The sequence below is a fragment of the Talpa europaea genome (genome assembly GCF_964194135.1).
Source record: "Talpa europaea genome assembly, chromosome: 7".
NCBI classification, from domain to species: domain Eukaryota; kingdom Metazoa; phylum Chordata; class Mammalia; order Eulipotyphla; family Talpidae; genus Talpa; species Talpa europaea.
In genome coordinates this window covers 53,963,466-54,107,644 of record NC_140074.1, presented here as the reverse complement: position 1 = coordinate 54,107,644, position 144,179 = coordinate 53,963,466, and the positions used below count along the sequence as shown (strand labels likewise).

Below are 144,179 nucleotides of genomic sequence, written 5' to 3'. Positions count from 1 at the left end.
GCAATAAAAAGGAGTAAAGTGCTGATACATGCTGCCCATAGATGAACCCTCTCACCATGTGCTCAGTGAGAAAAGTCAGACACACATTAAAAAAAAACACATATTGCCTGATTCCATTTATATGAGAGATCTAGTATGGGCAACCTACGGAGACAGAAAGACAGGTGGCTGCTAGGGCCTGAGGGGATGGGCAGATGGGGAGTTAGAAGAGTAGGGGTTTTCTTGGGGGGGATGATGACAATATCCCAGGATTGACTATGGTGATAATGGCACAGTCCACAGCAGGGACAGGAACCAAAGTGAAGGTTAAACAGTGACATTGAATGGGCAAGTGGTGTGGGGTGTGAGCTGTATTTCTATAAAACTGTAGGGGGGAAAGTTCCTTCCCCAGCAGTGTGAGAAGCAGTGGACTTCCCACTGAGAGTGATGAGGCTAACGCCCATGGTACAGCAGGGATGCTGGAGGCCAGAGAAGCTGTGCTCAAGACTGGCCCCTAACCCTGCAGGCCTGTGATGTTGTAACAGCTCCTTGCCAAGCACTGTGGCACCTCATGATCCCCTGTCCCTCTTACACAGCCTGACCTTTCTGGAATCCAATGTCAGATCCCTCCAATATCTCCTTCTACCCAATTTCTATCAACATAATAAATATTTCTTGAATAGCCGCAAGAAGCTGGGCATTGCACTTGATTGGGGGTTAGCCAACTGCAACCCCTAGGCCAAATCAGGCCCATTGACCCTTTTATAAATAAAGTTTTATTGGAACACAACCACAGTCATTTACTGCCATGTTGTCAGTAGAGGCTTTCATGCTAAGAGGCAGAATCAAGTAGACAGAGATGGCGTGGCCCAAAAAGCCTCAAATATTTACTACCAGAGCCTTTATAGAAAAACCTATGTTCTAGATGCCAGGGACACCACGCAGAGCAGAATAATCTTGGATGCCTGCTGCTTAGAGACCAAGCACATCCCCTCCCGACTTGCCTACAGCCTCTGCCCTTCCTCCCATCCCCCTCCTTCCATGAGTTCTCTGAAGGATTCTGGAATTCATCATCCAGTAAAAATAATTTTTTAATGGCAGAGGGTTGACATAGGGTTGTCATTTTTAAAACCCCACTACTATCTAATATCACCCTCTTTTTATAAAGAGAAAACATTTCAATGTTTAAAACTGCCAAGGATAGCTCTAAAAATAAAGAAGAGTTCCTCAAGCTACACTAGTTGTATGAAGTTTATTCTATTGGCTTTCTTTTTCCCATTTTTCTGTGAAAGATGAACATTCTTCAAGAATCATCACAGGTTTGTGGTCAAGCACAGAAGAACCTTTGATCTGATCAAGATTTACTGTGGATCATTGTGTGCTATCCAAGTTTGCTATGACCCTCCCCACGCAATTTTGCATCCAGTAAGCTCTTCCTCGTCCTCTCCTGCTCACTCTCGAAAGCCCAGCTCATAAGCAGCAGATGCACAGAGTCCCCTCCAGCTGCTCAGCTGAGCGCCAGGCTGTCTGCTGGAAAGACATGGCTGGGAGCCACACAACAGGGTTGACAGCATGGCAGGAGGGCACCTGCAGATGAGCCCATCTGACCACACCTGCTGACCGCTCCATGGTGAGGTTCTCATGCTAGAGTGGCAAGCACCGGCTTCCAGATGTGTCCCCCCCATAACCTGGGATGCCTAAGGCCTCAGAGCCGCTCCAGCTCCCCCTCAGCAGGTGGCGATGGCTGACACTGAGAGAGGTCGCTTACCTGGCAGGCAGCCCCAGGATACCGGGTACTCACTGCTCACATGAAGCTTCTGGAATCCCCGGTACAATCCCGAGGTCTGTGTAAAAATAAATTATGGCTGTATCATGAGATAATCCCAGTAAGACCTGGTGCCAGTTTTCCTGCCTGACTTTCATTCAGGGACACATATTCTCCAAAAGCCCTTTCTCACACAGCACCTGTCCCTCCCCTGGGGTGTGTGTGTGTGTGTGTGTGTGTGTGTGTGTCTCACCACCCATGAAAGTCTTCACCACGTGTGAGACATGAACGTTAAGCCTTCTATCTTTCCTTACAAACAGGCGGGGTGAGGCCTATTTCTCACTGCGCTCCACAGTGGAGGTTAGAAGTTTCGTCATCTTTCTGAGCTGTAGCCAAGCTATTTTGCTTCTCAGTCATTCCCACCTAATCCACTGAGAAACAGAGGAGTGGGGACAAAGGCAAGAAACTAAATATCCAAAAGGAAATTAAAGATCCTGAGGCAAAACTGAGAAGAAGCTTTGAGATCATCTCACCCTAATACCTTATATTACCAAGAAGAAAACTGAGTGCCAGAAAGAAAAAGAATGAGCCAAAACCCACTGGAGGAGCCAAGCTTGACCTCCTTGGTCAGTACTAACCTCTTTCCACTATATGCTGAAATGTCCAACTTGTCATTTCCTAGAATCCAGAATGAAGAAAATTGTCCTTCCAGAAAATGGAAGAAGAGCTCCCAGCTCAGACATATGACACGGGCAAGAAAGAAGAGGCTGTGATGTAAAGGGAAAACCTCCAATGCCCAGGTAGTGTCCTATCACATGCACACCCCTCTTAGTAACTTTTCCATTAAAAATGGAAGAAATAAGACCCCACATTTTAAGTAACAACACCACAAAGCCTCTCTTCTTAGCACCTTCACATTCGGCCTTGACAGGGAAGCCAAGGCCCAAAGCAGGGACAGGAGCCAAAGTGAAGGTCAAACTGCCAGATGGAGGGTGGGCTTAGGGGCTTGGCCTCAGAGGGTCCAGTTCTCCCCCTGGCAGGGGATCAGACCATCAGTGAACGCTGTCCTGAGGCTACCTGCCAGTCTTGAACCTGGGACTTCATCTCAGCTTCCCCCCCACCCCCCCACCCCCGCATCCCCGCCCCAGAGAGTCAGCTGTTCTTCCAGGCCAGCTGGTGACAGGCTGGTATTGCATTCCTCTCCTTGGCCTCAGAGCCAGGGACACGCTTTCCCACAGCCTGATGCCACGGTGTCCGGTGTGATTTCTGTGTAGTGGCCCAGAGAACAGCTGGCTCGGGGCTTGGCAGGCCAAAGCTCTGAGTCAGGCCTGGCTAGCTCCGGGAAGATCACCTGCCCGCCAGAGAGCTTGGGGTTACTGCACTCCCCGTGTGTCACAGCAGGACACACTTGAGGACATGGGTTAGGTTGTCCAGGGTTGTTGGGGAGAGAATCCCGAGAATTATCCAGGCAGCTCCCTGGAGCTCCCTGGGGGTGTCTTCAGGACACATAACAAGGCAAGCACTGGTCCTAGTTCCCACTGCCGTGAAAGGGGAACAGACGGTCATGGCCTCAACCCTCACTTCCAAACCTGTCTCCAGCACCATAGAGCCTGTAAGGCCTGTCTAGGAAACCAGCAGACTGGCTCAGCAAAGGGAGGGAGAGGCCCTCCCTGCAGAGTCAAGAGCATCAGGTAGTAGCACCCCATCTGTGGTCCAAATCCCCCAGCTTCCGTATGTTGAAGGACACTAACGATCTTCTAGCCCAAGTCTTTCATGACATAGGAGAAAAAAAGAGGTCCAGTGAGGGACCGAAGCTTGCCCTGGGTCATGCAGCAACTAGCATCAGGATTGAAATCTGGTTCTGCTGTCCAGTGCAGTTCTCATCCCACAATGCTTTCAGGCATGGTGGTACCAGACCTCCTGTGGGACCCTAATGTGTCATGACGGAAACATCTCTGAGGGCCACCAGGTGCCCTCCCTGGGTCAGTACTGAGAGCGGTGCCTCTTTCCAGGGCCCTGCACAGAGCAGGCACATGCATCGCCTATTTTAATAGTCTCAACAATCCCATACGGTAAGTGCAATTGTTATCATCGTTTATCTGAAAGTTACCCCAGCGGTCCCCATTGGCCCCTCCCTAGTCGTCCCTGTCCTGGTCTTCCCCTCATGGTCAAGGCCAATCAGTGAAGTGGTAAAGCCAGTCACCTCTGGAGACCCCCGGACAGGGCCAAGGAAGCCATAGGCAGAACTCCAGGTCACAGAGCCCTCAAGCACCACAGTGCAGGCCCTCTGCGGACATTATCTGAGGCCCTCTGAATGAGGGTCTCACCACTGAATGAGGACAGCCTGGAGATGGCCGGCAATATCCCCAGGGGATTCACCATCAGATGAGCACAGGGCCAGGTAGACTCCCCTGAACTGGAGCCTCCCATCAAGCGTATGCTAAGAAGAAGCTAGTCCCATAGTAAGTGGGCCCCTCTATTTTTGTCCCATCACACATGCCAGGGTTCTGTTTCCTCTACCTCCTCCTCCTGCTGCTCTCCGCCCAACAGCCAGCTGCCCGTCCATTTGAGGAAGCTACAATTAGAACCCGCTGCAGGCTCTCTCCCTGCCAACCCAGTGATGCCCATTACATATGTGCCCACACTGCCACTCAGACCTGGCTAGCAGATAAGCTGAAACACACTTGGAGGAGGTGACCAGAGAGGGAGGGGCTGGATTTTGGGTCCCTGGAAAGGGAATTGAAGAGCTTGGATACACTGGAGTCACTCAGACTCAGAAAGAAGAAACAGGGAATCTTGGTCAGTGGTACCACATCCTTCTAGGATGTCAGGAGCAGGGAGAACAGATTCACTCTGCAGGGCTGTAGGGGACAGAGTAGGAGGGTGCTCAAGTTTAGTCCTAAGAAAGCCCAGGACACTTCAGATCAAATTGCAAGCACATTAGCCTTCAAGTTGGGAAGCCCAGATTGGAATCCCAGCTCTTACCTGTGCTACAGAAGCAAGACATTCAATATGCACCAACTCCAAAATGGATCTAGTGATGTGCAGCTCATGGTCACACTTGGAACTCCTTGAAGTACCATCCAAGGTAAACTTGAGATTCCCCAGGGTAAAAAAGGTTCAGTCCCACATGTACCGGTCTCAGCCTCACCCACACTCAGAGGTTGTGGCAGCACAAAGAGCCAGGGAAACACAAGCAACAGAGCCTGTCAGGGCAGGGGCACAGATAAAATGGCCCTGGTCAGGAGTCAGATGAACCTGAGTCAAGTCCCAGCTCTGCCTCTTCTGTGGTGTTCACCAGCAAGACAACCAGTTTCTCTGAGTTCCTATTTTCTCACCTATAAAATAGATCTGTCAATCCCTGCCGTGTCTCCCTCATATAGTCATGGTAAGATCAAACGAGAGATTTGAGCAAGTACCTAGGAGCCTGTAAAGTACTTATATGAAAAGCAATGATGTGTTCAGAAATTCTGGCTCTACTAACTTTTATCCCAGGAATAACACAGGTGACACTACCATTCTATATAGCAATGTCCATTCAACAAACATCCACTGGGCACCTGCTATGAGCCAGAAACTGCACCAGATGCTAGAGATGCAACATAATGATGTGTCCTCCAAGACAAACACACAGGGAAGACATGTAAATTAATCACTAAAAAAAATTGCTACATAGAGGTATGCACAAGTTACAGTGAAAACACAGAGCGTATCTCTGCCTGGGGGGTAGAAGGTAAGGCAGGGGTGAGGACCCCAAAGGAGGAAGCATTTGAATAGAGGAAGAACATTTATGCACCTAATAACAGACCACCAAAACATATAAGGTAAAAACTGGCAGAATTGCAGGGAGAAAAAGATAGTTCTACAATCACAGTTGGAGATTTTAATATCCAACTTTCAAAAATGGATAGACCAACCAGACAGGAGGTAAGAAAGGAACTAGAGGACTTTAACAGAAGAATAAATCATCTAGATCTAACAGACAACACAGAACACTCCACCCAACAACAGCTACACATGTTTTCAAGTGCACATGACATTTCCAGGGACAGACCCTAAGTGAGGTCACAAATTAAACCGCAATAACCATAAGGTGGAAAATCAGCCAATCAGTGTCTATCAGTGGGCAGACAAAATGTGGTATATACCTACAATGGAACATTATTCAGTCCTCAAAAGAAAGGAAATTCTGACACGTGTTACAATGTGGATGCCCTTGGGGATATTAGATAAAGTGAAATATCAGTCACAAGTGGCAAAGACTGGGTGACTGCACTCACATGGGGTACCTAGAGTGGACCAAGTCATAGAGACAGAAAATGGAATGTTGGTTGCCAGGGGTGGGGGAGGAGGAAAAGGGGAAGAAGAGCTTGGTTGACATGATAGAGTTTCAGTTTTGCAAACTTAAAGTTCTAGAGATGGAGGGCAGTGATGATCCCACAACAGTGTGAATGTATTAACACCACTGACCTGGACTCCTAAAAATGGTTAAAATATTACATTTTATGATATATATATTTACCCCAAATTTTGAAATAAATAAAAGGGTGAGTGTTCAAACAGTCCAGGTGAAGGAGAACAGTCTAGACAGAAGAAGCAGGCTGTACAAAGCACAGAGGTATGAAAGCAACTGGTTTCCTCTGGAAACAGCAAAGGTATCCCCACCATGCGAGACACACAGAGGCAAAGGTGGCATGGTGCGCTCAAGAAATTTCCAGAATGCCACTCTGTGCTACATGGGCACAGCCTGGTTCAGAACAATCAAACTGGGGGGCAATCTGGGAGGGCAGAGGAACCAAGGACATGTATAAAGAGCAAAACCGCCTCCAGACAGGCATCAGGGAAACTGCTCTCCAGGCAGCCCTGCAAGTCAGCTCTCTGACGGCCCTGCATGGTCACTGTCCCAGGGCTGTGGTGAGAGTGACTCAAGACTCTTGCTCACAGGGCCACCCGCTGAAGGCAGGAGGGATTACCCTGAAAATGAAACCAGGAGCAGATGTGTGGTCAAGGCCATGCAAGAAAGCACCTATCTGGGGTGTCCTTTTCCTGTGCCTCGTGGTCTGTTTGGCTGACCCCAGAGCTATGAGGGGAGCTGGTCTCCCTGAGGGCCCACCTTGTGGTTTTTACCACAAGGAGGGAGGTTCGGCTGCGATAAGCAGATGAGCACCTGGGCGTGAAGGGTGGAGGCGGACTCTGAAGTGTCTGAGTCAAGTCCATGTGGGAAATCCCCTCTGCAAAGTGTAATGGGGTGCCTTGGGCAGGCCCGCAGTGCTGTGAGTCTCATGTTGCTGATTTATAAAATGAAGGCGTTAGACCTGAAGCTCCATTGTTACACCCCTAACCTTAGGGGGGCCACCACATTGCAGGACATGTCTTAGTAATTAGACAATGTGGGACTTGCATGCACACAGGCCAGGGGACGGGCAGTGCCCTTATTGTTGCCCCTCGAGTTCTTTCGGCCCATGTTTAGTCCGACGCTAACGACCTTTATCTCCCTATTCTCTTTCCCTCTCTCTCATTCCCTTGGTTTCTTCCTCTTAAGAGTAGGGGGTGAGCATTTTAGGGGAGTTAGCATCCTATAGATTGGAAGAAAAAGAACGAAGGCAAGTCCTTCCCTGCCTAGTCACAGAGTAAAAAAATCTGCTAAATAAATCTGAGTGAAATTGGCTGCCTCTTAGCTAAAACCGATGTGCTATTCCACTCAAAGCACCACTTGGTCTTTCCAAAGAAAGAATGCCAAGTAAAATATATATATATATACCCTCAGGGAAGAATCTGCTGAAAACTGGATTGTCAAAAGTCAATTGACCAAATGATCAATTCCCTGTATTAGGAGAATGTTCCTAACGTGATGTTGTAGTTTCATCACCGTGAAGACAAAACTGTCCATGCCCAGCCAGGTGTGCGCGCTCTTAGAAAATGAGGACGCATCCAAATGACTGCAAGGATCACCTTGGAAGGGTCGAGAAGCATGTGGATGGGGGGAGAGTGGGAGACGTGCATCACTGTCACTTGCATTCCATGGCTGACTCCAAGTCTCATGTCTACCTACAAGGAGACTGGGACTACAGTCCCTGAGCAATCTCTCCCCAGTGACAATTTGGGGAGCCCAGCAAAGAAAAGAGAGCACTCACTCTCTGTGGGCAGCCAGCCATCTCTGCCACACATGTGCTTCAAACACCAAGCTCTTCCAGGAGGCTGAGCCCTCCACAGATACGTGCGGCCTTCTCCTGTACGCGCTGGCTCCTCTGTTCTGTCAGACGTACATCTGCACCTGCCCCACCCCTGAGGTTTAACATGTGAATAAGTGGAGTTTCCCTCAAACGCAGCTCCCACGTGGGCTTGTGTTGGCTCCGGCTTTGGCATCTTCATCTGCCTGGCCTTGGCTGCTGCCTCCCCCCACCTCTGCTTTGCCCAGGAATCTCACGGCCCTTTTACCCTTTCCCTTAAAACACAACTTTTTGTTGTCACTATTTTTTAAAGACCTATATACCCTGTCTCCCTTGGAAGGTGAGGCCTGGGGAGCACTAGGAAACACAGGCTGAAGACAGAAAACTTAGTTCTGAGAGGTAAAAAGGTAGCAAGAGGCCACATTTTGAGTTTTTGAGGTAACAGTGAAAGAGGGAGCCCTTGGGCTTTGAAATAGGGAAGCTGTTGTGGGTCCTCTTTGCCTCACCACAGAAACCTCCCTAAGCAGACTATTTAAATTTAGACAACAAAAAAAAAAGAATTGGGGACTTCTGCTATCAGTCAGGATGGAGTTACAGGGACCGATTTACCTCCTGCCTGAGACAACAAATAGGAAAGGAAAGGAAAGGAGGGGAGGGGAGGGGGAGGGAAGGGGGGAGGGGATTGGGGAGGGGAGGAGAGGGGAGGGGAGGGGGAGGAGAGGGAAGGGAAGGGAAGGGAAGGGAAGGGAAGGGAAGGGAAGGGAAGGGAAGGGAAGGGAAGGGAAGGGAAGGGAAGGGAAGGGAAGGGAAGGGAAGGGAAGGGAAGGGAAGGGAAGGGAGGGGAGGGGAGGGGAGGGGAGGAAAGGGAGGGGAGGGGAGGGGAGGGGAGGGGAGGGGAGGAAAGGGAGGGGAGGGGAAGGGAAGGGAAAGGAAGGGAGGGAAGGAAGGAAAAAAGAAAGAGAAGAAAGGGTTCATGGAATGGTGTTTCTCAAGCTGCTGGAGGTGACAGAACAGAGGACAACCACAGCTGAGAGACCAGAAGCACATGAGGTATACATAAGGGCTGCCCCCACTGTCTTATGAGAGTGGTCTGGCTATGGCACATGAAAGGAAACTGAGGCAGAGGCTGGCAGCTTTCCCGAGTGAAGGAGATGGAACTGAGAATCCAGGGAGACCAAAGCATCCAGAGCTCATAACACAGGACACCAGACAGGAGAGCTCCCAGAGAGAGAACCCCAGAAGGCAGCATGTACCCTCCACGACACATCATAGAAGGAAGCGACCTGAAGTGGAAGAAGAAACCCCCCAGATGGATTAGAGGGAACAGAGTCTGTGCTCAGGCAAGGCTGGAAGCATTGTCTATGCCACTGGTCAGACGAAAAACATGTCACTCGTGGAGCATGGGGTGAAGCCCTCAGGAAGCCTTCAGTGGTGAGGAACAACGAGCCCTAAATGCACTGTTCTAAATGCACTGTTCTAGACCCACCTAGCAAACCACCTTAGGGTGTATGTATATGAGTTTTATCATCTAAATGTTAACAGTGGTGGCAGCATTTGTCTTGCTATTCTGCAGTCACAGTGGGCGCCAGCACTAACTCTTTCAAAAGGACTCTTGTCCATCTGCTCTCTGTCATGTCCGGATCGTGCTTCGGTGCCTGAGATTGCCCAGATCCACAAAACAGGGAAAAGTACAACAGACTAGTTTGGGAGTGGGCTTAGAGGTAGGCAGTGTCATTAAAGAAATGATCAGCTGACCTCTGCAAACAAAGATGGGGGAGCTCTGAAAGGGAAAGTCCTTTGGTTTCCATTTCACTGCTCTCCGGGAGCCCAGGCCTCTGTTCCCACACGCTTAGCTGATACAGCAGGCCTGTGTGGTCTGCACACTTAAACAACGAACTAGAAATACTGCACCTCTCTATCCACATTGCCGCCTAGCAGGGAGGTGTGTGCAAGCCAGTTCTCCAGGCGTGACCTGGGGGGGACACGAAAAAATGTCCTTCTGGACGTAAAGTTGGGTAAGGACAAGGTGAGGGCTGGTGGGGCAGTGTGCGCTTCAACGGGGAAGAGGAACTCCATTGACCTGCAGGAGACTGTGATCACGTGGACTCCTTTACCTCCAAGACAGCTGTGAAAAGCAAGCTGCAGAACACGAAGCTGTTTCTGCATTCACTTTACTTGAAGGACCTACAACAGGCATCTTAGGTTATGACCAAAGATTCAACTTTTCCCACTTACTGTGTTTTAAGGTCTAGGTTTAAATGGATTGGAGCTTTTAGCACATCCAGTGTGATGGCTTTGTTCTCGACTCTTCTCCTTCTCCACACTCGTCAGCTTTATCCTTTCAGTCCCTCTCTCCTTCCATATTCTTTGGTTTTTATGTGACTTCTCAGTTAATACATCACTAACAGCTCTTGTTTTTTTTTTTAACTGCTTAAAGCTATCTGGATGTAAGGGTGAAAATTCATCTGCTAGAAACTCTTGGGTATATTAAATAAGCAAATATCCTTTGGAGTTTGTATATTTGAGTGAGTCATCAGTGTTATTAATAAATTGGTTGTTATAGTCAATACATCTAATTTCGTGTAAATAGACCTTTTGATTTTAAGAACTTTGTTTAGTCACATAGTGGATTTTCCCCCGCACCTGAAATGTTTTCATTTATCCTGGTTGCATTTCAAAATCATGAAACAATTTGTTTGCATCATAAAAAGAATATCTTTTTTTTTAGCTTTTTTTTAGTTTTTTCAAAATTTATTTTTTTTATTTTTATATTCCCCATACAATTGCAACCCCCTCATTTTGACCCCAATCCCTCCCTTTCCTGCCACCCCCCCAAAGTGTGTCTCTGGTTCATAGTTGTTTGTTGATTTTGATTTTTTTCTTTCTTATGGTTATTCTTTTTCCTGGTCCCTTATTTAGGTTTTCTAGATTCCTGTTATGAGTGAGACCATCCGGTATTTTTCTTTTTCTTTCTGGCTTATTTCGCTGAGCATGATCCCTTCCAGCGCCATCCATGTTGCTGCAAACTGCATGTGTTTATCTTTTTTGAATGCTGAGTAATATTCCATGGTGTATATGTACCACATCTTCTTTTTTTTTTTTTTTTTTTTTTTTTATAAATTTTATTGTTATATTCCCCATACAATTGCAGCCCCCCATTCTGACCCCAATCCCTCCCCTCCCGCCCCCGCCCCCCTAAAAGTGTCTCTGGTTCATAGTTTTTTGTTGATTTTGATTTTCACTTTCTTATAGTTATTCATTTTCCTGGTCCCTTATTTAAGTTTTCTAGATTCCTGCTATGAGTGAGACCATCCGGTATTTTTCTTTTTCTTTTTGGCTTATTTCGCTGAGCATGATCCCTTCCAGCGCCATCCATGTTGCAGCAAATTGCATGTGTTTATCTTTTTTGAATGCTGAGTAATATTCCATGGTATATATGTACCACATCTTCTTGATCCAGTCATCTATTTTTGGGCATTTGGGTTGTTTCCAAAGCTTAGCTATTGTAAACAGTGCTGCTATAAACATAGGGGTGCAGGTGTTCTTTGGAATTGATGTTTCTGTGTCCTTTGGGTACATACCTAGGAGTGGAATTGCTGGGTCATATGGAAGCTCTATGTTTAGTAGGTCCAGAAATCTCCACACAGCTTTCCACAGTGGTTGGACCAGTTTGCACTCCCACCAACAGTGCAGAAGAGTTCCTTTTTCTCCACACCCTCGCCAACATTTGTTGTTGCTAGTTTTTTTAATATGTGCCATTCTCACTGGTGTAAGATGGTATCTCATGGTAGTTTTGATTTGCATTTCCCTGATGACAAGTGATGTTGAACATTTTTTCATATGCCTGTTGGCCATTTGCATTTCCTCTTCAGAGAAGTTTCTTTTAAGCTCTTCTGCCCATTTTTTGACTGGATTATTTTCTTTGTTGTTGTTGAGTCTCATCAGCTCTTTGCAGATTTTTGTGATCAGTCCTTTATCATTAGTGTTGGGTGCAAAAATGTTCTCCCAGTTGGTGGGGTTTCTCTTTGTTTTTGTTATTGTCTCTTTTGCTGTGCAAAAGCTCTTTAATTTGATATAGTCCCAGCTGTTTATCTTTGCCTTCACTATCACAGCTTTGGGTGATGTGTCTGTAAAGATGTCTTTGATGTGCAAATCACGTAGTGTTTCGCCTATATTTCCTTCTATATATTTTATGGTTTCAGGTCTTATGTCTAGTTCTTTAATCCATTTTGAGTTGATTTTTGTGTATGGTGTGAGGTGGTGGTCAAGCTTCATTCTTTTGCATGTAGCGACCCAGTTTTCCCAGCACCATTTATTGAACAAACTTTCTTTGCTCCAATGCATAGTCTTTGCTCCTTTGTCAAAGATTAGTTGACCATAAACCTGTGGGTTTATTTCTGGATTTTCTATTCGATTCCATTGGTCTGTATGTCTGTTCTTGTTCCAATACCATGCGGTTTTGATGATTATGGCTTTGTAGTATAGTTTGAAGTCTGGGAGTCTGATGCCTCCATTCCCTTCTTTTTTTTTCAGGAGAGCTTTGGCTATTCGGGGTTTTTTGTGATTCCATATGAATTTCATCAATAATTGTTCTATTTCTTTGAAGAATGACATTGAAATTTTGATTGGAATAGCATTGAATCTGTATATTGCTTTTGGAAGGATGGCCATTTTAATAATGTTTATTCTTCCAATCCATGAGCAGGGGATGTCTCTCCATTTCTTTGTGTCTTCTTCTATTTCTTTTAACAGTGTTTTATAGTTTTCTTTGTATAGGTCCTTTACCTCTTTTGTTAGATTTATTCCCAAATATTTGATTTTTTTTGTTTCAATAACAAAAGGGATGGTCTTTTTGATTTCTTCTTCTTCAGATTTATTGTTTGTGTATAGGAAGGCTACTGACTTTTGCGTGTTGATTTTGTATCCTGCCACTTTACTGAACTGATTGATGAGTTGAATTAGCTTTTCTGTGGAGTTTTTGGGGTTCTCTATGTATAATATCATATCGTCTGCAAATAGTGATAGTTTGACTTCTTCTTTTCCTATTTGGATTCCTTGGAAGTCTTTCTCTTGTCTTATTGCCCTGGCTAGGACTTCCAGTATTATATTGAAAAGCAATGGTGAGAGTGGACATCCTTGTCTTGTTCCAGATCTTAATGGAATTGCTTTCAGCTTTTCACCATTGAGAATGATACTGGCTGTTGGCTTGTCATAGATGGCCTTTATGATGTTGAGGTATGTTCCTTGTATCCCAAGAATTTCAAGGGCTTTTATCTTCTTTTTTTTTTTTTAAGAAATCATTTTTTTAAATTTTTTTTTAATAGAGGCATGTTTTATTTATTTATTTGTTTGTTTGTTTGTTTTGTTTATACATGCACTGGGTACAGTCAGAAACGCGGGAGGGTGAGAGAATTCACCAGAGCCAGAGCGGGGAGCAGAGCAGGCAGAAGGACCGAAGTACACTGCTGAGGGGAGCAGCGGGCGGCAGGAGAGGTCTGCGTGCCATGTGGGACCCTCCTCCGGTGGCCGGGGAGCAGCCGGGGATTGAACCGGCACCGCAGAGGCCGCGGGCAGCTTCGCAACCCAGCGCTCAACCGCTGCGCCACCGGGGAGGCCCCTGTACCACATCTTCTTGATCCAGTCATCTATTTTTGGGCATTTGGGTTGTTTCCAAAGCTTAGCTATTGTAAACAGTGCTGCTATAAACATAGGGGTGCAGGTGCCCTTTTGAATTGATGTTTCTGTGTCCTTTGGGTAAATACCTAGGAGTGGAATTGCTGGATCATATGGAAGCTCTATGTTTAGTAGGTCAAGGAATCTCCACACAGCTCTCCATAGTGGTTGGACCAGTTTGCACTCCCATCAGCAGTGCAGGAGAGTTCCTTTCTCTCCACATCCTCGCCAACATTTGTTGTTGCTAGTTTTTTTTAATATGTGCCATTCTCACTGGTGTGAGATTGTATCTCATTGTAGTTTTGATTTGCATTTCCCTGATTACAAGTGATGTTGAACATTTTTTCATATGCCTGTTGGCCATTTGTATTTCCTCTTTGGAGAAGTTTCTTTTTAGCTCTTCTGCCCATTTTTTGACTGGATTATTTTCTTTGTTTTTGTTGAGTCTCATCAGCTCTTTGTAGATTTTTGTGATCAGTCCTTTATCATTAGTGTTGGGTACAAAAATGTTTTCCCAATCGGTGGGGTTTCTCTTTGTTTTGGTTACTGTCTCTTTTGCTGTGCAGAAGCTCTTTAATTTGATGTAGTCCCAGCTGTTGATCTTTGCCTTCATATCACTGCTTTGGGTGATGCGTCTGTAAAGATGTCTTTGAGGTGCATGTCATGTAGTGTTTCGCCTCTATTTCCTTCTATATATTTTATGGTTTCAGGTCTTATGTCTAGTTCTTTAATCCATTTTGAGTTGGTTTTTGTGCATGGTGTGAGGTAGTGGTCAAGCTTCATTCTTTTTCATGTAGTGACCCAGTTTTCCCAGCACCATTTATTGAACAAACTTTCTTTGCTCCAGTGCATATTCATAAAAAGAATATCTTAAAGGTAATTTTAGTAAAGATAAGTGCATAAGCTTACAGGCATTTCCATGAAATTTTATATCCAATACTCCAGAAACATGACTGTTAAACTAAGTAAGAAATTTGCTTTATTGCTGCAACCAGGCTGCCTTTCAAAATCGTGTGATATTCTAGGGTACCTGGGCCATGAAACACAAAGGTATTGCTATTTGGTACCTTCAGCTTCTGTGACTGTGATTGTAAAAGAGCAACATTGACCAAACCCGGAACACGATCTTATACTGGGGAGTCTTTGAGATTATTTTGTATATTTGCAGGATCTTCATCCAATTTTGAATTGTACCATATATGGCTTTTTGAAGTCTTCCCTTGATGCTAATAAAATGAAGTCTGAAACTCAGAAACAGCCGTGTTTGCCAGAAACATTATTCATATGAATTAGAGAAACTAAAGCCAGGGCCAGTAGCCTCAGTAGGGGTGGGGAGACATGAGTCAAGCACATGTAGATTAGCGAGGTCCTCTTTGCTCTCGTTTCTACTGGATTCCATTTCTGCAGATATTGATGGCTTTATCCAGAGATGACACGTTAAGACTTCGGAGTCCTGCTGGTCCAGAACCTCCATCAGACTTAAAATAGCTGTCTTCCCTTTGTGGAAGAAGAGCTGGATCAGGATATGGTTTCCTGAGGGAGGGGCCATCACCTTGTGATCCTGTTCTCTTAGAGGTAAAAGCAACCCAGTGTCAGAAGGTGCTCTGTGAAGACCAGCAATTCCATCACAGCTTGGGTCTCCTTTCTTCAGTGATGATCCAGAGTCCCCTGGACTGCTGGAGCCTCCTCCGTCTCCCCATGAACACAAATGAGAGCGTCTGAATGGACCCTCCAGTGAAGCTGAAGGTGAAAAGAAACATCTCATTTCAGATGATGGTCGAGCCAGCAGTGAAGGGCATATGGAGATGCTCTCTGCCAGATGCTGCGTTTGGAACATCAAATGCATAAGGATCTTTTTCTAAAAGTTCCAATTGAAACTCTATTTCAGGTAATTTGCATCTGTTGTAAGCATTTTTTTCCCTCAAGTCTTTGAGATTTCTTTCAGCAGGCTGAACTGTCAACCATTTATCATGTGTGTTTTTTCCCCACATAGAAAATAATCTGCCCTCGGTAAGAATGAACGGTTCTCTCCAGTTCTTCTTGAAGAGCTTTGGCTTGCTTTTTATAGGGTCTCCACCTCTTCAGGTGCATGGCGGATCTTTTCATCTGCTTTGGGAAGTTTCTCCTCCTTCTCTAACTGGTAATTTCTCTCTACTATTAATTTCCTTTGAAGTGTCATTTCCATTTCCAGATACAGTTCAGTCATTACTTAAGCTTTTGATTCTCACTTTCAAACTGTGTATTTTCTGACTGCAAAGATGCTTGTTCAGTCTGGAGATTTTTACCATACTCGGTGAGCTCTTTGTTTTATCTATTTCAGATAAATGACTGTAATTTGGTTTCTTTTTCCTTCTAGGGTTTTTAAAGAAGCATTTAACTTAGCGATAAGAATCGGTTTCTTCACCCCTCCTTTTGGCTGATTATCATTGTCGGATTCACTCTTCATTTCCAGTTCCAAGTTACCATCATCTGTGTCTTCTCCGAGCATGGCAGCCCAGTCTTTCACCTCTTGCAAGGGTCCCATCAGAGACTTGCTCTGACTTTATCATAGAAAACTCGTTCAGCGTCTACTCTGGGGGCTTCAAATGTTATTTTCTGTTTACATTCACTCGCTTCTTCTTTTCATTTCCCAGCTTCTTGTAAAAGCTGATTTTGGCTTTCCTGAAGTTGGGAACTTTCACTCATATCATCTTTTATAGCTAGCTTAAGTTGTTCATCATTCATTGAACTATTTTTGAGGTTATTTTGGCTTCAGCAACTTATGATTTGAGGGATTTTGATTCATCTTCTAGCGACTATATCCTTTCAGAAATACGCACCATCAATTCACCTTGTTTGGAATGTTTAGATTTCCCTTTTAACTCTTTTTCTAGAGTGAGCACTTCATCCCTAGGTTCAGATTTAACTGAATCTGAACTTATCTGTTCAACTTTTGACAGATAGCCTCCAAGCTTGGTGCTTCTCTTGACTCCTCCTCCTCAAAGCTAATATCCTTTAAGACTTTAAGCCTTTGTACTCTTTTTGAGCAAGGATCAAGTTTTCAAATACTTTACAGTGTTCTTCAATTAGTGTAGAAAGTTCTATAGCAAACTTTTTTAAATCTTTCCCCATAAAACCAGGTTCTGTCCAATTGAAAACTTTTCCACAAAAGCAAGAGAACAGCAAAAAAAAAAAAAAAAAAAAAAAATCCAACCACACCTACACATATCACAAATTCCCATGGAAAGCCTGGTCTCCCATCTCCAGGCAATGCTGCAACAACCCTGCAAAGCTCAACCAGGGACAGCTCCAAATAAGACTGGAGAGCAGTGCCAGGCTCTACCCCGGCAGCAAGGCTACCTGGCTGCTGTGGCCACAGCTGGGGCCTAACCAGACAACTACAATGGGCAGAGAATGTTCAGCATTCTATGTGGAGCCCAAATGCATGATAGCCAAGGGGGCAAACCACGGGGGAGCAGGCTGCAGGCGTTTGGTGGGGAGACCAGAGCAAAGCACTAGAGAGCAGCTTCAAGTGTCCGTGCTGCTGACCCCAGGAACCTTATGTTAGGTTTTGGGTCCTGAGGCTCCACATGTCCAATATCCACATGTACGTGATGTTTTTGCTTAGTGATACACTTTCTCCTTTATTAATTATGCCATATTGTTTCTCCTTTGAAAAACTACTCCCCAGATTCCATGCACTCCTGATAAATAGACTGATGGAGGAATCCCATCTACATTAACCTGGAAGTCTGTGCTCTCTTTAGGCAGAACAAATTTTTCTCTCTTGCCTTGGAATTTGAGGATCACAGCTAAAATAATCTGAAGACAATGCTCCAAGACTATTAATCTTCATCTGCTGTCTAGATCCTGGAGGCTACACTTTCAAGGACATAATTGTTCAATCCTTCATTTCTGTGAGCTGTCCGGGATCCTACCATTGATTTTTTCTTTTGCATAAGCTTTCCTGAGTAGCTTTCAGAGATTTGCAACCAACTAACTGATTTATTAATCTTGTCACTCTGAGGAAAACCCCATGGTCATAACATCCCTTCCTTCAACATTGTCTCTCTTTCACAAAGAAAGGGTTTTTTTGCCTTCCACCTACACATGTCCACTCATCCCCTATGACCCAATAATTATCTGTGCCCTCATTGATCTTCTCTGTCCTTCTTTAACATCTAGCATACCACTGAATTTACCTTTCCTCTATAAAACGATGCCTTGCTCCTCTAATGTGTGGTATTGTGTTTATCTTGTCCCATCAAGACAACTCCTACTCCTCTTGAAAACAAAACCTATATTTTACAATTTGTGCACAGTATTTAACATGGTGTTAAGCCCAAAGAAGATGTTGGGTATCTATTAGCTTGCTCATTAAGGTTAATCAGACTAGCTTAGCATTTATTCTCTCTCCATCACTCAAATGTACGTGAACTTCTTGTGAGTTCTGCACAGTTTGCTTTCTCTTTGATTTTCTTAATGATGCCAAAATTTTCCAAGTATTTCAGTGCATTATTGAACACAGTTGCTTATATATAATGAATGGATGAAAAAAAAAGGTTTTTCCAGGTTTTAAGAAATATGGAAAGAAAGAAATAATTTTCAATGTCATGTGAACAATAGTGATATTAATTGGTTTTAGGCATCCACCAGTTCTTCCCCAAATTAAACCTAATCAGAAAACAGCAGCATCTCACAGACCCAGTGAGCTTCCTTCCTGCCATCTGGTCTCATGACAGCAGGCAGACTGCAGACTCTGGGGTCTGGAACCCCACAGGGCAGGGATGACAGCAGTGCCACAAACACCAGCCAGCACCACCCCCAGCACATTTACACCTGTAACTGGACCCCTGAAGCTCCTCTTGTGTCCCCCTACTCAGCAGCTACCAGATCCTAAAATACCTCTAGACAGCTAGGTGTTTCAAGACTCGATACAACCAGTTGGCAGACTAAGACTTGTCCAGTTTAGAAGAAAAACAATCCAAAAATTCTCAGTCACTAGGAGGTCCTAAAGAACTACAAGCTCGCCAAAGACAGAATCAACACATCTACCAAGCCTAGACAACAAAAACACTAGCATGCCATAACACTGTCAGATAACATTTTCTTTTGGTCCACTCACCCCTTCCCTCCTGCATAAACACCAACCTTGGGAGAATCAAAAGTAGAAGTAAAGATGTGAGAGGAGTAAATAAGCCAACTATGGATTTTCAAACCAGTGGAGGGAAAGAAGTTTTAATTTTAAAACAAGATCATAGTTCTGAACATTATGTCAGATAGAACATTGTAATTATTAAAAAGTGTTTCAAGTTTTGTGTCAACTGAATTCACCAGATATCTGCTTACCCAGGGGGTGATCAAGATGATTGCGGGGCAAGTCTAAAATTTATACAAAGACAAAGTACAAACAACCTACCACCACAAAGGGCAATGGTAAGGACAATGAGAGAAAGTCTTTCTGATGATATCATTTGAGTGCTGTCCGATCGACATAAGTTATATATAGCCTACTATATTGGTTAGAATTGTCTAGGTTGTGCTGCTGTAACAACAAATACAAAATGTTTGTGTCTTCCATTAGCAAAGGCCTCACACTACAGATCCATCAAAAATCAGCTGTAAATCTATCTTTCTTAAAACCTAAGCTGATGGAATAGCTTGTATCTAAACATAGTCAGTCTTGAGGCTTCCTAGTGGTGCAGGGGTTAAAGTCTCAGCCCTATCAAGCTATTGCCAGTCATGTTGCATGAGTTCTATCCCCGCCAGGGAGCTACCCACATTGCATAGCAGACCTCTCCTGACTCACCCGCTGCTCCCCTCAGCAGTGTATTTCAATAGATCTGCCTTTTCTGCTCCCCACCCTGTCTCTGGAGAATCCTCTCAACTCCTACACCTCTGGCCTATATCTCGGTTCTTGTATGCATAAATAAGTAAAAATAAATCTTTTTTTAAAATATGTTTATGGTAGAGAGAAAAAAATTAAGACTATGGCATATCTTACAGATTCTGCCTAGAAATGATATATGTCATTATCATTAATTAACTAAACAAGTGATATGGCAAACTCTAAAGTCACTGGTAAGGGAAAGTATAACCTTCCTCCAGAGAAAAGCAATTAATATTGGGGAACAATATTCTAAACTCAGGATTTGCAAACTTTCTATAAAGGGTCAGATAGTAACTATTTTTAAGCTTGGTAGGCTACATAGTCCCTATCACAAGTACTCAACTCTACTATTGAGCAGGAAAGCAGCTATAAACATGTAAATGAATGAGTATGACTGTGTTCAAATAAAACTTTATTTACAAAGAAACAGTAACTGCATTGATTGACAGACTATAGTCTGCCGACCCCTGATCTATACTACCACATTTACCAGTACTAACTTGAGGAGAAAGGAAAACCCAGTTCATTTTACAACAAAATAAGAACTTGAATTAATAGTTTTTTTAATTTCCCACAAAGAAATTCAAGGCTCCAGATGGTTTTCCAGGTGGATCCTCTATAAAGTTTCATAGAACAGAAAATTCCAACTATATATAAACTCTCACAGACAGTAAATAAAGATGAAACGCCTAAACTTATTTTATGAAGTTAATATAGTCTCTATAACAAAAACAAGACAAGGATATTATGAGGGCAAGATGTACAGTTCCACACTTCAAATATATACACAAAGATAAGAATTTTAAAAATAAATACATAGATATCAGGCAGACAGCTACTTAGCAAACTTAAGCAAGCAATATCTAAAAAGAAATATATTATGACCAAAGAGAAGATAGTTCCTAAATAATCTTTTCCTTTAAAAGATAAGATACTTTAACATCAGGAATCTATCTATGTAATTAACTAAATAAAAATTAAAGGAAGAAAATTACATACTCATGTCAATAGATGAGAAAAAGAAACTTTATTAATTCATGAATGGGTGTTGGGAAAAACAATTTTTAGGAAACTAGTAATAGGAGGTAATTTCCTTATCCTAATTAAAAGTCAACTACCAAAACCTACAGTAAACGTACCTAAAAATGCAAACTTCACCATCTCCACCACCAGAAAAAGAGCAAGGAAATAATTCCCTCTTTAACTCCTATTCAATGTTATACCAGAAATAGAAGTAAAATGCTTAGGAGTAGAAAGTAAGAAGCCAAAGATATTATTCCAGATGATTTTATTATCTTCAAAGAAAATCCAAGAGAATGCACGAAGCACTAGCACTAATAATAATATCACATCATATCATTGTAGCAAAGTCATACCATAATGTAATTCCATAAAATACTATCTAGCAGATAAAAAGAATGCATTAGATCTACATTATCAAAAGGAATAAATCTCAGTGTTAGGTGAAGAAGCAGAAGCAAATTGAAAAAGGATACAAAAATATGGTACTGCCTATTAAATGTGTTAAGTAGCCAAGACAGTGCTATTTATTGGCACTTATTCATATAAAACAAAGTAATACTGAAGACTGTGAGGGAGCTAACTAAATCAATTACCTCTGAAGAGAGGAAGGCATGGGAGGGCAACTGGATTTTGACTTTCTTTCTAAAAGGATCTAAGGCAAATATTAACATTTCTCCTTTCTAGTGGAACAAACAGTTGTGCTTCTGACATTATTCTCTATAAATTTCTGTAAGCTTAAGAAAGATCCTAATTAAAATCATTATCAGGGCCTCCCTGGTGGCACAAGGGTTAAGATGCAACCTATGAAGCCGTCCGCAATCACTGCAGCACGAGTTCAATCCCTGGCCAGGGAGCAACCCACATGGTGCAGCAGACCTCTCCTGACTCACCCGCTGCTCCCCTCAGCAGTGTATTTCAGTCAATCTGCCTGTTCTGTTCTCCACTCTGTCTCTGGTGAATCCTCTCACCCTCCATACCTCTGGCCTGCACCCCAGTTCTTGTATACATAAATAAATACATCTTTTAAAAAAAATCATTATCAATAGAATAGAAAAGGGACCATAATCAAAATTGTCCTCTTGTCTTCAAGCAGGTACTGGCTGTACCTGTAAATGCAGGGAGGTTTAGGAGATAAGGACACTGCCTCCCATCCTGGTATTCCCAGAAGAGAGGCTTAGCTTTTATTCTCTTGGAATTTGGGGTGACATAGTCCTCTCTATCCTGACTTCTTGACATCACTGTGACTTCCTGTTTTGCTACCCAACTCAAAGCTAACTGGCCATGTGGGCTCTTTGGGAAGACAAGTTTGTAGTGAGCAAAGTTCATTGTTAGAAACCAGGACAGTCCATTCCATATTGATTTCTCTTTGCCCTATCCCACAAACTTGATCTCCCTTTTCCCATCTAGTTATCTGACGCTCCGCTTGAAATTCTCTTCCATGCAACTGACATCATAAGAAATTTAATGTTTGTGTGTGTCTTTGGGATGAATTACAAGCAGATGCCATCATAAGTGTGATCTTCCTATTAATACCTTCACTTGAAGACCAAGAAGAGGCATATCCTTTGGGGAAAATCATGTTCTATAACAGGGTTATAGAACAGCTCCCCAGGGTTCTATAACAGCTCTGATCTTCAAACTTTTAATATTGGGTAGTAACCACCAATGCTCAAAATACAGAGTTGAAGGCTGGTGCAGGGATAGTACAAGATGATTGTTGGATAATCACATGGAAGGATTTTTTTTTTTTTTGCACCACATGTAAGGATATGTTCATGTATCATGGGAATATGCCAAAAGACTGGTGACAGAATGAAGGGGTTCCCACAGCCCAAGTTCACTACAATCTGATCATCAAAACATGGTGTATAATAGGAACCCATTGAATAAAATAAGACTGTCTTGATATAGATTAATAAATACAAAAATAAATGGAGAGGAGAGGAAAGCCCTTCTTTATAGCAGAATGACAATACTCAATGTAGAAGAATGAAAACAATTCCATGAGTTTGGGAAATGAAGCACAGAAGATAAAGAGTATGTGCACCAGTGTGCACATTGACAACCAAAATGTACGTCTTGGAGTCAGAAGAAGGTGACGACGTCCCTGCCTGGGCCTCATCTTCCCACTCCAGCAAAGTCCGTTTTCCTTGGACCCATCTGAGTCATCACAGAATTTTCACTTTCTCCCACCTTCCAATAACCAGCACCACTGAACTCCAGTTTAAAAAAAAATGATGGGTGGGGCTCCCCTTTGGGGACAGAAGGCAATGTGGAATTATGGGACTCAGATCTATCTAGACTGAAAAATGAAAACTGACTTTGTGACTTTCTTGCTGGGTGACCTTGAAAATCCCACATTCTTTATGCTCCAATTATCTCATGTGTACAACCGGGTTTAAAATTATTTCTCTACTTCACTGCGTGGTGATTAGGATCTAATTATTCACCATGTGAGAACGTGCTTGTAAACCACAATGCCAGCAGACACTTCCAGTATTACAGAATTAATGAACTTTTTAAGAAAAGGCTGGGGAGGGGGTGACATAGTCCATCTGCCAGAGACAGGCCAAGGTCTAAATCATTATTTTTTAAACTTGAAGAATGCACTAAAGCCTTTAAAAAAAAAAAAAAAAAACAGCCTGAGATGGCAGGCCTTGACTTCAATGACTCATTACAATGATTCTTATACATGAATAAACATAAAACTAGGTTTTGATTTCTTATGCTCCCTAGATAATTTATAGCAAGAGCATCTTCTAAAAAGTGTGAATAATGGCATTTAGGAGCAGTGAGCGAGGATGTTCTGGATTGAAGGCCTGAGGAAATGTGTAGAAGAAGAAGAGCAGTCCTTTGAAAGAAATGGCTTCACTCCATCCTCTTTTTCCTTTTTCCCAAGAGAATATAAGTAGCCGAGTTAAGATCAATATGAAAACTACCCGCTGAATTGTATCTCCCCAAATTCATATGTCAAAGTCCTAACACTCAGTACCTCAGAATGTGGCTGTATTTGGAAACAGAGCTCTTAAAGAGGCAATAAAGATAAAACTTAGTCAGTAGAGTGGATCTTTAGCCCACCTGATGGGCCTATATAAGAACTGAGGACATAGAAGCACAGTGGGAAGCCGTGTGAGGACCGGCAGTCAGAAGGCCGCCATTTGCAAATCAAGAGAGAAGTCAAAAGAAACCAACCCTCCTACACCTGGGTCTCAGAACTCCTGCCTTGGAACTGTGAGAAAATACATTTCTGTTGTTTGGGGCCTCCCGAATATAGTAGTTTATTAAGACAGTCCACGCTAACTAATACAATAACATCAAATTCATAAATTTACTTTAAAAAACTACTTCGTACTTGCTTCTTCAAAAAAATAATACTGTCAGGACAGACTTCAATGTGCATAAAGTGCTTTGAAAATAACGGAACTGCTTTTACAGAGTTGGAGAAGCCTGAGTAAAGAACCTGCTGCCTTCTCACAGACAGGCTTAGTCACCAGATTCAATATCACCATCATAAATGTAGGGAAAGGGCCTTGACTCCTCTCCAGCCCCTATTCCCCATCTCCCCTCTGCTCTTTCTCCCCTTCACTCCCCTTCTCCCCCAAGCCTTTTCTCCTCAATCCTCACCCTTGCTCTCTCAGAAAACCCTTTTCTCCTCAATCCTCACCCTTGCTCTCTCAGAAAACCCTTTTCTTCGACAGAGCAGGCATCTTCAGGAGGCAGGACAGCATCGTAATAATGACAAACGATCATTTCTGTCACTTTTTAGTTTATGGCATGTTTTCTCATATCTGCTTTTTGTTTCTCACAACAATCCCTGGGTGTAGTAACAGGAAGATAAAAGGCAATGGTAACCGCTCCTGCCTTCTAAGGAGAGTGGTAAATTCCCAATCACTGAGAAAATAAATTTCCCAGCTGCCCCCTTCCACTTTCAGAGACTATTAGTGAAGACAAAAGATGAAAGATTCCACCATTTCTCACTCCAGTTCCCTCCCTTCAACAGTTTGACAACCTCTTAGTGTAAGTAAAAAAATGAGTCACTGGCTTTGCCGCTAAGAGGGGTCCAGAGCTAAGTCAGGGGTTGTGGTGGACACTGGTGGTTGCCTAGTCAAAATTTATCCTTTTCTTCTAACTTGCATAGGATCCTGATTTGGTGGTGGTAGCAATGTGCCCATGTGAAAAATTAGCTTTCCCTTGGGCCTCCCCAGTGGCGCAGCGGTTGAGCACTGGGTTGCGAAGCTGCCCACAGCCGCTGCAGCGTCAGTTCGATCCCCAGCTGCTCCCCGTCCACTGGAGGAGGGTCCCACATGGCGTGCAGACCTCTCCTGCCGCCCACTGCTCCCCTCAGCAGTGTGCTTCGGTCCTTCTGCCTGCTCTGCTCCCCGCTCTGGCTCTGGTGAATTCTCTCACCCTCCCGCGCTTCTGACTGTACCCAGTGCTGGTATAAATAAAAATAAATAAATCAAAAAAAAAAAGAAAAAAGAAAAATTAGATTTCCCAGCCTCCCTTCCTGATCAGAGAGCCATGAGACTAACTTCTGACCAATGGAAAGAGGGAATAAAATGTTGTGTAAGACATCTGGAGATGCTCCCTAAAAGGGGGACTGACTTAGTTGGCAGGACCCTTCTTGGCCTTTCTTCTTCCTCTGCCTGAAACTTGGATGCGATGACAGTGCTACAGCAGCCATTTTTTAGTCCTGAGGTGATCTTAATTGAGGATAGTCAGCTTCTGCTGAGGATAGCAAAACAGAAAGCCAAGAAGAGGTTAGGTCATGATGAGACTGTAGCACTGCTAGCCCCAGAATGCCTACTTCCTTTTCATTACGTTAGAAGAAAATAAGGCATTACTTGAGAGGTCTCTGTTGGACTAAAACATAGTTCCTAAATGATAGAGAACTAACGAGCTAAGTTATTGTTTTGAATGAGGGACAGGGAATTTCTGGGCCGAACCCTGCAGAACAGTACTCTAAAAAGAAGGGGAACCTAGAAACATGTGATGCAAACCTGTTTTCTCAAATCTTTCATCAGGTCTTTCCACATGGGTAGTGGCCCTGCATGCATATGAAAGGAAGTCAAGGAGAAGGGGTGGTGGCTCCCCACCACTGTGCTGTGAGACAGCTGTGGCACGGGTGGGATAGCAAGCTGATCCAACAATGAGATTAATTCAAAATAAACAGGACAGGGCCTCCCCGGTGGCGCAGCGGTTGAGCACTGGGTTGCGAGGCTGCCCGTGGCCTCTGCGGCGCCGGTTCGATCCCCGGCTGCACCCCGGCCACCGGAGGAGGGTCCCGCATGGCGCGCAGACCTCTCCTGCCGCCCGCTGCTCCCCTCAGCAGTGTGCTTCGGTCCTTCTGCCTGCTCTGCTCCCCGCTCTGGCTCTGGTGAATTCTCTCACCCTCCCCTGCGCTTCTGACTGTACCCAGTGCTTGTATAATCAAAACAAACAAACAAATAACTAAATAAATAAACATGCCTCTCTTAAAAAAAAAATAAAAATAAAATAAAATAAAATAAACAGGACATCAGAGTTAGAAGAGGAGGACATATTAACATTGCTCTTTTATGCCAAGGAGACTGCTAGAAGCTTAGCTCAGGGACTGTGGGGTAAGTTAGACCAATGCCATTTGCTTTGCCTAAGACAGCTTCTGCAGTTGGATGAGGATGAGAGGAAGAAGCAACCCCGTTTATAGACCTGGGGCCTGAGAGGTGAAGTGACGGCTGCTGTTCAAGGTTGGTCTGTTTTTTATTACACCAGGGCTGCCTGGGACTGAAAAGCCTGAGTGAGGGAAGCAAAGAACAGTCACCTAAGCGGCCAGGTGGCCCGTGCAAATCCTGGCAGCCAGTGGTAATAGATGTCACAGCCCAAGTCCCTTATGGTAAGTGTGTTTATGAGTGTGCCTTACCTCCCTCCCACCTCAGCGTACATACAAAACCCAGGCACATGTCAGTGTATTAAGGGATTCTTGTTGTGGTAGAAAAACCTCATTTGAATATTTTTAATCTAGCCTCGAGTCGTACCTCTGCCTTGTTGCCAGGGCCAGCTTGGGCAAATCCTTCCACTGTGCTGGGCCGCAAATGTTTTCACCTTTAGCAGGAGGACTGACTTGGTCAAATTAAGTCTGAAGGCCCAATCCAGTCCTTCAAGGAGTCTATGTAAAATATATCGTCAAAGATTAAATCTATTAATTGCTAAATGAGAACACATACAGATTTCTATAAATACCTGCTCTGTAGGCTCAGCAGACCTCTCCTGTCTCATCCACTGCTCCCCTCAGCAGTGTATTTCGGTCCGTCTGCCTGTTCTGTTCCCTGCTCTGTCTCTGGCGAATTCTCTCACCCTCCCACAAAAATAAATCTTTAAAAAAAAAAAAATACCTGCGCTGTAACAATGAGAAGCCACTACTGCACATGGATAAGTCACGAGGGCAGAGGGCTCATTGCTGTACAGTTCTGGGCTTAAATCAACTCCATAGTGTCCTAACACCTATGCCAGCAAATTTCTAGCACCTCAAACCTAGGTAGGTGTTTCTATTAGAACATCTGCTTTCGACCTTGAAAATCATTTCCTTTAAATAAAAAGTAAAGACACAATGGGAATTTAAAATACTCTCTGGAACTGTCCTAATAGCACAAAGGAATGTGACGTGAATCTAGTAACTTCAGCAGGGCAGTGGGAGGATTTTATTAGACAAATCAGGTAGTTTATTAAACACCCCAGGGCCTTCTCATCATAAATGCATACAAGCAGCCCAGGAGTAATGGGGCTGGTGCCCCTTGTTAGCTCTCAGCTCTTTATCTGGCATTTAATGAGCAAGAATAATCAGGGAGGGATGGTGTCATTTATGCGTTCCCGTGAACCCAGGAGGAGGGTGATTTCAGAGGTACCTCTGGGATCTTTGAGGCCTTATCTATAAAATGTGCCTGGATTAGCTGGGCCCCTCCTCATCTTTGGGACCTTGTCTTCAGCTGCACTAGACTTCCAGGAATAGGGACAGGGAAGTCTGACCCTCTCAAAGGTAACTGTGTCAGGAGTTATTTGTGGAATTTACCTCCCAATGATCACTTGGCCCTGCTCTCTGGCAGCCCACATTAGTGCAGCGAAACAGGGAAGGCTTCCTGTTCCCTGCCCTGGAGAAAACAACTTAAATACATCAGACCTGTAAACAACTCCTGCTTGTCACCTAGAGAGTGGCCCAAAGTGGTAGGGATTCCCCTAGATGATGGGGGGGGGGGGGGGGAGGGAATCACAGGAATCATCCAAGCAGAATCAGAGGCCAAATACAAGAGTATGTTGTTAAATCCGAGGAGGAGAAGGGCAGGGTAGCCTAACACGCTTCAATTTCCTTTTCAGTTTCAAATGTTGCGGATTCTTTTACAAATAGGACCAAATGCTACTAACGTTAATAATAACATGTATTACGTAAGGTCTATCATGCGCCAGGCACCACGCTGGATACTTGAATTCTTTCCTTTAGCTCTGAGATAACTCTGTCAGCCCTGAGCCTCTTTCACAGGACACTGTATCTGAATGTATCTGAATGTCTGCAGACAAGCAATGCGAGGCTCAGGGGCAGCTGAGTAACCAGAGCACACAGCTCCTAAGTGCCTGGCTGGTCTCAGCCCCTGGGGAGAAACACCCCCCACCAACCTGTGCTTTCTAGCTCTCAAGGGTGTCCCTCCCACACAGGGGCAGGAATGATAGCACCCCAATCTTACAGGAAGCTGACTGGAGCCCCACCTGGAATTAGCTCGCCTCCCCTAGCAACGGTTTATCAAGGTTTGCACACGAACCCAGGAGACCCGAGGGGTGAAAACGCTGGAAGAAGGAGGTTTAGGAGGTTTAGGACTCCAAGGTCAAGGGCTGCTACACTGAGAACACTGCTGTGCTGAGAAAGTTGGTCAGTGGGGAGAAGCCTGAAGTGTTGATATCCTCAGAGGGACATTCCATGCGAGGGAAATTCTACCCAAAAGTGTTTCTGTTCCTTTCAGACACAGCTTTAGTTCCTCTGAGAAACTTTGGCTGGCAGGATGCTGGAGGCCAGAGCAAGCCCCTACACCCCTCCTCTGGGCCCCAAGCCCCACCTGGCAGAGAGCCATCATCTCTCAAGCTTGGGCTGCTCCCCTAGATGCCCCCAATCCATTCATGGCCTGAGTCCACCTCACCTGCAGAGCCTGGGGTTCCCTGGCTAATGTCAGATCAGTAGAAGGTAAAAGAAACATTTAAACACTTGGCTTTCTCTCTCTGTCTCTCTGTCTCTCTGTCTCTCTCTCTCAAGGCAGCCCCCAGCGGTGTTTGTTCTCAGAGAGGCCCTGGGAAGAAAGATGGTCACTTCCCCTTTTCCCAGAGATAATCAAAGAGAAGTAAGAAAGTACCTGTGTTTGAAGGCAAAATGGAGACAATTAATCTCTAAGCACAGGGCCTAACCATTAAATTCTTTGGAGAAACAACTTTAGGAGTTTAACGACAATCAAGAGAATGAAATTGAATTAAGAGAAATAGTAATTAAATCAGGAAAGAAGTTTTTGCAAAGGGGATGGTAAAGGAAATTAAAACCAGTAATGCTGAAAAATGTGGTGGGCAGAGCCGGGGGAGGAGAGGTCTTGGTGGAGAAGAGGGAAGAGCAGGCTAAGGAAACGCAAGGCAAAGCAGGCTGGGACAGTGCTTAGCACTAGTGAAAGGAATCTGGAATTTTCTTGAGGGACCAGTTGGCTGGCACTTCCCATGTGGTTCTAAATATCCCAGCTCCTAATGGGGCTTGCTGCCTTTACTCCTCCCTCCTTAATTAATACTGCCCAGCAATCAAGCCCACCACTCAGCGATCTAGTTCCAGAGTCTAAAGTTCAATGGCTTATACTCAGTCTCAAAGTAGGGCTCACAGTGTAGAAGCACAGGGAGAGAAGTAGAGTCTGGTTCTGGCCTCTGCTCTGCTTACTTTGCTGCACAATCTTGGTCAAACCCCTTCACTCTGGGCCCCAGTCTCTGAGGTGCAGTGGAGAGGGCATGATGAACTTGCAGCACTCCCTGCAAGGAAATTCTAGGATCCCCTGGTTTTTTAGGACACGTGGCCACACAGTATGGATTTCCTGAAGGCAATGCCAGTTTTGTAATTCTTGGCACCACTGTGCACACACCATGAGCTTGCTTGTTCTCAAACTGTGATCCCAGCTACTGATTTCACCAATAGTTGACAGACCCTTGAGAGAGCTTCTAGTCTGGCGTATCCATAATCTTGTAAATATCTATACCTTGTTGCCCCAAGTGGGGCTAGGGTTTTAACATCCAAATGCCCAGCTCTTTTCAGCTACGAGCTACCTCACCAGGCCATTTCTAAAACACCCATAGAAAGTCACGGCACACAATGACCAGAAAATATTTGTTGTATGAAGTAACACTATGCTTACTCTACAGCGAACCATAAGAGCTCTAATAGAAAAATCAAAGCTCAGGACTGAAATACAGAAATTCCTTCTGCAGAACTGAAAACCTCAAGCTTAACCTTCATAATACCTAAAAATGCACCAAAGGATAGTGTAACTTTCTTAGAATTGTGTTATTTTTAAAATCTCTATTGTGGAATCCCTTGTTATGACACCTTCCCCTCACCCTCACCCCATGGAGGTAACCAAAGTGACTCTGGTGGGTACATCAGAGATCTGGAGTTAAATCCCAGCTCCTCCACCTACAAGCCCAATGGTTTAAACTTCAGTTTCCTCTTGTGTAAATGGTGCAAAAGCTAAATTTTTCATTAGCCCGTTGATTAAATAAGAAACCTACATCTCTGATATTATTGAGAATATGCATCTGCTAACTATTAGCTAATTAACAAAGCACTCTTGGATGTTTAAGCTCGTGTAATCCTATTTGGTGGAAATTATACCCATACTCATTATACATTTAAAAAAAGACAGAGGCCCAGAGAAAGGTAGCGAGGCTCCCAGGTTCTTACAAACTGCAGGGCCAGCAGTTGAATTCAGATCAGGAACTCTCCGAAGCCTGGGAGAGGTACAGGAAGTGCAGCAGGTCTGCAAGTCCTAGCAGTGCACCCAAATTGTCAAATTTGGTCCAGCGGCATTGACAAAGGGTGGGGTTGGGGGGCCATGCAGTTCTGCACCTCCCAAGGGCTTTGGGGCCATGCACACAGGAGCTCCAAGTGCTAGGCGGTATTTCTGTTGGATGAAGCCACTTCAGTAGACACTTTCATCTATTTTAACTTGATGCCAATATTTGCATAATTTCAGAATGTCTCTTTCATTTCTTCCTATGAGGACATTGGCACCTTAAAAAAAAATAACAAACTGGAGTCTAGACTAGGACAGGTGTGAAGACAGAAGCTATGGTGTATTTAGCCTCTCCCAGAACGGATCTCTCCTGTTTTACTGGAATGTGTTCAGGGCAATATTGGGCTCAGATATCCTAGGTTTTCCATCCCTCCTAGTCTGAGGGACTCTAGGGCCCTTTCTCTAATATGGGCTTTCCCCAAAGATTTAAAACTTAGTCCAAACTGCAGGTGTAACTCATCTTCCCAGTTTTAATCACTTAGAGCTGCTCAGCATTGCTGCTTATATCCACTCAGAAGTGCCTACAACTACTGCCTTCAGCCAAGGGAACTTGTGGATTCTTTGTGCCAAGGACTTATTAAAACTCAAATAAAGATCTACTATAATTTGGGTCTCCCTGGTGGCGCAAGGGATTAAGACGCAGCACTATGAAGTTATCAGCAGGCCACTGCAGCACAAGTTTGATCCCCAGCCAGGGAGCTAACCCACATGGCACAGCAGACCTCTCCTGTCTTGCCCACTGCTCCCCTCAGCAGTGTATTTCAGTACATCTGCCTTTTCTGCTTCCCACTCTGTCTCTAGTAAATCCTTTCACTCTCCACATCTCTGGCCTTTACCCCAGCTCTTATATGCATAAACCTTAAAAAAAAAAAAAATCTGTTGTAGTTTGTTATGCTTTCAGAATTATACTGTCTAGTTCCTGGTGCCGTAGAGCAGGAATCCCTTTTTAAAAAGAAAGATAAATGTGACATATACACACAACAGACTATTATTCAGCCTTAAAAAGGAGAAGTCTGACATATATGCCAACATGGTTAAATCTTCAGGACATTATACCAAGTGAAGACCATCATATGGGGTCAAAACCCCAGGTAATTTCATTCCTAGGAGGTAAACTCAAATTCATAGAAAACAGAGGGTAGGTGCCATGGCTGAGGGAAGAGCAGAGTTCTTGTTTAGTGGGTTTAGTTTCAGTTTTGCAAGATGAAAAAACTTTTGGAGCTGGGTAGTGGCAATGGCTGCCCAACATGAATTTACTTAATAACCAATGACCTGAATTTTTGAAAGTGATTAAGATGGTACTTTTTGTGTATTTTACAATTTTTTTAATTGAAATAAAGGGAAAAGAACAGCTTGAACACTAAGAGTCTCAGCTATGATATCAGCATTGTGTCATCAAAGCCAAAAGAGCTATATAATAGATGCTACACGTTATATCCAACCTTCAACTTCCCCTTCCGCCAGAGGAAGCATCTCCTTGTGCACCACTGCGAGAGCTTTCTCTTATAAACTATTAACTCAGAAAATTCAGTGACTTTAACAATCAGCCCACAGGGACTACTGCTAGGCTGATACGGGTAATGGGCAGTATTGTACAGAGAAGGCACCCCTCATAACCAAAGAGCTCCCCCAAGTGGCTTTAGCACCTCCCCCAGAAAAAAAAAAAAAGACCCCCTCAGGGCAAAGAAAAAAATTCCTTTTTTTAGTTTAAAGCATAATTTTTACCCATTATTGGCATCATCAACCTGAATATGGGGGGAAGGATGCAAGGGGGTGTAAAGGGTAACCTCATTATAATCATTACAATCATCTTTAATTTTTTCCAAATGAAACTGAGGCTCTCTCCCTCGCTTTCAAAGCAAAATAGCCTATTTTGTACAATAAGAAATTGCAAGGATCCAAGGAAACCAGTCTTTCAGCATTTTCCCCCAATAATTTGCCATTAGTTAGGCACTGTAAGAGCACACACACCCATATATTCCCTAAGAAACCTTTTTTAAAGATATATACACTTTCATCATTTAATTTAGCACTTTGGACCTAAAATTACTTTCAGCCAGGATTTAAGAAAAATACTTGTGAAAGTGCTTAACTATTCTAGCAATTTTTAAAAAATAAATTTACTTTTAAGGGAATGTTTAAAAAAGTTTTAAAAACTGTTTTTTAACTAATCCATTTTATCATTTTGTGACTGCTGGACAACTAGAGTACTTTACAGGGATTGCTTACTCTCTAGAACCCTTGTCCTAGAATCCTGGAGTATGTACCTTTCACTTATCATTGGTATTTCCTAGGGTTTATCAGAAACTGAATGCTTATACCCAGAAAGGCAACATAAGCTAACCGAAACTTTAAAAATGTTACTTTGGTTTGGAATTGTATCAACTCAGTTTGGAAAAGCTGGCATCTTACTCTGATCTAGAAAGTTCTTTAACTTTCAAAATGAAAACAAAACTTCATTTGATAAATTCAATTTACCAAATGAATTATTTCAAAACTTAATTTCAAAATTTCAAAACATTATTTCAAAATTATATTCAGGTTTAGGGACAAATGATAAATAGATGGAACCCTAGTCTACAATCAAAGAATTGACAATTGGGAAAAGAGACAAAAATATTGTCTCTTTGGTTTTAGAGACAAAGAACAGAATGGAGAAGGGTTTGATCCAAGATTTCTGGTTTGATTTCTATGACTACTCCCCTGGGTACAAGCTGCCTTCGAACACAGATCTGCCTGATGGAGTCATAAGCACACTCCTTGAAAACCGCAGAACACCCAAAATGACAATCACCAGGACAGAAATACCTAGAAGAAAGCAAGCCAAAGTCAATTACAGCAGCTCGAATTTGAATGATTACATGAACATATAAGGAACTGTCAATCCAACAATGAAAACAATCTCCACAAGACACATTTTCTACATATTTATTTATAAACCTAAAGGCAAAGGGGCTAAGGACCTAGCAGTCAGACATCAGCAATCATACTCGGTATAAATGAATTAAAATTTATTAGCCATAGAAAAAAATTGATTCTTCAAAATCAATTCTTGTTAAGTTCCCTGTAAAACAATAAGCTTACAGAAAATTTCTCATGAACAGAAAATCACTATGCTTTTGGTCCAAGATATGTTGGTTTTTTTTCCTTTCTTCTTCAGATGACAGACAGATGGATGGAGCTGAATCTATGAACGAGTGTACTTGCCCCAAATGTGCAACATAAATACAGAAGCGATGAACAGAAGACTCATAACCAATACTGGAACGGGGCCACTAGAAATAAGAAGAGAAGGCATGCTTACTTTTAGCAATAATAATTTAGCAATTACAAATTTATATTGGTAATATAAAAGACTGCCTGGGGAAAAGCTGGGTGGGGTAAGGGAAAACACCTATGATTCATCTAAGAGTATCATTTAGATCATTTAAAAATATTCCTAAAATTATGATTGCAGGTATTTTGAGGGTGTGATGGCACTGGGGTATATACAGACATATATAAAATCAGATATAAAGACAACCTTCAATATAAATACAATATACTCAGCACTTAAAGGATGAGGATCACATTCTAAGTTATAAAGTGTTTTCAAATATTTAATCAACAAATTCATGATGTAAATGAGGCAAATATTAATATGTTTAATTACATATTAATTTGAGGATTAAGGGGTTATTACTTGCCTAAGGACACACAGCCAGTATGGAATGGAGAGATTTCTAATTCCACATATTTTAGTGCTTTAACATTCTCCATCTCCAAAGAGCAAACTTCCTAGGCAACATATTAGTTAAGTCTGATGTATATCTGTAAGTTTATTGGAGGAAAGAAATAGATTCTACTCATTTTCCCATTAATAATTAGAACACGGATCTCATCAAGGGAGAAACCTGACCATTCTCCCTACTTTGAAGCAGTATCAGTCACTCCAGCCACCAAGCACGAAGCTGGGGGTGCAGCTCTCAGGATCAGAGGGAGGGAGGAATTGGAAAGCAAACTCATGTCATAGTCTGTCACTTACAGGCTATGGCTTCAGCCCCACTACTCACCTAGGACAGGGAATACACAAGGAACACAAGCTTAAAATGAGCTCTCAAGAAATGCTATTAATATTAACCTGAAAAAAATTCTGAACTTCTAGGAAGTTCAGAAAAGCTACATGACGTGGATATGTGGATAAGAATTCCCAACCCTGTCCTTTCACCGAAAACATCTCTTTTGTGTGATGAGACCGTGGTCTGTGACTTCAAGGAAGAGGTTCTATTCAGTCCTGGGAGGACTCAAGCAGTAGCAGCAAGCAAGCCTGGCTTCATAACAGGAGAAAAGTGCATGTACAAGTCAGATTAACCCCCTAAATAGATTCCACCACCTTCTTAAGAAGGATTTTAAATGAATTCCCCAGATACTCTGAAGAACAAGGGGCTTCAAAATGTCTCTCTAAAAATACTAAGAAAAATTTCCTTTAACAAAGTCCAAAAGGTTGTCAGAATACTGCCAACTCATATCTCCTCAACCCCAAGAATTACTTCCTAAATGCATTCTCGCTTACCATAAGACTCTACTATAAAAAGAAAAAAAAACAACAACAAACCAAACCTTTAGAATTCTAGGGAAATCTTTATAAAATACATTTGTAATCCAAGTGAAGCTCCTTGTCAAGTTAATAAACTAGTAACTCCTTGTCAAGTTAATAAACTAATTCAAGTAAATCTAACTTTCTCTTTTCTACCAGGTAGGCATCATGGAAAGAGCATGGGATTTAATTGTCAGAATCTATGATTCCAGTTCTTGCTGTGTGACTCTGACGTGTAACTTTCCCTCTCTGAACCTGAGTGCTATGCAAATAAGAGCTACTATCATTATTCCAACTTCCCATCAACTGGGTTTACTCAGAAAACAGGAGTAAGCAGGTTGTCTACCAAAGAGTCTACTTGATCACAAACCAGTGGGGTTAGGTTTGCCTCATAGTACCAGAAACTCCAGAAAGTGAGGAGAGCAAGCCAATGGAGAGGGGTCCCTATATGCTCCTTCCCAACATCACCTAATGAGCAATCCTAAGCCTGAGAACTTGGGAAGTGATTTATGCTCACCCTTCAGGATCTACTCATCACCCACCTAAGCAAGGAGGCCAAAACAACTTTTGGTAACACAGTCAAATGGAGACACTTTCATTAGGCTGTAATAATAATCAACTTATGCCTCCAGGTGAGCTCTGAAAAATTACCCAGTTCCTATTCAAATGGTTACTCTTATTTCTCAGTGTGGGACAAGAACACCAAATGAAGAGCAATTTCATTTAATTAAGCAGTTTCCCCTCCAGTTCTCACTGCTCCCATCATTCATTCTGACACAGCCACAAGATCTTCTCTTGCTTTCACTAAATCCATGAAGAGATGTCATTCCAGGCCATAAACGAATTGGTTGATATACAGGCAAACCAAACGCAGCCCACCTGGCACAAATGAAGCTGCTGTGTGTTGTAAATCTCACTAAAGCAAGGACCGCTGGCGACAGAGAAAGCCTGCCAAATGGCTGTGACACTGAACAGACACACAAGGTCTGCACCTCCCAGCACTTACACTTTGAGCCCAGGCGAATCTTCTGTGTAGAATCGCCACATCCCCCCAGTGCCTGCTGAGGTCGTGCGGCCTGCGCTCCTTGTTCCGCAGCTGGCATTTTTCCTGTGAGAGGAAAATGTTACAAACAGAATTGTCTTGGAAATCCTTATAACGGCATTAAAACACAGACTACCATTACATTGTTAGTGAAGCAGTAAAAAAAAAAAAAAACTTTCTTTGCTAGCTGCCTCCAAATTCTGGCTTTTATTCTGCTGATCACAACTACTCCTGTGAATTGAGTTCCTGCCACGTGCTGCTGCACACGGTGACCCTGGGAAGTAGTTACGATTTCCAGTTTATAAGTGAGGAAAAGGAGGCCAAGGAAAGGGAAGCAAAATGCCTAAGAGCACACCGCCAGCAGGGAATACGTGGGGATGAGGATCCAGTTCTGACTTCAGAGTCCATCTATCTACTCACACAGACAGTGCCTCTTTGGACAATGTGTGTCAATTTCTCTTCACAGGTACTTTTGTGAGGTCAAGTAGTAAACCCCTGCTTAAAAATGCCAAGGATCAGGGCCTCCCCGGTGGCGTAGGGGGTTGAGTGCAGCACCGTGAGGCTGTCCGCAGCCTTTGCAGTGGCGCAAGTTCAATCCCCAGTCAGCCAGGAGCAGCCCACATGGCACTGCAGACCTCTCCTGTCTCGCCCCCGCTCCCCTCAACAGTGTGTTTCGGTACATCTGCCTCTTCTGCTCCCTGCTCTCTCTGGTGAATCGTCGCACCCCACCCCCCACCCCGCTCCACCAACCGCAACTCTGGCCAGTACCCCACTTCTTAAAAAAAAAAGCCAAGGTTCCATGTAATCTGATCTTAAAATGACAGCTTTAAAATGCTTTAAATTTACTCTATTTGCCAAAAAAGACCAAAAAAAACCTTTAATTGTATCCAGGTCCAAAATAGATTACACAGTTTACAAAAAGTTATTTTGCATCTGTTTTCACTGTTGTGATATACTGACCATAGACACTGGACAGAGGGGTAGGATGTAAACAAACACTCGCCCAGCACTTGTCCCTCATGAGGGTCCTGAGATGAGCTATGAGATGCAGGTACCCTGGCATACAGAAGCAGCCTAACTGCACGGAGACAATTTATGCCAGGGCCAGAAAATCCTGTCTCTTTCTGGGAGAATCCCTCAGTCACTGACCCCTACCCAGCAGCAGTTCTGCACTGCCCGCTTCTCATCACACCCCAGTGCTAGAGTGATATATTGTGGGACTAAAAAGTGTGAGCGGGGAAGCCAGAAGGAATCTTCTTCAGTTCACTTCTCCCCAATTTGGAAATCCTAGGTAAGGAGAGGGGAGAAGCCCTGTCCCATTGTTACCCCACACCATTAACCAAATCCCAGTACACACTCCCTTAATCTCTCATCCAGTACCTGTGAGCTGCTGATTCTGGATTTTTGGAAAAAGGACACAGAGGGAGAAACCAGAAGTGAAAACCCAATTCCTACCATCTCTTCTTGCTGCCCTCCCAACTCTGATCTTCATCCTCTCAGTTCTCCCTGTCACAGCCTTCACCCCACACTCTGACTGCAGGAAGAGCTCAGGGAACTTGCCTCACTGCGTAAAGGGGCAGAAGAGTGGCGGGCGTCCTAAGTCTGGTTTTGGTTCCAGCAGAAAAACTGTGCTCATACTAGAACTTTCAGTGTTAAATAAAACAATCAGTGTGAAATAGTGACTTGGGTCCATGGTACTACAAAGATGTTATTTTTGACACTATTATTACAGGCTACATAGCCTGGGAATTCCACCTGTATGACTGTTTCTGTGGGAAAACTGCTTATAAATAGTATGTACAGGGATTTACAGAGTAATTCATACACTGAGCAGACTTTCACACACAAAAGCACTCATGTAAGCTGTGAGACAGACACCTGAAAGCCTCCTCCTTGCTAATAAAAGGAACTTGCGCTACAAGGTAAACCCAAAGTGGAAACAGTAAGCCGTTGGCTGACCCAGGACTGGGGCCCGTGCACTTTCCACTAATCTCACAACCTCCTAAGTCCAGTTCCTGTGTTCAAAATCTCCTGGAACTACAAGAGCCCTAAAGGAATTAATTGTACTTGGCACAGGGGACAAAGAAGAGGACTTGAAAATCAAGGCCCCTAAAATAACCAAAATATACTCAAAATATCTCCCATCTTCCCACTGGGAAGCTAGTTAGAGGTTAATAGAGAACATTTCAATCTCCTAAATTTTAATTTGGGTCTATTTTACCCTTTTTTTTTTTTTAAAGATTTATTTATTTATGCATACAAGACTGGGGTAGAGGTCAGAGGTGTGGGGAGTGAGAGGATTCACCGGAGACAGAGTGGGGAACAGAACAGGCAGACTGACCGAGGACACTGAGGACCGAGCAGCGGGAGAGGCAGGAGAGGTCTGCTGCGTTAAGTGGGTTGCTCCCTGGCCAGCAGGGGATCAAACTCATGCTGCAGAGGTTGCAGATAGCTTCACAGGTTGCGTCTTAACCCCTTGCACCACCAGGGAGGCCCTATTTTACCCTTTCTTTCTGACCACTGTATAAACTGCCTCTCTCTTCCTATAGCTTTACAGGCTGGCTTTCATAGCTTATCTTTTCAGTACTTGTTCTTATATAGTGGCCTTCTGGCTGTGCCTCAAAGACAAGCTCATTCCCACTTTAAGAGTCTTCACACAATCATTATTTTTGTCTAGGAAGCCTACTCCTCCCTAGACCACTGAACATTTGCTTCCTTGTATTATCATGCTACCTACTGTGAACACTCTAGTCCCACCAATCTCCACCCCCAACCTGTTTTATTTTGCTTCAGAGCCCTGACTGCTTGAAATTGGAGTATTTATTAGCCTAGCTTATGTTTCCCGCACAGGAATGTAAGATTCATGAGGCCAGATCCAGCTGATCTTGTTCCCAATTATATCCTCAGAGCTGGAACACCATCTGGCCTGTCCCTCAAAAACTATTTTAATATTGCCAGCTAGTCCACCATCTTTACTATCCCTGATCCCCAAGCATTAATCCCGCTTGGCCACAATACAACACTTTACAATGCATTACTGCTCCTTTTCATTCTCATAGCAAATTCTTTTTATACTGCATTAAAAAGAGCAAGGACTCCAACCACAGTCTGACCTTAAATTCCATATTTCTTCTCCAAGGAACACCTCAATTATTTCATTGAGTAGGAAGAAAGAAGGTAAATCTGCAGGCTACCAAATCCAAAGCATTATTAACTATTTGCTTCAACGTTTTTATTACAGACTTATAAAACAATGATACAGGTTCTTAGACCTATTACATTACACTCATCACGTAACACAGACTGTCAAAATTCTAGAAGGGAAATAGGTAGGGTCTCTCAATACATATAACTATGGGCTACCCAGTTATAATGATCCCAGTAATGGTGAATCCTTAAAGTGACATCAACACCCACCAGTTGTAAAGCTGCACCTGTCTGCAAATGTTTAGTTTCTCCATTTCACTTCTGCAGATTTCAATTTTATTAATAAGTTATTTCATTATCATATTTACATTCGATAAATACATACTTTTCTCCCCCCCGCCCCACTTTAAAAGTTCTAGATGGCCAGACTCCCCTGCCACAGCACTCATTAACCAGGCTACTCCCCATGGCACTCTACCTACAGGAAACACTTTTAATTCCAGCACAGTCTCTCTGAAACACTTGATGGGAAGGAAATAGCACAAGTCCAAATAACCTAAATTACAGCTTGACATACTTTCCAACAGGTACATTTCCAACCTGAACATCTTTTTAGCATTTCTGACAGTTTTATTAGAATTTCAGTGGTCTGAGCTGAAATGTCTCATGTAAGTTCAAACACACTGACTTTAGACTTGCCTGTTATAGCCAACGAGGAAAGTGTCATCCCTCTTTGCATTCTTAAGGTCAGTTTTTTATGTATCCCTGAAAGGTATTCTAGAGAAAACCTCTCTAGCGCCTTCAAAAATCCCAAAACAATAATTACTTGAATCCTTCATTCATCATCATCTACTGTCAGACCTATGGTAGGATAGAGATGACTTGGACAGTTTCTGCTAAGATCTAGTAAAGAGATAAATACGGAAACATAAATGCTATCATGATACAAAAAAAATTCCTGAGGGGCAAAGTTACTGCTGCTTTTAGAGTCAGAGCCCCTGAATTTTGTCTAGGAGAATAAATATGTATATTTGGGGGAAAGGGATGTCCCTAGTGTGTTCAGAAAACAGCAATGCAGACCACAAGGAGAGAGGAAGACGAGAGGTGGGCAGACTGAAAAAAACACACTAAGAATCTTGTTTGTTTTCTTAAATTCAGCAACAAGAAATTAGCAAAGAAAATGAGCAGAAATGTGGCAGAATTAGAGCAAAAGATGGAATGGAATGGAATGGAATGGAATGGAAATGATCTGGTGAGAAGCAGGATTAGGTAGAAAATGCAAAAATTAAGAGAAGTTGAGGACTAAAGTGGGGCAGTAAGAAATAGTGAAGAACTGATGAGAAAATTTTCACATATAATTTAAAGTTTGAGAAATGACTGGATAGACACAGGAGATAACAAAATTCAAGATGACACTGAAGGTCTGGTTTTGGGTGAAGGAGTGTACAGCATGCCATATGGAAGTAAGAACACATAACTGGGGGCGGGGCGGGAGAGGGAATGAAAAGAGATGGGATGAAAAGTTTTGTGTCGGCCAAGTTGTTAGGTGGAAAGGATAAGTGTGTACAGAACCCCCACCTCTCCCAGTGAGAAACATGAGTACAAAAAGCTCCAGAAACACCAATTAATTAAGTTTTTCCCAGTTCTAACTTTCCTTCTTTTGACGGTGGTGACCGAAACTGAGCAATGTGAAGCTATGCCTACCTCTCAGACACAAGAGACCAAAAAGCCTTCAACTACTTCGAAGGCCGCGTCACTTAAGCCTCACTTTGCTTGCCCTCGTGTATCCTAATAGCCCGGTGTCTCCTACTCTGAAGCAGAGAATTTGTGGCCCCCAAAGCCCACAGCCGAGAGGGTCGCAGGAATCCTTACCTCTGCCGGACCGTGGATCCCGCGGCGCGGGCGGCCACTGCTTTGCTAGGAGAGCGCCCTGAAGAGCCAACGTTAGTGCCACTGGGGGTTGGACCAGGCTGCAGAGGGAGACAAGCAGAGAGACGGGTGAGCCTCACAGGTCAGCTCCCGACCCCAGGCCCCGTGGGCCGAGACCTGCACCTGCATGGAAGGGTGGGGAGAGCAAAGAAACCACGAAAGGAGGGCAAGGCGTAAGGTGAAATTGGGGCATTTTGCAGAGGCGAAGAACGAGGAGGGCAAGCTGGGGTTGCCATACCATGCTGGAAGCAGTGGGGTGGCAGAAAGCTGAGAAGACTGGCCGGAAACTGCTGCAGCCCTCAATGTATCGGCGCCTGGAGAAACTATTCAGGTCCCGCCCCAGACCCGCTGGCAGGGTCCTCGTTGGCTCCGGGGACGCCTGGGTTGTCCTAATAGATGCCTGTACAGATTTTGCTACAAATGACTTAATATATTACTCTATGGAAACTAAGGATATTCCTTTTCCTTTCTTGAGATCATGACGTCCTTCACAGGGCCCAATTCCTACCAAAAGGACGGTATGGCCATGGTCAGACGAGAAATTTTCTCAGGCAGTTAGTAGACACCTATAGAGTTGTGCTGATCTGGCCTAACCCGCGCACACGTCGTGGGGGCGTGGTCGGCCTCTAATGGCCACCGGAAGTGAGGGAGCATGCGCGGAAGCCCCGAAGTGCTCAGGGCGCAGGCGCGGCTTTTAAGACATGGCGGAGAAGCAGAGGCAGGATGAGGACGCAAGTCTCAACCCGTCGGTGCTGTTTCTACACCCGGACCTGGGCGTGGGCGGTGCCGAGCGCCTGGTGCTGGACGCGGCGCTGGCACTGCAGGCTCGAGGATGTCGCGTGAAGATCTGGACGGCGCACTACGACCCGGGCCACTGCTTCGCGGAGAGCCGGGAGCTGCCGGTGCGCTGCGCCGGGGACTGGCTGCCACGCAGCCTGGGCTGGGGCGGCCGCGGCGCGGCGGTCTGCGCCTACGTGCGCATGATCTTCCTGGCCCTCTATGTCCTGTTCCTCGGCGACGAGGAGTTCGACGTGGTCGTGTGTGACCAGGTGAGGCGGCCGCGAGCACGGCCACGCGCTGGGCCCTCGCTTCGCCTCCTTTTCCCACTGCTGGAAACACTGCGTGACCTCAGATGACCTCTCCGGGTCTGCAGTACAAAAAATTAGGACTGATCTGAAGAGATCAGAACTGGGAGACATTGAAGTTGCAGTTATAGGGCCCCACCTTATTAAGTTTTCAACCTGGAGACCTGGGGTGAGGCCCAGAAACCTGCATTTTCTCTGGAGAATCAGGTGATTCTTGCAGCAGTTGGGCCTTGGGACCCTAAGTATACAGGCATTGGAAACCTTTTGTTTCTTAATCATTCGTATGGCAACAGAAATAATGCAACCTCCCCCCGCCCCCCACCCCGCACACAGTTTTTCATTTTAAATAGTAACAATTATGCAGGACTAAAAACTCAAATAGTATACAAGCATATGAAGTAAAAGTTTAAACCCAGTTCTGCTCTCTAAACATAGCCACTGTTAATAGTTCCTCATTATCCTTCCAGAAACTCTGCAACCTGGCATGTATATGTCTACTCATAGATGTTATCTTCTTCTGTATATTAATCGGGATTATGACACCTCTCTTGTTGAATAACTTGCTCTTTTCCACCAGAAATTTGGGACATCCTTCTATGTCAATATTAGAAATTGATTTCATTCTTCATAATGACTGAAAAATCCACCTTTTTGCGGTACCATATTTTATACATTCTTCTGTTAAAGGACACTAATACTGATCAGTTTTTTGTGAATAGATCAGTGTTGTAATAACATCCTTATATCTTTCTGTTTATTACTTCTGTAAGCAAGTCCTTTGAGTAAATTCCTGGAAATTAAGTTGGTGGGTCAAGACGTTTTTCATTTTAAATGTCAGTAGAGTAGCTATTGCCAGATTTGCCTTACAAAGATGTTGTGTCCCTTTACTCTCCCACAGCCGATTACTCCAGGCTCCTGTGCAGATTGGATGTTATCAAGCATTTTAATCTTTGCCAAACTAACAGGTGGAAATGGTATCACCTTTGCTTTTGTTTCTGTTTTGTTAGTTACTCCTGAATTATTTTGTATCATATTTACCTAGAAGCTATTTGTCTTTTTAAAATGGTGTACATTTACCAAACATCCTTTATGTGTAGTTGATGAACATGAGGTCAGAGTGTAGTGGATAGAGAGAAAACCACGCTTGTAAGTAGACCGGGATTCAAGCTCAATTATCTGATTTTTTTTTTTTTAAGATTTATTTATTTATTTATTTATTTATTTATTTATTTATACGAGCACTGGGTACAGTCAGAAGTGCGGGAGGGTGAGAGAATTCACCAGAGCCAGAGCGGGGAGCAGAGCAGGCAGAAGGACCAAAGTACACTGCTGAGGGGAGCAGCGGGCTGCAGTAGAGGTCTGCGCACCATGTGGGACCCTCCTCTAGTGGCCTGGGAGCAGCTAGGGATCAAACCGTTGCTGCAGAGGCTGCGGGCAGCTTTGCAACCCAGCGCTCAACCACTGCCCCACCGGGGAGGCCCAATATCTGATAATTTTTAACCACATAGTTTTGGGCAAATCCTTCATTAGCCCTAAAGCTGTTAACTTCGGGTGTTAATTAAGTGAGCTGCATGTTGAGTGCCTTGTAAAGATGTCCCAGTTGGAAAGTCTCTGATAATGCCAGAGTGTCGTTCCTCCTTAATGGTTGTGGTTAACATTTATTGAACATGTACTATACTAAATTCTTTGGCATTTTACATATGCTAGTGCATTTAGGAATCACAAAAGGCATATTTCTGGGATGAGGGATTTGTGCCATAATCATCGCCATGTTACAGAAAAGGAAACTGAGGCCCAGAGAGAATTAGATTATTTGATCATGGTCACACAGCTAGTAAAACAGAGATCACCCCCCTAGCAATCTTGACTTCAGAGCCTGTGCTCTAAATTACTGTAGTTCATTCATTCCCTTTTTTAGGAGGAAGAAGATACTAGAGCTGCTCTGTCCAGTATGTTAGCTACTAGCCACACATCGCTATTGAGCTCTTGAAAGTAGCTTATCTGCACTGAAATATGCTCTATGTGTGAAAATACACACTTGATTTTGTGAGTTTAGTATGAAAGAAAAAAGTGCAGAGTATTTTGTTACCATTTTTGTATTGATTACATTTTGAAGTAACATTTTGGATAAATATGTTAAATTGATTTCACCCTTAAAATTTGAATGTGGTTACAACATTTGTATTTCCATGGGATAGAACTGTTTTAGAGGAAACCACTGGACTTGCAGCTTTAAATATTAGCATGCGTTAAGCAAATGTCTATACACCAAGGATTGTAGTGGGTGAGAACTGGGGGAACACAAAGGAGAATCAGACATTGCCTACAGACTAGCAGACTGGCTAGGGGTGTGTGCTTTTTGGTTTGGTTGAAGTTGACCAGTCACTGTATCTGCTGTTGATTTTTGCTTCGGCTAGGTGTCTGCCTGTATCCCAGTGTTCAAGCTGGCCAGACGGCGCAAGAAGATCCTGTTTTATTGCCACTTCCCAGATCTGCTTCTCACTAAGAGAGAGTCTTTTCTTAAGCGCCTATACAGGGCCCCAATTGACTGGGTTGAGGAGTACACCACAGGCATGGCAGACTGCATCTTGGTCAACAGCCAGTTCACAGCTGCCATTTTTAAGAAAACATTCAAGTCTCTATCTCACATAGACCCTGATGTCCTCTACCCATCTCTGAATGTTACCAGCTTTGACTCCACTGTTCCCGAGAAGCTTGATGACCTCATCCCCAAAGGAAAAAAATTCCTATTCCTCTCCATTAACAGATATGAACGGAAGAAAAATCTGGCTTTGGCACTAGAAGCCCTAGTAAACCTGCGTGGAAGGTTGACGTCCCAAGACTGGGACAAAGTTCACCTGATTATGGCAGGTGGTTATGACGAGAGGGTCCTGGAGAATGTGGAACACTATCAGGAATTGAAGAGGATGGTCCAGCAGTCTGACCTTGGCCAGTATGTGACCTTCCTGCGGTCTTTCTCTGACAAACAGAAAATCTCACTCCTCCACGGCTGCACGTGTGTGCTTTACACACCAAGCAATGAACACTTTGGCATTGTCCCTCTGGAGGCCATGTACATGAAGTGCCCGGTCATTGCTGTTAATTCGGGTGGACCCTTGGAGTCCATCGTCCACAGTGTCACAGGGTTTCTGTGTGAGCCTGACCCAGTGCATTTCTCAGAAGCAATAGAAAGGTTCATTCATGAACCTTCGCTAAAAACCACAATGGGACTGGCTGGAAGGGCCAGGGTGCAGGAAAAGTTTTCCTCTGAAGCATTTACAGAACAGCTCTATCAATATGTCACCAAGTTGCTAGTATAACCAGATGGTTTTTTAAGGTGTTTATGCTACATTCATTTCATTTTTACAAATTGTAGGCCCGGTTTTAAACCATTAATGAACACTAGAATATAATGCCGAAAAGATTTAAAAATAAACATATACTTGAATCTGAGCCACCTTCCTATCCCCAATACCTCCTCATCTGCTTTGTCAGAACAACAATCTTTTATGCTGTAATTATTCCAAACCTTACCAATGTTGATTAAGATATAAGCAGGGTGCAAGTCCATGTTTGGAATATTTTAATTATATTTTCTCTAGGTTTTGTTGCTTTGCCTATAAATTTGAAGTCATATTGTGTCCTAATTGATTTTGATAATTTTGTGCATCATCATGAACATTGATTAATTTGGCTTCATAGCCTAATGGAACAGCATCACTGTGGTTCCAGAATCATTCCACCTCAGTATCTACTGCTGGGAAAAGTTCTGTTAGTTTCACCTTTACCTGGGTCCACAGCAAGAACTCTGCATTTTTTTTTTTAACAAAGGTGATTTATATATTTTTGTACACTGAAATATGTTTATCATAGGGAGGGTCAACAGAATACCAGATTTTGATCTCCACAGTCTATTTTGCCACGTAGTGACAGCCAAGCCCAAAGTCAGAAACTAGACTGAACTGGATGTTGCCACGAAGAGGAAATACTGTCAAATGGTGTGCAGCTTGCTTCAGGTTATTAATGTCATCTGAGTCATCGCTTTGGTGATATTTGTGTTATATTAAATCAGGTCCCCCTAAGGGTAAAACATTCCTCTATCCTTCAAGCCCTGCCTCAGATGCCATGACAGAAGCTTTCCTTAACCCTCCACCCACCTTCCAGATGGAAGTGATCTTCCCCCTCTCCGCACTCTAACCCTCCCACAGCACTGACCCGTATCAGTGCAGTATTTATTGGTCTAAGTACAAATAAACAAGAGGTACTTTCAACATGCCTTCAGAGCGAAATTCATTTTAAAAAAATAGCCAGTCTCCACGTTAATCAGCTCTAAGAGCACAGGCCTGACTGCCTGTGTGACCTTGGACCAATTCTCTCCTGTGCCTCAGTTTCTTCATCCATAAAGTGAATAACTACTATTCTACCTCCCTCACAGAGTGATTATGATGAGTACCATAATATAAAGTCCCTCAAACAGTACTTGGCACATACCTGGGCTGTATAAAAGTTAGCTACTTTGCAATTTGGGAATATTGAAAATGACTGGAAGGTCATGCTGCGCTGTATCACTCTTTTGGGGTGCTTTAGAGGACACTGATTATCAGTCTATATCACAAGTATTTTCATGAAATGACTACCAAAAAAGGGTTCTTTAAAGTGAGATTGTCAAATATGTTGAGTCTTATGGAATGAAAGGTCGAGTTCCATTTGTTTTGTCATTGTGAAAGCTTACTAGCCAGGGAGGGCGATCATCCCCATTTTGACTTGGTGCATCTGTTTCTCAGGGAACTGCAGTCTTTCAGAAAGGTCTAGTGACTGGTCATGGGGTACAGGACTGCAGACTCAGTCATGCTTATAAATTCTGAGCATTAAAACTTGTGCCTACTTGGTAATTTTTATGCAGATCCTTCCAAAATGAGAATATTGTGCCTTAATTTATCTTTCCTTCATTGTCTTCAGCCCCAACAGATGACAGTGACACCATAGTTCTGGGAGGAGTGCAGAACCCTGGCTGCTGTGAGCACTCAGCTTCTGAAGTGTTAACTCTGGCTCCTCAGTTCAGGATGGAGCTTTGCCCATAGGTGTTCACAAGCTCCTAAGACTATGCTGACATTAGGGACAACAGTAGCATGCTCAGCCTCTGCTGGCTTGTATCCCCCGAGAAGTGGCTAGAATTCTAGCCCACAGTCAAGGGAACCTCAGGAGTCTTTGGGCCGAGATCACCTTAAAGGTTAGGTCTAGTTTTGTTAGGCTTTGGGAATTACTGTAGATGGCTTGTGATACCCTGGAACAGGAAACAACAGTGGAGGAATCCCCTGGATAAAACTTTGTCCATAGGAGGTGTTCACAGTTTCCAAAACTAAGTGAAGTTGAAGAAAATAGAAGCATGAAACTCTGAAGTGAGAATTGTCCAGGACCTCATCAGTTGTGATTCTAGCACTTACTGTGTGCTGACGTGATGCATAGCGATAACTCATTTAGAACTGACCCTGCTGAGGGGTACATAGTTAATTCCTCACCTTACAGGTGAGTGTGGCTAAGCAACTTGCCCATGTAGCACAGCCCAGAGAGATGTGAAAGGTCTCAAGTCTCTGACTTCCAAGTCCAACCACTCTTCGGTCCACCATAGCTCTCACCAAACACCACCACTGCACAGCCTGCACAGTGACACTCCCTCCACAGCACCAAAGCTGCCCTGCACACGTCCTCAGACTGAGAAAGGCTTTATTGGTTTCCCTTGTCATTCTCAGAGCAATCTCTTGAGGTGGATATGATTATCCCCTGTCTTATACACAGGAGGAAGCTCTGCAAGGTAAAAGGCACCCAAGGGCACACGACTGCACGACTGAAAAGAGCTCAACCCCAGGTAACCTGATCCAGCCAGAGCTCTACACTAAACAGCGTCTTTCAGCCTGCTCCCCTTTGATAATTGTAAATATAGCATGTCCTCCAACACTCTAGGAAATTCGAAATAAATACAGCAGTCTGAGTCAGCAAGTGTGAGCGAGGTGCTATTTTGTCTTCAAATTAGTCCTCTGACCCTAAAAAGAGAAGCTGATATGCTGCCCACCGCCCCCCCCACCCCCCCAACCCCCGCCCCATCCCCAGCCCTGGGAGTCACTGAGCTAAGGCTATGCTTCCCACCTCACTGCAGTGGATGTCAGGGCAGTCAGAGTCATGGAGCTCTCGGAGCCACTTAGGTTGCATAAAGCAGAGGTTCAAGCTCATTTAACTTAAAGGATTTTAAGAGTTGAGTGTTTGCAAAAAAAAAAAACCCAAACAAACCAAAAACCTGCATATCTATGTTTATTGCAGCACTATTTACAATAGCCAAGATATGGAGAAAACCTAAATGCCCCAAAAGAGATAAGTGGATCAAGAAGATGTGGTATACATACACAATGGAATTCTACTCAGTGACCAAAAAAAGATGAACGCATACCATTTGCAGCAACATGGAAGTAGCCAGAAGAGATCATTCTAAGCAAAGTGAGCCAGCAGGAGAAAGAGAAATACTGATATGTGGAATCTAGAGAAACCAAGGGACAGGAAGAAAGATAAAACTTGCAAGCTGGCCATAGATCTGAGGGAAGGGGGAGGGAGAAAGGTCAGAACAGGAGGGAGAAGCACAAGGAAGTGTGATGATGGATCATGGGTACTGTGAGAGGGGGGGAACCATGGGAACTACACCTGAGGGGAGGAAGTCAATACTGTCCAAAAACTAACAAGGAAGGAAGGTGGGCGGGAGGGAGAAAGGAAGGATACAGTTGGGCATTTGGAAAATCCAAGCTACAAAATACAGTCACCCACAGCAGGGATGGGTGCGCTCACGGTAAAAGCTTCTCTCATGCACACTCTTCCAAGCTCAATGTTACTCTGCTCTGCCATCTGCACACCTGGGCGCAGCTACTGAGCCTTCACTGCCTCCCAATCCCTGTGGCAATCTCCACCAGTTGTTCTGTTCTACTGGAAATACACCTGGTAAAGCAGGAGAGTAGAGGTCACGCAAGGGTTGGATGTCGTGTAGATGGTTTACCTTTAATTCCATTATCTCCAAGTTAGTTGACCACAACAATATTGAGAAAAAGTAAATGACCGATACTATAGTAACAGTTAACATTTGTTGAGCAATTACTGTGAGCCATTGTTCTAGGACTTTGCTCATCAGCTCACTGGATCTTCCCAGCAGCTCAATAGAGTTGATAAAATTTTCAACCCATTTTAATAGATGAGAAAACTAGCTAAAAAGAGTATAAGAAAATAAGCAAGAATGTGGTGAATTCAGACTCAACAGTCAGCTCCTTATTGCTCCACCTGCACCAAGCGTTGGCAGGTGAGGACATGATAAAGCCAACGTGGGAAACCTTTCCCAAATGGGAAAAGCATATCAAAACATCCCATTACACCAAAAAGGAATGGGAGCTTTCCACCAAACAGTCTCTGTAACAGAATTTGCTGTTGAATTAGGGCAGAGGCACTTTGCAGGGTAATCTGATTATCGTCAGCGCAAGTGCTCAAACTCTGCTGTTGGCCAACATCCAGGACCCGTCACTGAATACTCATCATCTCATCAATTCAGCCTCCTCGACTGACGGGCAAAACAACATCCAAATATTCATTGCACATCTGTGCTGGGCAGATTATACATTAGCAATTCAAATCTGGCCAGTGTACCGGCCGTTCCTACAAATGTGTCTGTTTGGGTGAGATGCCTTGTTGTCTGGGACGGATAATAAGGCAACTCGGTCTAATCTTGAAGAACAATCAACCCATCTTGCGAAGGTGACTGGCTGTGTGTGTTCTTGCCCTGGCAGCGTTGTAACAATGGCCCCATAATGCACTCGACTCAGCTGGCAGTGAAGCCCCGTCCTGATTAGTAGCAGTGGCTGGTGTCAATCACCACGGGCTGCACCATTGTCCTCTGGTCCCCAACACAGTTTATTTACAGGAAAACAAAGGCTTTAGGGGGCTATGGCTGCTTCCCAGAGATTGCAAAATAGATTGAGCTGTCAAATACACAAAGTAGATGAAGATTAATGAGCTATGTGGACAATAAATATGAAGAGATGACCATGAATATGCTAATGGGCATTATCCATATACACCATAATTGCTACCAAAATTAAAAGGTGGCATGAAGAAGATGGGTCACAAGGTGACAGGGAGATAATCTTGGATGTTCGAGACGTTCACCCGAGATAAGATACTCTACAGGTTCCCTTTCCCCATTAAACGGTCCCAAAACATCCTTTGCAAGCTGTCTGAATAGGCTGCTTTTAAACAGGGATGTAAGGGGTGGGTTGAGGGGGGAAGCTGGAAAAAGTTACTTTAGGGGAAGGTGTAATTAGAATAAGAAAGGTGCTTATCAAAGGCAAGAAGTGATCAGCTAGCTGTCAAGCTCCCTCCGCCTCCCCAGGGGGAGAAAGGATGCAGGATGTCACTTCAAACTTCAGACACCCCCACCCTAGAGCCCCAGGGACTATTGTAACTATGAGAATGCTATTCAGTCTACCTTTCAGGGAGGAGTGGGTGATTTTTCATGGTGCTCCAATACTCTGAAGGCTTTTTAAAAATAAACATGATAGAGAAATTTGAAGAACATGATGTTGAAAGGAGAATGGCATTTTGTCTCCATGAATGACTTGCTCCGGGAAAGCTTACATCCTGTAGAAAGGTGCGGCGAGGCGGTGGCATGACCGACTCCCCCCAGCCAGCCGCTGGTCCCAACAGCCTTCCAGGCAGTGGCGTGGCGTCCTTGGTCCCCAATCACCCCCTTGCTTCCTTTCCGTCCTCCTGTCTGTGGATGGCAGTTAAGTCAGCATAATAACATCCCGACGTAGTGCTATGAGAGACCGTGCACATGAGCAAGAGAAAGGGTTCATGTTTCTTAGTTTCTCTCAACCTGCAGAGACTCCTGGAGCCTCACCCTCTGGTGGCCAGAACTCCCCTTTGCTCCTTGAGAATAGAGCCCAACATGCATTCCTCAGCTGACACCGGGTGAAGGGCTAGCAGGGTGTGCCCTGGGTTTCAGGAAAAGGGAGGAGTGGTAGAAAAGAGGAAGGGAGGTCAGGGGAAAGAAGGACTCCCAGAGTCGATCTGAGCTGACTCCACATGGGCTGGAAATTTGCCTGATGGTAGAAAAAAGGAATTTTGTATACAGGTGTAAAACAACCTCACTGAAAGGGGTGGCAGAAAACGGGCTGTCCCTCGTAACTCTGGAAATCAGTCGTGTCTGTAAAACTAAAGGCAAAAGGAATGACAAGCGCTGTGCTTGAGTTAACAAGGGGTTTCCCACGGAGGGTGAGGATTGACAATTCCCAGACTCCTATTGGTGCTGCTGGAACTGAGCAACTAAGGAAATGGATGGCAGGTGCTGGGCACTGGGCTTCTCAGGTTGAAGGGGAGTTTATAGGTAGGAAAGGGGAGACAGCTAGGGTGATCACTGTGATGGTGGACTAGAGTTGGAGAGGATACATTCATCTTGTTTGACTGAATATGGATATACACACAGTTACACACATAAGCGTGTACAGATACGTGCATATACACTGGTTAGTACACACACGCATTTCCTTGCCTTCTCAGCTAAGAGGACCTACAAAACAAAAGCTTAGTAGCAGCAAGCACACCTCGCACCCATATACAGGTCTCCAGAAAAAGCAACCAAGTCACCTTAGAGAAACATCTTACCTAGGATGGAGCAGGAAATACACAAGATGAATCTAGAGCATCCTGTAATACCAAAAAGTAATAAAGTGTGAAAAAAAATTTTAGGGCCTCCCTGGTGGCGCAAGGAGCTAAGTCTCAGCACTATGAAGCTATCCACAGCCACTGCAGCATGAGTTTGATCCCCGGCCAGGGAGCTACCCACATGGTACAGCAGACCTCTCCTATCTCTGCCACTGCTCCCCTCAGCAGTGTATTTCAGTAGATCTGCCTGTTCTTCTCCCCAGTCTAACTCTGGTGAATCCTCTCACCCTCCTCCACACACACACACCTACAGCCTTTACCCCAGTTCTTGTATGCATAAATAAATAAATCTTTAAAAAAAAATTTAACCCACATTGATGGGGATATGTCAGTGGGACACAGGAGCAACAGAATAAAGCAGCATGGATCATATAAAACAAATATCCAAAAGCCTATGCTAATATAAACAAAGGAGTAAATAATAAGTGGGGAGAATAGAATAAGCAAATCTCCCATGTAGAAGAACTATGAATAATTTATGTAGAAATCCGACTCTCAAAGAGATGGAGTATAATTCCCTACTTGCTGATTTTGGAGCTGCATATAGTTACTTCCTTCCTGAGAGTACAATATAGAAGTGGGGGAGGGGAGAGTAGCCTGACAGTGGAAAAATCCAACAAACACCATCTCAGCCAGCTGATCAACGTGCTGGGATGGGTCCTGTTGATAGGATGTGCCCTTCATCTTTATGGCAATGCGAATGGCAATTTGCCTCCATGGTCTTCCTCACCACAACCCATAACTCCAGTCTTATCCAAAGAAAAACAGCAGACAACTCTCAGCTGAAAGACATCCACAAAACACCCGATCAGTGCTCACAAACAATGTTCAAAAAACAAGGAAAGGGCTTCCCCGGTGGCGCAGCGGTTGAGCGCTGGGTTGCGAAGCTGCCCGCGGCCTCTGCGGTGCCGGTTCGATCCCCGGCTGCTCCCCGGCCACCGGAGGAGGGTCCCACTTGGCGCGCAGACCTCTCCTGCCGCCCGCTGCTCCCCTCAGCAGTGTACTTCGGTCCTTCTGCCTGCTCTGCTCCCCGCTCTGGCTCTGGTGAATTCTCTCACCCTCCCGCGCTTCTGACTGTACCCAGTGCTTGTATAAACAAAACAAAAACAAACAAACAAATAAATAAATAAAACATGCCTCTATAAAAAAAACAAAACAAAACAAGGAAAGTCTGAGAAATTGTCACAGCCAAGAGGAGCCTAAGGAGGTATCTTTGATGGCATCCTGGGACAGAAAAAGGACACTGGCAGAAACAAATAAAAAAGATGAAATCAGATGTCTGGACCTTACATACAATACTGTGGCAATGATGGTTTAGAAATAGAGACAGCTAATGAACAATCAGCATGGAAGAAAAGAAAGGCTGGGCATGAGTGTCATGACTGTACACTCTGCTGAGCCCAATTTAGATGAGGTCAAAAATTCTTGTAGCCCATTTCCTCCTAGCTGCCTAGATACTAAAGGCCCCAGGAGATGAGAGCCGACCTTCTCTCTGAGAGGGCTGGAAGGTGGACTTGGAAGGACCAGCTGCCCTTCCAAGACATGTACTTGATGTCACTGCTAAGAAGGCACAGGGCGAGCCCTGCAAGGCCTGGTGACTTCCCTGCAAACGGGACTCTGCAAAGCCAGCACATGCTACCCGGTGAGCAGAAACGCCACTGGCTACACTGATGAAAAGTCAGTTTTACTTTAGGTCATTCCAAACGACATCAAGTCAGAGCCGATTAAAACAACACAACCCTACGGACCAGTTTCGAGACATTTGAATATAGACTTGCTATCAGATGCTATTATACAATTATTATATATTTTCTTAGTAACAATAGCAGGTGGTGAAGATATGTCCTTATTCTTGGGAGACTTATGTACAGGGATGAAGAGTCATGATATCCAGAAATTGCTTTCTTTCTTTTTTTAAAGATTTATTCTATTTATGCATGCAAGAATTGGGGTACAGGCCAGAGGTGTGGGGGGTGAGAGGATTCACCAGAGACAGTGCAGAACAGAACAGGCAGATTGACTGAAATACACTGCTAAGGGGAGCAGTGGGCGAGTCAGGAGAGGTCTGCTGTGCTATGTGGGTTGCTCCCTGGCCAGGGATTGAACTCGTGCTGCAGTGGTTGCGGATAGCTTCATAGGTTGCATCTTAACCCCTTGCGCTGCCAGGGAGGCCCCCAGAAATTGCTTTCAAACAGCTTGCCAAAAAAATAAAAAATTTAAATAGAGACAAAGCAAATATGGAAAAATGTTAAAGTTGATAATAAGCTTATTGAAATGAGTGGCCTTGATTTATTAATTTTTATGTTTTCCTTCATCCACTCTCCATTCAATCCATTCTCTAGACTGCCTGGCACATAGTGGATACTCAGTATACTTGGTAAATTCACATTAAAAATAAAATTCTCATTAGCTGCTAACATTTGCATAACTAAGAAAAGACAGTTTCAGTCATCTGCAAAGAAATGCCCACAATTAATTACTTTAAGTAAACATGATCTGTTTAAAATCACAATTTAATGTTGATTTTTTTCTCTCCAAGTCTAGTATTAGGGCAAGCACTTACTTACCCCTAGTCCCAAGTTGCTCCAGTCTGACCCTCGACTTCCCAAGGGGTTTTCCAACACCCTGCTCCCAACACACCCCTTCCCAGAGCTGCGTTCCTGCTGCTGCGGCTGGGGGTGCCTTCCACATCAGGACCTGGGAGCAAACCATACGGGAGAAAGTGATTTGATGGAAAACTACATATGCTGTGCATTTTAAAATATGATTTAAAAGAACTGGGATGGAAAACATTTACTTGCAAAGAGCTTGTAAAAATTCATGAACACATTACCCAAGAAGGAATTGAACTCGAGTTCATTGTTTGAGAATGAATTAGACATTTTAAAAACTGAACATTTTTAGATTCTTTCACTGATTTAAAGCATCTTTTATTGCTTTTTACTTATTGCAAACGAACGCTGGTCCATTATAGAGACATCAGAAAATAAGGACAAGTAAAATAAAGTCATCCTCACCCAATCTCCTTGCTGTATATAATAAAAATGATGATGACGATGGCAGATACTACCATTTAGTGGGTGCTTATATATACCAGGCACATTTTAGTCCTCACAACAAAAATCTGAGATTTAGAGATGAAGAAATGGCTTAGAAATGGCAAGAAATGGCTTAGATTGGCCACAATCACACAGCCAGTAAATGTAAAACTAGAATAAGGCTTCCAGGCCTGTTAGCTCCAAAGCCTGAAACTTGTAACTAAGACTTTATACTATCTGTCAAAAAGCTCTGCCCTTCTGCCTTTTTTTTTTTAAACAAAAGAAATTTCTAGTACACAATCCCCCAATGTTGGATCGTTATATGGCTTCCATTTTGTGGTGTTTTTCTATAGCTGCTGTAACAAAATACCACAAACTTAGTGGCTTCAAGCAACATATATTTATTGTCCACTGTCATGTTCTCCTGCAGTAGGGGATTGTAGTGGAAGAACAGGCACGGAGCAGGATCTCTATGACCTGAGGAGACGGGGTAAAGGAGGAGAGAGTCCTGGAACCCTCGGTGGCTTTTCAGGCTTTTATTGGGATTTACCGGGTACATAGCAGATAGGGGGGCTGGGGGGCCGGGAGGCTGGCAGGCCTCCTAGCCCCCAGCAAGTCTTCACTCTTTCTGGGCTCTCTGGCATTCTCTGGTGGTCTTGTTCACTGCTCTCGTGGTTCTGCTCCTGCTGGTGTCCCTATGGCACCACCCTTATAAGGCCCGTCTCTCAGCACAGGTGAATCCCATCTACATATGTCCACACCCTATTCCAGGCATTCATTCCACATCCATCAGGCATGCATTCAGGACTGCAGGGATCCATCATCAATCCTAATGGCGGGAGGGCAGAAAAGGCTGACACTTTTCTTTTTTTTTTTAAAGATTTATTTCTTTCTTTATACAAGCACTGGGTACAGTCAGAAGCGCGGGAGGGTGAGAGAATTCACCAGAGCCAGAGCGGGGAGCAGAGCAGGCAGAAGGACCGAAGTACACTGCTGAGGGGAGCAGCGGGCGCGGCAGGAGAGGTCTGTCACGCCATGTGGGGCCCTCGCCGGCAGCCGGGGATCGAACCGGCGCTGCAGAGGCTGCGGGCAGCTTCGCAGCCCAGCGCTCAACCGCTGTGCCACCAGGGGAGGCCCAAGCCTGGCACTTTTTCACTTACCCTACAGGGATCTTTTCCTGGTATCTATGGGGGGAGAGGGGCTGTCCTCATCTGATCTGGGGGTATCGGGCTGGTAGCTGACAAACTTCCATACCCTGGGACCCCAAGGGCCTGCGCTTGGCAGCTTCTCTGTGCTGATCTCTGAGCTGTGTAAACTGAATGCCTCTCCTCAAGCTTCTTGGCCCAGCAGACAGGTGACCTGGCATTCTAGGACCCGGATCTGAGAATCAGACGCCAGATCCAGGAGCACCCTCTCTGCCCTCCCTCTCGCCCTCTTGCCCTCCTGGAGCTACCTCATCACTTCCAGGCCACTGCTGACTTAGCGCCATGCCAAAGGTGGCTTCTCTGTGAGGCTAAGTTGTCCCACCCTGGTATTTTTTAATTCTAAGCTGAGGGAGTGGTTTCCCCCACATACACTTCTTTCTGAAGTCCAGCCCCAAGGTGCTACAGTCAGCTGTTGCCACACCAAAGCTGCAAGACAGACCACTTCAAAACTTGTGACTTCCAACAACAAGCACAACAATTTTCACCTATAGGTCTGTGATTGGCTGGGGCAGCCCTGCTTCCAGTCTAGGGCAGCTAGAGTAGGCTCCAGGTCTGGGCAGATTCAGATGTGCTCCAGGTGACTTCATACTGTTCTTGGAATGGCAGCTGCTGGAGACAGGTAAACTGGTGGAAAATCAAAGCAGCCCCAGAGAACACGTTGCCTCGGAGGCCACAGCCCCTCCATCCACAACCCAGGAGTCTAAACCAGTCCCAGTCCAGCCCAACAAGAGGAGGCAACATTGACAGTCTATGATTCCAGGCACTGTAAAGTCACAAGGTGGAGGGAGAGCGCCAGGTCCAGGGTTTGTTTTTTTTTTAAAGATTTTATTTATTTATGCATACAAGAACTGGGGTACAGGCCAGAGGTGTGGGGAGTGAGAGGATTCACCAGAGACAGAGTGGGGAACAGAACAGGCAGACTGAAACACACTGCTGAGGGGAGCAGCGGGTGACTCAGGAGAGGTCTGCTGGGCCATGTGGGTAGCTCCCTGGCCAGGGATCAAACTCATGCTGCAGTGGATGTGGATAGCTTCATAGGTTGCATCTTAATCGCTTGCACCACCAAGGAGGCCCCCCAGGCCCAGGGTTTAATAGAAAGTCGGAGCGAAGAGAAGCCATTGCTTCTCGGGAGCCTCTGAAAAGCTTCAGAGGCAAATGACCTTCAAGTTGCTTTCTTCTAAAAACAGCAGCTGTTTACCAAAAGGCTCAAAGAGAAAGGACAGTCTGGGCAGAAGACACAGGTTTGGAGACCAAGCAATGAGAGAGACTGGATTGAGTTAGTGACAAAGCCTGTGTGATGGAGGAGCCCAGCGAGGGGCCTGGTGGAGTCACAGAGGTTTTTATAAGCTCTGGGTAGGTTTCTGAGGTTGTTGGACTTTGTTCTAGAACCCCTGGGTTGTTGTGAAGGGTTCAGACAAGGAAGAGGCCTGACCACTTTCACAGAGGGCTAACAAGTGGGGAGGTCAGGAGCACCCCAAAGCAATTCTCTTCCCCTGAGGACCCCCCACCCTACTTCCAGCCATGCAAGTCTCCAGGGCATCTTCCTCTACCCAACTCATATATAAATTCCCTGTCTCTAGCACGTATTTATTTTAGTTGGTGACTAGGAAAATTTGAACAGCATACAAATTTACGGTCAGAAAATATTAGCTCCTAAACACTGCAACCCTGGCCCCAAATCGCTTCTTTAAATTCAGATTGTTTTCCCATTCCATCATTTGCAATCAGAGTTTTCATCACAGACAGATTTTTACAGGTCAGCGCTAGACCCAGGATTTATTTTGCCCATAAACAAAACCCCAATATCAATCGCAAACTATTTCTGATTCTCTGTTAACGTTCTTTAACATCTTGTGTCCCGAGGGACTCTTTGCCCTGTCATATGAAGATGATGTTTCAAGATTTATGTTTCCCCAAAGAAGCGAAAAGATCATAAAAGCTAATGTATTCCGTGGTTTGGAATGATAATTTCGCAAGGAGGTGAGGGAATATTTCACTGTGGATCATTACAACATCCATGTAAGTTGTTAATATAATACTTACTACTTCTCTTTAAATATTCATCCAGCTCTTGTTTATGGAGAATGGCTCCTATGACCCCCGCGTGTGCCAGAGGTGGATCATATATTGGAGCTGGGGGGTAGCGAGGACTACGTTGGAGACAGCTCCCTAACTTGAGGTAGGAGGGTTATGGATAGAGAAGAGAAGATTCTGTCAGAGAAAAAATGATGAGTCACAGGCAAGTGCTGGAGACCAAGAGGGAGAAAGCGTTGGCAAGGAAAGAAGGGTAACTGCAGGGCCCAAGGCTGATGCTATTTGTGACCCTGTCCCTGGAAACTTGGCTGGGATGGCCATTGCAGACCCCAAATGCAGAGAAGATGTGGAAGGGGGAAGGAAAGAGAAATACATGATGCAGGGAAGCTACCAGAATAGAGCCGGATACAATTTAACCAATACTTTTGGAGAATCTCCGCCTTGCTCCTATGCTTGACTTACTCCCAGTCTAGTAAGAGAACAGAGACAGCACACAGCCAAGTGTTTTTCAAGAAGGACCATAATAAGGAAACCCAGAGACAGATATGAAGGAACTGTGGATCCTGTGCCAGGAGAATAATCTCAGAAAACTATAAGGTAATATTGCACTGTAATTAGGGGCAAAACACTGTGCCTTCCTAACTAGGCGACCTTGGACTTGGGTCTCTTCCCAGTGCTTCACGGTTCCTAGAGATGAAACAAGGAAAAGGAGTGGTCATGAGCTACAAATAGAAGAATTTCACAATTTCACACTCTACATTTAACACCTCTACATTTAACAGTTGAGAAAGCAGGAAAATCATATATATATATATATATATATGTATATATATATATGTATATATATATATATGTATATATATGAAAGAATGTTCTGAATCCCTATCTTTGCTTGCATTAACTCCATCACTGGAACTATAGATCTGAAATATGCTTTGGTTATCTGTCCATCCATCCATGCATCCATCCACCCACCCACCCACCCATCCACCCATTCTGTGTTCACCAGCCCTGGCCATGGAAGGTACTGAACAATTTTTTTTTTTAAGATTTATTTATGTATGCATACAAGATCTGGGGTACAGGCCAGAGACACAGGGGGTGAGAGGATTCACCAGAGACAGAGTAGGGAACAGAACAGGCAGACTGACTGAAATACACTGCTGAGGGAGCAGCAGGCGTGGCAGGAGAGGTCTGCTGTGTCATGTGGGTAGCTCCCTGGCCAGCCAGGGATTGAACTCGTGCTGCAGAGGCTTTGGATTGCTTCATAGTGCGGTGCTTAATCCCTTGCGCCACCAGGGAGGTCCTGAACAATTATTTTTAAAGCAATTGGAAGAATGAATGAATGCCAAAAATGAGTTGCAGTTTGTGAAATTTACCTTAAAACTCTTTGTGGCAATACAATATTAAAAAACACTCTTGTTTTAGTTTATTACAGTAGATAACACAGGGAATTGTTTAGAAAATAAATTGCCACCAACTTCACTCCTATTCAAATCAAATCAATAGGTCTCATGGGTGAGTCACAGGCTCCTGGCACTTCTAGAGGGAGGGTATATTTGTACAACTTCTGTAGACAATTAGGATGATCTCTTAAAGTTACAAAAGCACATACCAGATCATCTCACTTTCAAGACTGTATTTATTAAGTGAAAAGCATTCTATCACATATGTGTTTTCTAAATTCATAGACTATTTTCTGTAAAAAAAAAACCACGGGTAAGTGGTTACCTTGAGGAACAGGAGTAAGAAATAAACTGATTTCTCTGGGCCTCCCCTGGTGGCGCAGCGATTGAGCCCTGGGCTGTGAGGCTGCCTACAGCCTCTGCAGTGCTGGTTCGTTCCCCGGCCACCGGCGAGGGTCCCCCCCAAAAAAAAAAGAAAAAAAGAAATAAACTGGTTTCTCATATCAACTTTTATATCTATTTTACCCATTTTAACAAAATTTAATTTCAGAAGTCAAATGAAATCATAGAAAAAGGTTTATAACAACAAAAGAGATATTTGCTATTTGTTTACTTCCCACTTCTCGCCCCACAACCCAGTGGTAACCATTTTTAATGATTTTGCTTCTTGTTCATCAGTCTTTAGCTCAAATGATGCATTAATTTAGCTCATACTTGGTTCAACAATTTTCTCTTATTAATTGATGTCTTGTTCAAATAGTTGAGGATATAGCATCCCTATAACCTCCTCCCTCCGGCACATCTCCCCTCCTTTTCAGATAGCCATCTCGTGAGTTAGGACACCGTAGATCTTGCTGTGATCACAATCTCAGTGGCTTCTATCAAGAAAGGTGGATTTCTCATTCACGCTACATGTCATTGCCAGAGGTGGGGAGTGAGGCGGGCAGAACGTGTGCACTGTGACTATTCCAGAGCCAAGGCTGATGGGCCAGCATCATCTCACACAACACTTACCACCCCGAAGAAAGAGTGATCAGAGCGACAAGGAAAAGCTCCCCCCAGAAGACAGTCAGGTCCCTCAACTGCCAGAACTAATGCCACAGCCCATCACAGGGGGTCAAGAAGAACCCAACACGGTGATTGGAAATATCCCCTCATGACTACCACAGTTACCTCTGCAGCGCCACATAAAAACAGCTAGATCTCTGCTCCTTGATACATCAACCCAGACAGTATTTATGGGCGCCCCTTTGTGCGAGGAGAGTGTTGCTGTCACCCACTTCCCATCTCTCTACCTTTCCTCCTGCTTTGGTTCTCGACTTCTTCCAGCCACCCCACCCCCTTCTGTTTTCTCCTCCTTTGGTCAAGTTTGCTAACACTCCAAACTCCTCGGCAACTCAAATTAAACCTCTTAAGACCTGGAGGCCTGTGCTTTTATGAATATTATTGGCTGCAGAGCCGGGCAAAGTCTGCAACTGCATTTCTCTCCTTGTGTGTCTAATGTTACAACCGCTGGTGCCACTCTGAGGAACCCATCAACGTAAGCTTGCTCACACTTGCAGTGAAACTTAAAAATTAATGGAAGCACTGGGAAATAATATGGAAGAAGGGCTACATAAAGCACCAATGTCCCACAGGCACAGAAGGACCATGTGCCAATATGGAGCAGACACGGCCTCCGTTAGCCAGAGATGGGGACGTCAGAGGCTGCACAAGGCGCAGTGACTGCAGCAGCGTGAAGGTGGAGCTTAGCATCCCCGCCCGGGAGCAGCGCCCAAGGCAAGCACGGCGGGATCCTCACTGCCCGCCTGTGTTAGCCATGTCTGGTGGGGTTAGGTGTTCCATCATCGTCCGTCCCTCTGGTGCTCAGTGAGAGAAGAGCTGCGTGCACTTTGTGGGCTGCCCTCTGACTGCTTGGACACCTTGGGGTCATGACAAGATGTCAGGAACAGTCAATACGCCAAGGGTTCCTCCTTGTTTGTTTAGTGGAATAGGAAATTTTAGGGCGAGTGTGAGTTCTTTGTATGTTCACTGGGACAGGGCGGGGAGGAGATAATGGCTGCACATCACCCAATCTAACCTGTTCATTTCACCATGAGAAAATCAAGGCCCAAACAAAGAGAGAGGAAAGTCCCCAGGTTACCAGAGTATCACCAAGGGCTACTTTCCACCCCCACCCCACCCCTCAACTCTCCCTCCGCCATCTCCTCCCATGTCAAAACAGCTGGGAGGTGCTGGAACAGCAGAGCTGGAAGGGCCCAGGTAGAGCCTGTCTCCTGTTCACTGTATAGATGGCAAAACCCCTTTAGGTCACACCGTGAGTCCATGCTGGAACCTCAGCCAACCTCTTACCCCGTGATCTGTGACCACCCTCTCCCAGTGCCTCACGTTGAGGTCTTAGATGCAGGGACATTGCTCTGTGCCACCGACCAGACCGCCACCTTCCATGACAAGATGGCAGCTCCCTCCTGAAGATGCTGGTGGTTCCTTGGTCTCCACTTCCCTCCATGACAGGGAGGATTCAGGCAACAAACAGTGGTAGGGGAAGTGGCTTTGATGGAAATCTCTTGTCATCATGCATCATATCCTTTAAAGCTCCCTCATTTCCTTTAACCTCATGATCAGCTGGAGAGATAGTGGAGACACACTGTACCACCCCTTTCACAGATAAGGCAGGAAGAGAGGTGGGGAGGCTCTGAGAATCAGAGCTGGGTTCTGACCCCCATTCACTTGACTTCCCAGATCAGGTGTCCTGGTATCTAAGAAGCCACTCAAACTAGGATGCTCCCTGGAATTGGAATGTGCCACTTAGAAGACTTTAAAGGTGGAGAGGTGGGGGGAAGTCACCATCATCTCTCCTTAGCAAAGTCATCATTCAGGACTTCCAGGTCTTGCAGGCGGATGCCCCTGCCTGGCTCTGTCCACAGCGCCCATGTGTGGATGACCATCGCCCTCTGGTGGCCGATGCCCTAAGTGCTTCATAGTGGTAACTCCCAGCACAAAGACCCTTGAGTCTCCCTGTCTCCCACTCTGTCCAAGCGAGATGTGTCCCTGACAGTTTTTATTTTAGGGACCCTAGCCTTTGCCGCCACGGCTCCCCTGACTATTGAGATATACATCAGCCTGGGAAGGAGCTGCTGAGAGCCTGGCCGAGGGTCTGCACAGCCACTCCTCTGAGAAATCACCAGCCACCAGATCTGCTCCAGAGCACATGTTGGCGCCCCCTCAGAATCCATCTTTTCCCACCTCTGTGTCCCTGAAATTTGATTTCCAGCTAGGCCCAGCACTCACACCACCTCCTGCAGGAAGCCTTCCTTGCTGCCCTGGTTCTCCTGAAACAGGAAGCCATGTGCCTAGCTTATGGCCGGAAAACCTCTGATCCCACCTGTAATGTGAGTCACAGAGCGCCGAGACAGTGGCTGTTATCTGCTCAACTTTGACGTTTTTGCAGTCAGAGGCTGATCTTCATCTCCTGTGAAAAGGCCAGGCCCAGCTCCAAACCAGTGAGTTTGTTGAATGAGAGAAAATTTCAGTCAACCTGCACTGAGCCTACAGACAAATGGGGCTACTCTGGAGAAAGATGGATTTGCAGGTGTCATACCTCCCAGGGCTTTGCTCCAGGTTTGTGGATGAAGACACAGAAAGATTTCTGGGTAGTGGGGGGTGGGGGTGGGGGCTGAACATCCAACCTGAAATCCTGGCTTTTTCATGAGCTTTTTCAGCCTCCACTTCTCTAAAGTCCTCAGGAGCAGCAAGCTCAGAGATAGGCGCCAGTGATTGGGGTTGATTCTGGGGGGTGTTATCTTGGTCCCTCTGCTTTCTCTATCTTAGCACCCCATCTATTCACTATCGATGTAATAGGAGAAAATACTACCGATTAACAGATTCTTCAAACATGAAATGAGACAAAGGCCCCCCGCACCATCACGGCAGCCAGTCTTTCTAATACTTCCTGGGGTCCGAGCACTCAGTAGGCATTTCCTGCCTGTTGTTCAGTAACTGCAATGACAATTTGGAACAGCAAACCTGGGCCTGGGCACTAGACACAGCTGCCTGAGTTCGAATTTGCTTTGGCACCTTATACATGTTGTCCGATTTCCCAGTGCCTCAGACATCCCCCTAGAAAAGGCGGTTCCCCCATCATGGGGGCACCGTGAACATTAAATGTTAACCTACGAAGCAATTAGAGCTGTGACTGGCTCTCAGGAAACGCTCAGCACAGCCGGCTCTTGTTGCACCATGGTGGAGAAGCTGCTGTGAGGTGGGCTCAGCCTCCAAGATGTGTCTCCAAGATGTAGCTGAGCTGCCTTTGATATAAAAGTTGATCTTTCTATGCACTTTGTATAAGGTTCTTCACCCTGTGGTCCACATTCTATTGGTGAGAGAGGGAAAACGATATGGCAAAATATTTTTTGCTCTCTAGATTGTTTCATTTATTACTAGGTTCTGTGTTTTCTGCAAAGATGGGTACTACATGCGTGGATTTGTACATCAGGAAGCAGTGGCCTACAGCTGAAATGCTGACTGTGACCTCGCATCCAACGGCAGGACCACACAGAGGCCAGTGACTTATAGGGGAGCCGTCCATCTATCTACCGAGAACCCTGAAGACCTTCATGCCACACCAGGACCATTTAATATTTCCATTAATGACTTGAAGGATGGCATGGAGATCCAGCTAATCAGATTTCTGGATGATACGAAGCTGGAAGGGATCTCAGCTATTTGGGAGGACAAGATTAAAATACAATCCATGCTTGACGAATTGCAGGGATGGCCCTAAATCAATAATGAGAGCAGCAATAAAGATAAATGCAAGCTGCTTTGAACGGAGCTGAGAAAATTACCCAGATACCAAATGGGGAAGAAAGAAATGAGCTTTGAGGGGGCCGGGAGAAACTACCTGGATGTAAATTCATCAAGTCACAGTATCTGTAAAGTGCAGGCTCAGGCCCGTCACCGGTAACAGTGGATTTCCAATCTCAAAGTATAAGAACGACCCAAAGAACCTAGAAATGCATATTTCCAGGCGCCAGAACTCAGTGTGTGGTTCAGTAGATCTGCAATGGGGCGAAGGTGATTCTGATCCCGGGGATTCAGGGGCAGCCATTTGAGAAAGCCCAGAGGTGAGGAACCAGCCTCTGACCATATCTTATTTCTCAAATCTTTACTCTGAAACACTTATTCTATGGTATACTTTGCCAGAAATGAATTCTGTGGTCAAATAAATGTGAATTCTTCCTTTTACAAAGTAAAAAAAAAAAAAAAAAAATCACAAGGTAAGTGCGCATATTAAGGAATGCAAAGTTTTCTGTAATGATATAAATACCTTAATTTGGTTTAGACCAGGCTTGGTTTTCCCAAATCTTTTCATCAGGGTGCCACTTCTTCATGTAAAATCCAGCAACATCATGTGGACACACTTCTGAAAATGTGATTCCCACACAAGTCCCTCTCTCATCGAATAGTCCAGCATTCCGCAGTCCTGTCAGTGCTCTGTGTTGAAACTTACCTGGGGGGTTAGAACTTGAACTCATTTAAAAATCTACTGACACTGTGACCTCCATGGGGCTGAACCTATCTCATGAAACAGGAGCCTCCCTGGTGGTGCAGGAGTTAAAGACACAGCGCTGTCAGGCTTTCAGGCTATCACCAGCAACTGCAGCACTAGTTTGATCCCTCCAGGGAGGTGGTGACCCACATGGCGCAGCAGACCTCTCTTGTATCACCGGCTGCTCCCCTCAGCAGTGTATTTCAGTAGATCTGTAAGGGGGAAAAGGATGTCCTAAAGCTAATTCCATACAGGCTTTGTGGACTCCACCCCCACCCCAGGCCAAAGCCAAAGACACTGGGAACTCCAAATCCCATCACCACCAAAGGGAAGGTGGCTGGGACCTGAGGGTGGGGTTAAGCAGCCAGGTTGGTATAAAGCCAGACACGTGGGCTTTGGGGGCCCCCCATTTTGACTCTCCGCCAGCTCGCAGCGTCCGGCCAGCTCTGAGAGTGCTTTTTGGGTTTCCAGGTTGGCGGATCGGGTAGGACGCATGAAAGACTTTATTTCCCTATTTTCTCCCCGAGTTGTACATTTTCCTTATTTCCTGTTCCCTTGTAAATAAACCTTTTATTAACCTTTTGTGTGTGCCTGTAGTGGAGTATTCATAAGTCCCTTGTAAGTGCGCGGGTGAGGACCCACAGCCAGGCAACCCGTTCAATATCGGGGCTGCCCTATAACAGATCCACCTGTTCTGCTCCCCACTCTGTCTCTGGTGAATCCTCTCCCTGCCCCTCCTCCTCCCCGCACCTCTGGCCTATATCCCAGTACTTGTATGCATAAATAAATAAATCTTAAAAAAAAAAAAACCTCATGAAAGAGAAGAGGTAGGTATCTTTAAAATGTCAAATCATTTTTTTTTTTTCCATCATACTCACTGGTTGCTTCTGGGATGCCCTGTGCTTCAACTGCAGCATCTTTTGGTCAAATAAACCAGTCAGTGCTCAATTCTCCGATTGACTGCATGGCTCAAGGAACAAACCCTCAAATCTGATTACAGGGAAATTCATTACTTTAAGTCCTCCTTCAGGGTTCAGAGCTCATAAAAGAAAGCTCCAGAGGCCCCAGCTTAAAGGAGAGGCCCCTGGGCTGCACATCTACACATTGGCAATAATTAACCTGAACTAATTATGGTCAAGCCCCCGGTCAGTCTTCAAGGATCCAGGCTCCTCCTGACAACCAGAGCAAGAACTTTTCATTCAAGCACAATGGAGCATCCCGTAGATTTTAATATAAAAGAGCACATCTCAAACAGGATGTTCCCCCTGGGGCAAAGAACGGTCTCTGGAGGTTCAGTGACAAGGTTTCAAGCCCCCACTGGACAAGAACCATCCCCAGCCCTGCTTACAAGATCCTTGAGGATGATAAAGCTAGTACTACTACAAATATCAACACGTAGAGACAAACAGAAAGCTAGGGAAGAGAATCTAATTAATATATTAAAAGAGGACGTGGAAAAATAATACAAAACGAGTAAGTACGCCGAAAGAAAAAACAGCAAATTATAAGGAGAGCTAGTTCACTTCAGAAACAACCGCCAAGACTATCAACATGGATTTGTAAATGTTCAATCTCACTCCGATAATAAGAAAAAAACAATGATAGAACATTTTGTTTACTAAATTAGTAAAGTTTTTTTTAATGGTAAAATTATTCCTGAGGTGGAGCAGGCACCTCCACACCCTATGGGTGGGAGTATAAAGTCATAAATTGTGTAACTTTTAGAAAGCCATTCTTTAGCAGGTGCTAGAAGCTTGGAAATATGCGTAGCCTTGAAGCTTTTGCCTTAAGATCTTTATCCTTAGGGGGGTAGTTCTCAAGCAAGAGCAATTCTGCTCCCCAGGGGAAATTTGCCAGTCTAAAGATACTGTCGGTCAGGATGCTGGGGGTAGGGGTGGGGGGCTACTGGCATCTAGTGGGGAGGGTAGGCCAAGATGCTGCTACCCCTCAATCCCCCAAGGATAAGAATTATTGATCCAAAATGTTAGTAGTATCACTGTTGACAAACCCTGCTTTAGGGCCAAAAACTCAGGTAAGTACACAGGGATATACCCAAGGATATTCAATGCAATGTTGCATGAAAAGTTAAAAAAAAAAAAAAAAAGGATAGTCACAGTGTAACAGGGTGGTCCCCAGGAAAGGGGGAGGTTCCCTGCCCCACCCAAGGGAGGGTGGAGCTGAGCAGGAAGAGGAGAAGCAGAAGAAGAGACTGAGGAAGGAAGCAGGATGGAGCCAGAAGGAGACCTAGAGGAGGCGCATGAAGCCTAGAGACACGTAAAGAAACTGTGCTTGTCTTTTGGTCGTGGACTGGGTGACACAGATGTGGGTGAGACCCGTGGGGAGGTGACAATGGCAGCTTTTATCTTGATGTTGATTTTGCTCTTTTCCTTCCGGGCTTGTCCGGTTGTTTGTGACCCTTTTCTGTGGGTCCCCACTGGAAGATGCTTTAGACTTGTAGCAGGCTTTGGGGCCTTGTTCTGGGCCGATCCCATTTGGATGGAGTTTTACCCACGAGGGGATGGGTAACTTTGGGTGCTTCATTTAGAAACTAGACTCTTTGCCTTACCTGTATTGTTTCCTAGTTTTATTAAAGTTCCTTCCCATTAAAGTCTCATATGTTTTGTGTTGATGCGGCGGATGGCAGAGCCCATTTAGAATAGGCAGGTTTGCGGGGTTTGGGCTGCCCCTCTCCCTGTCCTATAACAACAGGAGACTAGTTAAATAAATGGCTCTCTATCCACACTCTAGCATACCAGAGTCCCTAAAAACTGAATCAATTGTGTGCATTGACATGGAAATGCATTTATCATAGAGTGCTAAGGAAGAGTGTCTGGTTTCAGAATCAGATGCCTAGGAAAATATTTTGCGGGCCAAAATAGGATAAAAATGTCTGCATGCTTTTAATGACTGCATCACACTGTTTTCTCTAGGTGGAAATACGATGGGGATTTTGATGAGTTTCGCTAGTCAGTGCTGGCTCTGTTTACTTGAATAGCACAGCTAGTGGGGACCTCATAATAGTGTGTTCAGGACCAAGGACTTTCTAGAGTCAGACACTGAGCTCTGCTCTGTTACTTTCCCAGTAATATGAAAACCAGAAGATCCAGTACCAGCGAGCCTGCCTTCCCCTGGGCTAACATGCAGCTGGGGCCGCCCCTTTAGACAGTTTCACTGACCTGCAGTCACCTCATGGCAAGAGGTCCATGTTCACATTTCTCTTCCTGGAAATCACCCCAAAGCAACACTTTTTATTGAAACTGAAAATACCAGAACCAAAATTATTTGGAAGGGCTTCCCACAGCCATGGAAATAAATAGGTGACAAAACAGGAGAAAGATCTGGAGAAGTGAGAGGCTGAAGATGTCCCGGAGAGGGAGCAACATACTTCTGAGAATGAGGGACCTCCTGACCTGTACAACTGGTATTGCTTGATTATTGGGGTGGGAAAGCGGGGGGGGGGGGGGGGAGGTTGACCAGCCGGCATGAGGAAATTTTCTGGACATGGTTTGGTTTTAAGAAGCAGGGCAGGTGGGGCTAAGTGAGAGATCACCCAAACTAGCCATATTTGCAGGAAGCTATCTTCCTTGGGCAGCCAAGAAGAGCGAATTTGCATGGCAGAAACAAACACCGCTCCCCTCCAAAAATAAAAATGAAAAATAAAAATCAGCTTCTTTTGTCATCGATTTGGGAGCAATGAAGGCCAAAACGAAACCAAGTACAATGCCTTGTATGATTTGAGAAGTGAATCACTAAGCTGGGGATAATGGTAAAGCAAACAGACATGCCTCCTACCTTTGCAGAGCTCCCCATTTGAGGGAGGGAACCAGAAGTTAAATAATTCCATAAACTGTGAACGCAGAGTGGTGTTCGTGCCCTGGAGGTAGATCACTCAAACAGGGACTAGCCCCTGCTGCTCCAGGTAACCTCTAGGAAGCTCTTTGTTCACCTGCCAAGTGGGGAAGTATAATAATAGCACCTTCCTCACAGGGGTGCTGCAGGATTTACCAAAGGCAATGCTGATGCAAGAGACTTAGCCCAGTGCCCAGCATGTAGAAGGTCTCCCTGGATCTTTGCTACAATTATTCCTAATACAAATGATGCTAACATTAGTAATAGCAAGACAATGGTCAAGAGAATACAAAAGTAAGAATTGGTAACAGGCTGTGTGGGGAAGGTCTCGTTTAGATGACGAGGGGAAGCTAAAGGAAACATAAAGAACATGAGTCTGCAGGAATTGGCAGGAATCTTGGGGATGATTTGGATTCCACCAGTGCCCAGCACCTATACTCCAGCTGGGCTTAGCTGGCCCTCAGGGACAAGGAGACCCTGCAGACATCTAACCCTGCTGCAAAGCAGCGATCCCACCCCCATCCCGTTTGCTTCTCCTGTCAGCAGGTGTGAGTAGTCTGGCAGGAGCTAATGAAATGTTTACTGAAAAGATTAGCTTGTCAGTGGCGCTGGACAGATGGCTATTGATCCTCCGCATCCGTCATGCCGGCCCCAGCTGAGACTGGGTATGGAAGCAGGTTCTCTCTGACCCAGTACCCAGGGTGGGTGCGCAGGCCCAGATCCACAGGCAGGTGTTTGTGACGCGAGCCCTCCTAGATCTGCGGCTTAGTGGGCTCTGGCCGGTGTCTTGGACTTGCTCTGCTCCTCTATCTTATTCAGCTCTGAGATCGTGGAAAGTGCTTAGGAGATATCAGACTGGAGCGCAAATCTCACCTTAATTATTGGGTTGTCGGAAAAGTAATGACCAGTTTTTTTTTGTTTCAAGCAAAAATGTGTCATGACTTTTCCGACAGCCCAATATTTTATGGCCTCAGATTCTATGAAATTCAATTATTCTCACTGTGCAGTGGGGACAATGATACCCACTTAAATTAGGAAGTAGATATCAAAATGTTGTTGAAGGGAGGTTTGCTTTTTTATTTTTTAATTTTTTTAAAATTTATTTATCTATTTATACAAGAACCGGGGTACAGGCCAGATGCTGGGGAGGGTGAGAGGATTAACCAGAGACGGAGTGGGGAACAGAACAGGCAGACTGATGAAATACACTGCTGAGGGGAGCAGCGGGTTAGACAGGAGAGCTCTCCCTTGCCATGTGGGACCCTCACCTGCTGGGTGGCCGGGATCAAACCGGCTCTGCAGAGGCTGCAGACAGCTTCACAGCACGGTGCTCAACTGCCTGCCACCAGGGAGGCCCTCTTTTTTGTTTTGTTTTTTTTTAAGATTTATTTATTTATGCATACAAGAACTGGGATACAGGCCAGGGGTGTGGGGTGGTGAGAGGATTCACCAGAGACAGAGCGGGGAACAGAACAGCAGACTGACGAAATACACTGCTGAAGGGAGCAGCGGGCGGCAGGAGAGGTCTGTTGTGCCACGTGGGACCCTCGCGGGCCAGCCAGGATCAAACCGGCGCTGCAGAGGCTGCTGACAGCTTCACAGCATGGTGCTCAACTGCCTGCGCCACCAGGGAGGCCCTGCTTAATTTTTTAAAATGAGAAAATATACAGAAGATGAAAACTCTTGTCTTTGTTCACAATTTTTTCCAATGTGAACATTGGATTGGTGGTCTGGAGGAATGTGGCTTGTAGGATGGTCTAGAGTGTGGCTGTAAAGAGATAAGGTTAGAATTTGCCACAGCTATAGTGATGGCAATGGGGAAAGAGTGGCTCCTTGTATAGAACTTGGTGACTGAGTGATAGGTTGACTGGTGGACATGAGAGATGGAGAAGAGATGATTCCCATGTTTCAGTGAGGGGACACAGTAGAAAATAATGAGCTCATCCTGAACACGCTGAGTGTGAGACTCCCAGTGAGATATCTCTCCTGGGTGACTGGACATGAGCCGGATGCTCTGGAGTCAGATCTGGACTCAATATAGAAGGATCAGGAGCCCAGGGACACGGATGATCATCATCGTCGCCATCATCACTGTCAAATTGAGTGGGCAATGGAGGCCACCAGGTGGGAGGAACTGCCCACAGAGAATGCTGCCCTCAGGGACAGGCAGGAAGCACAGCCTATAAATCCCAGAGTGGTCAATGTCTGCTGGATTTAGCAATTGAGGGTGTAATTTTGAACTTGGGAAAGTTCATTTCTGTGGGAGATTTGAGAGTGGGTGAGAGGTGAGAATATGCAATGAGTGTAGACAGCCATGTGGAGAGGCTCAACATCACGGGGCGGGGGTGCGGGGGAGTGCTGCTGGACGACACAGGGGAAAGCGGGGCTATTTTAGGATGAGCTGAGGCTTCCCTAAATGCGATTCTTCCCAATTTGTAGGAAGAACTGAGCAGAGAGTGAGGGTAAAGACAGAGGAGAGGGAGAAGAAGCAAGATGCCAGGGAAGACTCAAGAACTCAAAGTTCAGGTGGGTGATGCAGGACACCTCTTAGCTAAAGGGCAGGCCATGTAGACGGGGCAGGCTGAGCCCTACTGTAGGGGCGGGATGACACAGGGCAGGTTTTCTGTGACCCGAGCAGACAGAGTAAAGGAGGAGAGTCCTGGAGCCCTCAGTGGCTTTTGCAGGCTTTTATTGGGATTTACCGGGTACACCACAGGCAGGGAGGCCAGAGAGCCGGGGGGATGGGAGACTGGCAGGCTTCTCAGCCCCCAGCATATCTTTACTCTTTCTGGGATCTTCGGTGTTCTCTCCTGGCTTCTGCTTCTCTGCTGGTTCTCTTCTCATCTCTCTTCCGCTCTCTCCCGCTCTTTTCACTCTCCTGGTGTCTGGGTGACGCCGCCCTTATAAGCCCAGTCTCTCATCCCAGGTGAATCCCATCTACCTATGCTCACACCCTATTCCAGGTGCCCGCCATTCAGGACCACAGGGATCCATCATCAATCCTAATGGCGGGAGGGCAGAAAAGCCTGATACTTTTTTACTTTACCCTACACCTAGCAAGGTGGAAGGGAAGCAGAGGGGTCCCTGATGCTCTGTTTTCTAGGAGAGGGAAGTGAGGTTGTCTGATGGTTACCACATGACCAACAGGGACCCAAGGAAGCTAAACTGTTAAGGGGTACACTCTCTGAAAAGGGGTCCAGCCATCCATGCACACTAAGGCAAAGGAAGCACAATTAGTGTGGAAGATTTTTGATAGAATTTGTATGCACAGAGAAGAAAGGATTTCAAAGAATATTTCCCAATAAAACTCCAAAAATTACCCATGCCCTCATGTGCAAAGGCCCAGCTAAATAGATTTAATCTGAAAAGGGCCACTGAGACCCGAAAGCTTGCCACAAATCTAAGGTACTTTCTGATGGGGAACCACAAGAAGGGGTTAGGCAGATCCCAGAGAGCTGGGACAGAAGGAAAGATGCAAAATTCAAAATATATCATATAACCCAGCATGAAGACAAGTAACAGTTACCACTGTCTCTGCCGAGGATCAGAAGCAGCCTCCCCACTTCTCTCACCCACGTCTCTTCCAAGTGTCTCTACATGTCTCTCCTCACATGTCTGCTCCAAGTATATCTCCCACTCTTTATATCTCCACCTTGGTCCTTCCCAGTTGTCCCCTATTTAGGAAGTCTGGTGCATGTCATGCTAGGACTTGTAATCTAGGGCGACTGCATGTAAGCAGGGACAGGGAAAATGGCACCCATTCAATGCATCTCCCCCTTTCACAGACATGTATCTGTATCATGACTAGGACATGTAGGAGTGAGTTAGAGACTTTTTTAAAGCAAGTCTGAGAGCTGTGAAATGACAGAAATGACCCGGGGCACATAAAAGCACTGTCAGGCTGATGAGGCTCAGCTGGGACTGGAGACCAGCCCTGGGTGTGAGTGATGTCAAGGATTCCAATGGACAGTACCCAGGAACTAATGGTTGGGGTGAGGGAGAAGTGACCAGGAGGACCCTCAGATTGCGGGTTCGGGGGAGCTGGTGCTGATTACCCCGCTGCACACCTACATAGGGGCCTGGGAGTGACAACAGCAAAACAGGCCGCCTGGAGACACCGTTCTCCACTTGTGAGCAAGTGCCTGCCCCTCATCCTTGTCTGAAGCCTCTTGCTTCTCATCTGAAACCTGATTATATGGTTTCTGGGACCAGAGAGGACACTGCCTTGGCATTTCAAAGACCCCACATGCTGCAGCAGAGTGAAGATAGGATGGGGCCTGGGAGGCAGCCATTTGCCCTCTGACCCTGAACAGTTCTCTTCCTTTTTCTCAGCCTCGGTTTCCCCCTCCAGAAAATAAGTTCATTTCCAGGTTTCTCTAAGGAGCCCAGTAATTGTGAACATTCTTCAAAGTGAAGTTTCACTTATGAGCATGTTTTTCAGGACCCAAGTCGCTGGCGAGGGGGCGGGCGCAGTGCAGAGCTCACACACACAAACACGCGGTGAACAGCCAGTGTCTAAACAAGATCTGAATGAGCAACGGCTCCTGTAATTAATGGCTTCTTTTGAGGTTATTAAGTTAGACTGGGTAGGTGTGTGGCCTTTCTTTCTACTGCCCTTCCAATTAACAGGCACTTTGCTTGGTAAATGTTAATTTAGAGTAATTGGGCGTGCAGATGAGGAAAGTGCAGGCAGGGAAACAATGCTCCCTCCACTGTAGGTTAATTGCTAGTAAGTGTGGTTCCTGCAGCCCTAGTCCCAGATGATTAATGGCCTTGGAGTCCAGACTGAAACCCCTGAGGATCAGCAGAGGCTGATGCAGGTTTAACCCCTTGGTGACGGAGATGAGGGTGAAAACTCCTGTGGGTCTTACTGGGATTTTGAGCAAGACTTGTGCTTTGCCTTCACCTGTGAACCAGGCCAAGCGGATCTCTTCCCATCAGTGTGGGGTTTAAAATGGCTCCAGGCTTTCACAACAGACTTGTGTGGCAAGGAAAGAAGGACATTGCTTGCCTAAGCGGGGAAACAAACAGTATAATGTACCCCAGGGTGCTGTTCAAACCTCCCCTATGGTGTAAGTGTGGGCTCTCCAGGCCCAGCCACAAGCGGAGCCTGGAGCCAGCCCTCCCCTTCCTGGGAGGCCTCGGGGACTCAGGCCTCCTGGCTATCTAGACAGATTAATCCAGACCTCAGTCTATGCAAAGGGATGAACCCCCATGTGTCACCAAACATTTGAGGACCCAAGAACTAAACAAAGGTGAATAAACAAAAGATGCTGCCTAGGGGGGGGGGGGAAGATGTAGTAGGGAGTGTTCAAGAAAACTCTGAACACCTTTGGAGAGATTTGAGAGAATGTTAAATTTCTAAAACTAGAGTTAGTTGCCACTAAAATGGCATCATTTAGAGATGCCAGAGAACAAAAAATAATTTCTGGAAACTTTAAGTGATCATTAAAAAAATGTCAGCCAACAGAAGGAATAAAAAAAGCACCAAAGATTAAGAACCAGATGGGTTATCTGGAAGCTCATGAAGTCTCTCAGAACTCAGGGAAAGCAAAAGGCAGTGTACATGAAGAGAAGTCCAGAGTGAGGGAAGACCCAGGAAGTCAGCACCCATTCATTCTACACAAGCTCCATTAATCCATCCATCCGTCATTCAATAGGGAAAGGGAATCAAAGACACAAGAGAAAATTGTTCTGAGCTATGGGAAAACAAATTTTTTGACTGAGAAAGCCCACCAGGTACCAAACAGGATGAATAAAAACAAGATCCATACCTAGAAAAGTCCATCTCTCTAAACTTTTATGACCGCAGGTTAAATGACAAAAGCATCCAAGCTTCCGGAAAGGAAGAAACAGGTCAGCTACAAAAGAATGAGACTCTCATATCAGACTTCCCAAGAATATTTTTTAACCAGGGCCTCCCTGGTGGCGCAGCAGGTTGAGCACAGCGCTGTGAAGCTGTCTGCAGCCTCTACAGTGCGGGTTCGATTCCCAGCTGGCCAGGGAGATAACACACGTGGCGCAGCAGACCTCTCCTGTCTCGCCCGCTGCTCCCCTCAGCAGTGTGTTTTGATCAATCTGCCTATTCTGTTTCCCGCTGTGTCTCTGGTGAATTCTCTCACCCTCCCGCACCTCTGACCTGTACCCCTGTTCTTATATAAATAAAAATAAATTTTTAGAAAAGACTATTTTTTAACCAGGCCTTTAAGTTTCTAATGCGACATGAATTTAAGCCTAAATCAAACTCCAGGCCAAACCAGCAACCAGGGGAAGTCTCTATTATGTAGGGAAAGCTTATCACTGAAGTACACTAGTTTATAAATTATGCAAATTAGTAGTTGAGCAAAGCAAAGGGAATATAAGAATGAGATTTCAAGAGGAAGGAGAATAAAACAATAAACTGTGATAGCCGGGTGAAAGTAAGGAAAATAAAAATACAATTAAAAGACAAAGCTTTGACCCTTGACAAAATTGTGCCATAGAGGGTAAATCTGATGAGGATTTTTGGAGTTAGTGTGGGGTCCTTGGGTTCACCCTGGGAAAGATTTCACCATAGCTTCCCTTTTAGTGGCACAAGGTGAGTTTCCCGGCGAGTTTCTCCACGAGACAGAGAAGGCAGTTATATTTAAAGGGCAGATATATTAGGAAAAGGGACAGAAAATTAAAGTATACTTGCATAGACCACAAGTGGGCAGGAAGAGCTGCCCCTCTGTGGGGGCAGCGTTAGGTTTAGCATCTTCTTTGGGTAGGGAGGGGCCCATCTTCCTGAGCCGTCAGTAGGTTGCTGATTTTGGATAACTATGTAGAATCTGAAAGGGACCGGAAATTCTACAAAGGGCTCCATCTCCATATCTTTACCTTTGGGTGGGCACCTGCTGGGACATAATGCTTTGTAATGCAGGTGTTGGGCGCCTAAGGATTTAAGTTTCCATAACTGTGTCGGTGGTTATGCTAATCTCTTCTACCCCCACCTCCTTGTGTGAGCCAGGTTTCGGTCTGTGGCGCTTCCTTTTTCCATTTTTTTCTATTCCTGTCCTCCATCAAAATCTATGGGGATTTTCTTTCTCTATAGATCTGGCTCCACGTTGCCAGGCAGTGATTAACAGGTAAATATTATTTTTATTGACATCAGAAATTTGAGCCTCCAAGATTTGACTATAGTTCTGGAACAGAATGTAAATGTTATAAATCATGAGAGTGGGGAGAATGAAGACCATATGTGGTAACGTGGAGGAACCACCGCCTTCTGTGAAGCTACAAGGCTGCTGCAGAATAATAGGAAACTATGACCCTTTTATACAGATTCTGTATTTTATATGCATACAATCACCTGAAAAACTTGCATTCACTTTTACTTTCCACACTTCCATATTGTTTGAATTTTTGCAAGCTTGTATAACTTTTGTAATTAAAAATTTTTAAATAGCGTATTAGTTTAAAGGTTTATCTAATTATCAGCTTGCCTAAGGGGACTTATATTTTTACTCAGACCCCACACATAAAAGACCGATTGAATAAAAAGATCTACATTTTGGGGATCCACAATCTAAAGCTAGCCAGAGACCTCAGTCGTTTTAAATCTAATAAAAACAAAGCAAAAACCCACAGACCAAAAACTAGTGAAAGCTCAACACTGCCATCTACTGAGAATTTGGGGAACAGGCTGTTGGGAAGACTTTTTGTTCTGTTTTTAAAATAACATCCCTGATGGAGACCTGCACAAATCTGCAATAGTGTAACAGGGTGGTCCCCAGGAAAGGGGGAGGTTCCCTGCCCCACCCAAGGGAGGGTGGAGCTGAGCAGGAAGAAGAGAAGCTGAAGAAGAGACTGAGGAAGGAAGGAGCAGGATGGAGCCAGAAGGAGACCTGGAGGAGGCGCATGGAGCCTAGAGACACGTAAAGAAACTGCGCTTGTCTTTTGGTCGTGGACTGGGTGACACAGATGTGGGTGAGACCCGTGGGGAGGTGACAATGGCAGCTTTTATCTGGATGTTGATTTTGCTCTTTTCCTTCCGGGCTTGTCCGGTTGTTTGTGACCCTTTTCTGTGGGTCCCCACTGGAAGATGCTTTAGACTTGTGGCAGGCTTTGGGGCCTTGTCCTGGGCCGATCCCATATGGATGGACTTTTACCCACGAGGGGACGGGTAACTCTGGATGCTTCATTTAGAAACTAGACTCTTTGCCTTACCTGTATTGTTTCCTAATTTTATTAAAGTTCCTTCCCATTAAAGTCTCATGTGTTTTGTGTTGAAGCGGCGGATGGCAGAACCCATTTAGAATAGGCAGGTTTGCGGGGTTTGGGCTGCCCCTCTCCCTGTCCTATAAGTAAGAAATCAGCACCACCGAGCGGTGTACCGGAAAACACCAGCAAGTTTGAGAAAAGGAGACTGTCCATCCCAGAAAGAGCTGACCTACGGTTCAGCTGGTTTCAAATCTCTGGTATAGCTGTCCTGGGGCGAGGGCACGGTATATGGGCCCTAATGAGGAGGAAAGATAGATTAGATAGAAACTTTGAAAACGATTTATGATCCACGGTAACTTATATAGTCCCATGAAGTAGTGAAGGCAGCCCTGTCACTGAAAATGAGTAAACAAAAAGGCAGTGGAGTTCTCATCCAAATAATCACAGACCTATTGTGTTAGTTCTTAAGCTGGGAGATTGGGAAGGGACAGGTATAAAGAACGTCTGGCTCCTTCAAGGTGAAGAGGGAGATTCTTAAAACTCCCTCAGGAGGGTAAGACTTAAAGAAAGTTGTGTCCAGTGATTTGGAAATACAGACCTCAGAGGATCAGTGATCTACCTGACAGGTTTGATGAGTGAATGGTGGAGGAAATGACATTTCAGCTGCGTTTCGGGGTTTAGTTAGTTAAGGGGGTGGAGAAAGTACAGCCCTGGTTGTCAGAAAAGCCTGAGCAGACGCTAAGAATCAGCGTGTGTTGGGAAACCTGGGGGTTATTCAATAAGCTGGGTGGGAAGAAAGGGTTTATTTTGGGGTTCGTTTTTTGGTTAACAGATGTCTTGAGGTGTGATTGATATACTGTATAATTCACCTATTGTGTGTGCACAGTAAATAATTTTTATTAAAGCTTACTAAAATTTTGTAGTTGTACATCCATCATCAATGTTCAGTATTACAACATTCCATCATCCCCAAAAGTCCCCTCCTGTAGCCTTTTCATCATGCTTATTTCACTTAGCACAAGCTTTGGAAGTTCATCCACATCGCATCATGTGTCAATAGCCCCATCCTTTTTTTTTTTTTTTTAAACGATTAGTAAGCCGCTGTAGAAATATAACCCTTCTCTTTTTTACTACCAATTTACCGGTTGGTGGACATTTTGACTGCTCCCATTTTGAGCATGATGAACGAGACCACTATGAACGTTCATCAAGACTCTGCGTGGACATATATTTTCATTTTTCTTGGTCTGGGGTTTTAATTTTCAGCAAGGCAAAATTCAGATACTCAGTTAAATTTGAATTACATGTCAACCACATTTTTTAAGTATTTCTCAGACCTCAGAGGATCAGTGATCTAAGTGATGCAATTTAAGACATACTTGTGCTAAAAAAAAAAAAAAAATCCTATTGTCACCCAAAGATAGAACCCTCCCTTTTCCACACCCACTTGCGACTGCCTCCCTCGCCAATGCAGCCCCCAGGTCCTAAGTCCCACGGGTAAGAGTCCTTCAGTCACCACAAAGGCTTCCTATTGATACCAGAATTGTCAGGCCTAGTCTCCCAGCCAGGAACGGATCCCAGGCTGCAGGGGCAGCGCTGAGCCCCAGCCACTGGACCCCCACGGGTTGGTGTCTCACGAAGCCGCAGCAGGAACTTCCGCAGACGCTCAGGCAAGCAAGCGAAAAGAGGCAGGTTTGTTTTGAGAAAGAAAAAGTTTATTGAGGAGGAAAAGAGCAGAAATAAAGTGGGACTCCCAGGCCAGGAAACCAGGCCTGGGAGGGGCAAGGAAGCAAAAGTGGAGTTGTGTCTCAGGGAATATAGACCTTCTTTGCCTCATTATTCTAAAGCTCCACCAGTCTCTCTGTGATTGGTTAGTTCTCGTCTGTCTCACTTAATTTGCTACTGAGTGGGAATCTTCACATTCCTTATCTAACAGCTTTCTCTTTTCCCATTTGTTGCATCTTTATCTTTATGGCCCAGTCCTCTGGATGGGCATCCCCACATTGAAGTTAAACAGCTGCCCTTCTAATGTGACCATAAATTAAACCACTCTCCATTTCTCCAATCTCTGCCTCCCTTTACCACCTGAAGGAAACCAGGACCAGTGTTAACAATGTTGTCCTTGTCCTGGGATGTTTGTTTTTCCTAGTGGAATGGGTTACATTCCCTTGGTTGTCCTTATCTCTGAAGCCTCCCTAAATTCTTCAGAGGTCCCCTCCTGCACTGTCCCTTAAACTGCCTAATTCCTAGCTTGCCCTGTGTCTCACTATCAGTCATCCCTCTCTTGGGTGGTGCTGCGTGCCACACTGTTCCATGCAATTTATAGTGCAATTTTTCCTACCCTCTCTGCAAAAACCAGGTGCTCTAGTCCTTCTTCCAGGACTGGATGTCCTTCTACCTGGACCTACAGTCCTTCTACCTGGATATTACTGTTGTGTGGGGAAGAGTTGAGCTCAGTGTCCTTATGTTAGGGGGAAAGGATGTCCTGAGCTAATTCCATACAGGCTTTGTGGACTCCACCCACAGTCCAGACTAAAGCCATCAGGACATTGGGAAAGACAAATCCCATCATCACCAAAGGGAGGGTTGCTGGGATCTGAGGGTCGAGTTAAGTTGCCAGGGTTGGTATAAAACCAGACTGGGTCTTGGGGGGCTCTCTTGGCTCCACAGCTCTTGGCTCACCGCCAGCTTTCAGACCTGCAGTTAAGTATTAATAAGTCCCTTTTAAGCGCACAGGTGAGGACCCACAGTCAGGCAACCCGTTTTATATTGGGGTTGCCCTGCAACACTTACTCTCCTGCCATCTTATCCTGTTGATTGACTTTTTCTTAGTGCTCTCTTTTTTTTTTTTTAATTTTTTTTTAAAGATTTATTTATTTATTTATACAAGCACTGGGTACAGTCAGAAGCACAGGAGGGTGAGAGAATTCACCAGAGCCAGAGCGGGGAGCAGAGCAGGCAGAAGGACCGAAGTACACTGCTGAGGGGAGCAGCGGGCGGCAGGAGAGGCCTGCGCGCCTTGTGGGACCCTCCTCCTGTGGCTGGGGAGCAGCCGGGGATTGAACCGGCGCCGCAGAGGCTTTGGCTTCGGGCAGCTTCACAACCCAGCCTCAACCACTGCGCCACCGGGGAGGCCCTCTTAGTGCTCTCTTGTGGCTGCTTTAGGTACAATACTATGCATCTCAAGTTACCAGATTAATTTACTGTGATTCCATTAAAATTTAGGTTTGTTTCAATATAGCTCCATTTCATACGCTCTTCTTGGTGCTATTGTAATTTATACTGCATGGATGTTATGAACCCCATAATAAAGTGTTATTATTACTGCATTAGTGTTATCATTAACCACATGCTACTTAAAAAGAAAGTATTTGCTGTGGTAGGCAAATGTCTCCCCAAGATTCCCACCTTCTGGTTATTCAATCAAAGGTACTACTTTGAAAAACCCTGTAAATGAAATTAGGTTACTAAATAGGGAGATTGTCCTAGATTATCCAGATGTGTCCAGTGCAATCACGAGTTCTAAAGAAGGCAGAGAAGCTGGTCAGATAGAGAAGTGGTAGCAGAAGATGAGAGATGAGCAAAAAGGGAGACCAGAGAGATGTGAGGAAAAGAATCAAACTTGCTGCTGACTTTCACAAGGGAGGAAGGGGGCCAAGCGTCAAGGAATGAATGTGAGTGGCTTTTCCAGAAGCTGCAAACCATTCCCATCAGCAAGGAAATGGAACATATGTGGGACCTGCAAGTTGGGGGGCCTTAAAACCACAGAGAATTGAATTTTGCCAACAACCTGTATGAATTTGGAAGTCAATTCAGTCTGAGCTTCCAGAAAGGAACACAATTTAGTCAATATCTTGATTTTGACCTTACAGAATATGGAGCAGAGATTTAACTGAGCCACATTATACCTGCACTTCTGAACTAGGCAAGGATGAGATTGTAGGAGGGCATGGTTTTAAGTCAGTGTGTTTGTAGTAATATGTTAGTGGTGGCAATACATTTATACAGTTTATCGGTTTACCTATATATTTCCACTACTGTTTCATCCTAAGGATTCAAGTTACAAAACTGGCGCCATTTGTTTTCAATTGGAAGGATTTCATTAATTTTTTTAAGGTTTATTTTTATTTATTTATGCATAGAACTGAGGTATAGGCCAGAGGTGCAGGGGGTGAGAGGATTCATCAGAGACAGAGTAGGGAGCAGAACAGGCAGACTGACTCAAATATACTGCTGAGGGGGAGCAGCAGGCGAGTCAGGAGAGGTCTGCTGCGCCACGTGGGTCACCCTCCTGGCTGGAGATCAAACTCATGCCGCAGCGGCTGCTGATAGCTTCGTAGTGCCACACTTACTTACATCCTTGCGCCACCCGGGAGGCCCCCTCATTTGGTATGTCCTACAAGGCCAGTCTACAAGCAACAAAGTGCCTTATTATTATTTTTTTAATCTAGGAATGTCTTTATTTTGCCACCTTTTACTTTTTGGCTTTACTTTTTTTTTTACTTTTTTTTATTTTTAAAGATTTATCCATCCATGCACACAACACAAGAACTGGGGTACAGGCCAGAGGTGCGAGGGGAGAGAGGATTCTCTAGAGACTGAGTGGGGAATAGAACAGGCAAACTGACAGAAATACACTGCTGAGGGCAGCAGCAGGCAAGACAAGAGAGGTCTGCTACGCCATGTGGGTAGCTCCCTGTCCAGCTGGGGATCGAACTTGTGCTGCAGAGGCCGCGGAGAGCTCCATAGGCTGCGTCTTAACCCCCTGTAACCATCAGGGAGGCCCCAACTTTTGAAAGCTAGTTGTGTCCAACTCCTGTAATGCTGTCAAACTGATAGTCTCTGGAGCTTCATGAAGATATATAGGATTGGCCCCGAAGCACCCACTCCCTTCGCTGGCCTGGATTCAGATTCCATGGGGATTATTACTCCAATCAGACTTTATGGTGAGATAGATGTAGGAATAGCAGACTTTCTGGGGTCTATTCAGGAGAGCAGGAACTTACTCCAAAATTTGCAGGCCCTAGATTTGAGTCACAACCCCATGAGGTCCAGCCCTTCTGAGATGGCTAGAGGACCTCAGGGCAGCAGGGAAAATGAATGTAAGAGCAGAGCATAACAGAAATATCTGCTACAGCTGTGCTCTGGTGCCCTCCCTGTACATCCCCAATTCAGGAGCCAGAGAGAAGTATACCTCAGGTCATTCTGTTGTCTACTCACACTGCTTCCAATTGCTCTATCTTGTCTTCAGGTCTAGCTTGGTCTGCTGCATATGAGAACACTCAGAATATAAAGCTTCCTGTGTTTTTTAAAAATCTACGTACCTATCTACTGCTATGAGGAGAGATACTCAAAGCCTTACTCTCCTTGAGACTAAGGTAAACACTAAAGGTGGCTCTGAGTTAAGTTAGTTGGCCTGCCAAGCTATACAGTGGCCTAAACTGGAACTCTCCAGGGGCATGCTGAGCGCCACCTTCAGGGTAATGGAAGTTCACGAGGTAGAAGGGTCAGTGAAAGAGAAGAAGCCAATACCTGCTTCCCATACAGTACCTGCTGACTCTGACCTGGGCCCTCTACCTGCTGTACTCCCAGTTCACCTTCAGTTATTCCCCAAAGGACAGGACTGCTACTCTTCTCATTCTGTCTACTCTCTTCAGGACATCTACAGTCGGTTTCCATCCTTGCCAGTTGCAAAAAATCAGGTGAGATTATGCACATTTGAACACATGGACAAAACTCAAATACTAGTTATCAGCAAAAATGATCAGCTCTCATATTTGGAATTTAATCTCAAAAGTGCATTTATTTTTTTTTTTAGAACTTCCCAAGTTTTTTTCCTTCCTTTTAAAAAATTTATTTATACATATTTTACACCATTTTTCATTTTTTTACAATGTTTGCTTTCTTTTCTCAGTTGTAGTCCCCAAGTGTTCATGTATATAACCTTTCCCAGGTAGGTTTTTTTTTTTCCACTTAAAATGTCTAATGTTAATATGCATTCGATCCATCCGCATCTTCCTTTAAACAAAGACCTACGTCTCCCTGAACACCATCTATTAGAGTAGTAAGAGCCTGAGTACCAAGATATACGCACATTTCATTACCGGGTCGGGCCAATACTTCTTATTTCTTTTTCTTATGCCTCCTGAACTGTTTCTTTCTCCTCTTTGAAATACTCAAAGTTACCAAATTCAGCTCCCCTTTTATATAATTCCATTCTTTCATAACAGGAGAGAAAATAGTGTTAGGTTTCTTTCCTTTTCCATTTCTCACACACAGAGTCATTTAATTCCACAATGACTTAATATTACCGAACTCTTATCTTTCCTAATTCTCAAGAATGCCTGGTGAACCATGCATGGCCAAGCCCTCGCTTTTGCAACATCAAGTTTTCCTATTCACTTTTCAGAAAATTCTCCCTGTTTTATAAATCTTCATTTACATAATCAAAAACCTGCAAATTTGCAAAATATGCCCCTCGGGCCATATATGTAAGAACACTTTTATTTCTTAAGTTTTTTTTTTTCACATCATTCTTCCTTTTTTATACAATGTTTGCTTTCTCCTCTCAGGCGTAGTCCCCCATAGAATCCCCACCACCCAGTCACCCGTGCGCCATCACCATCGTCCCCTTGTGCTCTTCCCTCCCTGTTTTGATCTCCTTTTCCAAACGTAGGAAACAATAAAAACAGAAGAGAACAGCATAAAGCTGGTCCTGTTCCTTCTTCGAATCTATCTACGGTGCTTAAAAAAGTCCACTTTTGTCAAGCTTCTAACAAAAATCCTACATCCTGATAACATGTATCTTCTATTAAGAGGAAAGTTATTTAAAAAACAACAACAACAAAAAACACCCTAAATCCGTTCTTTGTTTTGAATTGACTGGTCTTGAAGGTAAAAGTAATCAATCTGCAAAACCTCTCCCAGAGTCAGTGAAGGGTTCGGGGACACATGTCCTCTCTACCTCGATTTCCTCATCCACTTTCCCACTCCCAAGAGGCTATACAAATCTACCTTTTTGTTTCTTTAAAAAAGCCTATTTCTACAATCTATTCCCATTCTCACAATTTTTTTAATTAAGAAGATAAAAGCACTCTAAATTTCCTTTGAAGTCATTGAAAGACTTTTAAGAATCAAAATAACAACATTGCCTTAACACAAACACCAATTTGCTGAGCCAGAGGCAAAGCTCACATGCAGACAGGTTCCCTCTTGTTCACTGACAAGAGCAGCAATCCCCAACCACGTTAACCACACCACAACCGGCACTGGGTAGTAATCCAAAGATTCTAGCACTATCTATAGCAACCACGTTTCATAATAGCATTGCACACTTTAAAAAACATTACACACTAACACTTGAGGAAAAAGTCATTTATTTGCTTGCTTCCATGTTTCTACTGTAGTGTTAGGACTTGACATAAGCATTGCTGATCTACTTCCTATTTACAGTTCATTCAGAATATTACTACAAGTAACAATGTACAATTTTTAAGAGCTTATGGGGAACTGCAGATTTTGTTTTTCTCTCCTCTTTACAGGTTTCTCAGAATCATTCAACTTAAATGAAATTTATATGGACATTTTCTGTACATATCTGAAAGGGCAGAGATCGATAAAGTCAAAAGAATTTTGCACAAGTATAATAAAATACAGAAAACAGAAATATAGGTGATGTTTGGGGGGGTACAAATATAAACAATACAGTACCATTTGAGTAATTTAGCAACATAATACTCACACTTTATAGAAATAAAACTGCAAACCAGGAGACTGCTCTGACAAGTATTAAACATCATATATACAATGAGGTAAATGTACCTTGGTCTCTTGAGAGGTAATTTAAGTTTAAAGCAATTGACATTTTGAAGCATCTCCTTGACATATAAAGAAACATCAAACACCCCATTCCATTGGCACAATGTGAAAAGGGATATCAAAACATGGTTCATGACATTCTTAACAAAGCTTGTCAAAAAATAAAAACAAATTCACTGAAGTTCTTTTTAAGCTTTAAGAAACAGGTTGAATGTTATTAACTACATTTTTTAAAGGTTACACTCACAAGATTGCATAATGGGATTAAAAAGTTTCAATGTATTGACAATCCTCAGAATATCCTAGAAGTCCAGCATTCCTAGAAAGTGGGTCCATGCGTGTTCCTGCATTCCAAAACAGACACAAGAAGCTGCAGTACCTGTCCAAAGCTATTGTTTAGGATCTCAAAGATATCTGAATTGGCATCTTATGCCACGCTTTAACAGAACCATTATTTGGACTCTCCACCACTTGGAGTCAGAACACTGCCACAGTCAAGAAACAAAAGGCCCAGTTGACTTATAATCACTCTTTCAGTGTAAGGGTGAAAATAAACTCCTGATGTGATGTGTCTAATAAAACGCTGGTTTTGTTGTGCACTTAAACTAGCACTTTACCATCTTGGTTTTTAAAATATTCTACACATGACAGTTCTCCAATATAGAGAAAAAAGGGTAATTCATGCATGAACCACAAAAATGGCTAAGAGACCACTTAAGTTTTGTAATAAGAACTGAAACTTTGAATTCTCAGTGGCCATGGCACCATACACTGACTCAAGGCACTTCTTGAGCACTATCATTACAGCAGAATTACAGGCTCAGCTTGTGGGCGGCCCCCAGTACTACTAGGGATCCAACTAGCCACTGCTTCTGGCACAACTCCCACTGCCATAGTTGTCACCGTGCAGCCATCCCACTCCTTGGCTATGGCTGAAGTCAAAGCAGGGCATCCACTCAATCTCCAAATCGGAGACCCTTCCCTGCCATCTCCAATGACTCAAGGAAATAAAAGTAGGACTGTAATTTCCATCAACCCTTTCACTCTAGATAACAAAAGCAGCTATTCAGTCAAAAGGTTGCTGGGTGGAGTGGGGAAGGGTGATGGCAAGGCAATGATCTCTGAGTCAGAAGCCAGCAGGAAGGCCGGTTGGGAGAAACAGAACTGAAGATGTGAAGAAGGGACCAGAGACATCTACACTTCACTAGACCATAGCCCCCCTATCTCCATTCCACCAAGTTAGGGACAAAATGGATATGGACAATTTTTCCTGCAATGTGTTTTAGCTACATTGAATCTCGGCAGGTGAGCAACTGAAAAAAGGCAGTATAAACAAAGGACTATATTTCTAAATGACAAAATCTAGTCAAAAGTATCTGCAGTTATAGCTGCAGTAGTCATGATTTCATCTTTTAAGTTACTTTCATTTTTAGGATTAGCCAATTGGGGTTTATAAAACCATCACTAGCCAACAAAAGGAATTAGCTGCAGTAATATGTAAACCCAATTTAGAACTAAATCCCAACTTTTAAAATATTCCCTGATTCATCCAATGTACACTTAAATCACTTATGCAAGAACAGTATAACTCTAACTCAATCTTTGATTGAGTAAAGAGTATCTTTAGCAAAAGTTGTTTACCTTACATGAGAGTGAAAAATCATGTATCACAACTTTAAATCAAACAAAAACTTTTGGTATGTTCTTAAAATTATACAAAAATAGTTTTAATGATAAATGTGTTGGTCCTCTGAATTTCATAAAGCAGATAAGGTAAGCTTAGACATGGCGAAAAAATAATAATAAAGTACCTGATTACAGAGCTAGAAATTATTAAACAGGAAATGTTATACAATTATTAAAACAACTCTCAAACTCATTCGTTTTGATGAAATCATGGTTAACAACAGAAAAATAACTCAAATTTGTAGCCAAAATATGAATCTCTAAGCACATCTTCCCTGTGATGTTTTTAAATACATGAACTCGACACTAAGTTCCTATGTAGTATGTAGTCATTCATTCCAAAATCACTTTGGCTTTAAGACCAAACAGTCTTTCAAATTAAATCTATTTTTAAGAGAGAAGACACTATCAGAATGCAGCTCTGTCAGTATACGTGGTCATTCTTTCTTACTGACCAAAATACTGTATACGTTATTTTGACCCTTTTTTTCATCAGGAAACTGATAGCACTATATAAAGTCAATGTCTTGCCTCACAGCTATGGGAACTTTTTGCTTTTTACCCCTCAGAATAAGATCACAGTGATAAAGAGGACTTTGAAAATTGCAAAAGCCCTGCAAAGACTTCTAGCACTGGAAGTAAAAACCAGTTGTTAAAAGCTAGTTTCAACTTAGCATGTGAAGACCATGAATAGTTTGCTTTAAATATTTAATCTGACCAGAAACATCTGTAATTGGAGAATCTATACTCAGAATATTCTTTAGCTACCACTCTCCCAAAAATCAAAGGTGCACTGAATTTATTACATAACCATGTAAATAAAACAATTGCAACATTTGCACACAGAAGGAGACTGAATTAAAAGCTGCCGTCCTCAAAGTGTAGTGAGACCTCAAAACCAGACTAATTCTAACCTTAGTTGCAAAGACAGAAAATTCACTGAACACTGACTCTACATAACAAATGTGACTCTCCTGCACATCTGCTATCTATTCAAATTATTAACTACCTTTACCTTCCTAGAAAAGGCCTATTAGTTAACATTAATCATATTCAAATTTTAAACTTAACTCATTTCTTAAAAAAATAACACTGTCTTTGATCAGATAATGAAAAATTGGCTTACAGAATGCCACACAACTTTTCACAAGCAGCTAGACAAATTTTCTTTTAGAAAAATTAGTCTATAAGCTACACATTTTAAATTATTAAAGTACTGTAAGCATCTAGAGTGCCACTTGATTTTAAGTTATACTCATACCACACAATTAAAATGCCAAAGCTTGATGTGAGAATATTCAAACATGACCATGATAACAACTTACCCAATTAATGCCACTTCATTTCTTTAGTGGTTTAAGCACATTTTGGTAGTAGAGAAAGGCATTTTCAAAATGGAATATCAAATGACATACCACAAAAACCCTTCCAAAAAAAAACCCATAAAAAGTCTGGACTATCCAGATAAATAAACTTTTTGAATTAAAACACTACAGGTTTTAACACAGAGAGACTTTAAGCAAATTCTACTCATTTCTATTAGAAAGACACAGAAGTGGCACTTACTGGTATAGTACAATCCCATTTTGAAGGCATGTATGTTCTGAATATGTGAAAGAACAATAATAGTATACAAAATGCAATTGCATAAATTATGTTCCTCACTACTACATGAGGTCATTTTTAGACTCAAGAGTATTTTTAAGTGTTAATGTTAAGATCCTGAAAATCATAGAACAGTACATTCAAAGTCTGAATCAAGGAACTCTTTAGTGGTTCAGAATCCTCTGAGAATGTACTAACCAGGTAAAATTACTTTCTTATTGTTTCTTTTAACTCAGCAATCTGGCTCCTTTACCTTTAAAGATGATCTTTAACACAGCAGAGTTACCTAAAGTTAAGACCAGCAATCATCTTTTAAAATAAAACAAGTTCTGTGTTAATAAAAATAAAAGTAGACTACACAACATTTTGTAACTGTCCTGGGAAAGAAGCGTTCATAGTGCAGAGAAAGGACCCACAAGGCTGTTTCCTGGGTCCAAAGAAATCCTGGGAAGTTCTTAATTGACCTTATTACACTGTTGCAGAAGGAAGTAATATCCTTCTATTCCCTCTCAGTGAGGTAGAACAAATGACCTCCCAAATTAAAACCCAGGAGCAGATCTGAAGAAAAAGAGTTCAGGCAAAGCCACAGAATTACATTTTGATGCCTTCCTGCTGACTGAGTTGTGACAATGTTTTCTTAATCCGCAAAGCTGTAAGTCTAGCGGCTCCATTGGCATACCAACATTCTCTCATAATTTTAGCCATTACTCTTAAGGCCTGTAAGAAAGAAAAAGAAAAAATAATTAACGCAAGCATCATTTCCATGGATCTGACCCTTTACCTGCAAATTTTCTTAGTAAATTATGTCTGTATAAGTTTTTTTGCTTCCACATTATTTATAACAGCAATGAATACAAATGACTTAATTTCCCATCAGGAGTACAGGTGCCAGCAGCAATGGACAAGGGGTGACTAACACAGCTGACCTGAAAGCAGAATCCTGGACCAGAACTGTTCAAGACAAAGACTCACTGAAACTTTGCCTAAAACAGAGGAATTAACTGCATAAAGTACCTTTGGGGTGCTGTTCAGGCTAAACATAGGAGGATCTGTTGAAAGAGTTAGAATCTAAAATACCTTCTCCCAACTCACAGAGCTGGGTGACTGTCCTACTCTATTAGAGCAGAAATTAAAGGTTTCTCTCTTAGAGGGCAAAACAGATTTCTGACTTGGGGAATATGAAGGTAAACTTCAATGCTAAGACAATTTTTCCCCAAAACCTGGGTAGCAACTTATACGTACTCCTCCAAGCAAGACACTGGAAGTCTTCTCTGGGGAACATGAGTAACCCAGGAGGAAAAACCTGAAGAGACTGACATCAGTGGTTCCCAGGAAGCAACCCATTAGATTACTCCAAAGATCACAGTCGCTAATTTCCATTCATGTGCACAAAGCTTTCAGCACCCTCTTTAAACATGGTGGGAGTATAAATTTGATCAGACATTTGAGGAAAGTAATATGAAATTCAGTAGCTGATACAAACAGAAAAAAGCAACTTGGAGAAAACAGAAGAGGTATATAGACTAGAAAATATCAATCATCTGTCATCAATAGTTTTTTTGTTTTTTGTTGCCTTCAGAAAAACTTCAGCAAAGAATTGGAAGATGAACCTGATTTTAAAAATTATAATAAACATCAATAAACCTCCCAGAAAATGGAGGGACAAAGAAAAGGATGGACAAGGTAAAATTAGAAGGTCTGTTCAAGAGACCTAAAAATCCTAACTAGAGTTGAAGAACCAGAAGAGAGGAAAATGGAAGAGAACAAATAAAAAAAAATACTCCAGGAACATTTCCTAGAAATAAATACTTGTCACCAGATAAAAAGGACAAAGTACCCATCATTTATATATACATATCTATCTATCTATCCATCTATATTGATATCTCTCTATCTCTCTATTTCTATATATATAGATATATATTTATACGCACGCATTCGTGCCTCTGTTTTGGGCTGCTGACTGAAGGGGACATTTACTTCAAAGTGGGAACCTGCGTTCAGTGGCAGATCTAAGCATGGTTCTGACACAGATAGTCACTGCAAAGGCCCCATGGCCTTTTCCATGTGCTTAAAATTGAACATGAAAACCAAATTATTCTGTATTTATTTACTAGTTTAATTGCCACGAAAAAGGGAATTCTTGTGTTTTCCTTAAAGAACTTCACTTACTAAGCAGAAGTAGCTTATACAATTGTGTAGTCTCCAAAAGAAATACTCACTTCACAGCTCTGCCATCTGTTTGGAATATTAGGCCTTAACTTCTGTTCACAAACAACTTTTCTCATTTCTTCAACTGATGGGTCAGAAGGTACAAGATCATAATAAGGCAGCTGGTAATCTTCATGAATTCCTATATTGATAAAAAAAAAAAAACCTACTTTGAAGAATTTACACAGGTCATGTCAGATTGCTCCTTGACCAGTGAGAAAAAGAACACCTGACAGTCATAGTACAGTTTCCCATTACTAAGTCAGGTGAGTCAGCAGGACTCACTGTTTGCTCCATCTCATTCACATCTCTATCTACCCACCCCAAGTCAGCATTGGGCCCACACCTTAAAAGTAAACATTGCCGGGCCTCCCCGGTGGCGCAGCGGTTGAGCGCTGGGTTGCGAAGCTGCCCACAGCCTCTGCAGCGCCGGTTCAATCCCGGGCCACCGGGTGAGGGTCCCACATGGTGCGCAGACCTCTCCTGCCACGCCTGCTGCTCCCCTCAGCAGTGTACTTCGTCATTCTGCCTGCTCTGCTCTCCGCTCTGACTCTGGTGAATTCTCTCATCCTCCCGCGCTTCTGACTGTACCCAGTACTTGTATAAATAAATAAAAATAAATCTTTAAAAAAACAAAACAAAACCAAACTAAACTAAACATTGCCATGGGATCAATGAAAGCTATTTTAATTCTGGTCATTAGCTATGACTGGTGATGACCAGATCAACATTGCCCCCTAGAATTCCAATATGTAAGACAGGGGTGCTTGTCCCGTGGATGCACAGCCTCTCACCAGGTATGGTATATTCACTCTATCACTGAGACTTGAATCCTACAAGGCGAGCCTGAGGTGCAAGTCCCTTGCAATGTGTGCATCTGCCAATACCCTGTCCTACTTGCCACAAAGCAAAGAAACACTATGCCTCCCCAAACGCCTCAAAAAACCCCAGGCTCTCATCTCAGCCAAGCCTAATCCCTCAAGAGGCCATTTCTTGAAAAAATATTGAAAGTGTTCAATCTAAAACTAAACTTAAAAGTTAAAAAAAACTTAAGAGTAATGTAATGGCAATGTATTTGCATTTTGTGTGTGTAATTTCCAGCTATCAAGGTGAAGAAAATTGCAGGAAAAAAATTAGCTTGACTCAGGCACACACTGTAGATGGTTTCCAAGGTAGCTTCTCAAATAGTCATCATTCCAAGCAACTATATGTCAACATAACAAGGGGTTGGTTTCTTATGCATCCCAAGATTCATGTGGAAACAGTAAAAAAAACACACTAGGATAAAGCTGTGCTTTACGAGAAAACTACATGGGAGAAAGCATATACTTTTTCTCTCACTATAGGTATTTCTCTTCTCCTTTATTTTCTTGGCACTCTCAGTGATTACGTAGAGAACATAATTTCAGCCTGGTGATGTGTAACTTCATTCAATAACAAAGACAATTCTTGAACAACTTTTGATCATGACAAACTATTGGGGAAGGGGAGAGAAATTTACCACCAATGGAACATCGTCGAGCTATTTCCCAGAACACTAAGCCCATTGCATAGATGTCGGCACGTTTGAAGGACTCAAAGTGTTTCATATTTATGGAATCATCTAGAACTTCAGGGGCCATGTACCTAAAAAAGAAGTCAGCATTTTATTTTATGGACTGGTGGCCAGATTACTTTTGAACTGCTTCATAAATTTCCTTTTATTCCTGAGAATTAAAAAAAAAAAATCAACACAATAGCTTTAAGAATTTCCCCTTCTTTCTGCAAGGTTCCGTTGTCTTTAAAAAATGACTTGGAAATAAACATAGCTGAATAAACTCTTTGACACTGGCCTTACTGGTGTCTTTGTGGATTTGTCTCCAATAGCAAGAAAAACAAAAGAGTATCAACAACAAATGGGACTACATCAAAACATCTCCCCACAAAGAAACCATCATTAACACAAAAAGACAGCTTACAAGGGTTAATATCCAAACTATAAAAATAATTCATATAACTCAACAAAAACATACTACCTGATTAAAAAATGGACAGAGGATCTAGATAGCCATTCACTGAAGACATACAGATGGCCAACAGACACAAGAAAAGATGTTCTACATCACTTCTTATTAGGGAAATGCAAATCAAAATCACAATGAGATTTCACTTCCTACCAGTTAGAATGGCTATTTTCAAGAAGACAAGAAGTAATAAGTGTTGGTGAGGAAGCAGAGAAAAAGGGACCCTCATGCACTGTTGGTAGGAACAGCTATAGAAAACCATATGGAGGCGCTCCCCAAATGAAAACCAGAATTACATAAGCTCCAGTAACTCCACTTCTGGATAATTACCCAAAGAATATGAAAACACTAATTAATTCAAAAAGATGTGCATGCACCCCTATGTTTACTGTAGCACTAATCACAACAGTGAAGATATGGAAACAACCCATGTCTGACAATGATTAAATGGATGAAGAAGTTGAGGTATATTTATACAGTGTTATACTACTCAGGCAGAATAAAAAATGGTGAAATCCAGCCATTTGCAACAATATGGATGGATCTTGAAGGGGACTATGCTCAGTAAATTAAGTCTGAAGGAGAAAGACACCTTGTGGGTTTGCTCATTTGTAGAATTTTTTTTAAAAAAGCAATAAAAAATATCCCCCAAAACTGAAAAACAAAATCTTAGACTCTAACGACAAAATGGTGGTTTCTAGAGGGGATGGAGGTGGGAGGTAGTTTAGTGCTGGGTGGTGATGACATTTGCTAGTGGGCTTAGTATGAAATACATCATTGCTTAGGTGAGAAACTGTATACCTGAAAAATATTCAGTGTTGTAAACTAATGTTACCACAATAAGAAGGGGGGAAAATGACTCATGCTTCTTATAGAAATTTTTCCAAAGTACATAAAGCACAAAATGAAAAACCACTCTATTACTACCACAGTGTTATCATTTTGATGAATATCCTTTCAGACAGCTTTCTATACAAGTATGGATATGTATATAAAATACTGGTTTGTAAATTTATGATGCCAATTAAACTCCATGAAGAGCTAAAACAGCAATTTTAAGCTATCTGCCTCACTCACGACTTCAGTGTTTTAGGAAAGGCATGTGTAACAATTTGACTATTACAAATGTCCTAAGGTGCACTACTTACTTTGTCATTTACTTCAAGAGAATATACATTTTAATCTACAAAGGAAGGACAGGGGCATTTTCCAGAGAACAAAGTAATAGATAAAAATGAATGCCAGTCCTCCTGTTAATTCCATATTATCAGGATCTGAAGATCCAAAAATCCTACTAAAGTTATAGATCAGGGGCCTCCCTCGTGGTGCAAGGGGTTAAGCAAAGCACTATGAAGCTATCTGCAGCCTCCATAGCACGAGTTCGATTCCCCGCCAGCCAGGGGCTCAGCAGACCTCTCGGTCTCAACCGCTGCTCCCCTCAGCAGTGTATTTCAGTCAGTCTGCCTATTCTGCTCCTCTTTTTGTCTCTGGTGAATCCTCTTACTGCCCCCCCCACCTTTGGCCTGTACCCCAGTTCTTGTCTGCATAAATAAATCTTAAAAGAAAAATAGTTACAGATCAGGACCCATGAAGATGTGCACCAACCACTCTCCTGAACCCTGAGTTAAGAGTTCTGAGAGTTACCCCAGAAATCATAAATAGAACTTATATAGAATAAAGCTTGGCTTCCTCCAAGGCCAACATAGTAGTATAAGGAGCAGGGCCTTTAGGTAAGAAAGACCCAGGTTGAAAGCTCATCTCTTCAGTTTACCATCCACCTATGTTGATCACATGCTTAACCTCATCTGTGAATTAAGGGTAGTGACACCTATCTAATTAAATTCTCTTTAGAACTCATGAATTCAACAAAAATTTACTGGGACCTATTATGTTTCAGGCACGGTGAGAGATGCTGGAATAGAAGACTGCTTTCAAGCAGCTTGGAATCTGCTTGAGTGAATATTTACAGCAGAATATAGCAAGTGCTTCAGTGGCCCAACTGAAGTGCTTACAGCAGAAAATAGCAAGTGCTTCAGTGGCCCAGTCTGCCATGCTACAAAAGCCCTTGATGAGGATACCTAGTAACTCAGAAAAGACTCACTACGAGCAAAGAAGGTTGAGTACAAGTTAGAGATAATATCTGTTCTAGAATACAGAACAGCCAAAAATGTCCTAAGAGAGAAAGGCATACCTTCAAGAACCGAATACTTCAGAAACACTTGGGCTAGCTGTGAGACAGCACTTGAGAGCATTATATGAGATTATATATATAAAATATATAAATGACTGGTACATAGTAGATACCCTGTAAATATTAACCACACACTAACATAACTAACAATAATATTTCCTGAAAGGACTACCTTTTATCAGCAGGCATCTTTTGAAGTCACTTAATCTTGACTTTAGAGCAGGCAAGACCATGAGATGTTTGACCTATAATAAAGCTATTATAATGAAGTACACATTTGAGTTTCAGAAAATAAAATGTGTATTTATTTAGAAGTGTACCTTTTTGTTCCCACTCTGTGGTTTGGAGCAATATCAATTGTATCTGTGGCCGAATCATGTCTTACTGCCAGTCCCAAGTCTGCAATACAGCAAGTTCCATTCTTCTTTACCAAGATATTCTTTGATTTCAAATCTCTATGAGCAATGGCTGGCTTTCCTAAAGAAAAAAAAAATTAAACATGACTACTTTTCAAAAAAATATACCAGCTACAATTCTCATCTTAACACTGAAAACCAAAGCATCTCCTCCTAACCCTGTATCAAAGCATTTCAGCCCAAATCACCTGCAATACTAGGGCCATTCCTAAACAAGCTAAGTGAATCCATTTAACAAATGTTGCTGAAATTACATTTTTTTTTTTTAAGATTTATTTATTTATGCATACAAGAGTTGGAGAACAGGCCAGAGGTGTAGTGGGTGAGAGGATTCATCAGAGACAGAGTGGGGAACACAACAGGCAGACTGACTGAAAAATACACTGTTAAGGGGAACAGTGGGAGAGACAGGAGAGGTCTGCTGTGCCATGAGGGTTGCTCCCTGGTTGGCCGGGGATCAAACTTGTGTTGCAGAGGCTGTGGACAGCTTCATAGGTTGCGTCCCAACCCCTTGCACCACCAGGGAGGCCCTGAAATTACATTTCTTCAAAGAAAATAAAGAAAACAAGATGTCAAGAAGATGATACTCAAAAATTTAGTCTAATAATGCAAAGGGGTCCCTAGAGGCTAAAGATGTGTTTGGTAATACAGTACAAATTATTTGTAGGAACGATATTCAGACTCCTCTAGATCAACTTCCTTTGGCTATCAATGGGAATGAACTCATTATTAAATGTACAACCTTTACTACTGACCACTAGAAAAATTGCCATTAAGAAATAATAATTAGGGCCTCCCCGGTGGCGCAACGGTTGAGCGCTGGGTTGCGAAGCTGCCGGAAGCCTCCGCTGAGCCAGTTCGATCCTCGGCTGCTCCCCGGCCAATGGAGGAGGGTCCCGCATGGTGCGCAGACCTCTCCTGCCGCCCACTGCTCCCCTCAGCAGTGTACTTCGTCAGTCTGCCTGCTGTGTTCCCCGCTCTGGCTCTAGTGAATTCTCTCACCCTCCCGCGCTTCTGACTATACCCAGTGCTTGTATAAATAAATAAATAAATCTTTAAAAAAAAAAAAAAAAGAAATAATAATTATTGGGGCCTCCCTGTTGGCGCAGGTGGATGAGCGCCGCACTGTGAAGCTGTCTGCAGCCTCTGCAGCGTGGGTTTGATTCTGGCTGGCCGGCGGCTGGCAAGAATCCCACATCGCACAGCAGACCTCTCCAGTCTCGCCTGCTGCTCCCCTCAGCAGTGTATTTTGTCAGTCTGCCTGTTCTGTTCCCTGCTCTGTCTCTGGTGAACCCTCTCACCCTTCCACCCTCCTGTGCATCTGGCCTATACCCCGGTTCTTGTAAAAATAAATAAATCTTTAAAAAAAAAATTACAAAGTGGAAAATTTATATATTGCTGGTGGCAATGTAAAACGGTACACATGCTTTGAAAAAAAAAAAAAAAAAGTCTGGGGCCTCCCCGGTGGCGCAGCGGTTGAGCGCTGGGTTGCGAAGCTGCCCGCCGCCTCTGCGGCACCGGTTCGATCCCCGGCTGCTCCCCGGCCACCAGAGGAGGGTCCCATATGGCGCGCAGACCTCTCCTGCCGCCCGCTGCTCCCCTCAGCAGTGTACTTTGGTCCTTCTGCCTGCTCTGCTCCCCGCTCTGGTGAATTCTCTCACCCTCCCGCGCTTCTGACTGTACCCAGTGCATGTATAAACAAAAAACAAACAAACAAATAAATAAATTAAAAAAAAAAAAAAGTCTGGTATTTCCTCAAACTAGAATCAAAAATCTACAGAAATTGAAAGTAAATGAGAGCTAGCCGAGGACTAAGGATTTTGTGGGGAAGTAGGGAGTGACTGCTAATAGGTACAAAGTTTCTTTCTGGAGTGATGAAAATATTGTAAAATTGGTCAGCTGCACAAGTCTATGATTATACTAAAGACCACTGAATTGTACACTTTATTGTTTTTAAGATTTATTTTATTTATTTATGCACACAAGAGCTGGGGTGTAGGCCAGAGGTGTGGAGGGGGGAGGGTCGGTGGTGAGAGGATTCATCAGAGACAGAATGGGGAGCAGAACAGGCAGACTGACTGAAATACACTGCTGAGGGAGGCAGCGGGTGAGACAGGAGAGGTCTGCTGCACCATGTGGGTAGCTTCCTGGTGGGGGAGTGAACTGTGCTGCAGTGGCTGCCAGAGCTTCACAGTGCTGTGACTTAATCCCCTGCACCACTAGGGAGGCCCTGAATTGTACACTTTAAATGGACAAATTGGGTGATATGTGAATTATAACCCAATAAGGCTGTTATAACCAACAATACTAATTACAAAGATGAGTCTTTGTGAAGTGGGGAGTGAGGGAGCCATTAGGTAGCAAGTGGATAATCAAAACAACAGAAAGAAATATAGCCGATCTTCAAATAATGTTTTTTCTTCAACATCATTTTATTATAAGATCGATCATAATCCTGGCTGATATTCAACAAAATGACACTTTATCTGCTTTCATTACCGTCATTTTGCTAAAAGTTGTGGCTTCCAAGAAACTACTGATGATATTAAATCAGGACTTACTGTATTGTATTTGACATTCTGCATGGCACAACAATCACAGAATAAAAATTTCATAACTAAAATTTTGTATTTTATTTTCATCCTTACCTCAGGGTCAAATATGATTATTGGATACCAGATAACATTTATATAAGCATGTTCACATTTACAAAGCATTTCACATTTCATTTGCCACTATACATGAAAATAAATGAGACTTGAATTCTAAAGTCAAGATCCTCAAAAAATCACAAATAAGACTGAATGCTCACAAAAATATCAGTATTGTTATATGACTAGAGAATCTCTAAAACAAATTCCCAGATTCCTAACTCCAGCTGAGATTTTCAATAGAAAGATGAAATATTCACATCTAAAAACTCACTTTAAACACCTCCAACTGGCTGCCTTCACGCAAAAACTTTCTTAACAGACATTAGATTCACAGGAATTTAAATAACAAGATTGCAAGTTACCTTGGGTACCAACAATCTCCATGTGAAGATGGGCAAGTCCACTTGCTGTGGACAGAGCAAGTTTTATCATTCCTTCCACAGTAACTGTGTATCTGTTCAAATAATCAAAAAGGGATCCATGTTCATGGTAATCTGACACCAACCAGAGCTGAGTCCATGTACCATTGTCTGCAAAGTAAAATAACAATGTTTACAGTTTATTCAAAAGGTCACTTTTTACTCTTAACCCTGAATCACAACTTCAATATGGTACCTTAAGCTTGTATATTTTTTCCTTCGTATTTTCAGTTTCTATTATGTTTTTGCACATATTCTTGTGATCCTCAAAGTAAGCCCCTGATTCTTAAGGCAAGAATAACTAATCCCGTTTAAGAGACAAGAAATCATAGTTCAAACATGGTGATTTTACATCCACACAGATAATAGCAGAGCTGCGACTATTCAGTACACAGTTAGAAGAACTAACTTGGCTCAGGTTAGGTCTTGACAGCAGGAAGGGGGGGGGGGGAGAAGAGAAGGATCTGGAGTCCAGTGACTCCCCCAGTAGTGTCCCCTATTAGTGTGGGAGAAAACTGAGCGAGCTTAAATGAAAAAAAATGTGAACTTTTATGACAGACTGTATATAAAATTCATAAAGAAGCCAGATAAGACAATTATGATTCCAAGATTTCCAGCTTAGAGAAACATAAAAAATAGTGGTATCATCGACACATAGGAAAGCTGAGACAGGAAGTAAAATGTCAGGAAGAAAAATGGCTGGGACTGAACCCAGTTTTACACAAGGTGATGTTGAAACTCAACAACTAGGATTGTGCATTCCAAAAGTTCATTTGTAAGCTGATACATGAAACTGAAATGTGCTTTCCCCTGGGAAGCATGGTAACAGTTCTGGCGAGGTTTCTAGGCAAGGCTGGCACACAAAACTCTATTTTATGCAGAGGTAGCTGAAAAACCATATGTTTCATGAAATCATGAAAAAAAATCAAAGAACTGTAACAATCCTAGGAAGCAGCACTATTCAGTAACAGATGCACACTTGCAGTCATTCGGACCTGGAATCTAGGGGCTGGCTGTTATCAACTACATGACCTCAGAAAAGTTTCTCAGCCAATGAGTCGGCTTCTTTTCTACAACAGAATCTCAATTTGCAATACTGCTAAGATTTCTTAAAATAGGTTAACAGATTTTTCAAGCATTTAATACAATGCAAAGCACACAGAAACTTAAAATAAGCTATTTTCTTCACTATTAGTTGTAAAACAAAAGGAAAAAAGCTACCATATTTTGAAGGTTGTTACTCAAGGGAAGTTAGAAGAGATTAAGGAACATGATTTTAGAAGATTCTGGAGGGGGTGGTTCCTGGGTACTTTCAAAAAGATTTAGAGGGCCTCCCTGGTGGCGCAGGGGTTAAAGTCTCAGCACTATCAAGCTATCACCAGCCACTGCAGCATGAGTTCAATCCACAGCCAGGGAGCTGACCCACATGGCAGAGCAGACTTCTGTCTTGCCCACTGCTCCCCTCAGCAGTGTATTTCAGCAGATCTGCCTGTTCTGTTCCCCACTCTTTCTCTAGTGAATCCTCTCACCCCCCACACCTCTGGCCTGCACCCCAGTTCTTGTATGCATAAATAAAAATAAATAAATCTTTAAAAAAATATTTAGAAATTCACAATGCTAGTTCTTTATAAAATGGATTGATCATAAACTTATAAATTGATTTGGTGCCAACCTGTACCATTTTTTTCCCTTGATACAGGTGTATCACTAGTTTTCTTTACAGATTTAAACAATAATGAATTCTAAAAGGCTTACATAGTAAGAAATACATAGGAACATAGGTGGATAGAAGGGAGATTTTCTGAGGTAACTGACAAGAGACAAAGTCAAAAGAATACCTAAGAGACTTAGCACACAGGAAGGTTGTCTGAGGTGAAACTGACTAAGTCAGGAGGATAAAGTAAAAATGAACTGTAGTGAAGGTGCTAGCTTTGAGGGGAAAGTCCATTAACTCCTAACAAAGAAGAGAGGAGGAAGTAGGGAAGAGAAAGTTGTGTTAGCTAGTTCCTTTGGTGACCACCAGATGACAGCACCGGCATGGTTGCTGCTTGAGCAAACCAGAAGACAAAAGTTCAGACCACCAGCAGCAAAAGAATTTTGTGCCAGTGTGTTGCAATTGAAAATATGACTAAAACATGGTAGGGCTGGTGAAATTTGGGCCCCCAAATGAAGATTTGAAAGGTACCATCTTTAAAAAAAGTTTATAACAGTTTATAACAGAGTTTGAAATCATGAACATGGGTAAGTTCTTTAAGAAAGTGAGAGAAATTTCTAAAAACAAAGACCACTATTAAGAAATAATAAAGTCTAGAGGCACAAAGCATTATAAAGCTTGCTGAAAGAGTTGAGGGAAAAGCTAAATTTTATCCAAGGCAGAAGAAAATGAAAATGAAGCACTTGTTCAGACTATGGCTACCACTTTTTTTTTTTTTTTTTTTTGCTTTGCTTTTAAAGTAAGTAACAATGAATTGGCAGTAGCCATTGGCAATCACTGCCTACATCCATCACACCCACTACTGCAAGCACATCACAGGAGATAAACAACGGATGCCTCCTGCTGTAGGACAATGTATATGATACACAGGAAATACACAATACTGTTGGGAAAACAGTAAAACGGAATCAGAGTTAGTCTCTAAATCTATCAGTTTTCAAGTAATACTATGAAGCAATCCACAGCCTTTGCAGCATGAGTTCGATCCCTGACTGGCCAGGGAGCAACCCACATGGCAAAGCAGACCTCTCTTGTCTCACCTGCTGCTCCCCTCAGCAGTGTATACAGTCAGTCTGCCTGTTCTGTCCCCCACTGTCTCTGCTGAATCCTCTCACCCCCCGCATCTCTGACCTGAACCCCAGCTCTTGAATGCATAAATAAACAGTCACCATTCAAACTGACTTTTCCTTGACTTTGCTTCCTTCAGCATATGATCTGACCCTGGTCCTCAGGCACTTATGTTACAGGCAAGAAAGTGTCCACACGGGTAATTGAGTTTATATAAAAAGTTAATTTATTTAGACCAGGAAACTTAAAAAAGAATACACTGAGACTCTTTACTATACCTATTAATAAGGTTATTAGCATGTATCTGGATATCCTAATGGTCAGGAAGACATGAAAAGAAATATCTGGGCCCTACCTCAAAAATATGAACAACCTAAGTTTATAAATTTTTTTCTAAATTATGAGCATACTCAATAACTAACTATCCAGAACCAAAATAACGAAAGTATATGGCTTTTTAAATATAGCTCTTTACATTTTAAGAAACAATCAGAGATTTAGGAACATGTTGCTAAGAGTCAAGAAAATCTTTAAGAAATTTTTGTTTCTAAAGACTTCATATATTCTAATTGACTTAAGGGGTCTTAATCTACAAAACATTTATTTCTGAACAAATTTGACAATGTTTACATTGTACTGAAAGAAGAAGCAGACGTATCTGACCTTTATTGTCTGCCGCTATAAATCCCAAGATGTTTTCATGACGTAACATTACAGTTTGATAAATCTCTGCCTCACGGAACCATGAACGTTCTTCTCTAGAAGAAAAGATTTTAACAGCAACTTCTTCTCCTCTCCACTTTCCTCTCCAAACTTCTCCAAATCGACCTTTGCCAATGCTTTCTTGTAACACAATAGTTCTTGCAATTGTTCTTTGAACAAGCAATGGTAAACCTAAAGATAAAAAATAAAGAATAAAGAGTATGAATAAAGAGTATTCAACAGAACAATCAACAACAGTATGTATTTCTAATGTCATGACAGGTGTTAAAGAGTAATCCAGGAGCACATAACTCATTTAAGTTCTACCTAATTTAAGTTCTACCTACCACCAGTTCTCCCTGGTGGCGCAAGAGTAAGACGCAGCACTATGAAGCAATCCGCAGCCTCTGCAGCACAAGTTCGATTCCAGGCTGGCCAGGGAACAACCCACATGGCACAGCAGATCTCTCCTGACTCGCCCGATGCTCCCTCAGCAGTATATTTCAGTAGATATGCCTTTTCTGCTCTCTACTCTGTCTCTGGTGAATCCTCTTACCCCCCCACACCTCTGACCTATACCCCAACTCTTGTATGCATAAATAAATCTTTAAAAAAAAAAAAAGTTCTACCTTTAAAAGAATTTACAGTCCCATTGAAGAGAAAACAGGCAACATTTGCAAAAGCAGTAAGGAATTAAAAAAAATAATAATACAAATGAAAGAATCCAGAAACTCCTGTCTTGAAGGTTAAAGCAGGTTTTATACAGTAAGCTGAACTGATACTATACAGAAGGGACAGAAGCGAGAAGAGAAGCAGGTGAGGTGTGTTTTAGTAGGATAATATAAACAAAGACAGAAGGAAATGAACAATGCACTGTAGGGATCCAGCTCAGATAAACAGGATGTGTACAGGAAAGCAATGAAAGAGAAGCTAAGCTGTCACCAGAATGTGCAGATGACCAGACTCATGAAGACCAATGAAATTAAAGATTTCTGAAAAATGGTGATGAACGTGGAGAAATCTGAAAATCTTATTTTAGAAAGATGAATCTGGTAGTGGTTTTACTGATGGAAAGAGAAAGGTATGAGAATACAAGAAACACTGAATTAAACGCTTAACCTTTAATATATTAATAATTCTAACTTTACTATATCAGTAAAAATTATCACAAAATCTATTTCAAGAGAAGCAATTTACTTGTTAAGAAGAATTGGTTATCTAGACAACATTAGTATCTTAAAGATTGAGGCCTAAACACTTACCTTTGTAATGAGACATTGGCATTTTCTCCCTCAATTAAACTTGCTATACTCTAAACGTATATATTTTCAAGTATTGCTACACTAACCCATTTACAGAAAAGAATTTATTAATAGTATATAACATTTAAGTAACACCATATTTGGGACTATCCCAATTCACTTAATATATCATTTCCATGGACTAAGGCGGAACCATCTTAAATTATACTGACACTGACAATTAAAATGTCAGTGCATATCATGTTCTAAATAGTATTTTCTTTATATGCTCTATTATACATAAATTTGTGTAATTTATAACCTATATTCAGATTTGCTTGCTAGATCATATAAATCCAATGATTGTAAATGAAATCATCTGTTCTCTTTGCTTTCCTACTATGAAAGTCTTACAAATCTAAATGTTAAGTCTTCACTTTAAAGCAATGAGAAGTTTTTCTATTTTCATCTTTTAAATTTCTCAAATGGTTCCTTTCCTCCCCTTGCTCTATCATCCTCATCTCCTGCAAAGGAGTCAAAAGTCTAATTTAAAATGTTTCATGTTGGGCCTCCCCGGTGGCGCAGCGGTTGAGCGCTGGGTTGCGAAGCTGCCCGCAGCCTCTGCAGCGCCGGTTCAATCCCTGGCTGCTCCCTGGCCACCAGAGGAGGGTCCCACATGGCGCGCAGACCTCTCCTGCCGCCCGCTGCTCCCCTCAGCAGTGTACTTAGGTCCTTCTGCCTGTTCTGCTCCCCGCTCTGGCTCTGGTGAATTCTCTCACCCTCCCGCGCTTCTGACTGTACCCAGTGCTTGTATGCATGTATGTATAAATCAATCAATCAATAAAAATAAATAAATTAAAAATAAAATAAAATAAAATGTTTCATGTTTATAAGGAGGATGCTAGTTAAAAATAGACCTGTGAAAAATCCTTTTTAAATCAAGGGCTCTTATGAATAATCGATTCATAAGTATGTTGTTTAATGAGAAACTAATTTACTAAATTTTTTTCAAATCTCTGAGTAGGGTCATGCCACGTGCTTAAACTATACTTAATCTGAAGTTAGAAAGGCAATTAACAAAGCAGAAGGGGCAACTGCAAATCCAATAATGTTTAACACATTAGGACTCATGTAAACATATGGTCAAGAAAGGCTAACAGGACAAGGAAAATTTTTGTCTTCCTCATCACTACTGATTTCTAGACACAGAACTAAAATTAAAAGCCAAATGTAGACGCATATTATCTATATTTTGTTCAAATATCCCACACGAATACCTAAGTATTTAAAAAAAAAGGTAATGTTTCTTCTAAAGAAAAAATAAATGGGCCCACTTTAGATCTCCATATTCTCTACTTCACTTATCTGTACTTTTCTTGCGAAAACTTCAATAGGAAATAGGATCCAAGCAGTTTCACATGCAGTAAACAAGAGAAATAAAATCTGAACAACATTCATACATTACAGGAGATCATAAACATGAACAAGACTTTCAAAAATTGGCACACACGTGCATGCTCACGCACATTTTATAACCTAAAGACAGCTTAAATACAGGCACACTGCACAACCTGTAATTCAAATTAATGCAATAGGGATTAGGTGAGCTTTAAGATTAGAGCTGCCAGAACAGAGTTCTCTATTGTTTTCCCTGCACTTCCCAAGTTAAAAGTAGTGTTTGAGAGAGCTAAGACACTTCCTCCATTATGGCCATGATATGGAGCAGTAAACCTGTGATTCATAACATGAAATGTTCAGTTTTACCTTTTCCTCAATGAGTGAAAAGAATCACAAGGGGCATTATGTATAGACATTTTACTTAAGAGGCATGAATCACATGCACAAGATGGCATTAAGGATTTATAGTAGGAAGAGAGATGGCATTTTCTGATGTTTTTCATAGAAGATAGCTTCTGTCCAGATAAAGCAACTCAGTGCATAATAAACTATGACAGGAAAAGGAGCCCTTCAACTAAGTTTTATACAATACAGCAATCTGATATTGTCTGTCAGATTTTTCTTCCAAATTATGTTTTCAATAAAAATAACACCTGTCATTTGGACATAACTTTACAATTTACCAAGTGCTTTCACACAAACATCTTGTCTCATTTGAACCTCACAACAATTCACTGACATGTACAGGGCAGGATTCACTACTTTGATTTTAAAGATTAAATAACTCAGGGTGGGCATCAGCTTACTGCCCAAAGCCACACATTTTTTTGCAAGGCAAAGAAAGCATAAAAGGAGGGGCGGAGAAGTTTTCTGATAATAGAGCTGTGACCCCTGATAAATCTAAAAACATATATACAGCAGAAAAATAATTTCATTCTTTATTTCATGTCTATGTCTGAAAAGGTAAAAATAAATGTATTATTATTCAAAAACCAATTGCCATCCACACAGCAATTTTTTTTAATCCCTCTGGCAGGCTTGTTTCCCTTGAGCGCTGACGGGCCATTGTGCCAAGAGGCAGGAACTGCCTTGATTTCCCTGAAGGTTAAGTTTAGCAACAAGAGCAGAGGTCCAAGAGATTAATTCCAAATAATCTGAAACTGCCCTGCTTTTCTGTGATTTTGGTCCTTGTTATAGATTTTCTTTTTTATTTTTTGGGTGGGAGGCATGGCTGGGGGTGGGGTGAGGGTATACAGGATGACTTCCAGAATGAGCCACATCTTTGTGAATATTGGAATAATGCAGTATCAATGGAAAACTCCAAGGAAACCCTAAAATAATCTTTCTCAACTCCCACATCACGCTTGTTCAAAGACTATCACATCTTCAGTTCTAAGGCTGCTCCATTTCAATTCAACCTCTCATCGAATCCCCTTCTAACAACAGTCTAAGGGTTCCCTGAGGGCTACTAAGAGATCTGGGCTCTAATGCAAATCTGTATGTGCCCTGGTAGTCAGGGACACAACTCAGTGACTATAAATTCAAATTTATAGTCAAATTTATAGTCAAATTCCATAAAAGATGGTTTCAGGGCATAAAATTAGTTTCTTCATACTTAAATGAATGAACAGATTTGCATCTATGTCAATATATATTCATTTCCTTAAAACAGACATGTCATTATATGAACTTTCTGTGTCATCACATGTGATTTGGTGCTATTCCCCCCCAATTCAAACTTCTACTTCAATGTTCATTTAGTCAACTGATCATAAAATGAGTGAAATCTATATTTTATCCATATAGCCCTTACGTAAAGTCGATTTACACTTCAAATAATGTATCTCATTTAAACTTCTAACAACTTTATCACTACCAAGAATATCAGTTCCATATATCTCATGAGGAAATAGAAGCTCAAAGTCAGAGAGGCATGAATAACAAAGCTTGCACTAGAGTCTAGATCTCTTAATTTCTAGCTGAGCATTAAACTGCAATATTGTAGAGGACAAGGGTCTTCCCTCTCTGTAGCCTTCGAAAGCACACGCAAAAACAAATGAAAAATTAATTCCCTTTGGTTTAAACATGAAAACACTGCTATGCCAAAATCCACTTTAGGATGATTCTGGCAATTGTTTATTTTTGATCTCACAAAAATCAATAAACAGAACAGAGAAAATCAAACATCACAGAGGCCATGATCCAAAAAGATATATTAAATAACAAGGTTGTTAGACATTTTTCTAAAAGCGAACACTGAGCTAAAGAGAGTAATTTCATATATTAAAAAGAAAATTAACCTTCATAATTACAAAAACACTTTGCCATGCATACTTTCAATACAAAAATAAAACTGCTAAACAATTCTTAACAGAATGAATAGAGATCACTTGAATACTTTTGAATTTTATCCTCACCTATATGAGAATAATCCATATTCCTTCACCTCAGAGTGTTATGAGAAGCAAATGAGATTATATAGGTGAGAATACTTTAAAAGTAAATTCTAATCTGTCTAAACTAAACTAGCCACAGTGAGATACAGACCAAGCTTAGAGACCTTTATTAGGCTTGAAGCTGGATTAGTGTTCACATTATCCCAAGTTTTAACAAACTAAGTCAACTGGCTTAGTTAGCCAACTAGTAAACAGCATAGATAATTTCTGAAAGACTTCTTAAGAAAATGGAAAAACAATTACATTACCTGATCCAGACCCTGATGTTGTCATGTCATAAATTAAATCTTTTAACGTTGTGCCCTCTGAAATGAAAGGACGGTCTAATGAAGGATCCTCTTCGTTGGGCACGCGATGGTGAATGACAGTACGGTTATGGCAGATATAGACCATCAACATGAGTGAGATGCACACAAAACAGACTGGTCCAGCAATGACAGCAGCCAGTTCCACAGGACCAAGGCCAGATGGTGGCTTTCCTAGAAAACGACCTCAAGTGAAATAAACAACAACAAAAATATGCTGTAGGTGGCATCCAAAATTTCCTAAGCCTCCACATTTTCTGCAGTTGGCCACTACCACGATTAATCATAGGGCCTCATTACACCAGCTCACAAGGCTCAAACCACAGCAAGCAAATCTTTCGGTTTTCTCCCACTAGCCCTCATTTATGACCACCAGTTCTGTCAACATCCACTTACACTTTCCTATATTTTTCAGCCATCATCTAAATAACAAGGCTGGCTAGCACCAACATTCTAGGACATACCCATTTGTCATTCTTAGGTCACTAAAAAAGGAACCAATAATGTGGAACAAATTCCTGGTGTCTTTTCTTTTTTTAAAATAACATTAGCTTGTCTTCTTATTCCAAGGGCAGAAGAAAGGAACAATGTATAACCACAGATAAGCATAAGCTATAAAAAATTATCAAACAGCCTCACTGCCCCCAAAACAACACATTTGTGTGTGTCTTTGCCAACTTGCATCATGCAAAATATACCATTTGTTTTGTTTTCTCAATGGCGTTTGCATGCATATATTTTCTAGTCTATTTTAACCACTTGAGCTTCTAATTCAAGACCATATATTTTCTTATACTCTTTTGAACATTAATATTTTCCACTGTTTCAGAAATACATTAATTATTTTGGCATTCATCCTAAGCTTTGCTGATTTACTACAAACCATGATCTTCATAGTACATTTTTTTCGTTCCTGACATTATTTGGATTGACTTCTTATGATACAGGATCCTAATTCAAATAATTTATTTCACAAAGAATGCATGGGTGCTTATACACTATTTACGTTATTGCCTTTATATATGAAAAATCTTGACTTAACAATCGATATATGATGTTCCATTGCCTTCTGATATTTGAAAAGGAAAAAAAGATAAGCTTTTAATTTCCTCTTATAAGTAACTAGTGTTCACCTGCACTGAAAGTGAAATATTTTTTCCTTATCTTGAAATCAATTTTTTTTCATTACATATATTTGAGTAAGAAGTTTCTTCATTAATTTTGCATAGTTTTCTTCTCTCTTCTGTCTACTCTTATGTCTTTTTTTGAAATAGTTACACTAAACAGTTTGGACTACCTAGATCTGTACTCCGTATTACTTAATTTCCTCACCAACTGTCTTTCTTTGAATTATAACAATTTCTCAAGCTTGTCTTGCCTTAAGCTTGTCTGACACTTAACTATAAAATTACAGGATCCAGTCTGCTATTCACTTTCAATACTGCACTTCAAAAATAATTCACCAATTGAGCTTTTTCATCTGAAAGCAATTTTTAACAACTGTGAAATGTTCTCATTTCATAGAGAGCATGAACAACTGAAAACAGGCCTTGGGCTGTCTGAAAGTTCTTCCCTATCATATGGTAAGTCTTTCACAGGATGACATTTATTCTGATTTACCCAGCTCAGTTTCACTTCTTTTGAACCACTGAACCTTACCATTTGGTAATATTTTTGCTGTTTATCAGGCAACTGGGAATGGAGAATTTATGTATGTCTAGTATTAGAAATTAGCTCTAATATGAGAAGTGAGTTCTTCACATGGTTTTATGAATCTCCATTCAGGTATTTCAAGCCCAAACAATGGAAATGGGTAATTCTGGAATTATCATTTTCTTTTTCGTTTTACAACTGCAGGTGCCTACATAAAAAACCAGAGAAATTACAATCTGACAGAACCTTGTTATGGGGGGCTTCCCTATCATGTTGACAATTTAGTTTAACTTCGCTTAGTTTAACTATCACCTGAGGTAGGTGGAACACCACCTCCTATGACTAGGAGGTGGGCCCTCTTACTAGGGTACTACTTCCTACTTTCATTAATTAATGGCTAGACTAACTGCAAGAAAAATGAGCACAGGCACCTGCTTCAGTGAGCACTGAAATCAGGTGCTTCCTAAAGGAGAACTGAGAGTTAAACTCTCATTTTTTGCTTAAGAGGTCCCTTCACATCTTTTCTTTTTTTAAAGATTTATTTATTTATTTATTTATACAAGCACTGGGTACAGTCAGAAGCTCGGGAGGGTGAGAGAATTGACCAGAGCCAGAGCAGGGAGCAGAACAGGCAGAAGGACCGAAGTACACTGCTGAGGGGAGCAGCGGGGACGTGGCAGGAGAGGTCTGCGTGCCACGTGGGACCCACGCCAGCGGCCGGGGATTGAACCAGCACTGCAGAGGCTGCGGGCAGCTTTGCAGCCCAGCGTTCAACCGCTGCGCCACCAGGGAGGCCCCCACATACTTCTTTTCATAGTTAATCAGATTTCACTAGTATGATATCACCGATAATAAAAACTGCAGAAGTTCCTTACAAATGTAGGCATGTGGGTGATAGTCTTCCACTAATTCTGATAGAATTAATACAGTTTTCTCCTGCTTTTATATTCCTTTGATTATCGCAATAGGAATTTGAGGAAAGTTACTGAAAAATTAAGCACATGTGTTCAAACTGACATGTAAGCCAGAACCTTAACATTCATCTAATCCTAAATTATGAAGCATTCAAATAAATTCCTAGCACTGCCAGTACATTTTAAAATGTATTTTAATAAATATGCAAACTTACTATAAAAGAAAAAAGTTATGGGAATGTAGTATATAGCATGGTAGTGACAATAGTTAATACTGTACTGCATATTTGGAAGTTGCTGAGAAAATAGGTATTTAAACTTTCATCCCCCCAAAATTTCTGTAATTATGCCTGGTGATGAAAGTTAACTAGACTAAATGTGGCAACCATTTGACAAATAATCATTTGACAAATAGTGATTTGACAAATAATGGATCATTATGTCATACACCTGAAATTGTAATGTTATGTCAATTATGCCTCAATAAAATAATTTTTTTTTTCAAAAATCAACAGTTAAGTGTTGGTGTGGACCAGAAGAAACGGGAATTCTTGGTGTACTGTTGGTGGGAATATAAACTGGTACAGTCACTATAGAAAACAGTATGGAAGTTCCTAAAAAAAAAAATTAAAAACAAATCTACCTTATGATCCAAAATTCCACTTCTGGACATATAGCCAAAGGAAATGAAATCAGGATCACAAAACAATAGATGCACACCTATGTTCACTGCAGTGTTATTCACAATAGCTAAGATAAGGGAACAACCCAAGTATCTTTCAAAAGATGACTGGATTTTAAAAGGTGTATATTTTAGATCCCTTAGATTGCTGTTTATGTACACATACATGCATGCATGCACATACACACGAATATTTTTTAGCCATAAAAAAGAAGGAAATCCTGACATTTACAACAATTTGGATGAATGTTGAGGGCATTATGCAAAGTAAAATAAATGAGAGAAAGACAAATACTGTTTATCACTTCCAAGTGAAATAAAAAAATCCAAACTCATTGGAACAAACTAGAATACAATGGTGGTTAATCAGGAGCTGGGAGGTAGGGGGCAAAGGAGAGATGTCAAGCAAAGGGTACAAACTTTCAGTTATAAGATGAATAAGTTCTAGGGCTCTACATACAGCACAGTGACTACAGACCGTGTGCTATAATTGAAAGTTGGCAAGAGAGTAGAAATTAAATGCTCTCACCACAAAAAAGGAAATAATAATCATGTGATAGATAATCTGTGGGGGGGTGTCATGATTTTGCAACAGACAGGTGTTTCAAAATCAACACACTGTACATCTTAAACTTACACATCATTTTATGTTGATCATATCTCAAAAAAGCTTGAAAAAATGTTAACATTACAAAAGACAAAGATGGATTGTGGAGATATTCTAGATTAACTAAAGTTAAAGAGAAATGACAACTAAATGCAATACCTAAGTCTAGATTGGATCCTATACTAGAAAGGGAAAATGTTATAAATGATGTCATTAGATCAAAGTGAAAAAATTGGCATATGAACAGTAGATTGATAAAACTGTACATCAGTGTAAATTTGTGAGGTTGATAAAAAAGTAAAATAAAATGTAAGCTATGGGTGAAGAACCAAAAACTTAGAAATTATATATAGTAATTTATAGACAAAGATCATAAGACAAGGTAGAGTTGCAAAATGAAGGCATCTGGATTGTTTAGTGCTGCTGTCAATTCCTGCCCATTATGGATTGCTTTAAAAGGCTGGAGTAGGGCTTCCCTGGTGGCGCAAGGGGTTGGTCACCGCACTGTGGGGTGGTCCGCAGCCTCTGCAGCACGAGTTCAGTCCCAGGCCCGCCAGGGAGCAGCCCACATGGCGCAGCAGAACTCTCCTGACACGCCCACTGCTCCCCTCAGCAGTGTACTTTGGCCAATCTGCCTATTCTGTTCCCCACTCTGTATCTGGTGGACCCTTTCACCCCCCGGGGGGTCTCTGGCCTGTGTCCCAGCTCTTGTATGTATAAGGAGGTAAATCTTAAAATTAATTAATTAATAGGCTAGAGTATCATAAGAGGAAAGTATTCACTCTGAGGACAAAGCAGAGACATTACTGCAGTGAAATGTATCAGAATTTGCTTTTAAGAGGCTACCCTCTTAAGCATTACAGAGTTCAGAGAAAGTTTACCTTGAAACTACTTTCTCAACCAACATACACTCAAGAGTCAGGATTTTAGCTTCTCATAACTACAACTATGAACAAAGTCACTTCTTGCCTCCGAACTGAACAAGCAGGAGTAGACAGTTTGTAAGGTCCCTTCCAGTTATAAAACCAAGAGCTTTTCTTGTAATAGTAAGAAAAAATTATATACAACTTACCAACAGGTGGGAGTTCTATTTTATTGCAGTGGTCCTGATTGCAGCAATATGTTGTAGTTACAGACCCAGTTTTTGAAGATGGTGCACATACAAAGGGCCTGTCTCGAGGAATCAGATCAATTTCAGCTATACACATGCTATTGTGTATTACTTTGTCTGTGGTCTCTGTGACAGAGACAAAGCAAAGCCCATCTGTGACACAAGTAAAATTGTCCTTTGTACAAAGATGGCAGAAACACTGCAATGCTGGAAAAAGAGATCAAGCTTTTATTAGAAAAAATTCTCAAGGTTAACAATTTGAAATTATCCTATTAGAATCATACAGTTTCTTTACAATTTAAAAAAACAAAACTCTTTATTATCTTTAGAAGTTGCAACTTCCATTGAAAAACACACACATGTAGGAGCCAAATAAGATGACAACTGATTCCAAGTTTTTTTCTAGAACATTTTTGCTTCCAAGTATAGAAAACATGTTGCAGGCAATTTCACCAAGGTAATACAAGCATTTGCCCTCCCATTTGAAACAAAAAACATTTACATTTTTAATAATTACACTTACTCTTATCAGCACAAACTGTGAATTCACATACTCTCCCCTCTCCCCATCCCATTAGTGTGAAAATACAATTACCTACTCACTATAGTTGGAAATGATATTTGGGTGGATTTTTAGTAATAGAGTAATGGAAACAGATTCATAATGAAGCAGACATTCTTTTCTCCTGTGCAAACCCCAAGAAAAGATATGCATCTTCCAGCTACTCTGTCAGAAAGCCAGGGACACTACCATCACAATACACATATGCTCCAACCATATAGACTAGAGCTGACCAATGCGCATCTATGATCTTTGTGCCTCAACTCTAGGGGGGACTCCTTTAGGAAAGTCTTCCCTTAGTTATCACTAGCACCATCCTTTCCCACCTGTAGGGGCACAACATCCTCCACCATACTCTCTAACTAGGCTAAATGTTCCCAAAGCACACACTGCTTGCCACAATGGTTACTTTGAAAAGGTCATTGCTGTGAAACTAGTTCCTGGAGGGGAGAGACCCATGTTAGTCACTTCCGTAAATCCAATCTGATCTTAGGCCTGGGACATATAGCAACATTTAAAATACACTTGAAGGAATGACAAAATGGACACTTGTATTACACTATGAGTTCATGAAACTGCAAAGCATAATAGGTCCTTTCAAACAAACTTTCAAATTACTTGTTGGCAAAAGAAAAGGTAAAAACAAGGTATGTGGAATGGTCAACTATAATGAAACCAGGGAGGTCTACTTCATCAAGAAAAAGAGTGACCAAGCAGACAGAAGAAAGTTAACTCTGAGCAGCTAATTGCTATGAAACAGTTAAATTAACACAGCAGGTCCAAGCTGCTCAAATCCTACACATTCCCAAAAACGTGTGGGCATGTCTTCAGTACTGGCCCTTGGTCAATTCCTGGGAGAGGAACTCTGAGTGTAAGATAGTCCTCCTGACAAAAAAAAAAAAATGCTACAGTCTTGTGCAACTGGGCCCCAGTAAAAACCCCAGACACCAAGTCTGGGGGAGAGCTTCCATGGTCGGCAATATTGTGCTCATGCTGTCACACACCACTGCTGGGGGTGTATTTGCTCCTGCAAAGGTTGAGGACACCTGGAAACTTACATCTGTTTTCTCCTGGACTTGTCCCATAAACCTTTTCCTTTTTAAGATTTTAATCTGTATTTTTTCAACTGTAATAAACTTCAACTATGAGTATGGCAGTTTTTCAGAGTGTGTGTGTCCTTCCAGGAAACCATGGACCCCAAGGGTGGATCTTGGGGGTCTCCCAACTCATTTGTTAAACTCTCCTCAAATCCTTTCTTGACTGCTAGCTTAATTAGCACAATTGTCTGTTATCTTTACAAAGAGCTAAGTTTTACTTTAATGACAATTAAAAGTTTTGTTTTTTATTTCCAAGAGAGTTCAGCTATTTGAATTAACTCCTCCCAAGTAAGAAGAAAACTCAAGAAAATTTTAAGAAAGAAACACAATCATAACCTATCATTCAAAGACTGTTTATAAGAGACACTAGTTATTTTTGGTGAGGTCTGGTGGGGATTATAGTTTTCATGGGTATAATTTCCTAAGGAGGGATTTTGAACCAGGAACCTATGGACTGGTTTTAGAAGTATATGATGCCCATGAAACTGTAGGTCAAATGTGTGTATCTCCAGTTCAAAGAGAAATTTTATAGGTTTCAACAGAACCACAAGGAGGTCTATCACCCACAAAAAATTAAAACCACCACACAAGAGATTGTCATTCTCTTCTGAATCCTCTTCACTCACAATTTGTTATTTAAAACATTTCCTAAGCATCACCTTTATTAGTTACTCCACCAAAAGCTTAGTATACAAAGATTAATAACTCAGGGACATTGTTCTTGAAGAGCTCCAATGGAGAATTTTACAGTACAATGTTAATTGCTATGTATAAAATATTCTGCCATAAATACTTTATCAATTCTAAAATCTTCACTGCGTCCTTAGAGTATATGAGATAAGATTTAAATACTTGGTCTAACAATCAAGACTTTTAGGTTTCAACATACTGTTCACATTACATATATTATCTAGGGCCATGCATGCTCACCATGTCTTTCATAACTTGGTTTACACATTCTGTCTGTTTAGTTTAACCAACCCTCTCATTCTTTAATTCAACCAAGATACCTTCCATGACATGCTCTAAACCTCTACCCTTAAGATAACTGGTCAGCTCCTTTCAGTACATTCCAATATTCCTGTGTGCATTCCTTTAGGATAGCACAAATCAGTCTATTTATAGTTTGCTGTTAAAGTGATCCATTACACTAGGGAGGGCCAAGTTTTTCTGTTTTGGTTTTCCCATCTTTGAATCTTGGACTCTTAGCAGAAAATGTTTGTTAAAGCAACATTTTCCTAAACAAGAGGTCACAAATATATCAAGAGAAGAAAGTGAGTTTAAAAGAATTGTATACATTTAAAAAACTTTTTTTTTCATTTGTAAGATAATCTAAAATAAATGACAAACATTCTGGATTGTGAGTAACCACTAGCTAAACAAGCACTGTCAGTAAGCTTGCACTGCTTTCACTTGCGTTATACCCTCCTTTAGGCCAAATGTCCTCCTGGCACACTGTACAAGTAAGGGCTGCATAATAACTGTAATTCAAAGGTAATAATTGTAATTCAAAGTATGAACAATACAGAAAACTTGAATTCAGAGCATCTAGTGACATATATATGGTATAGCCAAGGTATATATTCAAAATCAATAGCATAACAGCCAGTACCATATATATGCTACAAGGATAAAATAGGTCCTATTCTTGCAGAATAATTTACAAAAGTTCATTAGCAGTAAATGTGGTAAGTCTACAATGACATTTTCCCATTCTCACTTCTAGTAATAATTGGTTTAGAGAACAGCTTAATAAATATGTCAATAATGTCATAACGTTAACCTCATCTTCAAGAGAACATGACAGTTGACATCTCATTAAAATTGGTATTTGAGGAATACATGCTGGCAAGTGTTTTGGTTAGTTATAAGGTTTGATTTTCCTGAACTTACAAGGTCTTAAAGTCATTAATACCATACTTCTCAACAAAACTTAGGAGAATAGACACTTGCAGCTTTCCATACCACTAACATTAAAATACAGATGACAAGGCTTTATTTTTTCTTCTGTGTAACCTAAATATCATCTGCCACACTGAAAAATTGCATTAACTTGAATCCTGTTGGTTTTGTAGTAGTGTTTGTATTTAATTTGCAGGTTTGGTTTATAGGTGCAAATAAATCAAAAGAATATACATATGAAAAATCGTTTCTGTACTGCTCCTCTGGAAGGGGCCATTCATTACATTATGGCAAGTCTGAAAATTCAGCACTGAAGGACTTCTCTTATCAAGAGCCTTTCAATAAGAACTGGTCACTAGACAAATATAACAAAGTTTAACCAGACAAGGGTTACGTCTTAAGGGAATTAAATAATCATATTTCACTATGCTAAATAAGTCTTGATTGAATATAAAAAGTGCTGTTAAATGTATATGATATAGTAGTATCATTGGGAAAATATTTTTAAATTCCCATGAATGCAAGAGCTTTAATTTACATTACTTTAAATTCTTCAAGGTCAACTTTAATAAATAGATCTGATCCCTAGCTATCTCCCTTTTATTAAACTAGGTTGTTGTTGGTTTTTATCTGTTTCTTTGTTTTAAAGCATATACAGGGCAAATTTTCTATCTAAACAAGGTATACAATGACGTCCTCTTCCCACCTCAGAGCCTAAATTTCATGGCCAACTCTGAAGTACAAGTCCACAAATAACACTCTTTTGATTTAATTTTGTAATTTTTCATTGAACATCTTTATATTCTAGGTTATAGAACACAGAAATAAACAAGACAAGGTATCTGGAATTGAGTGGTTCACTTGGGTGACCACGTAAGACATTAAATGGACCATTAAAATAGAGAGCCATGGGCCTCCCTGGTGGCACAAGGCGTTAAGCACCTCACTATGAAGCAATCCGCAGCCTCTACAGCATGAGTTCAATCCCCTGGCTGGCCAGGGAGCAACCCATATGGCGCAGCAGACCTCTCCTGACTCACCCGCTGCTCCCCTCAGCAGTGCATTTCAGTCGGTCTGCCTGTTCTGTTCCCCATTCTGTCTCTGGTGAATCCTCTCACAGCCCCCCATCTCTGGCCTGTACCCCAGCTCTTACATGCATAAATAAATAAATCTTAAAAAAAAAAATTGTCGTGAGGAGACTGATCAAAGTGATTTACTCTGCTGAGGTAGAACAAGTGCCAAGAAAAGCATCAGGTGGGCCTCCCCGGTGGCACAGCGGTTGAGCGCTGGGTTGCGAAGCTGCCCACGACCTCTGCGGCGCCGGTTCGATCCCTGGCTGCTCCCCGGCCACTGGAGGAGGGTCCCACATGGCACACAGACCTCTCCTGCCACCCGCTGCTCCCCTCAGCAGTGTACTTCAGTCCTTCTGCCTGCTCTGCTCCCCGCTCTGGCTCTGGTGAATTCTCTCACCCTCCCGCGCTTCTGACTGTACCCAGTGCATGTATAAACAAAACAAACAAACAAATAATAGATAAATAAATAAAACATACCTCTATAACAAGAGGTTAAGTGTCAGCACTATGAAGCTATCCACAGTCATTGCAGCACGAGTTCAATCCCGGACAGGGGGCTGACCCATATGGCGCAGCAGACCTCTCCTGTCTCACCTGCTGCTCCCTGCAGCAGTGTATTTCAGTCAGTCCGCCTATTCTGCTCCTCATGCTGTCTCTGGTGAATCCTCTCACACCACTACACCCACCCACCCCCACCTCTGGCCTATGCCCCAGCTCTAGTATGCATAAATAAAATTAATCTTTTTTAAAAAAAGCATCAAAGGATATTCAAGTACATTTACCACATGGATGAAGGTGACATGCTCTCTGGACAGGGTTTTTTTTTTTTTCCTCAGTGGCAGGATTTCATCTTGGAGGCTGGCAGCCCAAATGTCAATAACACTATCAAATGTAAATAACTATTCAAGATGCTCACCACAATGGCTTCATTTCATCAGCAAAATGAACATAATACCTTCCTGACCTATTTCATCATCTCAGTGAAATCATCAAATGAGATATTGTACACTGACGCATTTTGAAATTACTAGTATAAATTATGTGAGCATTCAGAAGTAGCACAAATAATAATTGGCAGTGTTCCCAACACAGTTTTTATTTGCAGGTCATCAAAGAGACACTGACCTCTTCCCAAAAGTAGTCCTAACAGTCTTAAAATTCCAGTGTAAAAATGCTAGACTGACAGAACATGACACTTTGAAGATCACTTTCTTCTTATTGTCTTCAGCATTTTATTAAGGAAGAAACTAAAATTAAAGAGTACCAAAATGCTTTATACCAATATTCTACCCAGGTTTCAGATGAATGAATTCCCACTATATTATCCTCATGAATATGAATAAATATATGTGGCTCTTTTTTGTATTTGGTATCCATAGTTAAGTAACTTGAACCTTTCAAAACTCCCTGTTGGTTCATTACTAAAGCTTCTCGTTTGGATCCCTAGAGTCTGCCTTTTCTGTCTGATAGAAAAGATAAGAACTGAGCTCCCCATCTAATACCTTTCTCCTACCTTGGCTACCTTTTGTTTCTATGCCCCCATCTCTACCAGTAACCACAGCTTCCTCAATTCTGATGTGCACATTTTCCTGAACTTGAACATTTCTGACAAATGCATTCACAAGCAAGGTCAAAGAAAAATCCAGTTACCAGACAGAAAGGTGAGACAAGACATAATTGTTGCAAGCTGTGCATGTACAAGCTTGGCTATGCGTGGAAGGTATTATTCATTTAATCATCACTTTAATTATCTGCACTGGTAGCTACCCTCAACTAAAATTTAACTTAAGCATGATCTCTATTAAAATGTCTTCACAGATTTCACCATCAGCAGCATTGCAATGAAGAGCTACTGTGTTCAGAAAAAACTCTTAAGTGTCATGCCAAGTAATACAATTACTAGCAATAGAAATTTCCAAATACTGCAAAAATATACCACAGAATTTTCAAAGTTTGAAGATGTTGGTGTGATGTGAAGGACTGTTAGGAATAAAATGTCTAGCTGTCAAAAGAAGTGACAACAGTAAAAAGAGGCAGTAGGACCCATGGGGTTATCATCTTCATTGAATTAGAGCAGCAGAGTGATAAATCCCAAATTGAAATTCCGGCTCTCAATCCCAACTACAAAGGAAATTTTCACATTGCCTCATTTTAGCGTATCTGTCATGCATCGAAGCACTTTTAACTAACAGCAGGGCTACCAATGGTTGGTAGCCAGTATATCTGGTTACAGAAACGGAGGGCTGTGCAGAGTATGTGGAACAGGCATTTCTATGATCCTCGTTAATTAAGTAAAAATTAGTACCAGAAACCTGAGTTTCCAGGTCTAAAATAACAGTGTCTATAAACTTTATGCCTCTTGTATGCCTTTACTTCTTCTGGGGTTGTCCTGCAGTAACAATGTCAAAATATGAGCATTATACAATGTGAAAGTAAAGCCTTCCCGGTCTAGATAACATCTCTCTCAAATTTATGGCTTCAGAAAGAACTTGATTTATCCAGACATTTCTCCAGATAAATTTCTCATGAATCTGCCACCTTGAAAACACTTAAGAAGCATTATTTACAATTCAACAAACATCTCATCCTGAAAGAATGGGGCATTCCGAGATTCCCAATCACTTGTTTTTCCACTATATCTCTGTTTCCTAGTTTCTTAAATGCTAAGGAATTAACAATCAAAGAAAAAACACACTAAGAAGTCTGCCTAAATGTCATGATGAGATTTAATAGGAACAATTAACACAAAGGCCTTCATTTAGCTTCAAAATAAAATAAACTGCACAAGTACTCAATAAAAATTTGCTTAGCAGATTTGGGGAATCTGTTTAACAACAGATTTAAAAGGAGTGAACAGCATTTACTGTTATCTGTAGCCATGGTGATGAGGGAGGCAGACAGGGGGAAACTCTCACAAAATTCCACAAATACGCAACATAATAACTAATCCTAAGTGTTACTTGCATATCAATCTGCCACTTAAATATGTGTCAGAAAATCAACTAATTCAACAAAGTTTGAACTGAAAGCTACCTTAGCAGTGGAGACAACCACCTCTTTTTATAGATGTAGCAACTGAGTTCATTTATCTTACTCCAAAACAAAATCAAATCATGAGGTCAGGATGTGGTAAATTTTGTTTTATAAAAATTCATTTCCTAACTATAGCTCTGCCCTATAATGGAACTGGCTGCCTCAAAAGATGATGACTTTTCTCTCATTAGAGATATTTAAGCAGAAGCTTAATGACCCAAAGAGTTCACGACATAAGAAATATCCTGCACTAAACAAAAGGTTGATCTAAAACTCTAAAATTCTTAAACAGTTAAGATTTTGCAGGTTACACATTTAACATTAAACATCCATGGTTTCATTTTATAACTAGTGCAAGTTAACATCTTCAAGAGTACAATTACGGCAGTGCACCTCCTTTCATAACTGTTTATCTATTTCCATCATTAAACTGAACTTCTTCAGGTCAGGGACTGAGTTAGTGCTTTATACTTTTGTAGATCCTGGCACACAGTAGAGATTCAGTGTGCTTCTTGAATAACATATAATAAATGTCTCTTTAGCACAGAAGTCGTTGCTACCACCAGGGCTGTCAATAAAATGGCCAAGCAAGCAAATTTTCTCTTACCATTTACTACTTTCACTTTTGAAATCTAATTCCCCACCTCCTTGTGCTCTCCTTTAAACTGTGCAAGAGTCCCACTTAGGGTAATTCCCTCAAGTTCACCTGACACAAAAAAACCCATCATCCAGAATTACCTCTCTCTATATAGAGGGTAAACCCACACTTCAAAATTACAAGTGAACATAGCTTCTGACTCAGAAAGAATGCAGCCTGTAAAACACTTGCACATGTAAAGTGACTAACATATAAAGTTATTAATTTCCTGTTTATTTGTATTAGCTATTTCTAACCTTTTCTATACATCGATCAATAGAGCTGGTAAAGTAAAATGATGGCACCGCTATAAAATGGAAGACAATGTAGTCATTTTTTAAATTGTTCTTTATGTATTATTAAAATAATCCCTAAATTATTAAAATAATCCCTAATATCTATTAAGTGAAAATCCATAGGGCAGAACAGTGTTATTGATATAATCAATACATTTGTACTAAGGAAGGGAGGAAAGAAGGGAGAAAGCCAGGGAGGGAGAGCGAGATAGAGACAGAGACAAGAAAAAGAAAGGAACGTAGTTGAAGATATGAGAAGACAGTGCTGTGCAGTTAATAATTTCAGAAGCAGAGAGTAAGGTAAAGCCTGAACACCTTTTATCAGAAAAGAACAGTATATGTAAGCCGTGTAGGAAGAAAGAAAACATCTTTAGGACATATTACAAATTCCTCCCCTCGAGGATTCACAATATAATGTAGAGAACAAACATGTCACTGATAAAGGGCAATACAAAGTGTAGAGAGATCACAGAAAAGGGAGACTTCTCACAGAGGTAAGGCTCAAGAAAGAAGAAAGGGTATTCCAGGGAGTTCATGCATAAAGATATTATACACAGATTTGGGTCTAAGTTGTATACAGTTTAGGAAAATGCATAGATCACAAAATCATCTTGATGTAAACAAAACTAAAAAATGATAAAATTCAACCGCAATTTATGATAAAACAAGTCACTATAAAATAAATGTTTTCTTAAGTCAACAGCAAAAAGGAAACAAAGATTCAAATATATACCATTTACAGAAGCATAAAAATAACCAAAAAGCCAGGAATATAACTAATAAACAACATGTGTCATATCACCTCTTCAAGGCATTACTAATTTGATAGAAATTATGAAAGACATGTATTTATTTATAAGCAGAGGAACATGTCAGCCTTCTCACTGGAAGATTCGGTATTATAAAAACATCAATATTCTGCAATGTGATCTGGAGCGTCAACAAAATCTTGGGCTGGGGGGTATGGGGAAGTTGTGTGTATATGTGTGGAAAATGACAGGCTGATTCTAAAATTAATGTAGAAAAAAAATCCCCAAACAGCCAAAGCAATCTTAAAAAATATTGCTTTTGGAAGACCTACACTACTACTTATCAAGACCCATGATAATAAAGACTGTGGTACTGACAAAAAGACAAAAGTCAATGAGATGTATTCTAGAAACAGACACATTATACAGCTACTTGATTTATGATAATGGTGACAATGCAGTGAATGTGGAAAAGGCACAAAAATCCCCAACAAATAGTGTTAAATCAACTGGACATACACATTTGAAAATGGGGGGGAAATTCATACCACTGTCCAATAAAGAGCTCCAGGCAGACTGTACATCTCAACATTAAAGATGAAAACACAGGGAAAATTTTCCAAGATACTGGGTCTGTAAAGATTAATCAAATGGGGTTCAAAAAACACTAAAGAAAAAAAACCCTGAAAGTTGACTCCATTAAAGTTCATCAAAAAGGCACTATTTTCCCTTGTCACTTTTTATTCATGTCTTTTTTCAGATTTACCAAATATTCTTCTATTTTAATAATGTGTTTACAGTGAATCAATTTTGGGTTTTATGGGTCAAATTTATTTTTCTTAATTTTTTTCTACATCCTTATTTTCTTTGTACGTACTTAAGACTTTTTTTTTAAGATTCATTCATTCATTCATTCATACAAGCACTGGGTACAGTCAGAAGCGCGGGAGGGTGAGAGAATTCACCAGAGCCAGAGCGGGGAGCAGAGCAGGCAGAAGGACCGAAGTACACTGCTGAGGGGAGCAGCGGGCGGCAGGAGAGGTCTGCGCGCCATGTGGGACCCTCCTCCAGTGGCCGGAGAGCAGCCGGGGATCAACCCGGCGCCGCAGAGGCCGCGGGCGGCTTCGCAACCCAGCACTCAACTGCTGCGCCACCGGGGAGGCCCATGTATGTACTTAGACATTTCTTGTGTAGTTTGCTTTTCACCTCTTGCTTTTAAATTTTCCTTTGGATACTGCTTTAGCAGTATCATGAACATGTGGGGCTCTTGTTCACTTCTACATGATTTGTAATCACAATTGTAACTTCTTTAATCCATAGATTATTTAGATTAATCTTATATTTCCAAATAGGTACTTATTTTGCTTTTTGTTGTTGATATTGCTACTTTTTAATTTGGGTATTTGATTTGCAGACCTCTATATCAATTTCCTAACAAAATCCAGAAGCTATCAAAAGAATGCTATTTATGATCACAAAATGGGTATATTAAATCTTTATTATCATGCTACTTGAATCTTGCCTTCTTAATCTACAAATAGTAAATGTATCCATTTCTTCATATATATTTAACAGTTCTGCCCTTATAAATTTTAATGCTACTTTATTAGTTACATAAAGATTCATGACATGTCTTGAAAGATGGTTCTCCTGGTTTCCCTTTAATGCTTTTGTAGCTTGAATTTTGTCATGTATTAATATTTATCTACCTTTTTGATTTTGTCATTCTTGTCTTTTTCTAACCTAGTATTTTCAAACTTTCATTTTAATTGTTCCCTTAAAAAAAAAAAAAAAAAAAAAGGCTTGACCAGACTTCTGTGTGTTAATCTAAAGAGTTGTTCTGTATAATAAGGATATATCAACTCTTCATATTTACTAATATTTATTGATTTATAATTGCCATATATTTTCCATTAATTTTAACTTAATTTCATTTTATAACTTATGTATAGAGTTTAAGGTGCCAAATAGTTCTACAAGGCTCCTGCAAAATAGGAGGGAAGGGAGTAGCAGTACCCCAACACTCACACCTTCCTATCTTCTGCTCCATCAAAGCAGTCACACTTTCTACTCTTTTTTTTTTTTTAAAAAGATGTATTTAAAAAAGATTTATTTATGCACACAAGAACTTGGGTACAGGCTAGAAGTGTGTATGGGGGGTGTGTGTGTGAGAGGATTCACCAGAGACAGAGTGGGAGACATAACAGGCAGATCTACTGAAATACACAGCTGAGGGGAGCAGTAGGCAAGTCAGGAGAGGTCTGCTGCGCCATGTGGGTAGCTCCCTGGCCGGGGATCGAACTCGTGCTGCAGTGGCTGCGGACAGCTTCACAGTGCTGCATATTAACCCCTAGCGCCACCAGGGAGGCCCACACTTTCTACTCTTAATTGAGTCTCTTGGTTTCACTTTGTCATTCTCACCCCTTTGCAGAACAAAGAAAAAAAATTCTGAATTACGCCAAAAGAGGGATGCATCTAGCATTTATCTATCTAACCACTAGAAATTTCAGTCTTGGTGAACCACGCATATAGGTAAACAAGCTTTAATCTTCTTGCCTTCCCTAGTCTGAAATGTTCATCTTCCTTGTCAAACAAAATGTCAAAGCAAGCAGTTCAATTCTGGTTGCAGTCTCCCAGAGGAATAAAGATGAATCAAAGCAAGGGCAGAAATGCCTAACCAAAACAGGCTGTTATGATACTGTATGTTTCTAACCTATGTTTCTAACCACTGAATCCAAGGCCTTCCTTGGAGCACAAGGAGGCACACACCAAACCATCAGAACTCCTTTAAGAGGAATACTTACCTTTAAAATAAAACTATGTATCTATAAAATGGAAGCTGTAACCAACCTAATAAAGTTTTCAAGTCTCAAAATGGAGATGTCCAGAGACTTAGTATTAGGAATGTGGGTCTAAAATTGCAAGTAGCACTGATGCTAGGTAGCATTTTGGTTGAAGATGAACTCTACTGGAGGATTGGTTTTTATTTTTATGCTTTTAAAGATTTGTTTATGCATGCAAGAGCCGGGGTGTAGGTCAGAGCACACGTGTGGGAGGGTAAGAGGATTCACCAGAGACAGAGTAGGGAGCAGAACAGGCAGATCCACTGAAAATACACTGCTAAGGGGAGCAGCTTGAGAGACAGGAGAGGTCTGCTGTGCTATGTGGGTTAGCTAGGATGGAATTCATGCTGCAGTGGTTGCGACTGCTTCATAGTGCTGAGACTTAACGTCTTGCACCACCTGGGAGGCTCAGGATTGGTTTTTAAAAGATAAAGGTCTGCCAGACATTTGGGGAATTGAAGATAAAGCACAGAATTATGCAGATACAACACAGGATGCCATCTATACACATGTCAATTATTATGCCCTTGCTGTGGTTTAGAATGTTTCACTTGCTCCATGAGACTTTCCCCTCAGCTCCAGGATCTCTAAGCTAAATTAGATGCAAGCACCCAATAGCTTAAAGAGTTACTATTTCCTTAGGGCACACCATCTGTTTGCAATGCACAGCTAGTTCTGAGCCTGTTGATCCTCAGAAAGTATCTCCAAAGATTCCTGCCCAATTCCTTAAACCCAATTTATTAAAATTCCTCCCTCCTTCCCTTACTCCCATCAAAGGAAAGAGTAGGCTGGAACTGATAAAACTTAGATGATAGAGGAGAAAGGGCTGAAAGGCCCTAGCTCCAAGAATATTTATGTGGCTCTGTTGTTGTTTAAAAGATAAAGGAACAGAAACAATTATGGGGACAAGGACTATGTGAGATCAGAATGACTGGAACTTCTAAAGACACTAAAAATAAGAAAAAGAACAAATGTAAAAAGTACTATGGGGGCCTCCCCAGTGGCGCAGCGGTTGAGCACTGGGCTGCAAAGCTGCCCACAGCCTCTGCAGTGCCGGTTCCATCCCCAGTCGCCAGCAAGGGTCCTACATGGCACGCAGACTTCTCCTGCCGAGCCCGCTGCTCCCCTCAGCAGTGTACTTCGTCAGTCTGCCTGTTTTGCTCCCCGCTCTGGCTCTGGTGAATTCTCTCACCCTCCCGCGCTTCTGACTGTACCCAGTGCTTGTATAAATAAATAAATCTTTTAAAAAAACAAAACAAAACAAAGTACTATGGGAAGGGAAAAAACAAAGGAAAGGAAAAAAAACACATTTTGTCATAGGAAAGTGATCTATGCACTAATTGTGTTAATTGGTTTGTTTGGTGGCAGTGGGAGAATTTCAAATGTCCAAAGCACCAACTATCAATTATAATTTTTTTAAAGGCGGAACTATGGTTCCCAGTTCCTGGAGAATATCAAGAACTAGCATGTGCACCCCAGAAGGCACTGAACCCTGGGTTATTTCCCATGACTGTAGCAAGTACTTCAGGTTTTCTATGTTCAGAGATATAGTAAAAGAAACACATTTGAGATAGAGATACCATAGATTTTTTTTCAATTCCCCCCTCCAATATTTTATTATTAGCATTTTCAAACATGCAGAAAAATGACAAAACTGGAAACTTCTATACCTGCTTCCTAAAATTTGCGTTCTTGCTATTTTTCTTCATAGATTTTATCATAATTTATCCATCCATGTACCCATCTCTTAAGGCTCTGATTTGATAGTATGGAAAAGCTCATCCACAAATTTAGGCAATTAAAAACAATCATTCTCAGGGACTCCCTGGTGGCGCAAGGGGTTAAGAAGCAACCTATGAGGCTGTCTACCCCAACTGGCCAGGGAGCAACCCACATGGCACAGATCTCTCCTGACTCACCCGAAGCTCCCCTCAGTAGTGTATTTCAGTCAGTCAGCCTGTTCTGTTCCCCACTCCGTCTCTGGTGAATCCTCTCACCCCCCACATCTCTGGCCTGTACCCCAGCTCTTGTATGCATAAATAAATCTTAAAAAAAAAAAATCATTCTCCCTAATAGGTTTGAGTCAGAAAAGGATGCTAAATGAAGTTCTATGTCAGCAGGAAGTCAGATTCTTGTTCTGTCACTAGCTATAACTATTATCCTAACTATCCTGAAATACCACGTAACTTCTAAGTCAGTTTTCTTACCTGGGAAATAAATTTAGACAAAAGGATAACCATGGTTTCCTTAGGTATGTTTCTTTCTAGCCTAAAAATTCTGATCCTATTAAACACAATTTTAATAATAATCATCAACTTTGTGCTTTGTGACAGGAAATTTGTTACAATTTTTACACGCACATTATCACTTACTTTTGCACAGGTCCCTAAAATTTTTTGACATAACACAGTCATAAAAACCATCAACTGTTTTTAGTAGCACAAAGCCACCTTAACCTGTTTCCAATTGCACTTCCTCTCTGCCTTTCTAGGACAATTTACTAGCATCAATTTTACAGTGCTTTGGTCTAACCAGTTGGAGTTAGCAATTAGAAATTATCTTTCCTCATTGAGAAACATAAGCAAACTCTGGCCCATGGTTGGTAATTTTTTTTTACAAATGTGAAATGAAATAAAATAGCTAAAGCTACTTTAACTTGTTTATTTTGGTCAAATAATTACATGTAATTACTGTTGAAGGAAATCTACAATACACAATCTTAGTGTTTTTATTTAAATCTGTTGCACACTGAATAACAAAATTAAAATGTCAGTTTTCAATTGGAGAAAGTACTCAAATCAACAGCCATGTGCTAAACAAAGAGACTCAATTAGAGCACATTATGGTTTCATTTGGGAGTGAATACATCAAGCAAAAAAAAAAAAAAAAAAAAAAGATATATTGCGGTAAAGTGTCTGTGTGTGCATAAGTGAGAGCCCAGTTACTGCTTTTCTATCTCTATATGCCTCTTTGGGTTTATCTCTTCCATGTTCAGTCCTCCAAAATATGTGTATCACACTTTTAGTAGAAAATGCCATTTGTTTTTGCCTTTTTCCATGGGAGCTATTTGTATTTCAATGCATATTTAAAGATCTTATATTGTAGAAATGTAACAGGATGCCTGCACAAGGTGTCCTAGGACTATAAATACACAATATTATGTAACCAATGAGGTTTACACCTAGGAAATCTAGATGGAATGGCTATCCTGAAGCAAGTGAACAAAAAAATAAGGCGGTTCAGCCCTGTTGGTTAGAACAAGAAAACACCAGAACAGCCTAAAACAACTCAGCAACTGCACAGTAAGAAAGGAAATCTACTCTAGCCATGGAGGATGGTAAGCCCAAATTCTTCACTTGATTTCTTAATGGCCCTTATACAAAGACTCTGTAACAGAGTCTGGTCAGGAGAAACCTGAAGAGAAAGACAGGGAGAAACTTGTCTTTTCCCAATGAAATCAGTATGTCTCTACTCAAAGAATGTCTAGCATGGTAGTATAGGAATTCTAATATATGAATTTATGAGTTTGCATGAATTTTGGAGTTATTATGTGACCTACATAGATAGTCACACCCTCTGGGTAAGTGTAGTCTCTACTAAAGTCAAAATTCTCAACATCCATCACCCAGAAAGGAGGCAGCTCTTCAAACAGAAACCCAAGCAAAGACACTGTCAGGCCTTGCTATGTGGGACCTGCATGAAGAAAAGTAAATGGCTGTTTTACTTCTGTGGTAGTGCTCAGCTGACGTCTGCCAAATGGAGACCGGCCAAAAGATAAGGACAGCAGGGAAATGTCTCTGTAAGACAGACTGAATAGTTTCATGTTGCTCTCTATTCATTATCCTCTCGCTTTTAGCAAGGCTTAATTTAAATGTTCTAGCTTTACAATGGGTGTTCCATTGGCACTAGGGTAACACCAGTGTGTCTATACTTGGATCAGAGCCTGTGAGTGGAGAAGAAAAACAGGAGCAGTGATACTAAATTGAACCTTCAATACACGTTAGAGAGGAAGCCTGAGAACAAGAAGCAGGGCAGCCAGGTCTAGGAATGCCTTACTGCTTGGAGATTATCCCTACATTGCAAACATTGTGTTTGGGGCTCCATTTTACTAAAGAAGATGATAGCTTCCTCATGAATTCAGTTACAGACAGGAGATCTATGCAAATTAATGAGTTCCCTTAAAAGCCCTCACTGCTAGAAAATGCAAAGTTAAATACTATGCTCAATTGTTAATGCTTTACAATCCATGACTAAAAGTTGTGAATAATTGTTCTCTTTTCTCCTTGTGCTGACTGGTGCTTATCTTTCTGATCACTGGTTTTGGTATTACTGCATATGTTTTTATTTTAAGCTTCTCAGATCCTTTTCTGGAAAACAGCCAGAGTATAAGTTAACCAATGAATACATTTTTCCCACACAAACAACGTTACAAAATAGTGCTCATCTCCCAGTCACGAAGGCTAGGGGTTGAGAAGCTGCATGCTGGCTAAAAACAATGAGCAAGGAAGCCTGGTCTATTCATAAAAGGTAGAATTCTAGACTAGAAACAGAGGTTGGAGATAATTCCAACCTCCTACCTAGCGCAAGAAATTCCTTTTACAAATTCTCAAGACAGGTCAACAGCCCTACCTGGATTTTTCCAGTGACAAGGAACATAATACCCTATAATGTAACACTTTCAGACAGCTCTCAAACATGGAAAGTCCCTCTCCTCTATAGTGAATTAAATCTGCATCTCAGTCCACCGATTCACAGTTCTTCATTACGTAAACAGGCCGTACCTCTTCTAAAATACATTCATCTATTCAAATATACAATTCTCATTTATTGAAGAGATACTGATATCAGCTGTGTATAAGTACTTTACAACTTCTTCTGTACACAAAACCTTCACAATCATCACTGTAATAATTCTCATTTATTAAAGAGATACTGGTATCAGCTGTGTATAAGTACTTTACAACTTCTTCTGTACACAAAACCTTGACAACCATCACTGAAGTTAGGCATTATTCTCCACTGAAGAGAAAAAGACTGATTAAAATTTAACTTGAGAACAGTATGTGAGGTTTCATATCTACTATTATAAAGATTTTATTAAATTTTTGACAACTCAGTCACATGATTTGAATGCCTTCAAAACTAGAAGAAAAACGAACAAGTTAGATCAATACTAAGAGAAAAATAAAAATGGCCTAGAAATACTACACCAGCCTTTGGTTCGTGGCATAAAAACAACGTGAAAAGCATTTAACAAGCAGGTCATCAGGGATGCAGAGAAAGCAGATTGAAGGCTAATTTCAGTACAACCACAAGATCACAAATAATTCTCAATATATACTTCTCTGGCACTAAATGGAGTGATGAGGAGACCAACCCTAGACCCACAATACAAGAGGGAGGGCTATCACAGTGATCCAGATTCAAGCTAGGAATTCAGGGTAAAAACAAACATTTCACATAAAGAGGATTTTTAGGGCACCAGAATCCAAAAGAAAAAGAGAATGAGGTAGAAGCAAATGCTGATAATCATTTCGTTGCCTAAGGTTCTCTCCCATTTCCAACCATGTACTACTCTTTACCTTTGGTGACTACTGAACAATGTCCCTTGGCTATCCTCTTCATCTCATACGCAACATGCTCAAAACAGGAATCAATTCCCCGTAATCTTTTTCTCACCAAATTCCTTACTATCCAGTAGTTAAAGACATTATCCAAGGTGTAAAATTCTTGGAATCATTCTTTTATCTGATGGAGCCATACCTATGATGTGCCAGGCACTTTCTAGGTACTTGAAATACACTGGTGAACAAAACAATACATCAATTTTGAAAAAGTTTACATTCTAGTGGAAAAAATAGTAAATAAGGCAAGTAAATACTGTAGTTCAGAAGTTACTGAGTATTACAAAAATGAAAAAGCAGAGAAAGGTTCTGGCTTTTTTTTTTTTTTTAAAAGATTTATTTATTTATTCGTTTATTTATTTATACAAGCACTGGGTACAGTCAGAGTACGGGAGGGTGAGAGAAATCACCAGAGCCAGAGTGGGGACCAGAACAGGCAGAAGGACCAAAGTACACTGCTGAGGGGAGCAGCGGGCGCAGCAGGAGAGGTCCGCGTGCCATGTGGGACCCTCACTGGCGACCAGAGATTGAACTATTGCTGCAGAGGCTGCAGGCAGCTTTGCAGCCCAGCGCTCAACCGCTGCACCACCAGGGGAGGCCTGATTCTGGCTATTTTTAAAAGGGTGGTCAGGGTAAGTTTCACTGAGAAAAAGGTGCCATGTGAACAAAGCTGTGGAAGTGGTGAGGCAAGAATTAATGGGGAATGTGGGAAAAGAGCAAGCAGGCAAGGGAACAGCCACAAAAGGCCCTACTACAATTCCAACTTCTTTGAAATGTGACAGTTACCCTTCCTTCCCCATCCCCAAAGCCATCATACCATCTCTCAGATCTCCCTTGCCAGCTACTCTCCTCCAGTTCCTTGTGGTGCAGTTAAACTTTCTTCATCCACATTAAAATCATCCACCTGATTTTCAAGATCCACCTACCCTTTATATCATGAACTTCCTTCTACTTCTTTCAACTTTCTTGAAACTTAACATCCTCCCCTGCCAAGGGCTGCTTGCCCTCTGTCCCTCACCCACTTTAAGCCATTCTGCTGGCAGGAAGATCAAGCCCTACCACCACTAGAAAGTAGTTTCCATAGTTGCTATTACTGAATCTTTATCCATCACAGTAACCCAGCATCAGAGTTCTGGAAAGCAAGTTCGCCTTTTACTTTCTCTATATTTCCCACTGTGCTGATCATTACTAAATATTTGCTAAGATTAAATGAGCTAGTCTCTCTACAAGCTGAAGCTGTTTGCCAATTCAAAAACATTTTTATTAGCTTTGTTAAAATATTGAAATAGAATGATTCAAGAATGGTTTTATTATACTAAAAAAATGTGCATGGGGATGGAAAGCCAACATACTTATGATGAAGAGTAATAAATCTTTTTCTTTTCTCCACTTCAAATTTATGCTTAGGTTAACTTTGAGAAGTGAGGAGTTTGCTATGAACACACACACACAAGATCACAAATAATTCTCAATATATACTTCTCTGGCACTAAATGGAGTGATGAGGAGACCAACCCTAGACCCACAATCCAAGAGGGAGGGCCCCGATGGGAGGCGGAGGGCACCCCCGGCCCTGCCAGCCCTCGCCAGCCTCACACCTCACACACACACACACACACACATATATATATATATATGTGTGTGTGTGTGTATATAAATAGTGATCAATTATCATTAGACTCATCAGAAAGACGGCAACCATCTGAGTGATGTGCAATTGCAGAGTTAAAGTGTAATTAAGTTACGTTGAAGCCAATTCTCAAGGTTTAAATAGAAAAAGAAAACCTTCCTAATGAAGTGACCATAACAAGATATTTACTGTATTTGAAAGAAGCACAACATAAAAGGAAAAGTACACAGTCTGGGGTGCTCAAATACAGGCTACATGGTTAACATCAGACCCTGGTCTCCTGGTCTGTAAAATGCAAACACAGAAGCTCTTCTACAAACTTTCATAAACAAACTAAGTTCCAATTTGAGCGAAATGCTGTCAACCTTGCTGCATAGGCAGATGGAGTTAATAGCAATGCAGAATCATTTCAGCCTCAGTGGTTGGACCACAGTTAGTCTACATCTGTTCTATCTGAAGCATTGTCTTTCTTTTATAAATGTATTTACGATTAAAAAATGAAAGACATAATACTAACATCTTTGGATAATAAAGAATCCCAGGTTAGACCAGTAACATCAAAACCTACAGTTATCACTTAAGCACTGAGTACCTGGTTCTGGGAGCAAATAGAGTTAAAAAAAAAAAAAGTATCTTTTGGAAATTAACTGGTATATAAGTTAAAAGTTTGGGGGCCATTATACAACTATTATCCAAGGTTGGTTATGAGAATTAACTAAGAATAAGCCAGGCAGAAAGCCTGGTACATTCCTACAAGCCTTTCAGACTGATAAAATGGGATAAGAATCACTGAAACGTCAAGAAATGTCAAATCAACTTCTGTACATACTCTGGAAGTCATAATTTTTTAAAGTTAGAAATCATTCTTTTATTTTATGTATTTTATTCAGATTGAGAAAATGAAGGGGCAGTTTTTTAAAAGGCCAGATAGTATCTTAAATTGGACCCATAAAACTAATCAGACTTACTCCACTACTATTTAAGAAAGTATCTGTCTAAGGCAAAAAAACCCACAAGTCAGGCACTTATAAGAAAGCTACCTGCATTATTTGGACCAAAACTGTACAACTAAAACTGGCTCTAATTCAGAGCAACAGCCGATCTTAATGTTTATGGAGACTGCTTAGATTTGAGCAAATTCAGTTAAAAAGACATTAAATATTATCCTAAGTATTGGGATATTGCTAAGTATTGGGGTTATACCAGGTCACAAGAGACCACAAATTCTGAGAAGATGCCAAAAGTTTTCTTGAGCCAGTTCTATGGGACAAAGCATGAAAATCCCTAAACAACATGCCAACATCTGCCCTCAATTCCAGAAGCAGGAAGCAAAGACATGACCCAATCACATGATATCAAAGCACAGTCCATCTGTTCAGAGAATGTTGCATTATGTAAGCCACCGCCAAGAAAGTAAAGTCAAAGGCACAGGTTTATTGACGTGTGCAGGGGGCTCTGTGGTTTGAAGAGACATGTTTTCACATCAAAAGGGTCATCTATAGGATAATAACATTTTCAAAACTCCCTCCATTTAACACAAACACATCTGATATAATACAAAGGTACTACAGAACTGTATTGGGTTTCAGATAACTGTTTCAACTGAGGCCTAAAATTTTTTTAACAATGAGCAGCTCTCCCCTCAGGAACAAGACTTATCTCCCTCTCGATTTTCTGATCAAGCAGCTCCCCCATTTAATTTCAACAAACAGATCACCTAAAATTCTAAAACTAACCACTGTACTGCAAGTCCTTTCAATTACACATTTCAAACCTAAACAATGTCACCATCTTACAAACTACTCAATCAATAAACATTATACCAGGTCTTTTTATCAGCAATATAAAAAGATACCAACCTTCTCTTAAGAACTTTATAATCTGTAATCATTCCTCCTCCCTCCCACCTTCAGAATGCCTTCATAAATTCTGTCATATTCAAGATTAATTTCACTTAGGTAAAATCACTCCATTAACCTGTTCCGACCCCCTTCTCATCCTTCACAATTTAAATTTCCAAAAAGAGCACACAGCCTGGAATTGGGAAAATCAAAGTTCTTGTCTCGGTTCTGTCTAACTCAGAAATTAACCTAATCTGTGTTTTATCACATGTAAACTGAGGCACTTAACGGCCTTCACCCTGGCTATTCCTGGTGGGCATCCCATATCATTATTCTCCCTCAACTCACCCCATTTAGATTATCTTTCTGTTGTTTCCAGTTACATAGAGCTTTTTAGATTGGGGAAAAATAGTAGTGGTTAATACATTCAAACCCCCAAGCACAGAATAAGGACCTAGCTTCTCAGGTGTAATTTACCAGTTAATCAATAAAATCTTTAGTTTCTGTCCTAGAGGCCCCAGGGCAGTTCTGGACACAGTTCACAAAGAAAGGGCTTAAGACTCATCAAATCCCCTCTATCCATCTGAATTCTAGCCACTATACTAGCCTTTGCAGGGGTGATACTGAAAATAGTTAACAAATGGCGGTGCAATGGCACCAAGCAATCAGAAAAAAAGGTCTAACCAATCAAAACACACATGGCTCAGTGGGAACTGCTGTTTGAACACCAGTATCAGTCCTACCTAATACTAATAGAAAACAGCAAAGTCAAACTCCAAGGCAACTTTCTCATTTAATCTTCAGTCTATCTAATGACTTAGGCAAAGTAGGTATCAGTCCTATTTCCTGAATAACAAGATATGAAATTGGGGCTAGTACCCAAATCTAATAACCAACTCCTTTCTCCACTTCATATGACCTCTCCTTATTCTATATGCAGAATTATCAATATTATATAAACTGTACTATAAATAACAGTATAAATACTAAAGAAATAGTCAAATGGAATTCATTCAACAAAAGTCTTTAAGTAGAATAGAATATTCTAGGTTCTGAGAGCATAAAGAAAATGAAAAGTATGACTTTCTGCCCTCTAGGTACCTATATCACATTCAAGAGCACAGTTTAAGTATCAGTACAAACAGTAGAAACAGACAACACAAACTGGGCTGTACAGTCCAGAGAACTTAAAAGAGTTCAGAACTAGCCCGTACAGGAAGTCAGGACTGGGATCCTCTCAACCCTCAAAAGGGACAAGATTAAATATGCAGTGAAAAGGCTGAAAAGTCAGGAATCAATGGGAAAACAGAAATCTCTGGAATTGAGCATTTGCAGTAGTAACAAATGAGAGAGTTGGACAGTCAGCAATGGCCTTACACATAAGCTTCAAGTGTTGCCGGAAGAGCTAAATACAAATGGAAAGTCTTGGTTGGGTCAGGAAGATAAGCATGGCAGTAGCCCATACAAAAGCCTCGATTAGAGAAACACTGTAACGCAACTCTATCTGAGGCATAATAAATAGGCAGGACTAAACTGATGTCTGTGTGCAAAGAAGTGCAGAGACTATCAAAAGGCATTAATATAAACGAGTTGGTTTTTTTGGCATGTTTTCAAAAAAAGTTATGAAATGGTAGAAAGGAAGCAAACAGTATTCTCACATGGAGATGTATGTTAACCTAGCAGTGCTAAACTGTACAAAGGGACAGAGAACCAATTTCCTTAGGTGAAATCTATGTGGGACAGAGCAGAAGTAGGACAGAGAATTACAGAAACAGATCCAGACAATAAGAAAACAATGACAAGCCTATTAAAAAAAAGATGCCAAATTATACATTTTAAAAAGCATTTGGGCTTCTTTAGTATGTATGAAAGGATAGAGTGAAATAACATAATCAAGGAGGGCAGGCAGCCCAGTTGAGGTAGTCTAGACTTAGAGTAACAGCATCTAAATTAGCTTGTAGAGTAAGCTCGCCAGCACAGTATGTAAACTCCTCCAGGGCATGGACTGAGCAATGTTCTGTATGTCAATTAAGTCCAATATTGTTATATGAATGCATGGAACACCGCATATGCTAGACTAGGTGGGAAAGAAAGGACTATATTATTTGAGTAATTAGTGGCATGGAAATGTTATGCTTGATGCATAACTATATTGATTTGGCCACTTGCCCACACATTTATCTCGCCCTCTTTAGACATCATGTCTTCGTTTCCTTTAATATCGCACTAGTGAGAAAGGACTCTAGGAATGTCCTAAAACATCTGAAAAAAACATGTTTGAAACATGTTTTCAAACATAAGGGCAAAAATCTAAAAGTAAATAATAAAATTCAAAAATAAATTGCTTCTCAGAAAACTGATAGCGGAAAAATGGATTATGCCAGACAATTCATAATATATATTGTTACACAGGTTTAAGAAACAGCCCTGTGAGGAAATCCTAAATCCAGTTCTTAGAATTGAGTACTTAACCACCCCACACCTCAGTTTTCTAATCTAAAAAACGAGGCAAACACCACAGTCTTGAGGGTTTAGTTGTGAGGATTAGATTATGTCCTTTGGTGTATTTCATGCATGCACATCATAATAAGCTCTTAAACGATGGCAGCTATTAAAACGACTTGGTACTCTCAGCCATGAGCTTTTTTATATTTTAAGAACATTTGATGTTTAATTGCAGAAACAGAAATGTACTTTCACTGCATTTTAGATGCTAGTACTACAGCCCTATATTTTCGTTTTTGGTGCTTTACTTGGGATGCTAACAGTTTTTCACTCCCCCTTCCACAGCGGTGGCGGATGACCGACCACGCACCCCAGCCCGGGTTAATATTTTGGAAACCACCGCCGAACCAACCATTCTCCCTTGAAAACCAGACCACGGGTTCCTGTCACTCAAGACCGGGAACATCATTCGCGATGTTCCTTCGAGGAAATAAAAGCGTTGGATCAATTCACAGTCATGCCCCTTCAAACCTTCCAAACCCCGGAGACTGAGCAAACGCGCAAGTTTCTACAGCGGAAACAATCTGTAGCCTTCTGGTTACTGGCTTCACTTCAGCCATCTCCCCGGACGAAAGAAGAAACATCCAGTGCATCTTCGAGGGTCCTTCGCCGCGCACAAAGCTTCGCGGCTCCCCTTCCGAAGCTCCCCAGCTGGAGAAACATCCCTTCTTTTGGGGGGTCCGGCTGGCGCCGAAGGCAAGGGCAGCCCCGCTGACCCACGGTGGTCTCCAGCACACGTCGCCCCAGCCCACCGCTCGGAAGTGCAGGAGACTCAGATATCACACCCCACGCACCCCACTTCACCCCCGCCACCGCCCCCCCCCCGGGAAGCCTCCCACCCCAACCCCGCCCCGGAGCCTCGCGCAGCAGCCCGCGCCGGCTGAGGGGCCCCGGGCCACGCCACACAGCGCCCCGACGGGAGGCGGAGGGCACCCCCGGCCCCGCCAGCCCGCGCCAGCCTCACACCCCCCGGCTCCCGGCCCGCGCCCGCTCGTGCGCCCCCGGGCAGCCGCGGACCTCGGACGGTTCCGCCCGGAGCCACCTCCCCGGGCGCCGGCGGCGGCGCGCGGGCGGGATCCCCAGCCCTTCCACCCGCCCCGGGCCTCGCCCCCGCCCCGTCTCGGCTCCCCGCCCGCGGCTCGCGCGGCCGCGGCCCGGCCAGGAAAGCCCGGCCCCGGCCCGGGCGCCGCCACCTGCGCCCCCGGCCCCGCGCCATGTTTGAGAAAGAGAAGGAGCGAGCCAGAGGCCGGGCCCGGCCCGCGCGCCCCGCGGCCCCCGCGCGCCCCGCCGCGCCGCTACACACCCGTCACCCCCGGGGCCAGCGTCGCCGCCGCCGCCAGCACCAGGAGGAGCAGCCGGCGTCGTGGAGCAGCGGCCGCCGCCTCCATGGTCCCGCCGCCACCGCCTGTGGCCCGGCCCGGCCCGGCCGCCGCCTCGCCTCAGCAAGCCTCGCCTCGCCCCACCTCCCTTGCCGCGCCGCGGCCTCGCACCGGCCCTTTGTAACTGCTCCGGGGCCGCGCGGCCATTGGCTGCCGGGCTCCCGCCGGCCCCGCCTCCCGGCCGTCTGCAGACGGCCGAGTGGGACCCAGCCCCGAGCCCCGCCCGCGCGCCCGCGGGCGGCCAATCAGGAGCTGGGGGCGCTAGGCCTCAGGCCACGCCCCCAGGCTCCCTGAGGGCTGCGCCCCAGACCCCTGCCCCAGGCCAAACGGCCCTCAGCCACCCGCTAGGAGGAGGTACGGGGTGGGTGGGGTCGCGCCCGCGCCCGTTCCTGGAGCTGGGGGGCGGAGCCGTTGGGTGTGTCTGGGTGTGAGTGGCTTTCGGAAATAGGCTGGGGCTGCTCCACGCTCTTTTTCTCTAGCCCCCTCCAGGCACCTAAGATCTTGCAACCTCACAACCCCATCCTGATCCCTGTTTACGGCCCTGCACCCCAGTCTCCAGCACCTTCATGCAGATCCTCAGGATCTGTCATGCTTCAACTTTCCCTGCCCAGATGCACGCCTAACTTTCAAACTCCCTCCCAATCCTTCTTCATGCCCTTCAGGTTGCGACCCAATCCAGCTCACCCCCCCCAAATTGCAGGCCGAGAAAGTCCCCAGATCCTGGCCTCAAATCACAACCTCAGACTTCGGATCCGGAGCTCATACACACCCCCGAATAGCCTCCCGCCTCCCTCGGGAGCTCGGCAGACCTAGAAGAGGGGATCCAACCATTTTCCTCCCTTCTTATCCTTCCCCATCCAGAAGGGAAAGGGAAGGCCCCCACCCCCAATCCCGATAGGAAGAGAAACGATCTCCTTCTTAACACGCAGCACCCCCGGGGCGGAGGGGGAACAGTCATTACTTAGAGTTGCCTCTGACACGCCCGCACAATAATTCTAAGGTGTCACTAGAAACCCAAATAAACCCGGCTACATTTTCATTCTGAATTCTTAATTTACTGTGAGACGCTCCACCCACCTTCCCTCTGGGACGCGAAATGAGCTCCAGATTTGTAATTCTTCCTGTCAGACTAGTCCTCTCTTCAGACACAAACAGAGCAGAGGAGGCTGTTACATAGAACAGAGAACATTTTTCCAAGGAACCTTTTAAGGAGAAAATTTTATTTTCTGTGTAATTTGAACTTGGAATTAAATAAACCTTGGTAGCAGGAATCAGAATCAGCCTTTAGTATTGATTTGTAAATTACTTTAGCGCTCCTAGGTGAGCATTTCACCTGCCTGTGAAGCCTCTCTCAGTGAGCTGTAAAGGGAAGGGTGGGGGTGTTGGGCTGTGCTCTAAGACCTGCCCTCCTCAGCTCCTGGCCAGGACACCGAGTTGGGCAAATTAGTTAACATTCATGAACCTCCATTTCTTCATCTGTAGAACGGAAATAATATCTACTTCCTAAGAGTAATGAGAGGATATAAGATTTGGGGGCTCCCCTTCCCCCTTTCAAGTTCTATTTCTTTTTAAAAAAAAAATTACTTATGCATACAAGAGCTGGGGTACAGGCCAGACATGGGGTGGGGCTGTAAGGGTCCACCAGAGACAGAATGGGTAACAGAAGAGACTGACTGAAATACACTGCTGAGGGGAGCAGCGGGGGAAACAGGGGGGTCTGTCTCGCCATGTGGGTTTCTCCCTGGCCGGCTGGGGATCGAACTCATGCTGCAGAGGCTGCGGATTGCTTCACAGTGCGGTGCTTAACCCCTTGCGCCACCAGGGAGGCCCCTCAAGTTCTATTTCTAGTGCTTCTTCCAAACCCTTCCACCTGCTCATCTCCTCTGGACAGATAAGAGCCTGCATCCATTCATGGAACCACCTAGCCAGAGCTATTGCTTCTTCTGAAGCCAAGGTCACAGACCGCTGGAAATCACCCACTGCAATCTCTCTTCTTGCCCCTCCGTAGGCTGAACAACCCAGGCAGGGGCTGCTTCTGCCAAGCTCCAGCCCCAATCTGCTCTGTCTCTCCCTCTTTCTTCAGTAGAGACTTAGTAAGTCCAGGCCTTAGGATGCCTGATGTCTCTAGTTTTTTCAAGGCTCTCATCTCAGTGTCTTGCATAAGATCAGAACTCAAACTCCTAGGGATTGACCCAAAGGACACAAAAACATTAATTGAAAAGAATACCTGTACCCCTATGTTTATTGCAGCACTATTTATAATAAGTAAGACTTGGAAACAACCCAAATGCCTGAAAATAGATAACTGGATCAAGAAGATGTGGTACATAGACACAATGCAATACTTCAGCAATCAAAGAAGATAAACTCATGCCATTCGCAGCAACATGGATGGAGCTAGAAGGGATTATGCTCAGTGAAACAAGCCAGAGGGAAAAAGAAAAATATTAGATGATTTTACTTATAGGAAGAATATAGGGGAACCAAATAAGGCATCACGGAAAAAATAATAACAATGAAAAAAACAAAAATAAACAGACAACTATAAATCAGAGACATTCTGCAGGGGAGGGTGAGGGAAAGGGATCAAAATGAGGAAGGGAAGAGCACAAGGGACTACAGTGGTGATGCACAGGTGAATTGGTAGTGGAAATTCTATGGGGACTACACCTGAGAAAAGAAAGCAAACATTGTAAAAAAAAAATGATGTAAAATATATATAAATAAATAAATTATAAATTATATAATAAAAAGATCAGAACTCAAGAGATATTTATTGTATGCATGAACGAATGAATGGTTCACCTTACCCAAGTGACTGTTCTCTTGCCATTAGGTTCTTCATCTCTAAAATGGAAATTTTATGGTACCTACCTACTCACTTATAAATAAGGGATTGAATCACATGTCTTGGACCCTTAAATGATGTAATGATGTAATGTGTCTGGAGCAATGTCTGGAACATAGTAAATATTTAGTTAATGTCATTTCCTTTGCCCATCCGTTTCCAACTCTGTTTGATTCTAATCAGCGTTCATGTTCATGTTAACCCATGCCATTGCCTTACTGAGCCTCAGCTGATCAGTGTTAGGATATCTTCTCTGACACACTTCCAGCCCCTTAACATTTTCCATGGAATCAAGTATGTTCAATAGGAAACTGAAGAACAGGAAGGAGAAGCAGACTATTTTTAAATTTTGTTTTCCTGCTATTAGGAGGAAATTTCCATGAGCCAAGACTCTGGAAATAAACTATATTAAAATGGAACCATAAATTATAAATTTCAAATAATGGTTCTCAAAATTTATATGTCATCAAACTACCTGGGGAGTTTTTTTTTTCTTTCTTTCTTTTTTTGTCTTTATTTCTCTTTAAAATAATTTTTCTCAGGGGAGGGAAAAGCACAAGAGACTATGGTGATGGTTCACAGGTGACGTGGTGGTGGGAATTTTATAGGGATTACACCTGAGAGGAAAAATCAAACATTATACAAAACTGAACAACGATGTATAAAATTTAATAAAAATATTTTTTTAATAAATAAAATAATTTTTTCTTCTTGTGACGCATGGAGGAGCTTTTTAAAACGCAGATTCCTGAGTCTCAGCCTAGAGAGTCTGCTTTGGTTCATCTGAAGAGAAGAATCTGCATTTTTAATAAACACCCCAGGTGATTATGCTACTGTTGGCCGCAGGCCACTGGTTTAGAAAGTGTAACCTTAAAATTCATAAAGCAAAAAAGTATGCACTGATTTCATTTTTTGGCAAAGGATAGACAATGGAAAGAAGGCTTTGGCTTTGCAAGCCTGCAGAAGCCCCTTGGAATTCTGGCACTTATTCAGTGTGGGATCTGCACACATAACTTGATCTCTCTGAGATGTCACATCCCCCACTGTGAAATGGGATAATGACACTGACTCATATCTTTGTTGTAAGGTCTCAATGAGCTATTGTCCATGAAGACTATCATAAATGTTAATTCCCTTCATAGTCTCTATGGGTTCTCAGAAAGATTTATAGGTAGTTTTCTCCAATGTCATGATTTAAATGGAGAAGAAACTAGAGACCAGTCCCCCATCCAGTCATCTGCAGAGTCATAACTAGGAGACACTCACTAAGTGCCTTGTCAGCTACAAAATACTACCCTCAGTCTTTAGGGTGAGTAGATACCTTGCTTTTTCTTCTGGATTATAACCTGAAGTGAGATATTTTCCCTCAAATAGAAAGCAGAGATTACTAGTTGCCTAACCTCTATCCATGTCTTCATTTGCTTAATAACAGAATCCTCATTTCCTTTGGAAAAGCAGCTACCAAGTTAAAAAATATCTGTTTCCCAACAATAAGCATGCGACAGTTCTGGCAAATGAAATATAAGGAGAAGTCTAATAAGCACAGCTTATGGGAAAGATATTGTTTTCTCCTTAAAAGAAAAAAAAAATCATCACAGTCTCACCTTCCTTCTGCCTGGAACACAGTTGCTAGGCATGGATGTTCAGCAGCCATTTGTGAAGATAAGGATGATTGGTGAGAACTAGGAATAGTAGAGAGAAAAATAGAGTCTGGGTCCTTGACAAATTCCTTAGGCAACTGAACCAGATCTAAAACGCCTGCCCCTGGACATATTATTATATAAAATAAACATCTTCTACTTTTAGCCTTATGACTTCTTAATTCTAGTTGTAAGCCCATTCTACTGTGTTATGTTTTATTTCTGGCTTGTTTTTAACCCATATTATTGATTGCAAGCATTACTAGCTATTGTTAACTCTTGGTTACTGAATAACAAATCACATCAAAACTTAATAACTTAGAATAATAAACATGTATTATTTAATGTATTGCCCAGACTGGCCAGTTTTTCTGGCCTAGCTCAATTTAAGCTGATCTCGGCTGGGCTTACATATGAGTCTGCTGTCGGGTGGCAGGATAACTGAGGGCTGAATAGGTCTATAATGGTCTGGATCAGCTCTGTGGTGTGGTTTTTCACTCTCCAGCAGGCTAGCCTGGGCTTGTTCACATGATTGTCCAGGGGCCAAGAGAATGAGTGAAAGGTTGAAACTGGCACATCCCATTGTGTTTGGGCATGAATTGAGTCAAGCCCAACTTCAAAGCAGGGGGGAAATAGACTCCATTTGTTGATAAGAGCAGTTTAAAAATCACATTACAAAAGGGGCATGCATACCAAGAGGTAAATAAGTGTGGTGATTTTTGCAAACACTTTTGCCATTTTTTCCCTGATCTTCACTTTCTTTTTACCTCTAGTCTTTGCATGTCAAATCACTTTCATTTTGCCTGAAGTACATCCTTTCAAATTCCCTGTAGAGAGAGTGGGACAATGGCAAATAATCTTAGTTTTTGTTTGACTGAAATGGCTATATGTCATCCTTATTTTTGAACAGTGTTTTCACTGGATATAGATTTCTAGGTTGGTCATTGTTTTCTCTCAACCACTGAAGATATTCCACAGTCTCTTGTTCCGTTGTTGTTTGTGTGAACTCAAATATTAGTCTGTAGCTCCTTTGTAAGTAATCTGTCTTTTTTCTCTGTATGGTTTTTTCAATTGACATTATTTTTCAAAAATAAAAAAATAAACAACAATTATAAATAATATATTTAGATATTTATTTTTTAGGTTCACAACAAAATTGAGCAGAAATTACAAAGCATCTATAGATCCTCTGCCCTGACCCATGCCTCCTTCACTATCAACAACCCCCAAAACTTTTTTACAATGAACTTACATAACACATTTTCATGTGAAGTCTGTAATTTACCTTAGAAATCACTCTTGGTGTTGTATAGACTGTAGGTTTTAACAAAGGTATAATGACATGTATCTACCATTATAGAATCATACAGACTAGTTTCAATACCCTAAATATTCTCAGACTTCGGCCTACTCAATTCCTCCTTCCCCCTAGCCCTTGGCAACCACAAGTGTTTTTTTTTTTATTGTCTCCATAGTTTTGCCTTTTCTAGAATGTCACATAGTCAGTACGAAACCTTTTAAGATTGGCTTCTTTCACTTAGCATTTTGTATTTAAGATTCTTCCATGTCTTTTCATGGTTAAGTATCTCAATTCTTTTTTTATTTTTAAAGATTTGTTTATTTATGCGTACAAGAGCTGGGGTTGAGGCCAGAAGTGTGGGGGGTGAGAGGATTCACCAGAGACAGAGTGGGGAACAGAACAGGCAGACTGACTGAAATACACTGCTGAGGAGAGCAGCGGGCGAGGCAGGAGAGGTCTGCTGTGCCATGTGGGTTGCTCCCTGGCTGGCTGAGGATCAAACTCAAGCTGCAGAGGCTGCGGATTGCCTCATAGTGCTGTGCTTAACCCCTTGAGCCACCAGGGAGGGCCCCCCAATATCTCAATTCTTAATGTTGGATAATATTCCATTGTGGCAGCAATCCCTCTGCCCACCTGTGACTATGCAGGTGCTTCTTTTCACCAACTCTGTCCCTCTGCAGGGCATGCCAGGACTTCTCTTCACTGACCTCCCTCAGCGGAGGCAGCTCTCCTCAAGGCACCCTACCTGCAACCGTGCAGGCCTCTCTTAACAAACCTGTCCCTTTCAGGGCAGCTCTTCCTGCCTACTTGTGTCTGTGCAAGTGTCTTTTTCTCTTTTGTTCCTTTCCCTAATAAACCCACCCTTTAAATATAAAAAAAAAAAATTCATTGTATTGATTCATTGCTCTTCATTTATCCATTCACCTACTGAAAACATCTTGGTTGCGCACAACTTGGAATTTATGGATAAAACTCCTGTAAACATCCATGTGTGGGTTTTCCTTTGGACTTAAATTTTTTTTTTTTAAATAGAGGCATG

The 144,179-nt window shown here is 42.4% G+C and overlaps 3 protein-coding genes and 1 pseudogene across 12 annotated transcripts; 1 reads left to right on the top strand and 3 right to left on the bottom strand.

The window, feature by feature from the left end:
- Nucleotides 1–15,353: 15,353 nt before the first annotated feature.
- Nucleotides 15,354–24,229, bottom strand: LOC311173712 (melanoma inhibitory activity protein 2-like; annotated as a pseudogene). Its single transcript has 2 exons — nucleotides 24,144–24,229; nucleotides 15,354–16,476 (listed from the first exon to the last, which is right to left on the bottom strand). The product of its transcript is annotated as a melanoma inhibitory activity protein 2-like (transcript).
- Nucleotides 24,230–33,721: 9,492 nt separating this feature from the next.
- Nucleotides 33,722–41,882, bottom strand: SEC61B (SEC61 translocon subunit beta; the record flags this gene model as incomplete). Its single annotated transcript, XM_084237799.1, has 4 exons — nucleotides 33,722–33,809; nucleotides 36,117–36,218; nucleotides 41,172–41,269; nucleotides 41,823–41,882. 4 exons carry the CDS (start codon nucleotides 41,880–41,882, stop codon nucleotides 33,722–33,724), a joined length of 348 nt encoding a protein of 115 aa, XP_084093925.1.
- A 29-nt stretch (nucleotides 41,883–41,911) lies between these two features.
- Nucleotides 41,912–45,633, top strand: ALG2 (ALG2 alpha-1,3/1,6-mannosyltransferase; the record flags this gene model as incomplete). Its single annotated transcript, XM_084237330.1, has 2 exons — nucleotides 41,912–42,277; nucleotides 44,731–45,633. The coding sequence occupies exons 1-2, from the start codon at nucleotides 41,930–41,932 to the stop codon at nucleotides 45,631–45,633; spliced, it is 1,251 nt and encodes a 416-aa protein (XP_084093456.1). The 5' UTR covers nucleotides 41,912–41,929.
- A 43,394-nt stretch (nucleotides 45,634–89,027) lies between these two features.
- Nucleotides 89,028–137,361, bottom strand: TGFBR1 (transforming growth factor beta receptor 1; the record flags this gene model as incomplete). Of its 9 annotated transcripts, none has more annotated exons than XM_084237633.1 (9): nucleotides 89,028–89,153; nucleotides 90,659–90,789; nucleotides 92,149–92,273; nucleotides 95,162–95,318; nucleotides 98,274–98,441; nucleotides 101,776–102,006; nucleotides 107,158–107,400; nucleotides 112,143–112,388; nucleotides 137,277–137,361. In XM_084237633.1, 9 exons carry the CDS (start codon nucleotides 137,359–137,361, stop codon nucleotides 89,028–89,030), a joined length of 1,512 nt encoding a protein of 503 aa, XP_084093759.1. The 9 variants fall into 9 exon arrangements, with proteins under 9 accessions (XP_084093759.1, XP_084093760.1, XP_084093761.1 ...); XM_084237634.1 differs by having other exon boundaries at nucleotides 107,158–107,388; XM_084237635.1 differs by lacking the exon at nucleotides 98,274–98,441.
- Nucleotides 137,362–144,179: the final 6,818 nt, after the last annotated feature.